This window comes from Glossina fuscipes, unplaced genomic scaffold (genome assembly GCF_014805625.2).
Source record: "Glossina fuscipes isolate IAEA_lab_2018 unplaced genomic scaffold, Yale_Gfus_2 0, whole genome shotgun sequence".
Lineage (NCBI taxonomy): Eukaryota > Metazoa > Arthropoda > Insecta > Diptera > Glossinidae > Glossina > Glossina fuscipes.
Genome location: NW_023998414.1, coordinates 25,520,728 through 25,630,962, shown reverse-complemented (window position 1 = coordinate 25,630,962; position 110,235 = coordinate 25,520,728). Strand labels below are relative to the sequence as shown.

Here is a 110,235-nt window from a genome sequence, read left to right as displayed (position 1 = left end):
ATCTCTCTCATCTATAGGATATAAATTTCCGAAGATTGTTCTACAAAAGTAGTGTAACGATGATGAGTGGAAAAAAATTCGGTCACAACCGAATATAATTTTTTTTTTTATTTTTTTTTTTTTTTTTTTTTTTTCGTCTTCGTTGCTGTTTCTTCTGCTATATATTTTATATTAGTTTTATCGATTTGATTTAAAGCGTACGGGTCAAAATAAAATCTTTAGATAAAAAAAAGGTGTGAAAATTACCACCGCTTGCCGATTGGCTAAAAACTTTCAAATTACAATAAATTATTAAGTGTTTTTTTTTTTTTTGATTATATACACGTACATACCTGTATGTCATCGCTAGGCTGTTGTATACGTCGTTTCGATCTCTCCTCATAAAACCATATACGAGAACTGTTCGCCTCTGAAAGTGTGCACCTAATGGTTGCATTTTCTCCAGTCAATAACGACAGTGATTTAGGGTCCATTTCTGAAAGATAAAAAAAAGAAAAAGCAAAAAAGTGAATAAATACGAAAATAAGGTTATAAAGAAAGTAAGAAATGAATTGTATTTGGTTTATATCGAATCTTTTGTTACCCATCACTAGCTTCGGAGACTCCACAAAGTATATATATTCTTGGTCAGCATCAAATTGTGAATCGAATTAAGCATGTCCGTCTGTCCGTCTGTCCGTCTGTCTGTCTGTATAATGTCTGTTGTAATCATAAAAAATGAGGCTATCAACTTCAAATTTAGCAGAAACTTTGAAAGTTCTTGCATGCAGGTCGGTGTTGAAAATAGGGCGAAACAGTCGAAAGACACGCCTATAGTACCATATAAGCTGAGAACACCTCTGTCTTTCAAAATAGGATAAAAAATTGATTTCTTATATATATTATATATAAATATATATGCAAACCTCTAAAAAAATGGAAAAATCGGCCATGCCTATTCAGTTTTATGCAGTGTCATAATTTCATTTATTTTTTTTTTCAAAATCTTTCTTACACACAGAAGCAAATGTCAAAACCCTCACAAATTCTTGACCAGTTTCAAATTTCGAATGCACCTAAGCATGTCCGTCGGTCCATCTGTCATTCTGCACAACTGCCTTTCGCAAAAGTGAAGATATCGCCTAAAAGTTTTGAAAGTGAGCTAATCTTTTCAAAAGACACGCCCACAACGCCCAGACGTATATGTAACGACAATTTTTATTTTGAAAATAAAAAAAAAATCAGTCTTTCTTACTCCATACTGTAGAGCATGAATGTATTGTTACTCTACGTTTTTTGTCTTTTTGGCGATGGATATAAAAGAACCGCGTTACTACAGAATATAATTTTCTTACTTGTTGTAAATGGGAATTTCTCTGAAATAATTGTATAAACAAAAGTCCTTATGCGTTACAGTTCGTCTTTTTTAGGCAACCTTTCAGTTCATTATTAAAATGTCTGATGACGTTTTTTTTGCCCTAAAGAAAGCTTTTAGGTCTCCACACGTTCCTTTTAACGACGAAAAAATTGACTGACTTTACTAAATCAATTCCAATACTGATATATACGTACCCTATGATACCTTTTATTCGTATTAATATAATTTAACAAATTTTGACAAATCTAATAAACCCTCAGTAGTAGCTTATCCATATTTGATTAAACGATAGAGCAATGGTTCATTGGCTCGATATTTTCAATCATATCGCATATCTTAAATATGCAGCTTATATGATTCTTGTATAATTTTCCAATACTTCATTAGTAATTTCATCAGTTCCTTACCCCTTGCTCTTGGTCTTAATGGACTACCGTTTCCTATCGATTGTAGAGCAACGCATGAAAAGGTTAACTTGGCTTGCAATCTTAATTGAACTGGAGAAATAAGACGTATTTTTAGACAAAGTGTTTTCTCGTATGCCACATTTTAAGGTAGATGAATAGACGCTTCTAATGCTCAAGCTTAAGCTGAAGTTTTTTAAATTATATACACTATCCAGCTGTAGCGCGTATAAAAATGAAAATAAAATGAAAACAATTGAAGTCTTAATAATTTAATAATGATTTATTATTTTTTGCTTCAAGCATCAGTTATGCTCCACGTAATAAAACAGTTTTATTCACTTGAAATTTCCCGCAAAAAGTACAAATGTACAACAAGTTTAATTTGGTACCGCTTTGCGCAGCACTTATGTGCATAATGGAATCGACAATAAGCTCTCAGTTTCAGTTAAAATTTCCCTCAATTGTTGCTATACTTGGTTGGAATTAAATGTTAAAAAAATCCATGCACTTGCCCGGACAACAATGCAAATGGTTGAAAAGCGGTGGTCCTAAAAAGTATTCGACGGCGGAAACTGAGTAACTAAGAAAAACATATACGTTGTAGAATGAATTTCACATAAATGCGGTTCAAGAGAGTTGTTAAAAAAGATGTTAAGGTCACATGTGTTAACGAAATAATATTCATTTTGAATTTTTCGGAAATTTTTCTTTTTTTTTTGAAACTAACTAAGTACTTATGTAATTTGCAATCAATAACTAAAAATATCTGTTAATTTTATAAAAAACAAAAAAAAAATAAAAGAAATTCTTTATTAATCTTATATACAAACTGAATGAATTTTCTAGAATATGTGAAAAAAATTAATTACCTAAATGTGCCAAAAGTGTGAAATGAATTATTATATATAAGACGCATCAATCCTGCGTCTTAGCTTACCTTGATTTTATTGAACACTTTGAAAAGCAGTAAGCATTTCTGCCAACAACAAACGAAAAGTTTAATTATTTAAAACTCGATTAAATAATTTTGAACTTTCTTCCTGTTCGTTCACCCTAGCATAAAATCTTCAACGTCACGCAATAGGCAAATATATTTGTATATGGGAGGGCAGTTTCATTTTATGATCCTTTGGTAGCACCATAGTTCCTATTCTCATTTTCATTCTTTTCGTTTGAAATTTTAACAATGATTGACTTTTCTTTTGGTTCAAATAACAACTTTATCCCTACGTCGGATTTCCGATATTGAAACTTAAACTAATTACATTGCGTGCCGCAGAGTCCTTCAAATGAAACCTGCCTGCAGATAATGATTTTCGCATTGGGCCTTTTTTTTCATTATTTTTAAAATTTAATTTTTTTATAATTTTCGCGAATTATTCTATTATTCTATTAGATTTTCTCTCATTCCAAAAATGTTATCAGAGAAATTTCTCTTTTAGGCGATTACGAAGTGTTTCGCCATGTTAAGAGCTTAATACGACTTTGTATAGAGAACTTGTAAGAAACGAGTGAGAGCGCTATAGTCGGGCAAGGTATGCCATTAAATACCCTACGTCACATTGTCTAACGCATTTGTTATCTTTATTTTAGAACACAACAATTATTTCTCAAATACGCATTTATGGGGAAGTGTGCCCAAAACGCGACCTAATGTAGTACATGTTAAAACCTTACATAAGGCATGACCCTAAAATAGACGTAGATGGTCCAAATTTTAATGAGTGGGTGAATTTTCATCACCACATTATAAAAAACTTTGACTTTTCTGCTCTACAAAGGGTCAATTTCCGTTAAAATCCTTATTAGGGTTGAATCCAAAAAATAGACCGAGAAGGTCCAAATTTGGTACATTCCATTTTCTTATGTTGATTTAATATTAAAATAAAAATTATACCTTTTTGTCGTATGAACTTTAGTTTCTATTATATGAGAGGGGGTTCAATAATTGCCCTAGCCGGTCTAGAGTTTTCATACCAATTTTAGAATACCGAAATACTACGACTTGCCTACTTTTGCCGACAAGTTTTGAAAATACCAATTTTTTTTCATGTATACGACCTTTCAAAATACGACGTTAGCGGTCGAAAAAGGTGAACCGATCCGAACCATTTGCAATAGCGTTTGTGCTTTGGCCAAAAGACTTCATTATACCAAATTTCATAGAAGAAAAATTGTGACCTATAGGTTGAACACAAATTTAGATGGATAGGTATTAGACGGACATACGGATAGAAAGGCTTAGACCAATTCAGGAATAGATCGGTATAATTAGCCCTCTTACGTGTTACGTACGGCCGAACTGAATTAATATAGCATGTAGCACCAATTGTGTAGGGTGTAAAAATAAAGCGGATAAACTAGAGAAATATGTAAACATTTTTTAGTAAACAGTAACAGTTTTTCTAAGAAGTGATAACGGATTCGGCCCATTTTCAAACTTAATCTGCATATAACAACCGTACGCACGAATACACCTGAAAATATTTTCAACATTTAAGATACACTTCACTTAGTTGCAATCTAAATAAACATTAAAAAATTTACCCCTCACACCTATGAGCGATAAGTTATGTGTTTCTTGCAAAAATGAAGACATGTCAGTGCGGTCGCCATTGACATTAAATACGAGAATCGGTCAGACTAAAACATTAAAGAGAAAAAAAAAAATTTACTTATTCTAAATAATGCAAACACATATAAACACATATGCGCAGATATATGTACTTTTGGTTAATTTATGGACATGAAATACATGAAGCCGTAGACGTTTAAAACACGAGTTATAAAATATTATTACAAGGAATTTGAGAAGGTTGGTTGTTCTTGGGAAATTTGAAATTGTACTCATGAGTTTATAGTAAGAGCGACAGTCACACAAAACATATTTTATTTAATTTGGTTCTATATAACTCGTTGCAGATATTCTCTATGTATGGTGCAGATTATTGTTTCTTATATATACATATATATATATATATGATATTATAATTAATAAATCTGTCATTCATTCCGCAACAAAAACAACAATTTTTTTATTTAATTCACTTTATAGATTTGGATGCTCAACATCGAATACCGGGAAAAGAAAACGAAATAGAAGAAATTTGTTCACGTGTTTCAAACAGTTAGTTACATTGACAATGTTGAGAGTACAATGGGGATGGGGGCGGAGGAAACTGGCAGCTTTATGTTAGTAGTAAGCGGATCTGCGAAACAAATTTTGCCAAATTTCAAACGCGATTCATTTAAATTTTTTCAACTTTTTTCCGTTTTATATTTTGTTTATACTGCAATGTTAACCATTTTTCGTGATTTTACCTTTTTATTTAACCTCTTGTTGAGATGAAATTCGTACCATTGAATTGTGATTTTTAATTTAACGTAGCTTCTATTTACAATTCTTCGAAGATCTATTTACATATTATTTACTAGAACTTACTTTTACAAGACATTAATTTTCTTTTCCAGTCTGGTCTGTTTGTTCGAAAATTGCAATTCAACTCTGTTGACTCGATTCTTACTTGTTCTCTGCAAAACGGCCGCTTATATACCCCTTTTACAAGCAAGTTACCATTGCCTACCCTTACCTAATCTCTTTTTTCGCTAAATTTCTGTTAATTGTTGTTAATCTTTTCGCGTATCGGCCGCTGCCTAAAGCAGGTGAAGCGTGTACGATTGTGTCTTTGATTTTTGCTGATTGTGCGATTTCGAACTTGCAACAATATATTGATTTTCTTTTGTGTTTGGTTAGAGGAGCAATGAAGAAAAGAATAGCATTTGTGGATACGTTTAGAACGATGGCAAAGGCCGTTGCAGGTGTGTTGGCTCTATCCTATGCAGCTTGGGAAAAAAACTAGCCGCGTTAGTGTATTATGTGTCACGCAAGCAAGTCCCGGATAAATGTTTGAGTATGGTTGAGCGAGGATCATTGATAGACAAATCCTAAAGCTTATCTTTTTAGAACACCGACCGTGGCATTGGTATTAGCAATACAGCGCACTTTACGCTGATGCTTAATGTTACGGAGACGTTCATCACTCATGAACATGTCAGCGTTTCCAAGATCTGGCAACTCCCGATAATAAATACGATTTGCACTTTAAGTTTGATCGGAGGTAACTGATGCTATCGAATTTTTGTATTCATGTTTCGTCCAATGGCCTTGGGTTTGTATTCAAGACTGACCGATTCTTCTACGTTGAAACTACCGAAGAAGAACGGTTGTTCATTATTTCTCCCGTGCGTTTTATATCCTAAAACTCGACCGATCCGAACCATTTGCAATGGAGTTCGTTCTTGTCTTGGGTCAAAACGTCTCACTGCATCAAATTTCGTCAAAATATATTTAAAAAATTGCGATCTGTAGCTTGAACACAAATTTACATTGACAGAGATGAGAGGGACAGACAGGCTTACATCGAATCAGAAAATGATTCTGAATATGATTCTTATCTTTCGGAAAATGATTTTGAATCGATCGGTATAATGAGGCGTGGGCCTATTTTAAGTTCTTCTGGGTCTTACAAACATCTTCACAAGCTTAATATAGCCTGTACTACAAGTAATGTATGGTATAAAAGGCAATATAATAAAGACTTGGTAAGATTGAAATTATTTATGAAATAAGTTTTAAAAAAGTTTCATAAAGAAAATAAAGAAAAGAGCAAAATTATTTAATATTAAGGGAACTTATGAAAATTTTAAACGAATTTAGAAAGTCATATAAGCAAAGTCTCTGTTGAAAATTCTTAAAAGCAAAGGATTAATTAACACAAGGAATGAATACTGTAATGGGCTGCGAAGCACCAGTAAATACCCACAAAACACCCTGCAGATATACTTATATAACTTTTCAAAACAAGGCATTAGGTTTCAAGGCATAGGGTTTCAATAGCGTTTATCTTAAAAAGACAAGAAACATCATTAGGCGGACGAAGGGATGGACATATTTCATCATTACCCGAATCGATCGGTACAAGAGAAGTTGCGCCTATTTTGAGCCCTTCGTAGGTGTTACATAGGTTCGCACAAACTTAACACACCCTCTATCAGATAGTAGTGTAGTGTAGTGTAGTGCACACATCAAAGTCTACAACTAAAAACTTAAAACGTTAAGAGAAAACTCAAAATTGAAAAGTTTTCGGAAATAATAAAGCAAACGCAGTCTGCTTTGATTGTCCCGTATATATATATTTACTTATATATATATATATATATATGTATATTAACAATTGAAAACTTCGAAATTTTCATAAAAGAACAAATAAACTCTCTATTAATGGTTATTTTAAAATTTAGAAAATAAATTAAAAATTGAAAAAGCACACATTGTGTAACAATAATGTAATCAGGATGGAAAACTTCATAAGTCAAAAACATAAAGCGAGAAATTACGAAGAAGAGGCTTCCGAAAATAAATTGGTGAAACGCAAGCACAAACTGAAGAACTTTTTGAAAATGCTAATAGCAATGACATTTCATCCATTCCAAAAGAAGACTTTGCATCGATATCAACCTTCTCCAGTGATGCGAAAAAGGGAGAGGTCAAAATCAATATGATTACAAAAAAACAGAAAAAAAAAAAAATCAAAAATTAATATATATATATACGAACGAATACTTTCACGAGGAAACAATTCCAATATTTCGAAAATAATTCTTCAAAATTTGAAATTCTTATAAAAAGTTCAGATCAATTATACGAAAAGCAAAAACAATTAAAAATCGAAAAAGAATTAAATTCAAACACTCCGTCCCTGAGAGACTCTTTAAATATTGTGAATTAAAGGAAGCAGGAAAACGCGGCAATCGCATATAGCATCATTTTTAACTTTTCTATCTGGCGATACGGTCCAATTGAAACGTCTTAATGCGTTGCGTTTAAAAGACTTTTTTTTTAAAGAGTTATTTTCCAGAATTTAAAAACATCAATCTCGGCGATTATTCACTTTCCGATGCTTTCCGATAAACATGAAAACACAATTTAAATTTCATGTCTACTAATGTGGCGTTTTCACGTTTGGCCGAATGATAAATCATCGCGAATCCTTGGCATCAATCACGACAACATTAGCAATAGCAAGCATACGCATGTTGTTGTTATGATGATGAGCCAAGAAGTAAACGGTAAACATAATACATTGTTGAAAGATTGCATTATGCGGACTCGAAACACTACGAATACTTGTATAACAATCGCAATAGCTATCCGCAATTGACTTGCGAAACTCAACATTTCCAAGGATAATAATAATAATAATAATAATAACAATAATTGTGAGCGATGACGTTAGACTAACGATAGTATTCTGGCTGGTTCTTGCAAATCATGCTGTGGATGTCTGTCAAAAATTCGTTTGCAATTTTAGTCACACTATATATGTTTGCCCTTTTTTTTTTATTTTTATTTTTATTTTTTTTTTTTTTTTGCTTATAATAAATAAAAACTCTTTTCATAATTTAAGTTAATTAATATATAAATGTTTTTTAAAAGCATTAAACTTATCTGATCTGTTTGTGCAGCGGAATTTGTTTGATGAATAAATAAATAAACAAATGAGAGATTGTTAGGGAAAAGATTTTAAATACATTAAAGCAGATGAGAATTTCATCATGACAAGCGACCGCAAACCATCAAAACAGTGCAAAAATCATGCAAACAATTGAATCCAACTATGAATAAGTATCAAGTTATGTTTGGATGTGGACGAACCGTCCATATATCCTCAACGCAGTGTATCTTCAAAGGAACAAATACGAAAAAGTGAAATTTTGATGATCTATGAGATTGCGCGGATTTGATACGCTCTTACACAGATACCGTATATGGTATGGTATTATTTAGCGAGTTAGTTGTGGTTGTAATGACTGAAAAACCTAATTATTTGGTTTTTTTGCCCGGTTATGTTATGTCTGAAAAGCGGGCTTTTTCATCGATTTAACAAATGTTCAGTACCAAGCTGCGCACAACAACTTCCGATGCTTTTGTCAAATTTTTGGAGACGATTTTTGTGCTCAGGACCTGATTTGGCACAGATATTACACATGTGGACAGATGGAAATACTTAGACAGACATGTAGCTTGCGTTTGGTTGGATCTTCTTCTTTAGCGTTATATCTCGTACGATATAAGAGGGACTAATTGCAAAGTATAGGATGAAGAAAGTTCAGTGGGCGAAGTGCACTGAAAACATTGCATTCGATATGAGTTCCAGGAGAGCAGCAATGCGTTAGTTGTTTGTAAAAATTTATGTGATACGTTGCAAGTGTTCGCACTGCCAAAAATGGTTTGTCAACTTGCGTTCCGAAGATTTCTCTCTCCAAACGATAATGGCATTTTGCAGTCCATGTTGGAGAGTAATTGACATTCAATCACCTTGCAATTGCGAATAAACACGTCATCTGCCATTAGATTACTGAGTAACGCCTAAAGACTCTTATGGGTTCTTTAAAGTCTTTTTCGGAGCATTGCAAATTTTTTTACAAAATCCATACATACACCCATCCATTGTTAGTGGGCATAAAAATGCTAAAGTGGCCTTGTCCATCTCACCTGAGGAGAAGTCTGTCCAGCAGTCTTCTCAGCATACCCTCATTTGATGGAACATGGTTTTTTGCCTAAACGTTTTCGTTTAAAATACAATAACTTACATCTTATTCGTTGTATTTGGGCTTACATACATTATTATTTTAGCACTCGTTCATTATGTACGTCATATCGCACGTAAACATTACTTTATTGTTGTATTAAGTTTATCATTTTGATTGGTAGTTAATTAGAATTTTACTAAATCAATTAAAACAACAGCTGCAACGATTTGTTGCTGAAGTTTAAAAACATTTTATTTTACAATTTTCTTAACAGCATTATCGTCGAGAAATCTCTATCCTTCAATACTCTACACAACAACGTCTTATATTATTCTTCAAAAAATCCGAAAAATTATGCAATGTCTCCGAATCATGCTTTAAATTCGAGCTTTTAAATCGGTTCAGGTCCAAAAAATGGATCCATATAGTCTAATATTGTGACGATTAACTTGTATCCCACATTATTAATATAGATCCGCTTTTATGATAAGATATAAGAACTTTGTGCCATGTAATGGCTTACTTAGTGCGTTACAGCCCCCATATATGGTGAATGGTGCAAAAAATAGATCTACAAAGTGCAAATTTAGTGCATTTAAGTTTTATATCAAATTACTACTGTGGACAAATTTTCCACATAAAATATCCAAAATTGCATCTTTTTAGCGTATAAAGGCTTACCTACCAAAAAAAAAAAGTTTGTATGGGCGGGGAATAAAAAAAAAAAAGTTGGTCTAGTCGATTCAAATTTTTCACTACCTAAGGCATTTGATCCAGAAATTTTCAATCGCATAAATTATCTTTCGTATAACGGCACCTACATAATATACACAATATATGCGATGTGATCGTAAAAATATTTTCCGATTCTAATTTCCATTCTTAATATTGTTTTTGTTTGGATTACAACAACATCTCATCGCTCAAGAATTGTCATCTATACGGACAGAGGGACAGACAAGTTTAAATCAATTCAGAAATTCAGATCAGAAAAAACTTCCATATCAACTTCTTCAGGGTGTCACATAAATCCGTACAAGCTTAACATACTTTGTACCATAAGTTGTTTTAGGTATAAGCAACAAAACGAAAAAGTAAATAAATAAAGTATATACTGAACTAATTGTCTTAATACATCTGCTGGACATGCATATACCTATATGCTTATATATATATGTAGGCTTTCAAATAGAGTAAACATTTGTAAGCTTTTATATATGTGTATGTTAGGTGAGCACAAACAATCAGCCAAATAGCGAAATAGGTGTAAAAAATAGAAGAAGAGCAAAACAATAAGCGCTCTTCTAAGTCAAGTGATATACAATTTAAGTATAAGATATGCATGCACATATAACTATACAATTTAACATCCACCTACTACACTACTATGGTTATGTGAACAATCGATCCAATCACGTAGGAATAAATGTTTATAATATGCGATGCGCACATATAACATGTATTATTATTATTATTATTATAATTATTACTATTATTATTATTATTATTATTATTATTACTATTGCCGTCATTTAAGCACTATTTTAAGTTGGTTGTCTAATATATCTGCATATTTTCTAGGTAGATATTTTTATAATATAATTATGAACAATACACACAAATAAGCATTGTCCTTACAATGTATAATCTATGCATGGTTTACGTAACACGATTCGATGATATATTAATTTTAGGCAGACACTTGTAATCATTTAAGAAAATCGTAATTAATTCCTCATAATACAAGCCTGATAGTGATCGTAATAGATTAGTGAAAGTAAGGCATAGGCGCTCGAACTCCAAATAGCCGGCTATCCCTCTTTCTATTAACGTTTGCAAAATCCTCAAAGTCATAGTACGCATAAGATGATTCGCTTAAGAATTCTCTCTCTCTCTCTAAATATCTAAAGCAATATAGTAAATCAAAAAAAAAAAAAAAAATTAAAATGAAAATATTTTGATCGTAATATAAAACTAACTGAAAGAAATTCTTAATATTTCTTATTCTAATTTCTTTAAGAATTGAATATTTACATTAAAAGACTTTGATCCCCTACATACATTAGAATGCAATAGATCCGTTAAAATGTCAAGTCAACTAAATGCAAGCGGCTTTGGACGCTTTGCATGTTGGGCAATCAAGATTCGTTGTTTCTACTATTTTATAAGCTTTCCAGATTTCACGTGTGTTTGGCCATTTGTTTAAGGAATAATTTTGATTTACATGCAGTGCTGTCGTCTTTGGTGATCTTGGTGTATATTTCTTTTACAACTATTGCTATTAAATACTTACCGCCAGGAGATTTTATTGACGCCGTTGCTGTCACTAATGTATAGCCGCCGCCGCCACCACTGGTACGTGTTGTTGTCCACTGCAATAGCGCAATTATAAATGCAACTGCGCGTAATCGCCAACTGAAACTGAAATTATAATCGAAACAGAAGAAAAAAAAAAAGAGATGTAATTATTAATTATATATTTTTTGTTTTCTTTTTTTATTTATTTATTTATTTTTTTTTTTGCTTTTTTCCTCTATACTTATAGCTATTGTTTACATTTGATTACAATTTTAATGAAGACAACAATATTATTATTATTAAGTACATATGTAAACACATAGGGGAAACTATCATATATCACGTATCTACACACATTCGAATTTCTCGTCAGTCATAAAGTTAGACCAAACGTTAAGTTAGCCTTAACGCGAATCACGGATACTCCGACACTAATATTCGGAATATTTATTAATAAAATAAATATATTAGGGAACAAAAAATTAAAACGTTCTACTCGAGTTACATCGACTATTAAATCATCTATGTCATTTTGTCTAATACTCTTTGTCTAAAAATTACACTTTCCTGCCGTATAAAGTCTTATTTTCCGTGATAACTCTCGTATGAGATGGGATCGAAAAAATTGGATGAATTTTCTTAATAAAATTAAACAAATTAACATATGCGATCAGAAAAAGGCTTAATTTAGTGCGATTGGATGTAACACGCAGAAGGGCTTAAGATGGACCCAACAAAATCATAATCTCAATTGATCTAAGCCTCTCTGTCTGTCCGTCTGATTTCTCCCCACATACATTTTTGTACAGATCGCCATTCTTAAAATATTTCGATGAATATTTTTGAGATCCTGCCATAGGACAGTATTAAGATTGTACTACACTAGATTGCGTTTCGGGCCCGCTTCCCCATAAATACGCACTTGAAAAATATGCCTTTGTATAGGAACATATAATGGATATAAATTTGATGTTCTATAATAGAATTAAGAATTATGTTAGACAATGTGATTTAGGGTATTTAGAGGCCGGCCGTACTTGATCGTTTTTTTATAACAAACTTTTGATGGGAGATGAAACATGAGAGAGAAAACAAATATGTCACATTCATTTAATATATGTCTACATATTACTCTTAAGCGATTTTTATTGCGACACTTTTTCAATGAAACATTGCATGTTCCAATTTTATCGAAATATCGCCACAATCACGTACTGCGAGTTGAACACAGTACATATGAACATGTAGAAAAAACGATTTAAATGGATTCCGAAACGAATATGTAAATCGATCGGTCTAATATAAAATGCAAAATCTGCCTCATGTGCTTGCACGTGTTGCATACAATCGCCTAAATTTAATATACCCTTACCACACGTAATGTCCGATGTAAAAATCTTTCAGTTGAATGAACTAAATAGTGTTTTAAGTTAATTGAATTAATTAAAACATTTAAATATTTAATCAGTTAAAATCTGAATTTTAATAAAACAAAAAAAAATATAAAACATTATATTTGTTGATTTAATTATTAATGCATGAGAAGAAGAAATGATACCAGAAATTTATATTTTTCCCTTTTCAATATTTGCTATTTAAAATAAATAAATGAAACTAGCTTCTCGTTTTTCATTAGTATAATCGTAAATTGATCGCATTCATACTATATATTTATACGCTACATCCTTTCATGCACGAGGATATATTAAACTTGAGCGGCCGGTTGTAACATCCGAAAGGATTTCTGAGATAATAGACTCATCTTTTTTTATGCCGAATTTTCTGAATTGATATTGTCGCTCTGCCTTCGTTCGTACAGACATGTCCGATGTCGGCCCATGTATACTTATGTTCAACCTATTGGTTGCAATTTTCGGCATATATTTTGATGAAATTTGCCACACTGTTGTGTTTTGGATTGGATCACTTTTTTGGGCAATCCCCTTATGAAGTCTTCTTTTAAATAAATAAATCGTTATAAGAAAAAATATTGCAAATTTTTCGAATTTCTAAACTGGTGTGACAATTTTCGATTGGACGAAGCAATTGTTTGAAAACTTGTCATACAATGTTTTCGGCGAACACTTAATCTTTATACGTTACAAAGGATTAATTTTCAATAATTCTTCATGAAAATTCGTTTCTAATAATAGTTCCACATAAAAATGAACTTTACAGAATTTGGACTAGATAGGCCTGTGTTTTGAATTCCAATCCATATAAGGGTTGAAAGGGGAAATATAAGACTTTATGTGCCAGAAAGGTCTAATATTTATTATTATATTAGGTTGAAAATTTATCCTCAATAAATCAACCATGGCGAATTTTGATCATATAGATCTATTGTTTATACCGCATCGTATATAGGAGCTTTCATGAAAGCAAACACTTCCATGGCGAGAAAGCCTAATTTGTGGTTTGCTACGATGGAAGAGCTCCCGGAAAATTAAAAATCTCTGACAAGCAAATTTGGTTTGCTAAAATTCGATCAACATAAAGGCGTTCATGAAAACTATCCACTTCCATCAAAATAATTTGGTGTACAATTAATATTAAGCAAAGTCGTGTAGGTTATCTAAGGGTCGGCCTTGCCCGACTACTTTGTTTTACTTGACTTTATATATCTATATAATAAAAATTCTTACTATTTGCAGCAGACGGATTAGGAGTGTATATATTTAACATATGTTACGATTGGAATGAAAAATTATTTCGCTATTTTTCATTATCGAATTTGTAAAAATCTATGCAAAGATTATGGGGAATTTTTTTATTCACGTTACATTCATTGATTACATGATTGACGCATTGCTCAATCTGGTTAATCCATACTATAGCTGAAATTTTTGTTTTCGATCATTGGGCAGAAATACAAGAAAGGCTTCTCTGAGCAGATGAAAAGTTTCAATGCACGAAAAGTTTTTAATAAACTTGGCACAACGTTCTTTATTGGTTTTTCGCTTCTTTTCTTTTCTTCTCCTTTCTTTTTTTCCTTTTCTTTTCTTTTCTTTTCTTTTCTTTTCTTCTCCGTTCTTTTTTTCCTTTTCTTTTCTTTTCTGTTCTTCTCCTCTTTTCTTTCCTTTTCTTTTCTATTCTCTTCTGTTCTATTATTTTTTGCCTCCTATCTGCTCTTCTTTTCTCCTGTATCCTGTTTCTTTCTTTTCTTTTCTCTTCTTTTGTTTTCTTTTCTCTTCTTTTTTCTTCTTTTATGTTCTATTCTTTTTTTTTTTCCTCCTATCTGCTTTTCTTTTCTTTTATATCCCGTTTCTTTCGTTTCTTTTCTTCTTTTCTACACATTCTTTCTGGTCCCATTCCCTTACTTTTCTCGTTTCTTGGCACCAAATTCTTCGCTGTTCTTTCTCATCTTTTCTTCCCTTTTTTTTTTTGCCTTTCTTATCTTTTATTGCCTTCTCTCGTCTTTTGGCACGCTTTCTTATATTCCGTTTCTTGTTTTCGTTTCTTTTTTTTTTTTCATCTTTCTTCTGTATTGATCTGCTCTCTCTCATTCTCTCCGTCTGCTCCGTTTTAGTCTCTTATCTTTCTTTTCTACACATTCCTTCTCGTCTTAATCCCCTACTTCTTATTTTTTTTCTCATCTTTATATATCTTCCTTTCCAATTTTAGCTGTTTTCCTTTACTTTGTTTGCTTGTCTTTACTTACATATAAAGTATATAAGAGATTAATTAATTAATCTGAATAGCTCATGCAATAAATAAGCTATAAACTTAACTTAACTATGTATCATTAACAGTTGTGAATACGAAAAAATTCCTTTATAATTTTAAATGGAATATTAGAATTTCCAAAAAATCCGGTTGTGGTTTTCATATTTCACATCAGACATTTGTAACTATCAATAATAGTTGTAACACAAGTCCGGTCTCTCTCTGATTGATTTCCCATTTTATATATAATTGCATTGCACTTTGTACATATTGAAAGCATATTTCAATGAAATTGAACGTTTAATAATCGTTCGTATCGAGAACCATTTCATTAGAAATTGAAGAAGACAAGATAGAAACATTTTTAGCAAAATTTTTACCAAATACCTAATAAATAATCTTTTTTTTGAATATTTTTTGTTTTTTTTTTTTCTTAACAATAAAGTTTATTAAAATATATATAAAAAAAAAAAAAAAAAAACAAAAAAAATTCATTACAAATAATGTGAGGTACTCGTACAGTCGGGCAGTATCCATCCATTCTTTACTTGAGTAATAATTGTTTTCATTTCCACAGCGATAAATAATATTAATCGCAATTGCGTAAAGAAATCAGTTTTAATAAAATTTTATATATAAATGCATTTTCAATACGGCAGCACGGAACGGTCAAACGAAAACCACAAGATATTATTTTTGAAATTATTGAATAATCGAAAAAAAATTACAACTCTTTTCTTTTATTCGATAGATGGATGGATTTTGTTCAATGTTTTGTGTCCGGTCTCTTCTACATTCTATTCATTATTATCAATCACATATATTAGCATGCATATTAGCTAAGGGATCGATAATAATTTGGAGATTTTTTGCGACAACAAATTTTCAAAGAAATTCAGATAATTATCTATATTGAGTGTGTCTTCTGCCCGTCGTATCGACTGTCTTTTCTCTGTGCACTTTTGTTCTATGCGTATATGTATGTATGTTTGCGGTTGCTTTCAATGATAAATAATAAACACTGCGCACTTATATACTGGGAAATCAAAAACGAATTCTTTCTTCATATTAAAAAATATAAGGAAAAATTATTTTTTTATTAAAAAAAAAAAACAAAAACACAAACCAAGAAAATTATACTCAGTCGTGACAGAATCTTTTAAATACTCATCATTGTTATCTTAAAAAAAGACAAAGAAAAGCGGTAAACGAACTAAATTTTCATGCTCGACAATATGAAGTGGGTGCGGTTGTTGTATTTTTTTTTTTTTTTTTACTCTCAAAATAGAATTTTTACCATAGATACCAAACAGTTGCGCAGACGGACACATGGACCGATGAACCTTGAAACCGGCCAAGAATTTAGATAGTTTATGAGGTTTTTGAATCCTTCTATGACGCGTTATAAAAGTTTTGAAAAAAGAAATGAAACTATGATATTCTACAAAATGAAGTAGGCGTGATCGATTTTTTCCACATTTGTAGATGTACTACAGCATCGTCCATAGAATTATTGTTCAAATATTTGTTGATTTATCCCGTTGTAGTTTATGAGTAATGAGCAAAAAAACAATTTTTTTATTTTTTTAAAAAACAGAGTTTTTTCTCAGTTTACTTGGTGCTGGTGTGGGCGTGTCCATTTTCAATCCCAACCTACGTGCAATGCCTTACAATGTTTCTACCCAATTTGAAGACAATAGCAGAATTTACATCGACGGAAAGAGGGTCGGATCGTTTCAAAAGTCGATGCTGATTAACGAGGTCTCTGGGCGCTTTCGCCTGGGCGTTGCACAAATGTTTTGACAAAACGGATATACCGTATAATGAATCGTTCTAAAAATAATTTCACTGAAAGCTTATATAATACCTCTTTTGTCTATAATTGGGGGGGAAAAAAACAAAAAAACAGAAATGAAATGAAAAACAATAGAAAATGTCGAACATTAAAAATAAAATACTTTTTTTTTTTTGCAAAATTTCGAAAGTGTTGTAATGAAATTCTCAATCTCGTAAAAGCAAAATACAAAACTTTAAAAGCCAAGATATAGACTTTAAGGGAGGGATGTGAAGGCAGTTTCATTACATGACGTCTTTCACGCAAACATCTACATCTATGCAAAGTAGATTTATTCGGCTCATAATAGACTGATAATATCTCTCGTTCAAGAATATGTTCAGGATAATTTTTCAAATTAAAATAATTTGACATAAATGACATAAGTGAAATATCTATCGTTTGAAAGATAGGATTTACGAAGACTCAAGAGATTTGAGATCTCGAATTTCATCATTTTTGAGAAAAGAATAAAGTAGTGTGATTCATAGACCTAATATGCTTTGGATCCACCTTCACCAAATTCATGTGTGTCGTCTTAATGCTTTAAAAATTCTCCGAATCGTCGAATCTGATATAAATATACGCATAAGACATGGGCATCTTGCCATAAATCTACTAAAAATAGTGACAAATTGAAAAAAATACTAAATATCTCAATACATTTCTCCCAGTCAGTCCCAAACAATTGCATCGATTGGATACTAATACGAAATTTAGTACAAGCATTTAATCCAAATCAATAATCTTAGACGCGCAACTTTAATGATCCTACCAAGTCGAGCAAGGAAGAAGAAACAAATTTCAGATGAGGTTTGTTCTTTCTCTCGGCATATATGAGAATAACAGGGGAAAACTTAAACTGAAGTATAGGCGAAGAGATATAGTCAAGTTGTTTATTCTATTATATCTTCGATGCATATTTGTATGGCATAGAGACATTTGTGCAATTGAACCTTTTCAAGCTGTTGATCGCTTATGGGGACGTTTACGTTTTTTTTTTTTCTTTTATAATTATAATTACTGTCTAAATTTGACATTAGCTTATTCACTAAAAAATCCCTGAATACGAAAAATAAATTTTTTATCGTTTGACTGCAATTAAGCCGGTATTTCCATTGTTTAATTCGGCAAACAAACAGACAAATCGAGTGAAGTAGATTCTTGGAAGTGCAGTATTTTTGAATTATTTCATCAAAGCGATGATATTTGATGAAAATAAGAAGAAATATCCTAAATACATGTAATTGTAATAAATTCCTAGAAATTTTGAAGGAAAAATTTGTAGTTATTTTTCATTTTGTAAGGAATTCACAAATGTATACCTACGCGTACGCATAGCTATCATTCATGATTGTGCTTTAACTTAAATATAGTCATAAGTAAAATTTAATGTTTCGTGTAAGCGCAGTGAAGAAGCGAAGTCAAGGTAGTATATATAAGTGGATCGATAGCTGATGCAACGCCATACTTATATTTCGTACAAATATTTACAAGAAACTATTCAATACGGCATTTACTGCGAAAAGAACTTCACTATGCAATATAAAAATGTCCGAGATGAAAGAACAATACAACAATAAATTACTCAATGATTGTGAAAATATTTTTATACAATAGTACTTCCACTATTGGATATGTTATTGGAATATTTCCCAAATACCTTGAAAATCATAAACTTTTCCTACCACAATATCGTTAAGAAGTCATTTAAAGGCAAAGAGGTAGTATAGGTACATAGGTACTATAAGAAAAACTAGAGTATCGGCGAGTTCTAGCAAACTCTTGGCAGAGAACGATTTACAAAAGGTGTGCGAGCGAGAATCGATTTCCGTTGCCGCGTACACTTCCAAGTTGCCATGAAAATAATAAAGTTTTCCGGTGTGGAACCAAAGGACATTGTACAAAAGGAAAAATTTTATACCAATGGCATGGATATAATAAAGTTATGCGTAGATATGTTTGATCGTATGACAGTACACTATTCCGCATTCTGCAAAAAGTCGAAAATTTCACCATAGAATTGCATATCAATTTTTAAATATAATCAATTAAAAAAAATCATTAAAATGTCTCGTCGGGAGTTTAAAGCAGCAATAGCTAAAAGAGCTAAAAGACAAGGCAGAACTGCATCTGTATGCATCCCGAAGCTAAACTAAAGTTAATTTTGAAATCAAACTGAACGGCATAGGACATTATCCTAAATCTCGTCTCAGATGCCATGATAGATATTGTGTAAGACGAATCGATTTGCCTGGAATCGATGAAAGCATTTCATTCATAAATTACCAAAAATTACTCAGTGGCCACAAATGTGAACTTAATTTTTTATTTGTTTTTTTTGTGAATTTTTATTGTTTTCCCCCTTTGTTTTATGCTTTTTACATTCCTTTCAATATAAAGTTTTTTCTTACCTTCAAAAAAAAATCATTCCTGCAGACGTTAAGTTAATATCCTCCCCTTAATGAAAATCTATACGATTTGTACGTCACAAAGTACGATATATATTAAATGAGTAAACCTTTGTTCGTATCGTGGGAAGCTAAATAGTACATGATGTATATTTAGGTGAGTAGATTTTGATCTTGCAGTCAAATTTCGTAAGTAAAGTCTTGCTTTAACTTTTTACCCCCCGCTCAGGTTATTATGTACGACATAAAATTGACATCGACGATAAACGATTAAGAATCGAGAATACATATAGCAATAAAGAGTAGCAGTATTAATGCCGATATGTTTTTTGTGTAAATATGTTTATCGCAAGAGTGAAAATTTTCGCGGTATAAAACACACATTAACGGTTGCGTATAGAATGAAATGTCAAATCGCATTTAAAAATATGGTTAAATTAAAACTGCGAGCCATTGGGTGAACGGAAAACTTTCCTATAAAAATTCTAGGAAAATATATTTACGCGTATATAACATATTTATAGATAGGTAGGCACATAACTTAAATATTGTCTATATATAAAAGTGTATGTTTGACTTTGGTCATTTGTAATCACATCGTAAACGATGCGGAATTCTACAATTTCGAATTTTGTCGATATCAATTTTCAATTCAATAGAAGCGAAAACTAAATATATATTATTTTATGTATGTATTTATTTAGGTTGAAAACCCCAAATGGATTTGATGAAAAATATTTCCTTTTAAACCTATTAATATAATTTTATTGTTAATTTAATATTTAAGCGGTAGCGAAAGGTTCATTTCACACCCGATTAGATAATATTTTGTACATTTTCCTATATATTGACATAAATGTTAAATGGGAAAAAGTCGCGTTTTATATGCTAAAATAACTCGGAAATGATATATGAATTCTTTTTTGTTTGTTTTTTTTTTTTTTTGATTTTTGATTTTTGATTTTTACCACTTTTTTACCACCTTTGTTATATATGGACAACAAACAAACAAAGTTCATCGAATAAAAAGTGACAATGCATGCTTTTAACTTTTCATTTGAAATTTATTCTATTTTTATCGAATATTATAAATTTAAATATTTCCCAGGAATATTATTAAGGGCTGTTTCGAAAACAATGAACACCTTTTGCAATAAGAAGAAAAAATAAAAAAAAAATAAATAAAAAAAAAAATATTATAATCAGATGGAAAGAAAAAAGAATTCTTAATAATAAAAACTCCCCAAAGAAGGAAATCATCATCATTGCTATCATCTGCATTTCTTATGTCCAAGTGTTGGTAAAATTAAATGTATATATGTGTCGAAGTATATACATATATATATATATACATATATATTTATAAATATGAATGTTTGTATGTATATGTATTTATACATATGCGTGCATATATTGAAAAGACAAAAACAGTAACAATTCTCAGATATCTTAATTTTTCCCAGTAATCTGACTCTTGAACTCTTAAAGAGGCCACCATCACCATCAGCAACTATGAAAAACAAAAGATGAGTGAATACCTCTAACTTAGCCACAGACTTATATGTAAGTATGAATATATGTACTTTTATATAGAAATGTATACAAAAGTCAGAGGTAGATGACCAAGAGTTGGGAGTCTAAGCAACAAGTTAACAATGATGCTTAGCACACAAATAACAAGAGAAACAACAAAAGCTTTTTTGTTTTGTTTTGTTTGTTTTGTTTTTTTTTTTTTTCGTTTTTGAGAAGAAATAAATAAAAAGACAACCATGTTAATGATGAACTGAATGAAGTAGCGCACAAATCAGATAACAGCCAGCAACCAAACAAGCAGTCGATCATGAGTTTGTTATATTGTGGCGCGATATATCGTCTCCGTACCGTTTTCTATAGGCTATTTGGTTAAAGTGGGTTTATTTATGTGTGCACCCTGGTTTGCGCTCTCAGTCAGTCAGTTTTGACTTGTTCCTGCTAAGTACACTAAACGTATATATATTTATTTGTGGTGGCATTGGTGGTTTGGTGATGATGGTCGGATGATAGTTATTGTTAAAAATGTAAAATTATGATTTCTCAGAAGTAGCTGAAATACTGCAAAAAATATAAAACGAACAAAAACAAAAAAAAAAGCATAAGTAATAAAACAACACGCAAAACTACTTGCGAATGCCATGACATAAGGAGAAGATATATTTGTAGCCGCTGCCAACGAATGAATATAAAAGGACATATGTATGTGAGGAAACGCACACACACACACACACATATATATATATATTTTTTTTTTTATTTTATTTTTCTCTTTTATTATCAATTGGTTGATACACTCTGCATATATATATATACATGTGTAGACGTCTCTATATGTGTGTAAACATCTTCGTAACGTGAACCTAAAATGCCTGGCGAACGTAAAATGTTGCTTTGCACGTTTTATAAACGTTTCAAACTGATACCTAAAGCACATCACCATTATAATTATCATTTTAATCGTCGTCTCCATCATCGTTATTATTTGTTTTGCTTTCAAAACATACCAATGCCTGCGTGAAAAAGTCGAGCAAATGAAAACCGCATAAAACGCAACTGTCAGAACAGCAATTGTAACAAATGTTACCTGAACACGATTAAACAGCAGTGCAAAACTACTGTACCGTGTCCACATTAAAACAATTTTAACCGTTTCATATGTTTCTTTGCACTTCATTTTATTTTCGCAAATGAAAAAAAAAAAAAAAAAAAAAAAAAAAAAATGAAAAACGAAAAACGAAAAAGGAAAGAGGAACAAAAGTAGAGAAATTCTTTTTTTAAAATTTTGAACCTCTCCGGAGACTATTTTACCATAACTCGTAACTGTCCAAAGCCAATAGGGGCACGGGGGAGCATTGAAGAGAAGGCCTTCAAACTTATTGCATTTATTATAAACAATTTTGGTCGCAAAATTCCGTTCGTCGATGTCGTTCGCAGCGTGAGTGGCCAACTGTGCCGAGATTTTGAGAGCGCATTCATTAAGATCTCTAAGTTAAACGAGATTTTCCTAAATTTGCAAATAGAAGGGAATATTATGCATCGTGAAGACGTTTAGCAAAAATGCACAACAATTTTCTTTGCCCACTGCAGCGTTTAATCTCCGGAATGCTCTTCCCGCTTGTCGCTCGATCAACACAACGCATTAGTAGGTCATTTGATCTGGAGATCAATAATAAAACTTTAAGGATGTATTTGTGATCGGTATCGAATTCTGTTTCATTCAAATGAAACTTTCTCAACAAAGTTTCTTTCGTTTTCAAAATAATATCTAACCATGTATGAGATATGAATGTATCGTTATAATCGGGGACTCGTACAACACAACAACGCAGAATGGAGTGTCAGTGTTCGCTTGGCTTTAAAAACAACTAACAACAGAATGAAAGCAAGTTATGGCAATCATTTTTCCTAATTGATTACCGTAGCAATGAAATCAATAACACACTGCCAAAAGAGTGTTTCCAAACTTGACTTGACTCAATTAAAAACACCACCAGTTCGATAGAAAAACCTAATTTTAACAAAGCAAAAAGTTTACTTCTCCTAAAGACATGAACACATTGGCATAAAATGTCAACTTTCAATAGCCCAATTGAAGAAATTTTGTTATTCTCGGAAAAATCACTTTAGAGATACGGTAAGTGAAAGGAAAGTGATGTAGTATAGGTAGTAAGTAGCGGAGAATATATTAAAGGATATTCATGCCGCGGGTTTTCGAGTTGTTTCCTTGTTAGCTTGCAAAAATGTATTAGCGTTTAATGAGCCTTATAATCTCTCTGTTCTGTTTATGTCGATTTTGTATGTATACGCGAATGTGGATATTATACTGACATTATCGAAATTGACAGAATAAGCCAAAGTCCGATGGCAGAGAATTGATTTGATAATGAAGATGCGGAAAAATATTTTTCAAATTTTTAATAAATGATAAGTAAAAACGCTACAATGGGTCACGGCCCACTATTAAATACATCAAACCATCGTACAGTTATTTAAGGCATTCTATGAGAAATGCTCGAATAATTGGATTGATTCAAACTTATCTGTCCGTCTCTCTGTCTCACGTTTTCGGGATTACTATTCATGAAAAGGATAATTAGAATACGCCTGTTCACTGGTCTACAGTTTACGAAGCAGACTTCCCAATATATTCCTCAAGCGAATGCTACGTGGGAACAGTCTTTTTCCCCGTTAAAATATAACGTTTAGTCAACACATGTTATTCGGATTTTTCTATTCTTTTGAAGATGTCACTAAAACCATATGAATTCGACAATTGAAATACTATGGAATTTTGATGGGCATCCATTGAGGGTAGGAGCTTTTCAAAAATGATAAAGAAAGTTGTCATTAATCCCGGGACTTATTGATCGATATATTTTCTTCACTAGAGTACGGATCACACCTTAAATGTTTAAATGTTCAATCAAAATCAATGACGCAGTCGATTCTTAAACTTAACATCTCCATTCTATTAAAGATAAACCAGAATATGTATATATGTATGTATAATATATTTTATAGGATACCCATTGTATATATTTCCGCACGCTGTAAACATTCATTAAAGTTAATATGCCCCCTGTGGATGGTGTATATAATCAGTAATTATAAACATATTGTACGTCTTTTCGCACAAAGCGATTAAACCTAATGATTGAACATAAATAAACACGCCTTTTGTGATTGTTTTAATACAAATATAAATTACTTACTTACAAAAGAGAATTGCATTGAAACGATCAAATTTCGTTTACAAATTCAAAACAAATTCGAAGCAATAAACAAATACATATTCGATAAAGATAGAAAAATAAAAATATTAGTAAGCAATAGACAAGTGAATCGATCAGACAAGAAACTTTTTGGGGCGTTTTCAACTGACTTCACTGTAACTCTCATAATCCATCAATTGAATCAAATTTAATCTCGAGTTTTATTACAATTTTAAACTCATTCGCAAAAATGTTTTGTGATACGTCTTTTTTTTTTTTTTTTGCCAAAGATATTTTAGTCTCTCCCAAGTGTATGCGTACATATCATTTTGTAGATACACATGTATATATATATATATATATGGATATATATATGAAAAGGTCTTATTTATCAATGAAATTTACGTAAATAAATTTCGAATACATTCATTGATCAACAATACCCCTTATGTTATTTATACTTACAGACCGTATTCAAGCAGTTTACTTTCTATTTTATTCCTTTTGTTATTTTTCTAGGTGAAGCAAAGACTATCGGTCGACTATTACAGTACGCAAGGGAAACAATCTGTCTATTATTGTGTAAAGAGGGCTTTTTCAATTTATTTTAAATCTCATCCACATCTGCATATTAGAGGAAGGAAGGATACGTATTGTAAAATTCTCAAAAAAAAAAAAAAAAATAATAATAATAATAATAATGATAATTTTTATATCCCTTAAGAGATTTCTTAAATGGTGCAAGAACGTTTTTATTGCCAAACATAATTGTATAGCAAAGTGCGGGAAACGTGAGATGCGTTTTTACGAAAAATGAGTTCACGCAGCATAACTCTCAACGAATTACATGCCTTCACTCATCCATTAGAAAAGCGTGCGAGAGAGATTTGCGATAAGTTAATTTCATTAGTAAAAGTTTGGCAAATATTCGCCAAAATGTGTTAAAAAAATTAAAATTTTTAAAAACCTCTTCATACTGCTCGAACTATAGCGATGTAAATTAAATGAGATTTGTTTCTTTTTTTTTTTTTACAAATCCCAATAGGACGCTTCAGAGAACCCACAAAGCGCATATATTCTTAATGAGCAGCAAATTCTGAATCGATTTAAGCATGTCCGTCTATCCGGTTGTCCGTCGAAGTAATATCTGAAATGTTGCAAGTTGTTGAGCCAAAGTGCTCATTACTCGATATAAGGATTCAAATTTTCACGTCCATGACTTCTATATCATCCATAGGAGGCAAAAAAAAAACAAAATCCTATATAATTGTAAATCAGCTTATAAGACCAAGAAATCAAGGCGACCAAAGGACACGCGGACATGCTTAAATCGATTAAGAATTTTGTGCTGATTAAGAGTGCATATGCTCCGGAAGCGTTTTTGAGGCTTCTTTCTGGCCTTTGCAAACGTTTCGAAAAAATGGATATAATTCTCATCCTTCGGTGATGCGTATAGAAGCAGGAAAATAGCAATTGCAAATCTGACAAGATTATTGCCAATGTATAAGTATTATCTTCTTCTTTTTTTTTTTTTAATACACTTTAAAATTGATATCTTAGTATTTATTTAAAGCAATAAAGGCGATGGAGCGGAAAAATGTGCCAAAAAGTTTGGAAATTATTGCAGTAAACTTAAACTGTACGCGATTGTAATGGACTTGAACTTTATAAATGTCCCGTATCGAGAGATTTGTGGATGGAAACGTCTTTCTATCGCCCGCTAACTCATCCATGTGCGCAGCTTTATATCTTTAAGTTAAACTTAAGTTAGCGCCCGAAAATAAAATTGTTTAATAAATCTTCAAATGTAATATAAGCAAGAAGTAAACACTTACCCAATTTTCCAGGTTCTGTTCAATTTGAAGTTCATGCACAGCATTTTTGTAAAGTATTTTCTCTTACTTCTTTGTGTTATCGTTGTTATTTTTGTTGTTGTTTTTTTTTTTTTTAATTTTTATTTATTTATTTATTTTTTTTATTATTTTTTTTTTAATATGACACCTTGTTTAATTTTTTCTTATAACTTTTCTTTAATTTATACATACATATACATACATTTATTGATGTATATATATATATATATATATATATATATATATTCAAGTATTCAAGTAATTATTTATGAATGTGCGTATGATACAATTACTACAACTAGCTTGTTTATTTATTACTGTGAAGAAGGCACAAAATATTTAACTTATAACATTCCACGCATAAGTATGTATGTATTTACAGAAAAATTTCTAACTTATACACGTTCAGCACTCATTCAATGAAGTCGTGGTTATATCAGGCGTAAATCTAAAGGTGTTGAAAATTAATGTCTAAATACAATTAAATTTTACTCAAGCAGCTGACATTAAGCACATAGCACGACGTGAGAAACGCAACGAATTAACTCCATGTGAAAATGTGCACAAACGAGCGAGCGCATTTAATAACTCGTCATTGTAAGCGTACAACCGTTACAATATGCGGAATTGTTGTTGGCAAAAGTCAGTCAGATTAGTGCAGCTCTAATGAATTCCACTCGTATGAATGGAGAGTAGGTCAGTCGCTTCATTCACAAATCAAAGTCAAAGTCAGTACTCAACGCAGTGTTAATGGTAAAAAAAAACATAAAATAAAAAATAAAAATAAATAAAAACAATAAATGAAGAAAAATAAATAAATAAAGCGAACGGATTATTTCTTTAAAAAAAATTTCACTATTATCATCGGCATCTACAACAGATACCACCTAATGTGTAAGTCATTATTATCATCACTTGACTTCGGCACAACCCCATTAGAAAATTATGAATTATTGAAGCATTTTACTTGCTCACAATTGCGTCTGCGACCGATTAAGGTATTGTTGTATACTTAAATGATTTAAATGAATTTATAAATCGATGTTTGCCATAAATATATTCAATCCTATCGAAGAAAAGAAATTGAAAATGATACCTTCACTTTTAATTATTGAACTGCAATAAGTGTACTCGAGTGTACTTATTTTTCAATTCGATCCGAGATATATGATTTAAGAATAAAATCTGCCGTATTTCAATTCAATTTTATGTCAATTTTTTTGTAGGCTTGAAAATTTTAAAAATCAAGCGCATCCATCCATAGATTCTAAATTCGGATTCAGATGTTTAACCTATGCGCAAGTAAATTCGACTGAGAATTTCATTTGACCATAAGTGAAGGTATAATTTTATATCAGTTCCGTTATCTTTATCTCATGCAATACCCGTCTTGATATTTATTATCTTACTTACTGCGAATTACTAACTAATTAGAAAAACGAGTTTCTGACGCATCATAGTTGATAACACGTGATTTATCAAAATATATTCGACGTCACGACATGCATCTCTTTGTAGAAATCTTATCCGTCTTTCCGCTTTGGAATATAGAACAAGAAAAACATTATATTCGGTCAGGGATCCTGAGTTGTGCACGAAGTTTCATTTGCAATATAGGATTAAACTTCAAGTTTTGCAACGATTCAATGATTGAAATTTATGAAAATAACAACAGTTAACCGTTTTTGATAATTATGTACGAGTTTATGAACAGATTTTATAAGCTTTTGAATTTAAAAATGATAAGGAAAAATTTCAGCTCAAGTTGGTTTCTCTCGACCACATTTTTTTTCAATTTATTTCATTGAATATCGTAGTGAGGTATAAAGACAGAACTAATCAAAAATACAATTTTATGCATGCTCATCAACTATGGATGAGAGAGACATATTCTCACCCAGAACGAAGCGTCAGAAACCCTATAAAGTATTTATGTTCTTGTGTAAGCATAAAATTTTGAATCGATTTAAGAGTGCCCATCTGTGTGTGTGTCTGTCCGTGTAAAACTAAACGTTTTCAGCAATTCCGGCACTCTGATTGGTATTGATCGAGTGCGATACCTATAGGTTCGCTTAAACTAAGAATATCTCTGTTCTCTGGATTATTTGTACATTGCTTCCAAATTATTGTAATAGGAAGGCGATAAAAATTTCCATATGTGTTCCTACGGGAATTGATACAATTAGCTACACCCACCCTGTACTGAAAAGTACGAAAGTTTTGTTTTTTCACTTTTTTCTTTTCTTTTCATCATTCTCTGTTAGAAGAAAGATGGCATATACGCGCACACACACACACACATATATATATATATATATATATATATATATATACACACACGCACACATTGTTTATTAGAACGTTAGTACGAAATGTACGATACATTTCAAATTTGCCCCGGAGGCGAGCAGAGATATCTTTTGGATAATTAAGCACGATGATTATGCAAGACTATATATAACTAATATGAAAAGATCTTGTACATAAAATCTACTATTAGCTAAACAAGCGATATAATAACAAATTCGATGAATTTTTTACATATAATCTAAATGTTATGGGTACCAAGTCACATCGGTTTGAAATCGAGAAATGAGCAGGCTGATCGAGCGGCAAAATATGCTGCTTCTGCTCCTCTAATTATGGATGATGTCATGGAAAAGTTGGATCTTCAAAGATACATTGGAAGAAAAGTTAAAGAGAAAATTGCAGAAGGAAATTTACAATACCATCATCAACACTACTCTTGCATTAACCCTCAATTAACTCCACCTCTATATGCAACACATGTTGAGAAAACCAAAGATCCAAACATTCTTGAGAATTCGCCTTTGTCATACAATTGCAACTCACCAATGGATCCTGAAGAAGTCTTCTTCCCCAATCTGCTGTTGTGGACAAACTCTTACGCTTAAAGCACATTCTCTGCGACTGCCTCAACTTTTCCTTGGCTAGAAGTATTGCATTTGGAACGATTAACCCTTTGAACATTCTACAATCAGCTTCAGAACAGAATATCAATTCTATATATTACTTTATTAGTACTACTAAGCTCATTATCTAATGTACATTTTATTATTATTTTTTTTTTTTTAATTAGAGCCGATAGCCTGTGTTGCTAATGCTCAGTACCTTTTTTTAGTCTAAGAATTCATTTCATTAGTCTAAAATTAAAATAATAATAATAATAATAAACTAAATGTTACAAAAGCGTTAGGTAATTGCACCAATTTTCTGCCATTTAGATATCGACAAATGCGTGAAAATTTATTGATAAGTCTGCTTACCAAGAATTTTTGGTGTATATAGTATATGGCACAATAGATACGGAAAATTAATTTAAAAATATTCTTTTGTAACTTTAAACTTTCCATAGCCAATGCAATAGCAGTAAGCACACACACAGCTTGAAACACATATGTACATGTTAGTTCGTGCAGCATTTAATAGCATATGTGTGATTTAAACGATTGTTTTTTTTGCTCTTAATTGCAGGTTACCATTAAGCCATTTTAAAATGTTAAAAATGGTAATAAATACCAATCAAATGACAATGTCGGGTGCGTATGAAGGTGTCAGTAACGGTTTAATTTTAAAAAATTAATAAAAGCCTCACTTGATTGAAATCACAATGATCAACTATTGCTTCAGCATATCCAGATGCACGGCCTCATCTTGATTCCAGAAGACGTTGGTAGTGATTTTTTTCAATTTGATCTTAATAAGCTTGACAATCAGCGGCGGCTGATCAAAAACCCACCATTCGGAAGTTTCGTTGTTAACTCAACGTTCGCCTTCTTAGGATCGGCATATTGCTTCTCAGTTTGGGGTAGTTTGGTTCATTTCGCCGTAAAAGCTAAAAACTACCCAATGAGAACTTTGCTCTCTAGTTGATATTTTTTCCTATTAGCCGCCGCGCATGCATTTGTCATTCTATTTACAGTAAATTTGAAAACTTTTTTCGAAAGAAAATTTCAGTTTTCTAAATATTTTGAGACGATCATACATACATATATATGTGTGTTCATATATATCGTGCATGGAATTCAATTTTTGCACGTTTCATTGTAATACAAGCAACCATCCAAACGGATATCGGTTTAGGATATAACACTAGCTTAAGACTAACGTAAAGTCTTCATAACTCTAACTGTAAAGGATATTCTTTAAAAGAGAAGAGAGTGACGAAATAAGCGCAAGTCCATCATATGATTACATTTAGTATGCACATTTCGAATTAAGTTCCTTCAACAAAGCTTCAAAAAATTTTGCTTATGTAATTTTCACCACCAAGCCTCACGAATTGTACAGACTTTAGAGCGGCATTTGCTTCTGAAGCTACGATAAGTTCACCGAAAATTAAACAAATAAAAAATGTTTTGTACACCTTAGATCAAATCTTATCCTCTAATTTAAGTCAATGAATATAAAACAAGAAAATCTGAATCTGACTTTTTTAAACTTTTTTCTCTTCTTCATAAGAAATAGTATCGAGTTCATTGGAAAACAAATTGTACTTACATTTATAGAATATATATAGTAATTGCAAGATGAAGGTTATATTCATCTTTTACGGATGCATGCAACATCCGGATGGCCTTCTTGAGAAAGACCCATTTATTACAGCCTCGCCTATAAAATATACGTCCAAATTTTTGTAGTCTATGACAAATGAGCGCAAAAAAAAATCCAACATTATGAGGAATAAAAATTTCGTTTTTTTCCTAACAGTGATGAGCATAAAAAATTCGATCAGTAATATAATTTCCTTATGTGTTTAATATCGCGACTTTGGTCAAAATAAGACCTTTATAACGGCAATTGTTGCAAAAATGGTGCGATCATATCCATTATCAATAGAGTTTGTCGTTTGATGAAAAGCACCCGTTAATATCCAAAATTTCATCAAAAAAAAATATATCAAAAATTTGCAACCTCTCAGTTGAATATGAATGTACGCGGGCAGAAACTACGAAAATAGCTATAATAAAAAGAGGGTGTACCTCGAGAGTCTGTCTTGGCGTCAATTGCAATCGAACAAACTTAATATATCATCCATCATAAACGATGTAGTGATATAATTTGTGTCGCATATGGAACACAATTTGTAGAAAAAAATTGCTAAGAAAAATTCTAAGAATTATTGATATCATGAGTATAAAGTCTATCGTTCTTTTCCCAACGTTATTCTAAAAACAGACTTTTTTTTTTTCTTTACATCTCTCTATCTGACTGCAAGTGTTAAAGTTTGCGTAAAGACCAGATTTTATAAAGAATGTCGTAATATTCTTTAATTCTTAATCATAGATTGTGTTGTCCCAAAATGGCTACTGGCTTTACTAGGAATATATGCAATGAATATAAATGAATTAATTTTCTTAAAAATATCGTTTCCGAGATTTATAAAAGTTTATAAATTAAAACCATTAATGCATTACTTCCAAGATGTGTTACCTATTTACGTTGATATAAAGCAATCCGCTACTACTACTTCGAATATATGCCGCACGTATGCACTGCCGAGCTAATAAATAAAAGCACAAATTCTTGCTGAAATTTCGAGGAAATTTTTCGCGATTTTCCATATTTAGCAAGAGAAGAACGAATTAATTCATAAAATTGTCGGCGGCGTGCGCATGAATAAGTTGCCAAGAGAATATTGCCTAACGAAAGCTATGGTTTTTTTGAACCATTAAATAGATGGTCGCTATACGTGCATTAGGCCGATGAAAACAGAAAAAAAAAAAAAAAAAACGATTGTAGGGAGGAGGGAGAGATGAGAGAATGACCGTAACTTGTTCTGCGTGCCACCAGTAAGTGTTATACGTTTACTGACTGAGCACGCAGCACCTAAGTATCTTCTACCGCACTACGAATTGAACCCGGATATGTGGACACAGCAGTCGCGCTTTTTAACTACTTGGCTATGTGCTAGCTAACGGCTAGAGAGGTCAAAGTGCGTAAAGCGCACTCCCACTGGGTTAATGTAAAGTATAAGACTTAAAGGCCTCAAAATCTCCGAGAAAGTCGAACCAGTTTGATGACAATCCGTTGCAAGAAATATAAAATGAAGATCATGTGAAATTCTTTGAGAAATTAATGTTATTTGCACTATAAAGTTATGTGTAGCTGAAAATGGGGGCGTTATCCAATTGTTGTAAGTTAAACGATATAATAACAATATGAATGTCGAAAGCAACAACAATATGCGATATTTAAAGTGATCACATTAGCATGTATGCAGTAAGGTGCAAATCTCTGAAATTTATGAAAATAATCAATGTCAAGCGGTTTCAGCGAAAACGCCCGTGACGTGCAAAAGGACAAGATAAAGTGATTTCCCAGGATGAGGAAGATGACAATTGCAATTAGACGAAAAATTCCAGTATATTCGCTACACTCAGTAGACATGATATCTTTTAATTTTTTTTTTTTTTTTTTTTTTTTTATATATAGAATAACCTAGCTTTCAATAAATGTCTAGATTCCTGGCTTGCTCTAAAGAACAAGACATGCAGTGGCTTGAAAATTGTTTACATTCGTATTACTATAGACGGGATACATTTAATAAGAAAAAACAATGGAAATAAATTCAATTATCCTATTAAAAAAGCATTTTCTTATTTGCATAATTCCACCAAAAACGAAAAAACAAACGAGATTTCAAGAAAACCTTTTCATACCAATTTGTTTACAAAACAGAAAAAAAAAAAAAAAACAGGAACGATTACAATTTTATTAGCGATAAGCACTAATGACCGCTAATCTTTACTTTTCTTTCTTCTTCTTTCTTATTGTTGTTATTGTTGTTATTTATATTATTTATTAATGCACGTCACAAAGAATGTCGTATCAAGTGTGATAAAGAAGAGAAACAACAAAACGTACAAGATTTCCTTTTCTTCCTATTGTATAATAAAATTATCTCTGCAAGTTTTTCTCGTAAGATGTTTAGTATTTAGCTCTTAACAACAAAGTGAAAAAAACCAGTTTTTTTTCTCGTTTCCTTCTCTTAATAATACACAAATATTGACTCTTGATAAACAGAAAGAAAAAAAAATAAATAAAAAATTCACTCACTCAAACTGATACATGTACGTAATTTATTTGCAAATTTATTTAAAAGACACAATAAGCTAAAGATGGCAACAGCAGCTCTGAGACAACAATAACAATAACAGCAATAATAATATATGAAAATTCCAAGAATATTTGCCAATCGTGAAATTCTCTTTAAAAACAGAAGAAAAAGCACATAAAAACCACGCTGTTTGCGATGAATTTATTTGTTTGACTATGGTTGGCTGCTCATTGCAAGTGTCCATATAAGTAGGATACAACTTTTTCTGTGCACTTTAGGTCTGCTGCTTGGTTACTTCTTTAACCATCTGTCTGTTTTCTTGGTTTGCTTATTCAACCGTACTAAAGTCAATCGTACTCGTAAAAATCATGCCCACCGTTGAGCGGCTATAACGAGAAGGCCGTCTGCTTTGAGTTATGATTTTGTTTTTATTGTTATTTTCTTTTTAATTAATTTTCTATTATTTTCTATGCGTGTGTGTGTGTGTGTGTGTGTGTGTGTGTGTGTGTATGTATGTATGTATGTATGTATGTATGCGTATGTAAGTGTAATTTCGCTTAAACTAACCAAACGAGCGAAACTCTCGTCATTGATCAGCTCCCCCATACATTAACATTTCTGTATAACTAATAATAACATTTGCGTTAGAAATTCATAGAAGCCCGCTCCGCAACATTATTTACACTTTTCATTAGCTCGAGGCAAAATCAACTTGTTGTTAGCCTTTTTAAGGATGTCGGGCTGATTCCATTACTATTTCCGTCTGTTATCATAAGCTCTAAGTTATACATACCATTAAACAACATAAACATTAACATAGTTTACTCTTACAATACAGCTACTGCTACTGCTACAGCTGCTTTTGTTATTTCAATAAACAAACCATCAGCAACCATTTACAGTAACAACAATTTTTCTTGCAATTTCACGTCATTATTAAGATTTTATTGTTGTTGTTTACCTATACGTACATACAATATGTGCTCTATTATAAATCTTCTATTTTATAAATGCTGGTCTTTTGCTGCATTTCTCATTTTCTCCAATTTAACTAACTATGTTTCTTTCACTCTCGATTCTCTCTTAAATACTTTACATAAAATTCCTCTCCAATCAGTTTTAAGCAAAAAACAAAAAAAAATTCACAAAAAAAAAAATCTTGTTGGAAAAAGAAACTTGTTCGTACATGCATGCATGTATACATAGATGTACATATTTCTTATACACTTTTTTCACCTCATAGAGAAAAATAATTTTCGTTTTTCTTTCTTATTTTTATTATTTTTTTTTTTCTTGTTTCGTTACTCTTGAATTTTTTTAATATTTTTCTTATTTTCACATATATTCAATTTTTTTTCGAAATTTTATGTTAATAAGTTTGATCATATTTTTAGTTAAATACAATATTCAATTATATTTTGTTTTTTTTTTTTTTTTTCTTTTGGTTTAACGGTAAAACAAAAACATTCATTTTATTCTAAACATAAACTCGTAACTGCACATCCGACTTTTTATTTTTAAACGCAAGACTAGTACTCGACTTCTCGAGAGCTAAATACGGTCTGACTGATTTTTGAGGTGCGCATTTGTATTTAATACTTCCAAGCGTTGAGTTACACATTCAAACAACACATTAGGGGGCGATTGATTAGTGCGCTCGAACTGTACGTTTTTTTTAACGAAAGTACCATAATTCCCATGCAGAGGATTACATTTTTGATAAATATTTTTATACCTATTAGTAATAAGGGAACGATATACATACATCAGATTTCCTCTACGTACAGTAGCCAAAATTATGCTTTAAAGAATCCATAAATTATATAAATTTTTTTTTATCGATCGAATATTCATAAATATTGAGATAACAAATTGAAACTCAACAGAAACATTCTTAGTTGATGGACAAAAAGCAGATGTCAGATGTTATCAACAAATGTTCGGAGATCTGCTCTGTTGCAGTCAGAAACACGCATTACATGCTCCATGTTGTCACGATCGTGATTCGATTTCAACCAATCTATTTGTTGTTGCAATGGTTACAATTGCAACGATTGAGTTAAAATGTTAAAACTCCTAGTTAATTGACAGACACCGCATTTGAGAAGGGAAGTGATCTGCCTGCAAGAAATTGGAGGTTAGATCTAGTGCAGGAAATTGCCACTCCCACATCTTTGGAAATATTTAAGATCTTGGAAATCAAAGTTTAATTATTTCTGAAATGCATTATTAAGTTAATCACTGTTATTGTTATATATAAAGGAATGGAATTTAGATAAATGAATTTATCTATTAATAAATGAATTTATCTGTTAATAAATGAGTACGTCAACGACGAAATGGACCAAAAATAGAAGCATAGATAACAAATAATAGTTTGAATATTGTTCAGTGTTGTTGAAAATTGCAAATTTAAGTTCGCTGACCCTCGCAAACCTCCCCGCCTAGTTCCAATATTTACGGTATTTTCTAAAATAATATCGGCTTAGTATCCTTTTTCAAGGTGTTGCAATAAAAATTGAGAAAAATTAGCACCCCACTGATATGCTCGAAGATAGCGGAAGGAACTAAATGAATGTGAAACTGTCCCCTTTAAAAAAGAAATGTATGAATATATATTCAGACTGGTTTCTTAGAACCATTGGCGGTTTGTCTAGTTCAACTAAGGACCTAAGGAGAAAGACAATCTTTATTGAAGGGGGCCTTACTACACTAAGGCACTGAAATAGAAAATGGATTTGGGACCTTTTCTCGTTTACTGGTTTGCATCGAGGCCTATCTAAATACCTCTTAGATAGTTCCTTACGAAACTGCGGAGTAACCACAGTTACCACGGACGTAAGAAGGCGTTCTTTCGACAGTCAGAAGGAAAGTGCATCTTCTTGCCAGGAGCAATCCTACTTTTGGGCAACCTGATCCCTGCATGACTTATCGCTTGTACAGAACTTACACTATGCTATGCAGCTTTGAGTGATCTCTTCCTGTACGCAAACGCACATGTCCCGGTAGGGGGCTTCCAAGATTTTCAACACATAGTACACATCCTACTGTGCCCCAGCCCCTCATTCGGATTGGGGACCTCCATAAAAGAGAACGAAAAGGGAGAAGAAAAATGCTTTCTTTTCTAATGAAAAGAGTGCCCTCTCCCGATACACGTCTTAGGCTTCGAAGAGAAAAACTCATCGCCAGAGTATAGATAGCAAACCTTAAACCCTTCTTTGCCACTGACTGTGTGACTCTCGAAATTGAGGGCCATGAAAGCAACAGTCAACGTGTATAGGGAGTACCGCGAAAGGGAGTGAGGGTTTCGGTATATCTATACTCACTCTTTCAGGGATCTCATAATTCCGCTACCCAATTAATAGGTAGACTATTGAGTTTACGGGTAAGTCAGGTAAATTTCAATACCGTTCTATGCTTTGAAACACTCGCCAAATGTTGGCCGATATAAAGCAACAATTTGTTTAATATGGGCAGTCTTTAGCCAATTGAAAGCGAGAAGTATGTTGAGAAACAAAAACTCGCGTCAACAACACGACAGCATATTCTTTCGCTTATGATGTTATCTTTATACGGGAGGATACATTTGTTGGTGAATTTGCGACGGTTTTTTTTTCTCTGGACGTAATCCGTAGAAAAAGTTTTTACATTCTATGGTATGATAGCCATTCCGAAAACCCATCCGCGAGAAATGTTAGTCGGAGATGCGTGATAACGAAGTTCAACACATTAGGTTTCACATTTTTTTTTCTTTTACACGACAATTGAAAACATTAAATGAATACTGGATTGCAAGGAGGCATATTTTTTTATTTATCTGCTTTAACACTGGCAACTTGTCGAAATCTATTATTCTGTACAACGTGCACTAATGCTACAAGAACTCCTGCATATTCTCCAAATTATTTATCGAAACTCAGGTCTCAATTCCATTAAAACTAACAACAATTGCCACAAGCCTCCCGGATAATCATCCACTAAATGCTTTGTTAAAAAGAAACAAAAAAAATCTAATAGACTTCCTAAGCCAATAAGAAATGAAAGAAAATGGACGAAGTAAAGATGTTATTGCAGCTATATTCGAGAGTATTTGAAGACTTTGATTCGTTGATTATGTGTCGTCTTCACGAAATAAATGGTTCTACGGACAAACACTTACAAATATATAAGATTCCGTTGAGTTTCGAAATGAAACCGCATCATATTCACTTGCAAAACGTGACATGTATGTTAGAACAGCTTTCTTGACTGGTTTTTCAATGCATTGGTAAAATTTCTTTTTCTCCCTCAAACAGCGTGTTTTAGTATATAATAGCGAAATATTGAAATCTTAAAAAAAAACTATATATATTATATGTACTTTAGCGAAATAGCTGTGGCGTGAAAACGTGAAAGTAGTAGTATTGCATTTGAAAATTGACAACATTTTCTTTCTCTTCTTCTTCTCATTCTACTTAGCAAATCAACAACCGAAAATTCGGTGAGATGTCTACAAAAGGCCATACAACATTTTCCAATACGATATATATGTAATACTACTCTTATGTGCAATCTTAAAAATAATCGTTAAAATACATACATGCACACTCCTGTTCACGTAGAAATACATTAAAGAAATTTTGCTAAAAATCAATTTATTTTAAAACTTTATTTGTTTTTGTTTTCATTTAATCAGATCATTTGATACGGATGAAATTTAAACAAACATTTATCGTTAAACGCTGCATGTCGTCTGCTATACATCACTGCAATGTTATTATTTCGTTCTGTTATTGTTTATGGATTTTTATGTTAAATTTATGTAAAACGGTGTCGTTGCTTGACAATAAATAAGTTTACAGTGTTGTCATATATTTTAAATGAAAAATCGTTAAAAAGAGCATAATTCAGATAACAATTTCTGAAATTTCTTCGAAAAAAAAGGGTAACAAGGAATTGATAAATATTAAACAAGAAGACTTAAGCCGAACATAACATCATCCTCTCTCTTAAGAGTATTTATATAGAGATTTGTGCTACTTCAACCAGAGAGTAGATATGTAAAATATTCCGATAGTAAATTTTAATGCAGATATATGCAAAGAAAAACATATAAGAAAATTAAATTCGGTCGGGACCGAAGCTTTTATACTTATCACCGTTACTCTAAAAGAGCCGTAAGAAGTAAAAGAAGAAGATTTTCATGCTCTATAGTAAGGCGTGGGCGCCGTTGATTTCGTCTATTTTCAAAATTAAAGTTCTTGTCATAAAGGGATGTGGACGTTGCAGGAGTGACCTTTAAAAAATCTAGGTCAACTCCAAATTCTTTTACAAATTTGTAGGCGGTATCTTCATTTCCACTAATAGGAGAATGTTTACCACAAACAGTGTAAAGTTGCGCCAACAGACAGATGGACGGACGAATAGCCAAGAATTTATATATAATTAATTTGGGGTTTGAAGTTTGTTTCTGCGCGTTATAAAGGTATTAAAATAATATTTAAATTTTAATACCCTATAATATTGAGTAGGCGTGATCAATTTTTTCCATTTTCGTACACAAATGCTAGAGCACCATCCATAAAATATACATTCAAATTTTTGGGCATTTATTTGCTATAGTTTATGAGTAATGAGCAAAAAATAACAATTTTTCATTCGCTTTGAAAAACAGAGGTTTTCTCAGTTTACGTGATGGTGTGGTGATTGTCCTTCGAACGATTTGGCTCATTTTCAGTACCAACTTCCATGCAAGAGCTTCCACTAATTCTACCGCATTTGAAATCGATAGCTTAATTTTTGGAACCCGAAGAATGTTTACAACCGACGTTTCTCATGCGTACAAACGGATATATTTAAATCGATTTAGAATTTGATGCAGATCAAGAAAATAAATACTTTGTGGGGTCTGTGAAGCTTACTTCTGGGCGTTGCAAACCTTTTTAACAAAATGCATATACGCCTATCCTCCGGTGACGGTCATCCGTTATTCAAGAGCAACGCAAAGCGTGGCATTTTTTATTCTATTTCTATTACTATCCGCTATTTTCAAACATATTGCGCTGGCATTACAAATTTATAATAATAATGATAAAATGTCGCTCACATAATTCCTCTTAGTTGCAATTCGTTGCAAAGTAATTTAGGATGTATACGGCAATCAGCTTTCTAAGATTTAGTTAGCAATTTACGCGAAAATCAAAATCACATTTATTTCCAATTAAATATTTTTATTAAGCGATAATGAGAAGCCCGTATATACACATATTAAATTATCATCATTAATTCAAATGAATTTTACCAGCCTACCAAAATATGAACTCTTACATATTTCTACTCACCCATCCGAAACGAAAATATATTCATTTTATTATTCTATTTGAAACCTTTAATAAGCTAGAGCTCATCTATTCGCCTTTGGCCACAATTTGTTAATATCCATCGCTATCTTAAATACGATAAGACAAACTAAAATCTGTACACTCGATATATCGTTTCATTGGTATTACACACAATAAACATATGTAAAATAATATTATTTATGATATTGTTACATAGATTGAAAGATAAGCCAACCAATTATCGTAAATGCAATATTTAGATGTTGACAGTGAATTACCCGATTCAAATTATCTGACTTCTTTATTACTCACTTAAGATGGAGACATAAGTTAAGACTTAAGAATCGAAGAGAGAGTCAATGTAAATCGCTTTCTCCGCTTACCGCCGCACATTGATCAAATCAACTATACTTTCTTCTGGTGGCATAGAAATCATCAAAAATGAATCCTTTTTTTTCCTTCGAAACTCGAGTTCCGTTAATATCGTCGCATAGTATATTCTTAATCAGCATCAGAATATCATGTTGGTTTAGTCGCGTATTTATTGAAATTCTTCAAATCCCCAAGAATTTTATATATGCAATGAAGAATTTTCTTAAATATAAACAGAATATTCAATCAATAAATTGCATTGAATTGATACAGAAACCCACATTCGATATTCATGAAGCAAGTCAAAACGAATATACTTTTATTTTACTTGTTGTCTGTGCAGTCATTCATAATACTCCTTCCGCGAAATTTGATTCCGGATACATATATACATATATATATATATATATATATATATAAATATATAAATAAATTTTCCACTTTCCTATAATATGCGATTTGAATTAGAAACAAAAAAAAAAGAAAAAAAAAAAAATGCATCCGTTTTTTCTATCCGTAACTAGATTCTTGGTAAAATGAATAATACAAAACAAATTTTTGTGATAACAAATCATCAATAATCATTTCTTAAAAGTTGCTAATATTATTATTGTTATTGTTATTGTAAATTATAAATGTTAAACTAATTTTGTTAAATCATTTGTACGAACAAATTGAATATGATTGTTTGACTTAATTAACTCTGATTGCGATTTAAATTATGTCTATTCGTTCATCGGCTCCCGGAACTGTCATCAAATGCAAGATTTCAAAGAGAAGAAGAAGAAATGAAAGCTTTAGATATTCTTTGCTTAGGCAGTAGTTTTATCACAAGTAATAATACTTTCTTCTTCCCGCTGATCCGGCCTACGAACACGATAGCAATTGCTAAGAATAATTTTAAAAATGAAAACTTCACAATGCTTTTCATGCCTATAAAGAACCTGGAAAATATTTATCGGAAAAATTCATCATTTTTCGGACTATAAGACGCACTTCAAATATATTTCATCGTTACTTTCAGATCAATATTTTTACTTATTTATTGTTAAAATAACTCGTACCAGCAATATTCAGTTCATCCTCAGTCTCGGTACTATCATTAATGACACCGCTTTCGCATTCCTTTCATCTGAACTATTGTTCAGATCACTCCTTTCGAAAAATGCGTCATCTTCAGTACCATCTATAGCATTATTTACTTATTCCAGATTTTTTTTAAATTTCACACATTAATCGCTGAAGGCTTTATGCATCCACTTACCCGACGCATCGGAAAATACGATCGCCCGACAAGCACGCCCAAGGTACAATTTGATACCCACTATATACGTATTGGTTTAAGAATTGATCTAAATATTTTCAAGACTAGAAGCTAGAGCGAGGCCCACAGGCTTTCTAAAATTTTTTAGTGAAAACACACATTAAGATTAATTAAAATAAATCAAGTAATTAAATATTATCGGATAATTTTAATGCAATTTTAAAATAGAAACAACGTTTAACAACATTATGATCATGCACCACTTATTGTTAAATACCCTACACGATCGCGATCGATGCAAATCTTTATCTATATACAAATTAGAATATTTTAAGCTATATCTTGTTTCCATGTTAAGATCTATTTTTCATAAAAATTCTTCTATGGATCTGTGCAGGGCAAACTAATCTGAATTTATTAATACGTCAAACAATTATTTTGCATCAATTTTAAACATTAAACACTGAGAATTAGTACTTATTACTTGTAATTTATTTTTTGCAAAAACGTCAAATGTGTGTTCAAATAATTGCTCGACTACGTTCAGCCTTTTCATATTAATATTTTAGATGAATATACTATTTTTCATACATTTCTACCAAGAATTATTAAAAAAAGAAATTGTTTCCATATAACGATTCCTCCAGAATAAGTCACTACATGCGCGAATCAGTCGTAAGAATAATTCCGTTTCCTTCATTTTCAGCATGAAACCAAACGTCAAAATATCTCGAAAGTTAGGACGCGTAAAAAGATGGACAGCCGCGATTAAATCAACGATCAAACGATTCTGAATAAAAGATGAATGGTCTACGTAAAATTCTTTTGAACATTTCATGCATCCACAAAAACTTAATATACCACAACTTAGAGAGAATATAGAATGTAGAATGTGTATAAAAGCAAGCGGAAATAATTTTATTAAGTTAAATAATATTTATTTCGAATATTTCTAGTTAGCTTTGTATAATTTTTGCATTGTAATTAGAAGGACATACTTTCATATATTTTTTATATAAATAGGTATAAAAGTCTGATAAGAACATTTTTATTAATTTCAATTTTCAAAATAGCTGTTGCTGCTGGTTGTCTATCTCCTCTGTGTGTTTCTTTCTCTCATTAAACATTTATTATTTTTGTCGCAAGCTATACTTTTGCGGTTGCAAGCTATATTTTTTTGTTATAAGCTATACAAAGTAGCAGAGAAGTAGCAACGTTACGTTAGCCATTTCACTGTTTGCTCTTTCATTCTCATTATTTGTAAGGGAAAATATTTTGCTAAAGATTTCTTGATATGACGTCACATAATTTCAAATATTTATGAAAGCATTTTATATTAAATGTTTTTATTAAAATGTTTTATATTAAATGTGTGTGTGTGTGTGTGTGTGTGTGTGTGTGTGTGTGCTTCAACAAACTTTAATAGAAATTTGTAAAAAAATGAATGTTTCATTTAAAAAAAAAAGTTCTATAGAGAATAAAAAGTTCTAGTAAGAATAATAACTAACTAGCCAACTAATTCGTGTCTTTATTAAATGAAATATATTGGCACACACATACACTTTAATATATTGTATGCAATCTTTAACGGCTCCCATGGGATAATGCACAAGCATGACTGCTTCCCCAGATAATATGTATAAATAAATGAATAAATGCACTCGTCCCTGTTTAATATGATTTATTCGTACTGCGCTCTATCGGAATTATACTTTGCAAGTGCAGTTTTAAGGGAAAGACGTCTGTGTATACATGAAGACATTAAAGACTGATCCTTACTTCTAACTTATGTTAGTTGAGTTTTTGATTATTTTTCCGATTAAAGTGATCTAAATTGGCATCCGGGTGTAGTGGTAGAATCTTGCGCTAAACAAAAAGTCTACATCGAGACTCACTGCGCTCATTGCTTGTGATACACTAATCGTCCGTTACCTCTATCATTTTCTCAATAATCAGTTTCCTAACATTAGCTTATATTTTTTTATTCATTTGGTCAAAACGTCAGAAGGAAGCTTCAGAGTCAATATCAAATCCCAAAATGATATAAGCACATACGTCCGTCCGTGTGTCCGTCTATGTGTAGTTTATTGTAAACATTCTCCTCGCCGCTAAAAGGAAGTTACTTTAAATTTAGCAGAAGCATTCTTAGTTCTTACACGCAGGTTAGAGTGGAAAATAGGTCTAATCGTTCAGAAGACACGCCCATACCACCACGCAAACTGAGAATAACTTTCTTTCTGAAAGGAAATTACAAAATGGTTCTTTATTCATCACTCATACTCTATAGCAGATAAATGCAGAAAAATTTGAACGCTTATTCTATGGGTGATGCTGTAACATTTTTGTATAAAAATGCAAAAAAAATTGATCACGCCTACCCAATATTATAGTGTATCAAAATTTAATTATTTTTTCAATACCTTTATAACGCGTAGAAACAAACAGGCTTCAAAAGCCCCATAATGAATACAAATTCTTGCCCAACTTCAAATCTGGAATGCACTTAAACATGTCTGTTTGTTCGTCTGTCCATCGATATGTTTGCGCAACTTTGACGCATTTGTGGCAAACATTCTCGCATTAGCGAAAATGAAAGTGTCGCGTACAAATTTTCAAAAGAATTTTAAGAATTTTAAGGACACACCTACGCGACAAAATCTTATTTTGAAACTGGAAAAAACCAGCCACGCCCTCTCGATATTATAGAGCATGAAAATTTAGTCCTCTTGTTTTTCTTTTTGCCCTTTTTAGGATAACGGTGACGATTATAATAAATGATTCGGTACGATTGGATATAATTTTCTTACGTCTTACAGTTCGTACTGGTGCCAGTATATTTTAAAAAGTTCGCCCTTGACTTTCGTAAATATAGCGCTTATACGCTGTAATTCTTATATTGTAGGGAAATTTCAGACAGATCGTCTAAAGTTAAATCTGCTTTAGTCATAAATGCTAAATGCAAAGTTCGCAAGTTTCCGAAAAAATTTCTAGAATATTTTGATTTAATTTTCCGTCAAAAGTAAAACTTACCTCTCCAATACTCCAACAACAAGGATGGACCAGATGATGTTTTAACGCCTACTAGATCTGCTAAATTGAAATCGCGCTTAAGGGAATCGCAGGGTGAGTGAAACTTAATAATCTTAAATAGATAAATGAGAAATCTACACTTAAGTTCCTCTCCCAAAGAGTATCCTTATAAAATTGGAACATAAAAGGACATATGACCCCTAAGCCGGTCATTACACGTAAAAGCGTACGATCTTATGGATAGCTGATTCTAGTTTAGCAAGACGTCTGACAACCACTTTACAATGCAGTAGTAGTAGTAATAGTATATCACACTAAGAGAGCTTAAGTTTAAGTTTAATGTTGATTGCTAGGTAAACACATTTTGATTGTGGAATTTTCACAAAGCTGAACAAACTTTGGTATTATTATGGCGGCTGAGGTTAATTTGTTATCTAATACCAGTTCTAAGACATCGCATAGGCTCCACAAATTCAATATATGTATCACGTAACATTAATTAAAGCTAACGTCATTATACCTTGGGTTGTTGAAAAGAATAGCTTTTGATTTAACCCCCGTTTACAGAGATAAATCATTGTATGAATAATTATAGGATAGTGGAGGGCATTTAATGGTAAGCCGTGACTTACTATAGTGCTTTTACTTGTTTAATTGTGAAAACTTTATCCATCTTCCTATAGAAAATTTTCAATGAAATTTATTGCAGCATCTGACGAACGTAATACTTGAAATTCTTCAAAATGAAATAAACGATAACATGAAAACAAATTATATTTCCCACCCGCTGTTTGATTTTTTGTTGGTGTTATACACACGATAGCACGTGCGCACCTGAAAATACAAAATTGTACATGACATTACGTAAAGAAACGTTGAAGGAATTCCTGCCAATACAAAAAATGAAAGTGAATGAAAATGCAATCAAAGGGCTGTTAATTCACAGCGCTACTACTATTGTTCGTAATACCAAGCGTCCTTGAGATATGTACCGCCTTTTATTATAAAAAATTTTTTATGCGCTCTTATATCTGATGCTATCTTCTTTTTAAAACATTTTTTTGAGAAAATTTTTTCTTGTCTTCTCTTGTTGTTTACTTCTCTCTCTCTAGTTATATCCAATACAGGGGTGTATTAGATTGTCAAGATTTGCCATAGCAAATAAGGAAGAAAATTATATTCGCCTGTAACTGTTACCTTAAAAGTGTTATCAAAACATCGAAAAAACTAACTACTCTTACTTTATAATATCGTGTGGGCGTGGCCGATTTTTTCCATTTTTGTATTAAAAAAGAAAGGAACATTTTTATCGTGTATATATTGAATTACGTGAGTAGAGAGCAAAAAACACAACCAGCAAAGGTGCTTTCGGTTTATGTCGCATTGTAGGTGTGGCGTTTGACGAATTTTGCATCGTTTTAAGTGACCACAGATACTCTACAGTTGGGCAGATGGACAAATGGGTACACGAACAGGAGGACATAGGGGCCCTCTTCCCATACTTAGTTTCCATAAAAATCCAAATTTGATGCAGTAGATTTACATGTCTAACCAAAATTCTGAACCAATTTTCATGGTAAGAAACATCGTTTTCATATAAAGAATTAGTTTTTGCAACTATATGAAAAGAGAGTTCAAAAAATATCTCGATCCAGATTGGACACAAAAATACCCCAAAATGAGCCCATTAACATAGTAAGAAACGATTCAATTTCAAGCCCTACCTTATGTTGCATAGAAACGCATAAACTTAATATATCCTTGCCACATGTGATGTAACAATATTACCTGAGTATAAGTGCTTGTGGATATTAATATTGGATCCATCAACCGACAAAATACTGAAAGTGCTCTTAAAAAATCGAACTTTTAATGTTCCATTCCTTATTAAAAACAATTTATCGACAATCTCCTTTTAGAATAAGCATATTCTCAATAAACTGTCCCTCGATTTGGGGAAATCTGATATTCCCCAGCAGCCATGGACATCATTGCAGGATTAAGAGTATAAAGGTTTTTTTTTTTTTGAATTTACTTCATTTTCAAAGGACTTACTGTCTTACACTCACTTAAGTTCGTTTTGAAAGGAATGGACCAAGCCACACTTATTTCGTCTCTTATCACAGTAGGCCAGAAATAGGAATTAAACGCTCGATCAATCGAGTCGATCTGGTCCTGTTCGTTTGTTAATTTGTCTGCCAGCCATTGTTGCAATGCGATCAAAATATATGCAATCAGTATTCTGGACTTGTCCTTAGTTAAAAAAGGAGATGCCGATCCGCCCATGTGACACGTGTCCGTTCATCAAAATATCTTACATATTTTAATGTATTAGTTTAAGGTAGTTGATATTAATCTAGCACACGTTATATTTGCCTGACCTTCTAACATACATAGCCCATATAAGCGGATATTTTGAGGTTAATTGAGCTTAATGTTTTTAAGGTCGTCCTATTTTTTTCTTTCTTTTTTTTTGATTTCGAAAAGTATTTAACAAAAGTTATGAGTAAGAAATAGAGTGTCAGAAAATTCGATAATAACTGCATACATTTCTCTCGCCTCTGGTTTATGTTCGCTTATGGCAAATTCGTTGCTATGGCTACGATTATTTATTATTATTTAAACTTGCAATACGTAAAATAGCACCGGTAGAAGAATATGAAATCATCATCGGGTACTGCAGCAGCCAGTTTTTTCAATTTGTATGTAACCGGTCAAATTGAATCAGCAACCTTTCCTTTGGGTCCTGAAACGTCTGAAATATTTTGCCGTTACGAAGCGATAGCTGGTAAGGACTGGGAATTGATGAGTGGTATTAGAAATGGTATAACACAATCGGCTTCCAATCGGAAAAGTAGTTTCAATGAACCAATAGCAATTAATATGCCTATAGAGTTAACCTATCAAAGTACAAATCCCTTTGGTTGTAAGTAAGAAATTTAAAAATTAAATCGCACAGTGACTCATTCATTAATCATTCAGGGCCACAAATTTTAATATCCATTTATGGTACAACATTTTGGGGCATTGATGTATCTTTGGGCTATTCTCGCGTCCATGTGCCCGTTTTTGGTAATGGTAATTGTAAGAGTATCAGTCAAATGTTAAAAGCTCCAATTCTAAGGCCCCGTTGCACTAACATGATGTCGGATTTTATCAGATGGCTAACAGGGCGAAATCCTGAATTAAAAGATCCTAAAATTCTATTGGACAACATGAAAACAAGAGGTAATTCATTACGAACCTTACAAAACTCTATCCGGCATAAGATTTTAAGTCAAAGCCAATGGTTATTATATATATATATATATATATATCTTGCAAAAATAAAGGAAAAAGACCGCGACAGGATATTTAGATATTAAAATATGTATCGAATTAATTTTAGTCATAAATCTATCATAACCGTTCGATTACATAAGCTCAAGATACTCTTTCGGCGACTGTTAAATATACTGATTATGAAGAATTTTATGCATCCACAAGATAAAACAGCTCCCCGAGAACTTACTAAAGAAGTGAAAGTTAACATTTGGATTCAGGCAATCAAGTGGCAAATCTTCTGCTTACCTAATGATGCATGCGTACACGCAGCAAGAGCTCTTGCTTGATACTTATACACAGACGGTACCACATCACAGCATGGCAACCGTCATATTTAACTTTGAATTAACATACATAGTTTAGTCTAGTAGTCTTCTACTCTTCAAACGCTGTTATTGAACATCCATAGCAGCTTTTTTTCAAAAATTGACAACAATGGATACCAGATACGTACTTTTTTGCAAAATAATTTTAAAAGCAGCGCTAAACCAACTGCATGTCAAATTCAAAAATGTCTAAATGGTGCACGTGGTACAAAATACCCTACAATAGAAAAGTATAATCCATTGCAGCGAATCACCCAAAATTTTTCGCATTGAAATTTAAGAACATTACTATATCTATATATATATATCTTTTGCGATCTTAGGCGTCAGGGACCCGGGAAGAAACGAGTATGAGTTGACCTTTTATTAGTGATATTGTTATTCGGTTGCCATTGGTTGAAGCAGTAAGCCATTAAAAAAAAAAAAAAAAAAAAAAGACTATCCCTTAACTGCGATCAAATGCTTAATGACACATTGACACATTGTAAAATTCACACTATTTTGGCTTGCTTGCTATTTGTGAAATCTGGATATCTATAAAGACTTGGAAATTCGAATTAAGCAAAAATCCCCCATTTATCTTGGAAATGTATTAGATATCGGTTTAAAAATTTGCAAACATACACTTGTTGAAATTTAAAATCTAAAAACTAAGCAGGTAAACCACTGCAACAGCCTAAAAGACGAAAAATAAATGGTTTGCTGGCAATTTTTTTCGGATATAAGGACAGGTAATAGAATAGGTTACTCTAAGCATTACTACCTTGAAGTAATAGTAGTAAAAAAAAAAAAAAAATCAATTATTTTGGGAAAATTTCATAAAAACCTTTTTCTGTTTGTTCTATAGGTTTATCAACGGAATCGTATGGCGAAGTGCAATTACAATTGAATGTCATGTCAAGAGGCATTGCGCGTTTGGGTTTAGAATTTTAAACCTTAGATGGATTTAGATTTAGATTTAAATGAAAGCATAAATAAAAAAACATTGTTTTGAATGCTAAATTATTTTTATATTTTATTAAATTTCCTTTTTAATCAAAACAAGAAGATATGTGTTTAATAAAAATTGATTTGCTACGGCATGTAGCATGTCTTCTCAAGTTCAGCTTCTTTACATACCTAAAAACGAAGAGAAATGCGAGAAGAGAAAAAACACACACAAGTTATAAGTATAAAAAGTAAAAACAATAAATCATATTTATATATAATTCTTAAATAAATAATCAGTTAGCTTAAGATGGTCATCAATAAGTAATAGTTGGAACGACTTATGTCGGGAAAAGAAGACTTAAAGAATAAAATATATCATCATATAATTCTATAATTAGTATATAATTATAATTAAAGAAATTTTTTTTCGGCTCACCTGAAGTTTTTTTCTTTGTTTTTTTATTTTTTTGGTTTTTTGGTCAAAAGTCGAAAAATCGATTCGAGAATTTTTGGAAGAGTTTACGCAAATTTACAAAACAAATTCATTATTGAATGAAAAACAAAGCATCAGCCAAGAGAGTTTGTTTAATTTAATAGCTCTCATTAAATATTTATATTTGACTTTATCACTTAATTATTGTATAAATTTTTCAATTAATCAATCGAAATAATTTTTCAATTAATGTCTTATCTTCAAAGAACGATAAGAACAATTTTATTTGCTTTCTTCAAATTTTCATTTTATTTATTATTATTATCATTATTATTAAGTCTTTATTTTTCATTCATTTCTTTTTTGTTTTTTTTTTTTTTCTTTTTCAAAATTTTCGCAAAACTTTAACTACAAAGTAATAAAGAAAATGAATAAGAGTTTCTTAATGCCAATTAAGATTAAGAAATCAATTAATTAATTTATGCAGTTTGAGTAAACTCTTTTCAAAATCCAATAGCGTTTTAAAAACGCTTAATACGCTCGTGTCATTTTGCCCAACTCCTCCCTGAAACAATAAAAGAGAGAAAGAAAATTTATTTTTTTAGTTCTTATTATTAAATAATCTTTACATATATACTTTAATTAAATATCAGTAAATTGAAAGCGATAATTATAAAATCAAATAAAATCATAAACACGGACCAAAATAATTTCATCATATGAGAGAGAGAGTTAAGAAGAAGACTCTTTCATGATATCCATCTCGCACGCGTGAACACCAATGCCTTAAACTTTGCAAAATGTCTTACTTAAAGGCGTAAGGAGGGAAGGAGTTGGTTGTTGCCAGTTCGTTTTCTAATCATTATCGATGGACCCTCCGCCTTGACAATCAAATCACTAGGCACCATATTTGAGATCAAAATTTCACTCAGAACGCAAGAGTTATTTATTATCAAAGAACAAGAGCTAAAAAAACAACTATGCCCGTCAAGCTTTCTTCCATAAAAAAAAATAAACCATAATATCGTAGCGCCCACAATTCAAAATGCTATTCTGCTCGCAGAGGTACCAGACTAAGCCGCCGGCTTACGACTACATCTTACCTATGAGGAATTATTTTCTCTGTCTGTTTTAAAGAGCTATTAAACTCAAACTCAGCTTTCCCTCCCCCCCTTCCCCGCCTGGTGGTGCACGTTCGCAGATGGATATAAGAACTGAAATAATAAGTTGAAATTAAATTCTATCTCACCTTTCCTCCCTCATCGAATTCAGCTTGTTTTTAATTCAGAATAATTGCAAGTCGACCTGGAAAAGTAGAATTGTAATACACGTATTAAAAGCGGTTGGGGGAAAAATTTAGATACTTGTATTAATTATATATTCACATTCAAAGAACATTATCAGTATTTGGAAGAATTAAAATCATATAAAGTCATAAACACGGACCAAAATTAAATGTCATCATGAAACCAAAAAAAAAAATTTTCTTTTTTTTTTAATGTTTAAAAAAGTATGGAAAAAAAAGCAAATTAATTATACCTGATTGATTGAGTCCCATCAAAAAGGAAGTATTGAAAAGAGAATGGAACTGAAATGTAAAGGGAAAGAAAATAGAAATAATTAATAAAATATTTATTGAGCTATACACAGAATTTTCGACAAGAAAGATTATATAACAAGTTACCTCCATATTCCCAAATGAATGACATTTGCATAGAGTGTCCTACCTTAAACAAAAACATTACTCCTCCGCCGCCTCTTTCGCTTTTTTTATGATTTTCTAATTCTTCTAATAACAAAAGTGTAAAAACTCACGATTAATTGCCCTATAACAACGCCAGTTCACTGGTAAAAAGAGTTATTTGTACAACGACTTGGAGAAAGTGTTCAAATCCGATTTATTCTCAACAAATATTAGACCCAAAACATGAGAGTGTACCAAGTCAAATCAAAATATTTTAAAAGTTGCGGCGTATAAGTTGAACAAAAGAAAGCAAGACGTACGGACAGAGAGACAGACAAGTTTAGATCGACTCGCAATATGCTTCTGAATTGATCCGCCTAAGAAAAGATGCGTCTACGTCCAGTCCTACTGGGTGTTGTAGGCATCCGCGCAAACTTAACATGTCCTGTACCACCAACTGCGCTATAGGGTATAGTAAAATAAGACAAATCAATTTACTCAATTAATAAACGTATTGAAAATCACTGTTGCAGTAGCACGGTAGGTAGTAATACGTTTCGTTAACCCTTGAGAATTTTTGTGCACTGGTTTATTAAATCATCGCCGTAATAAATCAGCTGAAGGATGAATCGATCAATTTATCGGATCATTCCCCATTAGGTCAATGTACGTTCTCCTACATATCTCTAAGCTGAAAAAAATGGAACTACTAATGTGGCACTTGAACGATTTCTTTTGCGAACGTTTACTGTTGCTTTTCTAGCCCTCACTTGCGAGAGTCGCACACTCAACGTCAAAGGAGGGTTTAAGGTTTGCTTTTTATAACCTGGCGGCGAGTTTTTTTTTTGGAAGCCGAAGAGATGCATCGCAAGAAGGCACTCTTTTCATTAGAAAAAGACAGTATTTTTCTTCTGCCTTTTGTTTCTCTTTTGTGGAGGTCATCAAACCGCATGAGAGCCAGCGATATTTAAACGAGCTGGGGTATAGTTGGTGGTGTGCTGTGTGACGACAACCTTGGAGGCATTGTTTCCTCGAGAAAGAATAGTGCTTGGTTTGCCAACCGAGACATGTGGGGGATTTGAAGGCAAGAGGGTCTGCGACTGCGTACGGGGTAAGAGGTCAACCAAAGCTGTATACTACGGTGTAAGTTATGTACGAGTGATAAGCTATGAAATTTAGTGGGCTCAGGTTGCCCAAAAGTAGGATTGCTCCTGGCAGGAAAATGCACTACCTATCTGACTGCTGGGAGAATGCCTTCTTACCTGGCTGCTTGGATACGGCCCTTCGGGGACTATCGTGGTGGATGTGCTTACTCCGAAATTTCGCGGCGAACTAACTAGGAGGTGTTTGGATAGGCCTCGACGGAAACCAGTGAGCGAGCCCACGTCAATTTTCTAATTCGGTACCTCTGGGTAGTAAGGCCCCCTTCAATGGGGATTGTCTTACTCCCTTAGGGGTCCCCAATTGAAATATGCTAATTGTCAATACGTGCAGGCAACCCCTCTGACTTAGGTTTCAAGCTAGGTCCGGACATTAAACCCCGATAAGGAATCTATTACTGCAGTTCTCTACCGACCTACATCAATTGAACAAACTGAACGATGTATTGTTGCAAAAAAGATCAACAATAGCGGCAAACAGAGACAAAGTTATGCTTGACCATAGTTTTTAAATTTTAACTTTTACGCTTTGAAAGAAAAAAAAAGAAAGAAAGAAAGAGAAAAAAACTAACATTGTCTGCTTAACAATTTTAATAGTTTTTCGTTTAGATTTCGATTACGTGAAGAGATCGTAATAGCAATCACTAAATATAGATGAGGATAGCCTTTCTCACATAAAACGTAGGAGTTTATGAACATTTACTAACCTTTCAACGGAAATTATTTAGCCATAAAAGGGAAAACCTGAAATTTAATAAATAAAAAAAAAAGAAGAAGAAGAAGAGTAATATTGCATTAATTTCATATAAGTTTTGAGGTTATAGCACACATGAGAGTAAGAGAAAAGAAAAAAAATCAGAATTTAAGTACAGCCTAAAGTCTATAGTCATGATCGTTTACTCATTCGGTAACATTTTCTCATCATTTGGAAAGTGGAAATGGAACTATGCTAATTTTGTCATTCATTGCATTTCGAAAACCCTGAAAAATGGGATAAAAAAAAGCTTTATAATGATGAAGCATAGACAGACTCTCTTTTTACGAACATAATATTTGGAATTTACTTATTCTTCTCAGTTTTATTCATCAAAAAAATCTTCAAATTCCGACAATTTGTGATATAATAACTAACGATCCGATCCGATCCTCTAGACCAACAATTTAGAGATAATCGTTAATAAAAAACAAATCGAGTTTCTCTATAAATGAAAATTTCGGCTCTTTTAGACAGTGAAAAATTGGAAATTTGAAGATAAATACATGAAATTGTTCGTTCATTGAAAAAAAAAAGTCGAAAAAAATTACAACAATAATCCGTAAAACCTCTAACGAGCATATAATATCTACGGAGCTTATTGCGTACAGATGAAGAAATTCGCTGCTTGAGTGTGACTTATGAAAAGCAATCATGAAACTTGTAAAGGAAATACAATTCTGGAACCTAACAGTGACTGTGAGCCTTATACCTATTGCTAGCTAACGCTAAGAGAGTAGACACAAACTTCACATAAATAAGGTTTTTACACCCTACACGTCGTACAGTGTTTTTATCAAGTTACTGCGGACGTATGTAACACGCAGAAGGGCTTAAAATAGATTCACCTTTTAATATACTGATCGGTTCAGAATCATAATCTGAATTAATCTAATCCTGTCTGTCTGTCTGTCTGATTTACATGTAAATTTTTGTTCAAGCTACAGCTCGTAGTTTTTGAAAAATTTAGTACAGTGACGTGGTTTGAGACCCAAGGCCGAACACTATTGAAAATGGTTCGGGTCGATCCGCCTTTTTCGTCCACTAGTGCCCTATTCTGAAAAGTCATTATATGGAAAAAAATTGCAATTTTCAACGTTTCTCGTCATTCTAAATTGGTATGAAAAGTTTAAATCGGCTGGGACAATTATTGAACCCCCTTTCATAGAACGAAAACTGAAGTCCGTAGGAAAGAAAGTTATAATTTTCAATGCTACCTGATGAAAATCAAATCATAATTGCAATTTAACATAAAAAAATTAACTGTACCCAATTTGGACCATCTCGTCTTTTTTGTTGGATACTACCTTAACAAGGATTTTCACGAAAATTGATCCTTTGTAGAGCAGAAAGATTTATGTTTTAATATGTGGTGATGAAAACTGACCCATATTTAGTCGAAAATTCTACAAAATTTGGACCATCTTCGCCTATTTTTGGCTCCTAGCCTTTGTAACGATTAAACTTGTACTACATTAGCTTGCGTTTTGGACCTGCCTCCCCATAAATACGCATTTGAAATATATGTCTCTATATAGAAACAAATAATAAAAATAAGAACTTTGTTAGAGAATGTGATGTATAATGTTTGATGGCCAGTGTTGCCCGACTATAATGTTCTTATTTATTTCAATTAACTAATTTAAACTTTTTAATAATGTTGTCGGAGAGTGCATGCATGCATCATCTATAGTTTTTCTCTCAAATACAAACTTTAAAGAATGACAAGATTAGCATATAGCGACGGTGCATATATATATATATATATAAGAAGTAATTTATTCAGCAATTAATTAAGATAAATATTGAAGAAACAATTACTTACCTAAATGAGATGAGCAAAAAGTAATGCCTGCATGTAAAGACGGCAGCATTCGAAGTATTTTTATAAAATCTACAAAGAAAAACAATAAGAAGTCAACCATTTACTAACTAATGAGTTTTATTCAGTATGTAAAAGCAAATCGAGAAATAATTCTTGAAATATTGAAAAAAAAAAAATAATAATAATAATAATAAGTTCAGTTTATTGAAATAACAGCCGATGTACATTTAATCATTACATTATCGTACGGTAACTATTGTCATCACATTGAAAAGAAAACGTTTAAAACCTATAATTTGGCTAAGATATGAAGAGAATTCATTTGCACTTACTTTTTTCTCTTTTTTTTTTTGGTTTTTTTTTTTAATACATATCACAGTCCACAGCCTTGCATAGTTTAAATCCCTGTAAAGACGGCATAAAATAATAATAATAAAATAGAAAATTTGAAGAAGTATATTTTTATAAATTGAGTATATGTATATGAATCCTCATTCCATTTACACATTTCAACATAAACACAAAATATGTAGGTAAGGTATTGCATTCAGAAATTAGATCCGTTTGCTTATAATCATTGGAAATGAAAAAAAAAAAAAAAATAAGAAGAAGAAGAAGAAAGCAAAACTCATGTATAAAATTGAAATTTAACTTGCCTTATATCTTTATGCGGCATTGAAGAATTGCGCTCACGATTTGTATTTTAGACAGCTCAGATTAGATATAATGTCAACTAGGTGCACTCTAAAAATTCCAGTATACGTTTCTCCAATGAAATGAACTGAAAATATTTTTAATAAAAACAAAACATACTTTTATTAAATGTACAAAGAGTATATATAATAATATATTAAATGAAACGAAAAAAATAAATAAAATTGAATAGTTTTTCAACCAAAACATGATACTAGAAGGCAGTAGATTGTAATCGTCGTGGTGTCAAGAGTCTCGCCGTTAGTCTTTTTGTCACTTTTGGCAGCATATTATTTATAAACTTTTTCGATTTAAATTTCAATTTTTTTTTTTTTTTTTTTGCAAATCGATCCACTTCTCTCCCACTTGATATGACTATCCTAGTTCTCATGTTCATTAAACCAATCATAAATGATATCATCTTTGAAATCTGACAAAGAGAAATCATAAAAACTATTTTTGTGGCATACGATTTCGTTTTAGCGAATGTAGTCGCGATCGATCATATTTCCACTGCTGCTTAGGCAATTAATTGTAATTGTCAAGAAGTTTGCCAATATCTGGATGAAATTTTTTTCAATAAAACCGACGCTGGATGTCTGATTAAATTTAAAAAAAAAAAAAAAAAAAAAAAAAAAAAGCCGCAAAGACGGTCCTACGATTTTTATAACGACATGATAAATTATAACATTAACATTTCGAATACGTCGACAACATTCGAAATCTTCTGTGGTGGCCTTATCATGCGCTTAGTAAGAAGGTCGACATTGATTGAATTGATAACTAATAGTAATAAGATTCAAGGACCAGTTCATTCTTGTTCACAAACTTAGTTACATATATTAAATATATCGCTAGCGAACGAACGTGTGTAAGACTAAGTAATCCTGGCTGGAAGAGAGTTGATGGCAATAGCTTATATCTTGCATTAATAATATCATTTTTCAATTGAAATTCATTTTTATCTTTTTTTCTCTCTCTTTTATTAATGTTCTCTTAATAAATTTCATTATTTAAGAGTAGTAGCATGAAAGAGCAAGACACTGCACTGCACTGCAGAAATGAGTTTTACATGTATTTAGAAGAGTGAAAAAAAAAAAAAAATTAAAACTTAGTTATATTCGATTAGATCAGAATAAAAAGTGATAGCTAAAAGAATATGATAATAATAATGGAGAACTTTGAAATCATGACATGAAAAAAAACCAAGGAATGACAAAATTATTGAAATTTTGATAATATATTTCAAATCTTATACTATCGAAACATATATACAAAAAAAAAAAAAAGCAAAACTGAGAACCAATCGAAAAAGGAAAAAAAAAAAGAAACAGACAGATTAATGCTTTCCAAGGAAAGGATTAAAAAAAATTGTCTTTATTAATCATTATTGGATCTGAAAAATTTCGCAGCAGAAGGTAGGAAGAAGGACTACCACTACCTCCCGCATGTACTATCTCAAATTCAAGCATTTAATAGATTCAGCAAATTCTGCATATATTTGATAGTATAAGCGTATACTGGCTAATATCATAAATGGTTTGCGAACTTAAATATTAGGTATCGTATCCTTTCGTAACCGTGTTAATGATGGACGCGCATACCGAAGATTCGCCCCAAAGCGAATATACTAAACTATTAATTATTTATTATTGAGATTTGCAGTTTTTGATTTTTCTTGCTTTCAGATATAAAAAGTCTTTCCCCCCCCCTCCCCCTCCCCCTATCACGGCATTTTAATGAACCTCGCAAGAAGGTTATTATAATTCGTAGTGTTCATGATTTTCTTATGTCTTTTTCTTTTGGTTAAAAAACTTTTCATCAAAAGAGAAAAATATTGGTTAGTATCCAACGTATGTTCTATTTTTATTCTTTTCTTTGTTTTTTTGTTTTTATTATTGTTTTTTTTAATCAATTTGATCTCATAAAAGCATTATTTTCAATATTAATAAAATTGGATTGGGAAGGAGTTTTTCTTTTCGAATGAAGAAGTATAATAAGCTATAATTCTCAGATATGCCATTTAATAATAATTCAATCAGGAAGTAAGAGAAAACTGATTTATCAGATTCCGTTTTTTCTTTTTTCGCATTAGAAACAACATTAGCTTTATGGAATCAGATTTAAAGAAAACACCACCAGCGCAAAAACAAATTTTCATGAATCATAGATAAAAATAATTATCATATATAATATCATAAGCTTGTATTGTATACATATATATCAGAGAGATCTTTCATCATATAATTAATACCCAATCGCCAACACAATATAGAACCACCTCTTCTTATATAAACAACAACAATAACTTTTTTCTTTTCTTTTCTTTTTTTATCGCATTCATGTGTAATGTAATTTTGTATCAATTATTTTCAACCAAATAATTATTATTCACCATAAGTATTAAAGCTGAGTATGCTTTTAGAATAGAGAGCAATAAGAATAGAATGATAAGATAATATTCGTTTCGAGAATAAAAAAGAAATATATTTCATCATAGCAATTCAATAGCAAACAGTTGGCATATCTGAGGACATACATCAAAAGTATATATATAAATATATATATATATATATATATAATACTTTAAATATATATATATATATATATATATATATATATGTATATATATGATAGAAGATATAACGTGAAGAGCCAAAGTCTTCAAAAATCATTTTATTTATTTATTAATTTTTTTTATCTATATATCCAATAATAAACCTAAATACATCTCTTTTTTTTTTTTTATCAACACATTACATCAAATTTTTGATAGCATAAAAAAATTTCTGGGTGCTTACCTCACTTGTGTGTAAAACTTATTAGAATTTTTCAATAAAGTTCTCTGTGTTGTAATAAAAGCAGAATCGATTGTTTTCTCTTTGCAGTTCATTCATATGCAACACACAGTCAGTGTTTCTTTTAGTTTTACTTATATATACATATGGGTGTATATATGCAAAATGAGTGGTAGTAGGTAGTAGTAGTAGTAGTAGTACTAGTAGTAGTAGTGGTAGTTGAGAGATTCCATAATTATATCCATTTAGATAAGTATCAGTGTTACTTGCCCGACTGCAGCGGAATATCCATTGATTACAGTGTTGATTAATAAGATTATTATTTCTTTATTTTTTTTTTTTTCTCTTATAATATTAGACCCAAAAATCAGATGTTATTAGCATCGATATTCATTTTTTTTTTCAAAGGTCCCACGTTTAGAATTGAAATTTACAAATGCATACATTTTCAATATATATTTAAACAATTAAACCAAGCCGACTGTTGTGAATGTCGTACCCCCATCACAAGTGATCTAAAATCCTAATGTTATAATCAATAACTGCACACGGCAGATTTCCCCAACGGTGTTTTCTAATAGGTTATTGTTGACTTTAATAATGGGTTCAAAAAGATTGTATAACTTGTACTGGGGGAGATCGATCAGCCATTAAGAGGAAGAACACCACTGCAAAATTGATTCATCTTCTTTCTTTAGCTTAAAGGAAGAATGAGTGATATAGAAAAAATATGATTGTGGGCGTGGGAAAGTCATAGCTTTGTATAGCAACCGAAACGGTTACCTGAAATTTGAAAGGCATCTCATGCGATATAATTGCTGCTAACTGGCTACCTAAGATTGTTCCAACAATTTTCATTTGAATATATATAATTATATTATATATATATATAAGTGATAATTATCTGTTGCATTTTTCTCATTCAAATACTCGCCGCTATTCGCCCAAAAATCATGCAATTCCCTAATAATAAGGGACATGTACAGATCACATGAAAGATATTTTTTCATATCTCATATTCATATTGGGACTAGGTAAGCCTCAAATGGGTCGCCGTTGTTATGAATTTGAATATTTTTCAAAAACTATTTCCTTTTATCCCCAACACCACTTGTGGTTAAGCTTGCAACATACACAGAAGGACTTGGGGATGGGACCCGCCTTTTATTGTACCAAGCAATTCACAATTATTTTCTGAATTAATTTAAATTTGTCTCCACAGTCTTGCTTTCTTGTGTTCAACCTACAAGGCGTAACGTTTTTCAGTCCATGGGCGTACCGGACCACGATTTTGATCACTTTTCGCATAATAATTGTAGGCTGATGTAAGGTAATTAAAGGCACGCCGTAGCGTACTATGCTCTTTGCACTTGCTTTTATACTTAAAGATACGATTAGTAAGTTCATCAAAAAGTGTTATTACTCTATTATTACCTTTCATGCCTTGATTCCAAAAGGATGCTTTTGATCAGTTAATTTAGGCGATTGTAGTGGCGTTCCCCCTTAAATAAAATCGACAATATTAAGGCGATAGACCATATCGGTTAACAAATGTGTAAATATTATCCGTACCGTCAAAATCGTTAGAATATAAGACGAGAGAGAAAAGCGGACAGGACAAGAGAACAGTTTTCCTATTAAAATTTTCATTAAATTAGGTTTGCTAAGTTTTGGTTCCGCTCTTTAAGAATCGGTCCTTACGACTACCAGATTAACAGACGTCAGCTATGGTCGGTCTCTGTTGAAGCCCGTTAAGTTATAATAATGAAGACAAGATAAGGGAAAAATTTGCACGTAAACCTCTAGATGATCTAGGATAGGATATTCGCCCACCAGTACGTCTATATACATAGTAGATAAAAAGGCTGAAACAATTTAAAAAAATTTCAAAAATATTTTCGTCAATAACTTACATAACATAGAAGATATCGGTTTAAAATTCGAAGCAGGACAGGCGACCGCAGCCCGTAAGTAAATATGGATCACGCCATCGGCATCGCCATGTGTTGGTTTTATTATAAGATTCGTCCCAAGACGAATAGAGTTCGCTTTTTTACTTGATACATTACATTAATTTCAGTCATTGAACAGGAGAGGGGGGAGCGGTTGGGTGGGTGGGAGAGGTAATAGATATCGCCCTTTAGAACTTATTTTTATACATAACAGATATCTATAATATATATATATAGCACGTGTAAATCCCCGTCTCCAGTTAAGAGTTGACCTAAGCTGACCTAAGAAATTTTCCCTTTTCTTCATCGATCGATTTTTTCCTGCGATCGACCGTAATGTATCTTCAAAACTAGTGAAGACACAATAGTACGGTAAGATAAGAAGAAGAAAATTCCGAAGTGAAATTTTTTCATCATTTAAGAATTCTTCATAATAATATTATTGTTAATAATAGATTTTAAAAATTATTCAAGTCACCAAACGTTAGATTGCTTTTCTTAATTCGTAAAGCACACATATATCGATATGCATGAGCATATATAACTTAGTTAATTTAACAACAAATAAAAGATGTAACCGTGAAGTCAGTCGCGAACACGATCTGTCCTTCCTTCGTAAATCTTCAATTATTTTCTTCTTAAATTACGGAAAAGATTGTACCTTGTTTCTATGACGGCGGCGGCAGACTTCTTTGAGTTAACCCTTTCATGGGTTAGATTCCAGAAAGCGTTAAATGATGTGGTCTAAAAATTTTCTTGCCCAAAACCTTATTATTCTTTGTCTACTGAAACTTAAGACTATTGTCATACGGAAAGTGTAAATTTCACATTTGAATTCTCACGTGAGTGGGGGGTTCGGTCCAAAAGTGAGACTTACATGGGCTCAAATTTAGTAAATTTTTTTATTATCATATCAAATTACTGTTACGGCCGGAGGAAATGCATCGTAAATTATTGACAATCTGACCTTTTCGCAATATGAAAGCTTAGTTTGCTTAGAATCAACCCAATCCAAATTTTTCACGACAATTTAGAATATATCGATCGACGTAGTATGACTTAGTGACTTTTCTAAGAAAATTTTGAAAAAATAAAAGTATTTTCTATATATAATGACTTTTCAAAACAAATAAAAACATAGTCGAACAAGACCGACTATTGAATACCCCGCACCACTTCGACTAATACAATTCCTCATTTATTTCCGTGATGAAACATCAAATTATACCTTGACTCGAAGTAAAGATATTTCTTTAACATGGTACCCCACATAGATATGACCGCTCAAAAAGTGAACTGTCGTGGTTCAAATTCAGCAAAGTTAATCATCTTGTCAAACACTTTTGTATTCATTATAATCCTTGTGTTGGGTAGAGGGGGGCTCGAAAGATAGGCTTATCTGCCCCAAACTTGATATGGCTAATTTCTATGTCAAATCAATACCACGGATGAATTTTCACTGTAAGATACTAAAGTTGTAACTTTATCTCGCGTAAAAACATTTTTATAGGAGAGGATTCGTAATAACGGACCATCCAAACAATATTTCTTGCATCTATTAGTTAGTTAGCCGGCTTACTCAGTGATCTTTGTCAAAAAATTCTTCAAATTGCGAACTTTTTTTTCATGATTCCTAGTACTGGTACAAGTGGGTCTAATCAATACGTTTCCAACATGGTTCGCTTCCCAGAGCAAAACGCAACCCTATACCAAGTTCCATCAAAACATTTCCAGAATTGCGACTTGTAGGAGCGAAGAAAAAATGACATGGACCGATATCAGGGAGGACAGATCTGCTTAAATTAATAATCAGAAAATAATTCTGAATCGATCAGTATTAAAATATGAACCTATCTTCAGCCCTTCTGAACGTTATCTACATTAGGAGATACACATGCAAACCTAAAATTGTGTCTTTCTTCTTTCGGGTGCTAGGGGGCATCAAGTTTCGTTTTACGGCAACGAACTTTATAAAAATATTTTTTTAAATCCTGAATTTTTTTGGTTAATGATTTATTCATATTACAACAATATTCTGGAGAAATATTCCTAATATGGTGCGTTATAGCTTTTTATCTCATTGCCATATTTCCAACATATCATAATCCATCTTAGACATTTTTCCAGACCTTAAAAAACGTATTATGTTAAGAAAAAAAAAAAAAACAATTATTATTAGTTGCAAGTAATTAGTAGTATTTGAAAACAACAATTATCGCTCTGAAGCGATTTTTTAGTACTCCAAATATCTAAAATCAGAACACACCACCATCAAAAAATTATATATATATGTAAAAATTACGTTTTTGAATTTCTGATGTCCAGATATAAGACCACACATTACGTTTTTCTGCAAGTTGTTTACATATTATTCGTTTACCAAACGATAGATAGCATCTTCCCGGTCAACTCATTTGCGAGTGTTGCATTGAAGTAGGCCTTCACATCGGCCCATTACTAAGAAGATACCTCTTCTCTTATCCAGCTGAAAATAAAGCTATACATCTCCAAATATCTCTCTTCATGCACACGCACAAACGGCGATAGTTAAGAATATTCGCTAGCAATGACAATTTTCATTCGAACGAGTGAACTGGGAATTATTCTAATTTAACTGACTACGCAGTTCCATATTCAACAAATTTCCTCGCTACTTATTAATTAAAGTCAATTCAATTCAATTTCAAATTCGTTAAAAATTTTCTTATCACAGTCCGCCTATCTATTTGCAAGTAGATCCTAGGACATGCTTATATATATATATACATATCTGCATACATATATACATGCATACACGCATACATGCATACATACTCGCATAAATAGATACATACAGGCATACATATGTACATACATGCATATATATGTATATATACATATCAGTGTTAAGTTCAAAGTCGATGCTTATCGGCCCGTCTACGTTTGTTGAACATACCTTCGGATAACAAAAATTGAAGTATACTTTTCAAATAGGGTAAGGGCAATTAAAGTTCCTGCGCGCTTACACTATTATTGAAAAGAGGGCACATCGGGCAAAGAACCCGCACATAGCGTAACATAAACTGAAAACAATTTGTTTTCAAAACTTGAAAAAATTTGACTTTTACCCATTGTTTACACATACCCCCCAAGATATAATAATAACAATTTCCACATATATTCTATGGGTAGTAATCGCCAAAAGGTACGAAAGTGGAAAACTCGCCCACGTTTACCCAACGTTGCAGAGCATATAGGCAATGATGAAGGTGGGTGGTGGGTATATAAGATTCGTCGACAATTGAATATAATTTTCAACACGACTTAAAAAAATTTCCCTAAATTATCCAAAGGGACGATAAGATGATTATGAGGACGAAAAATGATCCACAAAAGTAAGGCAAAGCTGGTACACTGAAAGGTGCTTTGAATGAGTTGAATGTGAAAAAATTACAATTTTTCAAAATTCTAGCCTTCAAGCCAAATGATTTGATGCGGACATCGCAGATAAGAGATAAAACAAAAATTTTTTTCAAAAGTCAAATTTTGAATGCGTCTGATTTGAAGCCATAGTTCTGCTCCTTCAATTCTTCAAACAAAAAAAAAAAAAAAAAAAAAAACGCAAAGATATTCACTAGAATATATAGGATATTTGCGGTTTCGTTTATCTAGGAGGTGCAAAATGGTGACTTGCAAAGAAAAGAAAACTCGCTAGAGTTACCAAGCGCGTTCATTTTATTTTTGAAAAAAGTTGCTACGTATTTTAAGATTTACTTAATATTAATAGATTTTTTGCATTTCTTTTCCTTTTTAATAAAATCAAAAAAAAAAAATCACCCCAGCCTCTAGCTGAACATAAGATGGGATGGTATCACCACCATCACCTCAAAACATTTTGTAGCAAGCACACAACAACATATACCTTTTCTCTTTTTCGATATCGGAAAGGATGCATACAGGTAGGTAGGGTATGTATTTCCATTCTTGGCTCTTAATGGCAGGTAAATAAAGAATTCCACAAGAATATTGCTAAGCATTTAACCCATTCACTACCAACGATCACATATATATATGGCGCAGTGGTTCCTTGCAACAGCCCGACATCCCATATATGTTAAACGTACTCTATTTCTGTGTATTGGCACAAGCAAGCGTTATGCCTATGGCGGCAGCAGTCTTACAAAATTTTTCATATTGAAAAAGTATTGTATTATATATGTTAAAAAAAAAAATTTCGGATTGTCGTGGACGTTTTAATCAGCAGACATTGGTAGCGACGTAACGGAGTAAAGCGTGCCCGTTCGAGCCCGTTATATGGTATTCTACATAAAACCACTAAATCCTGCTATTTTCTTAATTAAGTATTTGCGATTAACCCGAGAAGTCGATTACGTGTACTTGCGTAGGTGCACACACCATCCTAGATTCTTTGGCATTGAAAGCAGTGCGTTTTTCAAAATCGCTCATTGATTTTACAATGAGCTAAGATTGTGTCAAGATTGATTAATTCCACAAAAATATTCAGACCGATATTCTTTCCGGCTTTTTGCCCTACTACAGAGAAAATAACAAAAATTACAAATAAAAATTATTTTTTTTTTTACTTTTTACCCAATATTTCAGAGTAAAATTTTCTTCATCGTTTAATATCTAGTGTAACTCCAAATATGAATGCTATATATATATATATTATATATAGTGAAAAATATTTATATGTCTTTTATGTAAAATTTTTACATCGAGGCATGTATATATTTTTAAATATGACAATTATTCTTAAAATATTAAAGAAAAAAGTTAAGAAATTTTCTTCATTGCTAGTAGTTAAGAGAAATCTTAAAATACATCTAAAAAAACAAAAAAAAAAAAAAAAATAATGATAGATGCAGTTTCGTCAACTCAAACACATATGTATCTAAGATCACAAAACTATATAAAAAAAAGCTCGCTTCAAAGGAAGCCTATGCGAATACTTTAATTGAATGAATATATATATATATATAATATTAAAATTAATTCGAAAGTTCTTCTCATCAGTACCCAAAAAAGAGACAAGCAGAGAGAGTGAGAGTAAGAGAGTAAGCGTGTGAGAAAGGGGGATGATAGAGAGATAGGGAGAGAGAAAAAGAGAGATAGATGGAGAGATAGGGAGAGAGAGAAAGAGAGATAGGGAGAGAGAGAAAGAGAGTTAGGGAGAGAAAGAGAGTTAGGGAGAGAAAGAAAGAGAGTTAGGGAGAGAGATAGAAAAAAAAAAAAAAAAGACAGAGAAATAGTGATAGTCAAGACGACGAGAAAAAGGATTCTTCGGACTTTTTCTCAAAATAAGAAATCAATGCTCCTGCCGTTGAAGGAATTATATACCATTCATATTATTTATGGTAAAAGTTTCGATAATATTTAATAAAAACCCAAAATTAATTATTAGTTATAAATTAATAATATAATTATTAATTATATGGTATGTATAGTGCTTTTCATTTTTTGTTTTGTTTTTTTGTTTTATGCTTTTCTTTTTTGTTTATTTTCTGTTGCTTTCAGCGTGCATACTGCTGCGCCCGCATATGCTCTTTTTGTGACAAATATATTAATTGATTGCCAATATTTTATTCGGTAGTCAAATTTCTCATCTAAAATCTCTAAGTGTAATATATCTTTTTTTTTAAGAGGGAGTTATGATTAAAATCAAGTTGTTTTTTAAAAATTGCATGTTTATGTTATATGCGGAAATAATATTTCACATATTTAAAGTCACACGCATGGTGGCGCGTATTGGAAACTTTTCCCAATAATACATCACCACAGGATTCGTTATATGTATTTTTCTTCTCATTCGTATTATTTCTGCTTTTTTCTTCTACTTTTTTTTTGCTATTTTTTCTTTTTTTTTGTTTTTTTTTTGTTTTTTTTTTTTTTTTTGTATTTTGTTCGTCTTCAAATTTTTAAAGGTCTGGTGCAACCGAGTAGTCACACATATTCATTTCATCTCAGAAACGTCTGCGGCGTTCCCATGGATTGTTGTTACCAGCATTATTATTGTTGTTATTGTTGCCACCACCGCCAACACCACCACCACCACCGCCACGTTGATTATTGCTGCCACCACCGCCGCCACCTTGATTTTGATTACCACCGAAATCAAATCCGAAATCCTAGACATGAGGGGAGGCAAATTGTTGGTAGATAATAGTCAAGTTTTTATAAAAAAAAAAAAAAATGTAAGCAAAAAAAAAAATTCACAATCTTTCAAAAATCAACAACAACAACGATGCAAACACAATCTGAATAGAAGCTTAAAGAAAAGCTTACTATCTTTATATAAAAACTTTTCTCCAAATCCTCTTAATTCCCTGTTCACACTGTTGAATTATTGAATTTTAGTATTTTTCTTCTTCTTTTTCTTCTCTTTCTTACAAGTCATTCTTTCTTTCTTCTTGTTTTTTTTTTTTTTTTATGTTACTTTTAAACTCTTACAACAATTGATTATGTTGTTGTTGCTTAGTTTTTTAAGTAGCGCAATAAATAAATATTATGAAAGAAAAAAAAAAAAAAAAAAAGAAAAAAAAAACTAAAAAACATGTTTCCTTTCCTTTTTTTCCACCTTAATTAAGAGACGAAAGATTTTATATAACTTAAGAATTCATATATAATATTAATAACAAAACACTTGTGCAATATGATAAATTGCAAGGAAATGCATTAATACTATACAAATTCTTGAAGAAATTTAACCCAATTTCAAAATGTAAATTTCAATAACAACAATACACACACACAACATATGCTTTTTTTTCGAAATTTTCGTCAAATAATAAATATTCAGGTAAAATTCATCATGATGAAAAAACTAACAAGAACAATTAGCACAAACAATAGAGTATTGTTTGTTTGTATTTTTAGCCTTAATATTTCCTCGTTTCCCCGTATAATAATTCAAGAAAATTTTTCCCATAATTCGACAAAAAGTATATTCTCGTTAACACCTACATATATTTCGATTGCATCTTAATATAATATTATCTCTTCTTTTTACTACTATTGTATCATGTATTTATTGCATACATGCATAGTAATTATTGTTCAACCAGAAATGATGGATTTTCGTTTAAAACCAAATATTTATGTTCTGTTCATTTAAAATAAATCAATTAACGTAAACAACTAACTAGAGTTTTATTTATATTATGTTACTTTAGGGTTAATCCAATTTTTACCATACAAAGCAATAACAATGAATAGCAAAAAACAAGTCGCGAGAAACCATTACGAAAAAAATGTTTCGAAAAATAGATATCGAAATAGCAATGTTGTTTTTATCAAGAGTAGCACTTAATTCCATACATACGTATAATGAGAGAATTAATTGACTTGGCAACAGATTAATTTACCAATTTTTAAAATGTAAGCAATAGCGGTACCCAAGAATGGAAGTATGAAGATAAGTGAAGATAAAATCTATTTACCAGCCCTATGTATTGGTCCGTTAAGAAAAATAACACGTGTACCCATTTAAGTACACATTCGCATTAGTCTATTATGAAAAATAAGGCGTGTACGCTTTTCATTACACGCTCGCGTTGGTCTGCTAAGAAAAACGATGCGTGCACCCTTTTCAGTACACGCTCATGTTGTCAGTATCGTTATTTTAAACTATATATTTATAATTGTAATGATATATAATATATGAGAGCACTGTTCAAGACGCGTCTTGGCAATTAACTCTCAGTGCATTTTTCAGTCGATTAGCAGTTCTTTCATTCGTAGTTCTAATTTAATAAGTTCTAGTTGTTCTTTACATTAATCATAACCATAAATAATCAATTATTTGTAAAAAATTAGTTTTGTACTTAGTTGTGCACCGATCATACACACCACCTTCTTCCATACTTTTCGTAAAAGCAGCCTGTGTTCAAAATATTTCAAAAATCACAAACTTTCTTTTACAATTGTATAATAAAATGGCGGCGTCCGTACCTTCGGAGCATGATATTCATCGTTGCATACTTTTGCATTTCGATGCGAGATTTAATGCAACTGTGAGAAGAACGAAAATTTGCGAGATTTATAAGAAATGTCAACAACAAGTGTCCACAACGTTGGTTCAGAAAGCTTTGCTGCTGCTGTTTTTGGCGATTATAACCTCTTTGATAGATCATGAAGTGGACGACCCATTGAATTTGATAATTGACAAGAATTATCGAGAAACCTTGCATCCAGATGGTCAACTATGCTATAACGACACCTACACGAAATTAGGAAAGCAAATTGGGCAATAAATATGTTTACTGCAACCATTAGGAGATTAGTGAATCCATTTTATTGAGATCTTTGATATCCAGACTTCGTAGAAATCCATCATCATTATCGGAGGCGAAAAATGGCCCAGCCCTAGCTTATCACTTGAAAAGCGTGTTATTGTGCATTTTAATGGGATAATTCACTTTTAGAGGAACATTTTTATTCCTAAGTTGCATTGTCAACGACCACAACGATTACAATAACAGCTATCGGAGGAAGTTCACTGAAAAGGTTTAATACTGCAAATTTTTGTAGTACATACTTCGTGCCATACAGCGAAGCTCACTCATGTAATAATCAAAGAATTGCATTGCGAAGTTTTGCCGCATGGCCCACACATATCGGATATCACTTCCTCTGACATGATTTTTCCAAATCGCTAAAAGCACTATTCTCAGAACTAAAGCATTAATTTTCGTAGAAGATGTGAGAAGACGATAAACCTTGTGTCGTATTTCAAGACACAAGGCTTGAATATTTCCGGGAAAGATGACAATTTATGGAATAAAAGTTTATTTCACATTTCAAAATAATTGATTACTTATGGCACGCAACACCCCATTCCAACCGCTAATATATATTTGAATTATTAATGCGAAAAATTGGGAAAGTTAAATCGTGCGAGGAAGGGAGACCTATGAATCGTATTTTTTGTTTTAATAAAATTTTCGTCTTTACATGAAAGTATAATTAAATTATAACATTTAGTTTCTTCAAATTAATTACGCAAATTATTAAAATTCTTGCTTGAATATTTATAATTAATTCTCTCTTAAACGCAAAAAAAAGTGTACCGAAAACAGCACACGTGGCCATTGAAAAATGGCATGTATTTGCAGTAAGCAGTAGGCAACATATTTCCGCAAACGTTCCATACGAGTTAATTAGTTAATGTTGGCGTTATCTTCGATCTCTGCAGTTATCAAATATTGGTGCGCCTTGTAATGGCTGACCGCAATGGAATGAGAAGGATGAGAAGGTTGATAGGAATAGGACCTTCCATAAATCACTTCTCAAACATCTTCTTTACGATTATGACACTCAACCTGTTTACGGAGCAGCATGCGTTCCTTTGCAAATTATTTTTGCTTTTTTTCCTATTAAAATATTATATAATCGAACTTTACAAATATTGCAATTTTCTTAAAACACCAGCGCGCAAATGTAAATTCTCACTTAAGAGACGCAAATGAAGACTGAGAACAATCTACGGTTGGTCTTACAACAAATGGATGAATGTCAAATATCCATAGTTATATATATAAAAAAAAGCGCTTTAAAAATTTCGATTTTATGCACGTAACAATTATGTCGCCAAAACTGTAAGCAATATTCTTGAGAGGAACCCTTTTAGAACCACCGACTTTTATTAAAAAAAAAAAAAAAAATTTTACTTATACATATATATATATATTTATATTCAAAACTTTGAAATACTCGATTATTGAATAGAAGCGAAATACTTGAATTTATTATCCCAAATGCGCGACTCTGTTAGTAAGCGCAACTCTTTATGTATGTTATTTTACGTAATTACATTAAAAATTACAATATTTAGTTATGTTGTGCTTCTGCGTGCATATTAAAGATGATGCAATAATGATAATTAAATAACTTTTCCACACTATTTTCAGTTCATTATCGCAACAAATATAGAGTGAATAATAAAAACAAGCGCGCGTATGCGGCACGTGCAGCGGGAAAAACCTAAATTACGCAACATTTAAAAACAGAACAGTTAAGCTGAGCTGAGCTGTGCTGTGCTATGCTATGCTATGCTATGCTGTGCCTTACCGCATTTGCACTTTTGTGCAGGAGCTTGCAGCAATAAAAGTAAACGTTTCATTCAACTGATAAATTTATGAAAGAATTCGTGTTAATATCCGGCTAATGCCGAATGAAAATTATTGAACAATCTGTTAACTTGGATCGACGAGACTACTAACCACCCAAAATTCATTGTCAAATGGCGACGACTTCCTAATCGGAATGCAGAAAATGTTGAAACATATTCGCTTCGATACGCAACTAATCACGAAAGTAATTTTTAAGCAAGGGTAGCGCGCTCTATAGCTAGTAACTACAGAGATTGTTGTTTGTTTGCTTTAAATTTTTGTCACAATGTGAAAAATGTTTGGAATCGTTTAGTCCTTGCACTACACACACAGACGGCATTTATACCCCCTCCTTCTCCTATCCTATCCCGTGTCATTGATATGCTTTTCTCGGTATTCCAACTAGACAAAAATATATCCATTGACATTCACCGGCAATGAATATATGAAAGTAAAGGAATCGTGTATGCGATGAAAATCGTTGTCATTTCATATTTAAAGGATTCGTTTGTTTTGCGAACGATAGGAAATTACAAAGAAATGGTGTGAACGAGAATACAACAAAACACAATGTTCTTAGAAATAATGACCGCTGAACTAATTGTTTCACACTTCCTTTACTATATACTTGTCGTGGTATTAAAAGCGCTGAGAACTTTTTCTTAAAACCATTTTAAAATTCATTCTAATCCAATTTAAAAATCCGAATGATAACACAACGGATCAACCTAATGGATTAATTAGGCAATTAAAAGTACGATTCAAACGTTTTCATAGTTTTTCATAGTAGAAGTAGTTATTATTATATACAATTAGCGGAATGGGAATAGTGACTTAACCTCATTAAGTGTGAGGAGATTACTTAAGAAACTGCAGTAAACCTGAATCAATTAATAATCTTCTACAGTCCGTCGTCCAGACGTCCGTCTAGGCAAACGTGAATGATGCTGAGAGTTCACGAATCGTACACTATTGGACATTTCGACGTCTGTATAGCGTATTCTCACAAAAGATTTGCACCTCTTTAAATATATATATATATATATATGTATATACATAATATATGTATATACATAATATAATATATGTATATACATAATATAATATAATATACATAATATACATAATATAATATACATAATATAATATACATAATATATATATATATATATATGTCTATCAATTTATATACCAATAAGACAAGTAATAAGTAGTCATGAGAGCGCTAGCCTCGTTTCTGTAGTCCAAGCGCACTTAGAAGTGTGGATTGTGTGTTCGATAAGAAAACAAGAGGTGCGTGTAGTTATTGAGCACCGCCCTTTGGTAAGAAGAATAGAATTCTATACCTATACATACACTATACTATATATATATATATACATACACTATACTATATATATATATATAGTATACACTATACTATATATATATATTTCGAATCGAAAGTAGACCTTTGGGCAACCCTTAAATTGTTAGATCCTTTATAAAACCTAAACGCCCGAATAATGACAAAAAACACATACTTGAAAGTTCTAAATTTATATCGTTAAAAATATAAATCGATCAATTGCTCTTCATCTTTATTGTTGTGTTTGCGAAAAAATGCAAACAATAAATTTCCTATATTTTTTGTTATCTCAATAATGTATATTATTTTTGTAAATAAGATAAATTTGTAAACATTAAAATATCCTAATATCGGCTACAATTTTATTCGATTTTAATGTTTCCCGTAACGATTATGTTGTTTTATGTCTCAGATGAAACCATGCCCCCATTAATTGTTGAATTATAAAGCGAACCCACCAATTCTTTAAAAGCGTAGATTTTCTATGATCACTTTTTTAATTGAAGTGAAAACCATGTTTGATAAAATATTAAAATTTTTACAATTTTTACTCAAAAAAATTCCTAATTAAAATAATGGTTACTGTTATTCAAAATTTCTTTTTAAAGAGAACTCTTATCATATAATAAGAATTATCGGTCAAACATCTCTTACTTCAACAGTAAAGATTAAAAAACTTGAAATTTCTCTCTTATATCTCAAGGAGAGACCCAAGAGTATAAGAAAATTTCATTCAAAAACGTTGCCTAAATTAGTTAGAAACAAAAAAAAAAAAAAAAGTATTGAGAAGTTAGCTGGATATTCTCAAATGCAGTTAGTCGAACATACGAGATATGTAAATTTCTTTTTCTTTATTTTGTAGAAGAAACCTAAAGGACGCACGATGGATGATATAAGTAAGAAAAGAAAAGAATTCCGCATTTATTTAATTAAAGTACATTATGGTGTGAATGACAAAACAGACCAAAAGTAAAGAGACGCGTGTTCGAATATGTGAAATGAGAGATAAAGAGTACTCTTCATAGTTAGTACATCAAAATATTATAAGAGAGGAGGAGGAGTTGATATAAGAAATGCGACATGAGAGTGGGAAGATTTGAATCTGAAACGAAGACACAGAGCATAAGTGGAACATTTTATGAAATCTTTAAAACAAATATCTATCTATCTATCTATCTATCTATCTGACTCATATTCTTTTTATTTCACATTAAATTTCATCGCATTGTTGTTTCGTACACCAATTGCAGAGTACAGAGGATATTTAAAATCCACAAGTAATTATTAAGAAGGACGCATCGATTCGGAATCATTTTCCGAATCGACTTAAAAGTATCTCGCGATACTTTCGACGAAAATTAAATCCCATTGAAAATAGATTGAATCGGACCATTTCTCTTCCCATCATCATCATCTTGACATGGAAAAATTTTTGAAAATTTTCACGCAAACATCTATACAACATTTAACATATGTAATTGTTCCTACAGAAGATGAGCCTTTCCACACAAGATAAGCCCTTTCGGCAACACAATCCAATTTATATTACAATTTAATTTTTAATGCTATACAGTAAGAGAATTACTCCATAAGAACGTATAAAACACATTTCAAATTTACTACGGATCGGATCAAACAAGCAATATTCAGTTCGTCTTCACTCTCGGTACAATCACTCATCTCGTAGTCACCCCGTTCGCAATATTTTCATCTGAATTACTGTTATCGTAACGTGATGTACTTGAAATTTAGAGACGTTTTATGGAAAAAATATTTTAATGTCACCTTCGAACCATAAGACAGACCAGACCCAACCCAACCCAAAATTTGAGCCCATATTTCCATGTAAAAAGGTACGTCCGTCCTGCAGTCCGATATAAAAATCAATCGTACCATATTTAAAGAACATATGTCATTTTTCGGAGCTTATCACAAGTAAATCTTTGTTTTTTGTATGGCAACATATTTCCAAAAATAATAATGGAGATATTTGGTAAAAAAAAAAAAAAGAGTAATTTTGCTAAATTTAGACCACCACATCAGCTTACGCTTCGGACTCGGTCTGTTTATGTAAAGGTTACTGTAAACAGTAGGTGTCGAGAGAAAGTATCGACGACATATAATTTCTGACGTTTTAACGCGAAAACAAATGAAGAATTATACGAATCGATATAGGGTGTATAAAGAAGTCGGCATTGCCCGACCATAGTATTCTTACTTGCTTTTGATTTCAAAAATCTGTACATTTAAGAATTAGAATTAGACAGCACGTAAAAACCGATTAGATTATCGAATTGCGAATAAACAATCTTTATAACGACGAATTATTATTTATAACATAAACGCCGCTTAAAAGCATACAAGTACTCAAAAAGCCCATTCCAAAAGCACTTTGGCAGGGAAAGGGCAGCAATAGTTTATCAAATCAAAAACGCCCAAATCGCCCTATGTTGAATGATGATATATATGTAAAACATGTAAAAATTATACAGAGGGAAATTTTAAGTAATCGCATCAGAGAATTGGATTGTATGAAATCTAAGCTTTGATCGATATGATTAAAACGCGATTTTAAGACGAATCGCTGCTCTCTAATATGTATTTCTGTGCACGAGAGAATCCATAGATACTGTGTAAAATAATTCCCCCCAACGTGTTCGATGGGTACGGTACGTGTAAATAAAATTCTACATTTTTAAAAAATCGAAAAAGAGTATTACAAATGGAAACTTTAGGCTTTACGAAGCATAGTGTAATTATCTTAGCTTAAATTAACAAAAATTAAATCACAGAATTTTTATATAAAATGTGGCATTTTTTTCATATAATGCTTATATAAGAGCTATATACTATTTTCACGAATTCAATTGCAAAGACAAAAGAGTATTAACTCCCTTCACGGTTCACTTTCATTACATAATATGTTAGAAAAAAAAAATTTTAATACTTTAGATATTACTCTATAGATAGCTGCATGACTTCGTTTATTCACATAGATAAATAGTAATTAGTAATCGGCAAATCTTATTACATGTATATATATATATATATACATATATTATTAAAAATTGCTTACATATCGCTTAATAAACAGAACAAAATATTAAGGTTTTAAACGAATATTTCAGCGTAATTGAAAAAATTATTTTGCCACCCACCAAAAAAAAAAAAAAAAAAGTCACATAAAAACTTCGTAGAATACATTATTATTTCAATGTAATCGGGAATAAAAAATAAATAAAAGAATGAAAAAAAAAGCAAATGCAACATTTGCATATTTTTATTATCTTTAGTTAAAATCCGAGAGGAGAAAATTTAACATTTTGATGAGTCAAATGTTTTTCAAGATACGCTCATCGACAATCACAATGAGCATTACATTGCAAGTATAATACATTTCCATAAAGGAAACACTTCAGTCTTAACTTAAGATATATAGAGAAACTCTCTTCTCCCTAAACGATGTCGTACAATAAACGAGCATATTGGAATAAATTTCTAGATAAAAATCTTTGGATAGTAAGGTAGGTAAAGCAAGCAAGCATCATGGTATGATAAAAATATATCATTAAATTTTAATCAATATTTTTTATCGTTTAATCAGTTTATCTGATTAACATTCGGTCAGAATGTTAATTGAGAAAGGAATAAAGAGAGCAAGTTGCTGTACGTCCCTAGGGAAAACGTTTAATATTTATATATCGCAATTGCTTTCAATTTCGAGAATTTTCCTCATATTTTCTTATTATTTTTAACCTTATTTCGATTCATATTTAAAGAGTTTAAGAATTAATTTGGTTTTAGTCTTTATACAAATTAAACAAATGTTTATTATATACAGAGACAGATTTAGAGCAATAATAATAATTATATAGAAAACGGAATTATTTATGCCTTTTGTTCACAACAATAATAATAATCAAAATTAATTGAATATATAACACAAATAATGCAAAAAATAAAAAATTTTATATATCTCGAAAGGTAATGAAAATAAATGTAAAATAGTATAATGAAATAAAAAATAATTAAATCAAACAACATAATCTACGTAGAAATTAAACTTATTTTTCCGTTGATTTGCGTAATTTTTTATAAATGAAAAAAAGAGAAACATCATCTACACCCTGACATATACCGATAATTTGCTGCTATAATTCTGTCGTAAATTAAATAAACTGTTTTTTTTTTTTTCTTTTTTTCTTTTTTTTTTTTTGAATGATAAATTGCTAAAAAGATTAGAACTAAATTAACGATTACTAAACTTAGTAAAAGAACAATGCTTGTCAGTGCTATTAAATAGTTTTTTAAGAAAGTGAAACTGTTCTTTTTTAATTTTTTACAGATTTTCCTTCCTTTTTTTTTTTTCTTTTTCTTTTTTGTTGTATAGAATAATAAATAAAATCAACTAATTTCTACGTCCTTTAAACATATTGAAAAATGAACGTACCTGCTGATTACTAGGGCCATTCGGGCCATTTGGGCCATTGCCACCACCACCGCTATTATTATTGCCTGTGGAAAACAATGAAAGAAAAAAATAAATAAATAAAAATTAATTAATACCTATAAAACCGAAAAGAAACAAATATAAAATTTTGCTTAATTTTTGTACAAAACATGTTTACATATTTAAGAAAAGTTTTTGTTCTTGAACACCAATGAAGAAAAAAAATCGCCACTGAATGTTCTTGGTGTAGTAAATGTAACATACTCTGAAAGCATAAGTATGATAGTTTATAAAATCTCTAAATATATACACATATAAAGCTTTATTTCCAACGGCAGAAGCAATCGGAGTAACGATAACGTTAACGATAGTAATACTAACAGAAGGCATTGACAATGGTGCTAATACCAACATGGACAGTCGTAATTAATCATAGTAGCAATAATCGGTTGTGATAACAACAGTGTTAGCCATAGTAACAATATTAGCAGCTTGTTATAAGACTTCTAGTTAGGGCCTGACTTCTTATTAAAAAAATCGAAACATCTATGTAAAAATAAGGTAGATCCATGTCTCGTCTCTTTGGGGGGAAGCGGCTAGAAAAACGAATTATATACGCTCACTTACAGACAATAATTCAGAGGTGGTGTATATGTATATATATATATATATATTTATATAGAAATACGATAGTTTCGGGCAAGAAAAACGGGGAAAATTTATTCGCTCTTATTTTATTAACCAATATGATCGACTTGTTTAGTCTGTAATTAGAAATGTTATTCGGTGGTAAGCTGCAGAATCTTTTAACATCATTCGTCAGCTCGTTACACAATAGAAGAGGAGAGACAAAAAGATCTGTCAAGAATCAATCCCATACCTACAAGACATTGTTTAAAAACAAGAAAAATACAACGCAAATTGAGATGGTTATGTTCATAGGTGCAAAATTCAAATAATCGAACAATTAAATGCCACAGACCGGCTATAAACTCCTCTATAGAATGCACAAAAATTCTGACATATATCGCCGACAATTATGTTTAAGAAAGGTGTGTTTTTTGTCTTTTATCAAGTTATTTCTCAATATTAATAATTATAGATCGAAAAATTTTCCAGTCGTCTATAAATAACATTTAGAAAAAAGAAATGGTTTAATATGGTTTGCGGGCGTTAGATGTCATTAGAACTCTTCCGACACTGAGATATTATTGGCCATTGACCGGTAAGCGACCTGTCAAAATATCTGAGTATATCCTCGAAAACACACAATCGCAATGAGCGCAAATTCAAGTAATATGTTCAGTAGCCGAAGTCTCGAAGATAGGGTTTACCAGTTCAAATCAAATCTTGGTTACTGCATCACGTTTGGTAATTTTTCGAAACGTTTGTATCGATATCAAGTTTCAATTAATTACGTGTTAATTTTTCTTATTTAATCCACAAAGAATTACTTTTCGGAACAAATGGAAAGGTTTTGAAAAAATTTTATGATCGTCAAGTTCGTCAAATATAAGTGTACAACATAGTGTACACTGCATGAAAACAGTGAATCTAATAGTGCAGTTTTACTGCCAAGTTTGACTATGGTAGAAGCAAAAATATCGAAATCGCAAGATAAAAGAGATAAGGGATGACGTTTGGTAAAACAAGCGAAGAAAGCAAAATTTATTATAAAAACGCAGTCAGGTGAAGCTGTTAATATTAATCGCTAACCGTAACTAATATTCAATTAAAAAACCACATTTTAATCTATAACTAAACGGCGAACACAGTCAATTTTATTTATAGGTGGGATGAAGGCAACACAAGTTATGTTAATAACGTCTGCGTGATAAGAAGTAATGACAAAACCATTCAACGGCATTATTGTAGAAACCTGAGATTAACAGTTTTCATTATCTATAAGATATTATGTTCGATATATAATTATGAAATACGTCGCTCATCGCCATATTCGAATAAAACGATACGAAATCCTGGCAAAATTTCATAAATAATAGAACTTCATCACTTTACGAAGAAAGTTCTCCTTACTTTAAACGTTCTCTATAGATTGTAATTATCAAAAATTATCCTTTAGTCTAAAGGAATTTTAAAAGGGAGAAATTGAAAGAACGAGTGTAAAAGTAATTAAAATATGACGAGTTTTTCCGTTTTCTGAATTCTGCGCAGAACCAACTCATTGAGTCGGATTGAACAGATTTTTAATCAAATTTGTTTTCATCGAAGAAACTAGTTTCCAACTTTCAACTGAAACTTCTACATGCCTGAGACGATGCAATTATGTTTGTGAATGCATGTACATAGCGTGCGATTTTTCATTTTCCTTTATAATACAGATCTACAACAAAATCTTATGCAGTCACTATTATAGAGATATTAAGTAAGAAAGTGAACCAACATGTTCGCATATCGTTATATTAGTTGTTACTGCCCGCATAATATCAATTTTGTACACCAAACGCAGAGTAACGAACGAGTGTAACACATATCATATTTTATTTATGCGATCAGAATGTGCATGCACAAGAGATTTTTTATAGGAGGCTTTCGTTCGATCATCATTTCCATAACCTTTGTATTAGATATTTTTCTAAAAAATATACATAATCGATGTGATAGTCCTGCAATATAGTAAAAATTACCTAAAAGAACATTTATCCATACCATATATGTATGGAAATATACATTCGATTTACAACTTTAACGATTGTTATGAGCCACTAAGTGCAGGTGCTTAATAAAGTGTGATATTTTCTTTAAGACTAACTCCTTTTTTGAAGCACAACGAAGTCTCAAATACTGCACAAAATGTTTCTTTTTATATTCATGCACTAAACTAATTAATATTCGTTTTCAATATTAAACAAACGAACCGATACCGCAAAATCAATTATGGCTTTTGCACAACGAATTAGTATTTAAATGTTTCGGGTAATGATACAGTACACAACAAGCTTACTAATTTTAGCATTTGGCTGCCATTTGCGCATGTGACAAAATTATTTTGGGCTAATTTTCAATTTTATGTGAAAATGCAGAATCAAAATTACATATATTAACGTGATAAATACCTCTGAAATCGAAGGGCGATGAATTATTGTTACCACCTGCCCCAGCTCCACCGAAATTGTCGAAGTTACTACAATTGCCACTGAAACCACCTTCCTGCTGATCTAATATAGAATTCAGTTGTTGGGCTTGCATAAACAGCGTGTTTTCCTGCTGACGTCGTCGCATTTCCTCCTCTTGTCGCATCATACGCGATTGCATTTCATTTTGGGTACGACGCATTTGTTCTTCCTCTCGCTTACGCATTTCCTCAGCTTGTTTTTCACGCATTTCCCATTCCATTTTCTTGCGCTCATTATCTGATTCTCGTTTACGCAATTCTATAATATATTAATTCATAAGTGTGATATAGTTTCTAAGAAAAGAGATTTACTTATTTACCTTGTCTCAACAACTCTGTTTCATGTTCATAACGTGCATACTCCATTTGTGCCTCAAGTTTTTCTTCTTCCATCTTAAGTTCACGTTTCAATGCCTCTTGTTTTGATTTAAACAACTCATGCAGCTGTTTCCATCGCGTGCCATATTCATGCTCAAAACTACCCAAATCGGCGAAACGTGGTCCAACACTGCGTTCTTGATTGAATTCTGGTGCTTTTTTATTTAACGATTTTTCAGGCAGGCCATCTGTATCATCATTCGCCTCGAACGGCTCCACAACACATGGCCGTAAAGATGCCGTTAAGAAGTAGCATTTCTCGTTGCAAAAACGCAAGCACATGTTAGCTGAAGATTTCTTTGCAAACTCAACTATACCTTCACCAGTGGTTTTTCCGCGATCATCAACATTAACATTTGCCTTTTCTACTGGACCAAACACTTCAAACGACTTATAAAGTAGTTCATTAGATACGAAAGGCGTAAGATTTGAAACTCGAACTATGGTTGCATTGGGAGCGTAGCGCACACGTAACATGCGACCTTTGCGCATAGTACCATCCAGTTCACGCTTAGCTCGCTCAGCATTTGCATGGTAATCCAATTTAAGAAAAGCGAAGTTCTTATCTGGATTACTAAAAACTTCACCAATTTCACCAAATGGCTTGAAAATCTCACGTAACTCTTCTTCCGTTACATCATTTGTAAGATTGCCTACATAAAGGCGGTTACGTCCCGAAAATTTCGTTTCCTCTGTATTCTCAATGGCTGGCAATTCGTGTGTCGGACCGCTGATAGCCCTCAAACGTTGACCAATAAAAAAGTCGTCATTACGTCCAGGGCCGCCAGGACCACCTGGTCCTCCCATGCTAGCACGATTGCCCCCGCCGCTACTACGACTGCGATCGCGTCTTTGATTACCACCGCCGGGACCACGGTTACCACCACCGCCACCCCCACCTTGATTTTGTCTGCTCTGATTTAAATTTTGCATTTGCGGCGGTGGCATCATAACAACATCGTCATTGCCGCAATCTGCATTCGACGGAGGCTGATGCGATTGGTCTTGCATAGAGTCATCTTGCTCTTGCTGCCAATGAGAAGAAAAACTAATTATATTTGCTGATAGGCAACATGCGGAAATCGTTATATATACTTCTCTAGAAAATCTAAACGCACACACCTACATATCAATTAATAGATATCAATATATGTCAATCTAATTTATACTTTTATTCTTTGCAACATTTACAAGGAAATTGCTAAGTCTTCATTAACGCATACATACAAAAGCACTCATTTAAGGCAGAAATAGCGGGAAAGAAGCTTTATGTGTTTAAAACGCAACTCTGCGAAGTGGTAAATTGCCAGAAGATGGAGAATGGCAACTCTCAATCAATATGGCCGACACAATTTATAGATGACGGCCATTTTGTAGTATACATAAAAAAAATTTTTCTCACGTTTTTTGAAACTACTCAAAACAAAATCTTGCTGCTACAATAATTTAAATTATTCAATTCAAGGCTTACTTGATTTTGAAAATTTCCTCCTCTATTCTGGTTATTACCACCGCTACCGCGATTACGATTGCGATTACCAAAGCCTTTATTACCACCAAATCCTTTATTCTGGTTACCACCTCCGCTTTGATTGTTGGGACCAACACCTGGCATGAAACGTGGCTTTTTCTCCATAGGGGAGTCAGTAGACTGTGATGGATTTTTGTTGAAATTTTTATTTCCTTGAACATTTTTAGGTGGCCTTTGAGGCAAAGGTGCACCGCCATTAACATCATTCTTAGCACCACCTTCCATGTTTCGTCTAAGAATTTCTTTATTTTGTCACACTCACAAGTTCACAAAAGATCTTTTTCTTTAGTCAGATCTCCTTCTCTATCAATATTAAGACACGACTCACCTCGTTGACGACCGGAAAGTAAATGAGTCTTCTTGTACGAAATATTATAATCTATACATACAGAATTGTATTTAATTAACGAATCAAGTTGGCAACGCGATGTACATTTAATCAAACTACTCTGTGTCTGTGTTTGTTATATGATGTTTCCTACTACGTAGTGTAAGTTTGTAGGCTGCACTTTTAGAAGGATGAAAAACTAAATTTAATGTTTAAGTTTTAGACGTCTTATATTTATATATATTCATTTCACATAAATCCCGAACAATATAATTAGGAAGTTGAAGAATAAAAACGCCTGTATGAGTTTATATACCAGCATATACATATTGGTTATTTAAGTGTCAGATATCAATATTTAAACGATACGTAACGATACGTCTGCAATTGATTAACATTATCTGACACAATAGAAATTTATGTATATTAAAAAATTTCGCGTGTATAATTATGATCAAAAATAATAAAAATAGTAGTAACTCAGACTTTTAATGTTTAATATGAAAAATAAGAAGCTTGTCCTTATCAAGCTTTGAAATTTAAGTTGATCACATTGAAAGCTCTCAATATCACGCATGAAAAGTTGTTCAATTTCTATTAGCTTTCGCCAAGATAGATACCTTAAATAACTTTTTATGGAAAAATGCAAATAAAAGTATTCATATCAAAAATTATGTAAACAAATAAAGGAGGAAAAAAGAAATAAACGCAATATATTTTAATTTAAAAATATAATTTTTTTAAATATAATTTTTTTAAATTTTATTTTTTTAAATATAATTTTTTTAAATTTTATTTTTGCAAGCAAATTTTATTTTGATTGCAAATTCGCAAATGCTCCATTTACATGGTATACTTTTAATTTTGTTAAATGTTAGGCGTGTTTTCTTCACACTCTACACAGAATACGGACCAAGAATTTGTCAAAAACGATGTGGAATTAACATTTCTAATTTGGCTTACTTTTACTAATCAGATTGAAAAAAAACCGATTTTCTTAGTAATAAACATTCTAAAGCAATAAATAAATTTCTAATATAAATGTTTGACGTTTTTTTTTCATCTAAGTATTCGTTTGGAGTGAATAGTTTTTTGTGCTTTGTTTCTAGCTTTCTTCTCATAAGTTTTTTGTTTGCATTTTTAATAAAATTTTTTTTTTCCTTGGCTCTTTTATATTTATGATTATTTATACAACTGTTTATAACTGTTCGTACTGCGAATTCAGTGCGACAAAAACATTATCATTATAAAATTTGAAATTTGCTTTCACACAGTATATTACTTTATTTGTTTTGTGTTAATTTTTTAAAGCCTAAGTTGTTTTCTTATATTTATGTTGGCTTCTTTATTTTTATTTCTTAAAGCACGTGGTATGTCAGATGAAAGAGATTATTTATGTTGCCGCAAAGCTTTTATGTGGAAGGAGCTTAAATGCCTTAACCGTAGGTGCGCCCACGTTTAAAAACACATGCACATACATTCACAAGTAACATTAACAAAAAAGAACAAGTAATAAAATTGAATTCTGTTGTGGACGAATCTTTTATCTCTTGTTACCATCAAATAGGCAAAAAAATTTCAATACTCTATAATATTAGGTAGGGATGGCTGCTTTTTGCATTTTTATACATATATTATAAGATCATCCATAGAATACACGCAGAAATTTTCACGTCTATAAGTGACATATGTAGTTATAAGTAGTAAGGCACAAGTGTTTTTAATTTACATTGTATAGCTTTATTGGCTGATCTCCGATATCAAACTGAACATTTTTGAGAAAATTGAAGGCAATATTGGAATATTTGCCACCGGCCGCGTGGTTGGAACCGACATTACGCATACTTTATCTTCGGAAAGTCTAATTCCGGTTTTGTTCACTTAGAAAATTTTGCTTGTCATGTTCCATATATACTCCAAAAACATATTGCGATATGGTGCCTCTATCAACTATATATTATGTTTTATTTGTTAGGCTCAATAAAAATACAGTATCTTCAGATTACCTTTGAATTTCGGTATGATATAATCTCTTTTCAATTATGCGATTAAGCGCATTTTCTTAACTTCATTTCCAAATTTTTCATATTCAGTACATTCTAAAAGGAAAAAAATAATAACGCCTATGAGAAAAATCTTCGTTTGACCTTATATGTTTTTGCGTAATGCTGTTAACGATATTATATGTACGGCCCAAATTGAAACTAGAACAGGGCTAACATTCCATTACAGTATTCGAAAGAGGAGCAATGTTAAAGCCTTTTTTTATTTCATATAAACTTTTAACTTGTTTTAATTTTCCGATTTATTCGTACGACATTCGTTTTTTCAAGAACTTTCTTGTTTATCTATTGTTTTCATTGATTTGACGATTTTCGTGACAATCTTTTATGTTAACGGACATTATTTTGATTTTCCTGCGACCAAGTTACAAACAAAAATTTGACAGACCGCAACATTTTGAAGCCATGGATTATCCGACCATTAACGTACTAAAACAAAAGGAAAAATGTATAATTAACTCCACACCAATATTCAACAACCTTAATCTTAAGTGGCAAGAGTGCTTCCTGTCCGGACAAATACTTTTCGCATCCTCATACGAGACTTATTATATAATACCCTCCTGCTTTAATGATGACGAGCATGTAAGTAGCAAGTAATAGCACTTATATACATCGAATGTTATTTGTTTATGGTTTAAGAATATTTGTTCCATGTAAGGCTCCATGCAGGTTTTCTCCCGGTCTTTTTAGACAGTTCTTTTTTCGATATCCAATAGGCTTTTCAGAACAGAAAACTCGACATTGGTTCCAGCGATAAAATATTTTAATTTTGCGGATTCTATGCCCACTAAAGCTTCGCTAAGATTGTTATGACTGCACCAAATATGAGTACTACGTATTGAATAGACCTATGTGAGAGTGCATTCGCGCTATTGTAGAAATGCTTATGTCGGAGTGTGCGTGCCTTTGCATAAGCAATAGAATCTTCGATCTTTTCTTTTTCGGTGGTTGACGGTTTTTGATGTGAAAATTTTTGAAATGAATGCAGATTAGCTCTCTCGTGCATTGTCTTTTTAAACATTTTGATGCACATGAAGAGATTGCATAAGCTTTTTTTCGAAATATCAAACGAGTATATGTTTCATATGAGGACTTCTAGTTAGGATTTTGTTAAATATGACGCTTAAATGCTTTACACCATCTTTGCAAGTGAGCTCAAGAAAGAGTACATCCTAGTGAGTGGTGGCCTAAATAGTCAATGACATTCCTGATATCTTAGTCGTAATGCATCTTAAATTCAACATGATGGTTATTCAATTAGTAATCATTCTCTATAGCTTTCTTAATAACATTGTATGACGTGTTCTAAAAAGTTCTGCATGTCGATGGAGTCAACTAAAGCCACTTATTTCGCCTCCATTGATCCCTCTATGAATTGACGCCGTAGTGCATTTGCCACTTTGATAGGAAAAGTAATATTTATGTAGTGCCTTACTTCGAATTAAACTTCTGTAATAAACTTCTGTAATATTTTCTCCATACAAAACTAAGGCTCTTGGGTATGAATGATTTCGGCAGGTGCTCATATTGTCCCTCTGCTTTTGGTATAAAGACTACTTTAACCCTGTTCCAGCCACGGGGTTGAAGACGCCGATTTGATTTTTTTTTGAGTTCCTCTGATGCCTGTCCCGGGCTCATAAGCAACAAGGGAAGTAAGTTTCCAGCAGGAGACAACCGGGTTCTTCCGAAGTAGCCATGTAGTCACCATTTTACTTCTTTGGAGTGCATACTTCTTTGCTGTGGTCTTTGGCGAGGGCTTTTTGAACGCGCGTAAAATTTGGAAGAAGATTTGGAGGGGTCTTCTTCGTAAAAAGCCCAATCACCGTATTTCTTGTCCCTGTTGAAGAATTTCCTAGCCTGGGATCTGAGATTTTGAAGTCTCTAAATCAACCAAGGCACGATAATTTTGGATTACTTTGTCATTAAAAGACAGTTTTTTTGATGGGCTTTTTGCATGGATGAGCGCTTACGCTTCAAGTTCAGTTTCTTCCAGAGTATGAGAAAGTTACGAAGACCTGATCGCATTTCCATCGATAAGAAACCGGAGCAATTTCAAATTTATATTCTCTTTGCCTCTGTAGATTTGACGGAACTCTATGATTGCTTACATACGTGCTCATGGTCCGACAACAGCACAGGAACCACCCCGATATATGACAACCAAGGTTGGTATTAGTTAGGGTCAAATCTAGCACTACCTCTCTGACAATATTTCTAAAAGTAAGCTCTCTACTTCTATTTAAAATGGCAATATTATTTTTTAGGAATTATTCTAGAAGGTACTCGTCCCTTGAATTATCGTTGGAGCTGGCAGTACTGGACAACGCTGCTCCTCGGTTGTGGATATTTCCGCCATGCAATGACATATTAGCCAAAACCACCACCAAGTCCACCGATATAAAGTATGAAAGTGGGAAGAGGGTTATGCTGTTGGTGATAAGCAAGGCAACCCTTGGCAGCTCATATTGGGCTTTATTAACCAACCTTCCACTTTTCCTAAGCCTACCTAGAATGGTACCCGCAATTATCCAAGGCTATTGGGTGAAGGTTACGTACAGATCCTCGTTTGTAAATCTCCTGCTGGGAACCGATGAAGTAGCTTTATCGTGATGGCAGTTCACCTGGATGTAACTAAAATGCTTGTTATTGTTTCTTCGGGGAGTGCTCAAGGGAGGCTTTCGATGCGCGCTCTTTAAATTTCCAGCACGTCTGTTTACTGCGGCTTGCAGCGTGCTGCACAAACAATTAACTTTTGTTGGCTTGCCCATAGGCGCTCCACGGGGCTTATTTGCTCTCGAGGACCTAGGCATTCCTTAAGGGTTCGTCCCACCTTCAGCAGGCTTGCTATGCCGCCGACTGTTACTCGAGCACTTATAAAATAGGGCGGCTTTATAGGCTTTTGCAAAGCCTTTGGCATCCTTGGCCCGTTCGGCTCTGCATAGGCTCAATCGGGAAAGCATCCGAGGAATACATGCAAGCGAGAGATTTCATTCCCAGAAACGCCTTTTAGCGCAGTCCCCTCCCAAAGTTTTAACAAATGCATCATCAGCCGCAGGAGCGAAAGGTGTAGCCAGCAAATTGCGGGTTAATATCTGGCACCTGGCATTTCTTTATAAATAGGAGTAGTAGTGACAGACGCCTAAGCCGGACAAGGGAAAATATTTCAACAAGACAGGCCCCTTATATCTCGAAGGAGCTGATTGCTTCCCTAAAGGTCGCTAGGTATTTGGGGTATACCGTTCAAAGACAAACTCACGTAGTGCCATTTGTCCCCAAGCTCTCATACGACGCTCGAGATTACGGGTTTTATCAAGTTTTCCTCTCTAGATTCGTCAAGTTTTATTAAGATATGTATATAATAAAAATATAATATGAATACAGAATAACTCAGGTGTTATATGGAAAATTGGATAAAATATGTCAAATATGTACATGTAAACAAAAAAAATAAGTAAACACACAAATAAGAATTAAATGAAATAAAGATAAGTTATCCCGACAACAATTTTTTTTAATCATAACAAATTTCTTCATATTTCTGGATATGAAAATTTTCGTTGAAATTTGTTGAAGCATTTAGCGAATATAAAATTCTTCAATGTGAAATAAACGATGAGAAGAAATTATATTTGCTACATACATATCTACTAGGTGGTTTTCTTCGTACAAAGTCATAGCGTACATTCACTTAAAAATACAATTGTATATGCTTCTGCTTTACAAACCTTTGAGGGAGTATGAAGTCACGTTAAGAAACTATTCGCAGAACCTTTGGCCATACAAGCAACGAGAATAAAAGTACAAGGGGTAAAAGCTGTAATAACAGCGTTACTACTTCTTCGACAACAAACAAAAACTGTCCGTAGTAATCTCTTTTGAACAAAATGTTGGGCTCAGTTTATTATTTCGTTGTATTTGATACATAAGTTTGTCGGGCGAATGTTTCTAGCATCCTATATACATGTTTTTAACGTAAACAAATGAAAACGCTAAAGTTGGCCGAAGTTCGCCATTACTACGCCAAATACTCAACCCTACCTTACATTTTTTCATATCATGGTTTTCGAAAATAAAGCTTTACATGGGATATGGTCTGCACCATTTTCAGCGTCGTTTCTGCTTGGATTGGAAAACGTTATCAAATTTGATCGAAATATCTCAACTATTACGGCCTACAAGTTGAACATAGAGGCACATCACGGACAGACCGAAGTCGAACCAATTCATAAAATGACCAGTATAAGAAAAGTTCAATCTCATGTCCTTCTACTGTATGTTGCAACTTTCTTTAAGTTCAAAAAAAAGTTTCCTTGAAAATATGATAAAATGAATGAAAATGGAATGGAACAAGAAGGAATCGATCGATTAGAAATCGAATAATCTTCAGGATTTTCAACAAATGTTTTTTTTCTTTTGTGTATTTAATATATTTGTCATAATAGCAACTTAACGAATCTAGACAAGTTAAAAAAAAAGAAGCAGCAAAACTTATTTGAAAATTTAATAAATCTCGTTACGTTTTCGAATTCATTTTTTTCGATGTTTAGCGCGACGATCGTTCATCTCGACCTTATCTTGTTGTTTTTCGTCAACTGTCGTTAGTAAATTTCAGTTTATCGTTTTTTAAATTTAAAATTTTTCACTTTTAATTCGGTTTTTCTCACATTTTTCTTATTTCTTTGTATATAATTTTTCGATAATTCTAATATAATATACAAATTCTAAGTATAATATACAAAGAAATTGTAATTATAATTGGTAAATTGGTTTGTTTACAAGTCCTCATCATCGTCGGGCAAGGCAGTTTCCTGGGCCTCTTGCAAATCTCTTTCAATTTGCAACTGCCAATCCTTGTCCATTTTGACTTCAGGCGGCAATAACGCTGGCATAGCAACAAACTCCAAATTCGGATCACCCACCAATTTTCGCGCTAACCATAGGAAGGGCTTCTCAAAATTGTAATTCGACTTAGCAGAGATGTCATAGTACTGTAAGTGTGCATAAAAAAACACGTTATAAAGAAAATTTATTCCGCTTTGCTTTTCATTTTTATACTAATCACCTGTAAATTCTTTTTTCTATGGAATACAATACTCTTAGCTTTAACTTTGCGGTCTTTTATGTCCACCTTGTTGCCACACAACACTATTGGAATATTTTCGCAAACGCGAACCAAGTCTCTATGCCAATTGGGTACATTCTTATATGTTACGCGTGAGGTTACGTCAAACATAATGATGGCGCATTGTCCCTGAATATAATAACCATCACGTAAACCGCCGAACTTCTCCTGGCCAGCTGTGTCCCAAACATTAAAGCGAATAGCTCCGCGATTAGTATGAAAAATGAGCGGATGCACTTCCACCCCAAGTGTAGCCACATACTTTTTCTCAAATTCACCCGTCATGTGGCGTTTTACAAACGTAGTTTTACCGGTACCACCATCGCCAACTAAAACACATTTAAAGGTTGGTATATCAGCTTCTTGAGACATTTTCCTTTACAACACGTAACACGTTAAAGGATCAAGTTAGATAACAAAGTTTATCGGCTGCCGAACTGCAATAGAAAGGAGAAATGAAAACGAAACATGAATAACTTTTCATAGTAAAGACAAATAGAATACCTTTCTTAAGCAATTACAAATTCAAATGATTTACAATGTTTGCGAATCCATCAGAAAAAGTATTAAAAAAGAGAAAACAAAAACAATCTTTATAGAAATCTCCTATCCACCGAACATTCCGGGAAGCGATTAAATTTTAAGTTAAACCGTTTGCACATTAAAAGAGTAATTATTTTAAATGTGTGCGTTACCAATGTGTGTTCTCCAATTCTGACTATTATCCAAGATTTCCAACAAGAAAATCATCAAAGCTATTAGTTATTCATTGCAATTTTCGCACCGAAGTCTCTGAAAATCTTAGAGAAGGATCGCCGTGCGAATGGTGAGATTTCTTTTCGGTCTTTAAAATGAGGTTGCTTTGTAGAAAAATAGTAATTTAACGTAAAGTTTATACAATCTTACAACGCTTTAGCTTACTTTTCAATAAGCGATCAGATGATGATGCACAACCCACATCCTAGAATAATTTTCTTGTTCTAAAAGGAATTTAATTTTTCCGACTTTTGTTCAGAAGCCTTTATTAAACTGAAACGTTCGCTATGCTAGAATATGGGGACGAGCACGGGCGAATTTCTGCTTTGCTTAAAATTGTAATTACAATTTCGTCAAAAGCAATTCCATTTTGATGCAACGAAGGAAAAAAAGGATCTCTTTCAAGGTTCAATTACAACTAAAAACGAAGAAGTTTTGGGTACGGATCGGCGCACACCTGAATAACACACTAAATTAATGACAGTCCATGGAAAATAAATTTTAAAGAAAATTACTTTGAATGGTGAGGCAGACTAACATGCATCTGGATAAGAATATAAATAAGCGAAACTATTACGTGGAAGTAGTGTAACGAGCTTCGCGACTACATGTGGCTTGTTGTGTTTTATTGATTAGCAATATAATATAACTGGGTTTAACATGCTACCGGCTTGACCGATTTCTTGCATTTAAAATTGATGGTCTAACGTTTATTTTCGGCAATATTTCCGAATAAATAATGAAATTAAATGAGTCTGTTGCGTAAAACGGGCTATTTAAGAGCTATTTTCAAGATTTGCATAAGCATAGTTTTTAAAAGGAATCAAGCTAAAGTTTAAGTGGAAAGTATCTTTTCTGTGAAAATTACTCCCCTATGCTTTAATAAAATTTATATAAAATCTTATTATTTTTTACATTTAAAAATATATACACCACGGCCGCTTTAGTATCTAAACATATTCTTGAGAGTATCTTGATCTCCAAAAAGTCCTCTGAATTTTGCATGTAATAAATCTCATTGATGAAATTGAAAAATCGCATCACCGGTTGAATTTCACAATTAAATCTGAAATTTCATCGCAATCCTCCCTTCTCAGAAATATTCATAAATCAATCGGAAAGCCGAAACCAGAAATTATATTTTGTTCAATGGCTTGCATCTTCTATCAGAACGGAATATGAATTTTGATGCCATCATTACTATATGGATCATGTGAATACACATTCCAGATTAAAAATGATGCTTGGTCGTGGATCAATGACCCGACTGAAATTTAAAAATATATATTCGCATTATCATATATTTATATTCGGCGTGTATCCAAAAGGCTAATCTTATAATAAATAGTTTTCTTACTTCTTTTACTTCCTTTTCTAAAAAAATATTTTCTTTGTTCTTTTATGTTAGTTATCACACTTTATTTTTTTTTTATAATTTATGTAATGTTTGTTCTTTTATGTTTTTATTTTTAATTGTTTTGTTTCCTTCTTCCTTTTTATTGCCACACAAAATTGTTATTTGATTTATAAAAAAACGTTCTTCTCCTTAACGAGGAGTAAGTCAAACTGATACTTTGCAATGAAATTCGTAGCTTGAGTTACTAAACCAAACTCGAAACATTGCATAAAGAGAAGAAAGCAATAAGGATAAAAAAGTTATGATTGTTTTAGTTGATCGAAAAAGCGGGAATGTCGAAGCAAATAGCAGGAAACAATGAAAAGGACCGAGAGAGCAAAAAACTGTGTACTGTCTTAAGCATTGTCCCTCACAGCTGTTTCACGATAATAGCTGCCCTCCATTCTTTACTTATCAGGGTTGTTTGGGTATATAAGGCGTTTAGACATTTAGTTTTTGTTGCTTTTCGTAAAAACTAAGAAATGTGTAAAGAACGAGACTATTAAAATTGAAAAAATCCTCTAAGCAGATGTTTACCAAAGGTAAGAGACGAATGTTTAGATAAAAGAAAACATTGAATATTAAGAATAAAATTGGAATAAACAACTCTCAGCGTCGTCCGTAGACTAAGGTAATTTACACCGATAACACTTTCTTTCTATATATTGTAGTAAAAAAAATATATATATATGGGCAGGGAATTATAAATTGGATTTGATGCTATTTCCGTTCCACTTACTGGAATGAAAGGCTTAAATATGATATAAAAAAAGCCGACAGATTTTGTTCAATTTTATGATGATTTTATCATAGATTACAGTTTGAAAAGTGTAGACAAAAATATTACCATTTGCTAATATGTAATTTGTAACAATTCTTTGTATCTTTCAGCTTATCCAACTTATATTACGCACGCGGATTGTGCGTTATTCTCAAAATTCGGCGCTTTTCTAACTTAACTGAGCAGAGAGACGGCCTGTTTCTTTTCTAAAACCATTAGCATATATCCTCAGCTTTGTGGGCACTAGTCAAGCCGATTAAGGCATTACTTAAATTTCACTGGTATTTAATAAAGATCAGGCATAACAGCAAAACTGAAAAAGTCATTCCAATTAGTTTAAATTTGTATATTGTAGCAAATTTCTGCTACAGGCGCAATGTACTTGAAAGCCTGACTCGGTTAACATCTTATGTGTTTTTCTGTATTTCCTGAAGAATTAAAAACAAAAAATTTTCATCGAATATTTTAGAAGATGATGTGATTTCGTTTTCTTCCAAAAAGGGGGCAATTGGAAATTGGAAACTTGTAGATACTGACTGCTGGGCTCTTCTTCCTCCATAGGAAAAATCATAAATAAAAAAAACCTATTTTGTATAAAGCACTCACTTCACCCACTTTACTAAAAATGCAATCTAGGGTTGCACTCATAAATTGTCAAATAATCCGAACATTTCAAATTCAATGCCAGTAGATTTATCACAACAAAATATTGGTTTTTCTTCAGTGAAGATGTCAATCGACCATTTGCGAGTTTGCCTGAAAGAACATATTGTTAAGTTGTATATATGTTTTACACAACAAACAAAACAAAATTAAATACTTAAATTGCTTTAATATACGAGTCCAAAACTTTAACCATTAATCTAATGATTGCATCTAAATACAATAATACACAACACAAAGCAAAAACTTAAAATCATTTGCTATTTTAAACGACTCGTAATTTCGAGTATGAATCATCATTACATTCCAACAAGCGTTAAAATAATTTTGATGTTATAAGAACTCCCAAGCATGTGTTTAATGAATTCAGAGTACATTTTCGAAGATTGCAGGAAGCTCCAATAAATAAAAATTGGCGCGAAATTTCTGCTCTGATGTTTGGGTAAACATATAAAAAGAAAAAAAAAACGGAGTTTCTCGGAGATTTTCTATATGACTTATTTATTCCTTTTTTTTTTAATAACAAAAAAAGACTAAAGATATACCGATTACTATTAACAGAGCTGGTCTGGTACTATAACATTGAACTGTTAAAATTTGACAAAGTAAAAACAAGTTAAGCTAAAAGAGCGCAGCAGCCTTAACCTCACATTACTTGTAAGAAACATAAAAAATCACAGTTATTTCTTTCATCAATGGTCCCTAGAGTAAACCTTACGTATATAAATATTATAAACATTTAGGAAATTCTTCTATAACTGTAATAAAAAATATTTGATTTAAATACATCGAAATCTGGTGAAAAAAAACTCACTTAAAAACACATGCTTTTCTTTGAGACAGGCGACGCCAACTTTAATTGCCGCAATACGAAAAAAAAGAAAAGAATGAGCCAAAGAAACAGACAGACAATATGTACAAACGAAAAAAAAAAAAAAACGATCCCGCCAATGCGGGCTTGATGTCTCATGTCTATACAAAGCATATACACACACATAGACAGCACAACACACCCGTACGACTTTTTCTTCCTTTTAATCTGATTTCGGAAAATGTAATGCTTTTTATCAAAGATTTCCGAATTTGCTAAAGTAATGAAGAGTTTTCTTCTCATCTTTTAGAATTTTCTACAAGTTTGCGCATTTAACACACTCACAAGGCCCCTTCGTTCAATTAATTCGCAAATTTTCTTACCATTAAAACAAAGAAAATAAGGTTATTTTCTTTCAATTACCTTAAATTTTGTTTTGCGTATTTTTTCTGCTCTTGTTAATTAATGACAAGAATTTCTTTAACTCGCGTGATTTTAATTTTCAATTTTTTTCTAGTCTTCTTATGCGATTAGATGAAGAAAGCAAAAAAAATGCCGCTGCCGAACTGATGTAAAATTGTGAAATGTGCAATAATTTTGTCGTTGCTATTCAAGCTTGCAATGAGAAGTGCTGATGCAGAGTTGCATTTAGGCAAAATTCGGCAAACGGTGTGTTTGTTGAGGTAATATGCGCTACCGCTAAAAGGAAAAAGGACAAACTTGCAAATTACGAGGAAAATATTTAAAAAGTCAACAATTTCGAGAGTTGAGCTGCAATAAGAAGTTGTTGTTATATGCGTTTTTTTATGGTTTAGATGGTTTATATGTACGCATTCTTTACCATTCAATTATAAAATAACAAATCTCTTTTTTATCAACTATTTTACATTTTGTTTTGTACATTTTTGTATCATTCCTAATTAACTATAAAAATCGATTTGGGGAACCTATTGATTTCAAATTTCAATCCCTTTTTTAATTTTTATTTTCATATACAATGCAATGAACGAAGGCAAAAATGTTAACTACAATTGTGAAATGTACAATAATTTTGCCGTTGAGCTTCAAATTCGTGGCGACAGATGCCAAAGTAGAGTTGTAATCAAAGATAATTCGTCGAACGACATCATTTGACTAAGGGTTAAAACACAACGAAGTTTCAATTTTTGAACGTTTTGCAAGGCTTTCTAATAATCGGCAAATCACATTGCTTTTCTATATGTGTATTTTAAATTTGAAGTTATTTTACTAATTCATGCTTACTTTGCGTCAATTTAAATTTTTATATTCTATGATTCCGAATTTTGGCTTACGCTCTATATTCTTTTATAAGAAGTGATAAGCAATATCTCCTCATGTTTCTCAAATTTTTTTAATCGTAATCAATTAAAAGACCTATTTGCTTTCACATTCTTTTTCTCGTTGTCGTGCTTCACATATTGGTTTTTTTAAATTATTTTGTTTGGTTTGCAAGGCTGACAAAATGATACGCTATCCCTATCTTTAGGGGGGTAATAATGTAAGCGCGCTATCGTCGCCGTGGTTATCGCAAGGCTTTTTTTCGGAGACAATTGATTATCGCCAAGAGGGTAAATAGGTATCATCATCGCCAGTCTTCCAATATTTCCCCTCAAATTTTGCAATAGAATGCATTAATAACAGAGAGAAATGTAAAAAAATGAGAGCCAAATTGACGTGTATTTATTCTGTATAAACAAACTACATATGGTAAACAATACAAGTCTGCAAAATGAAATGAATAGAAAATTATATAAAATTGTGTGAAGTGATCATAATCGATTTACAAGAAATTTCTTTTTTCATTTTCCTCTTTTCTACTTTATTTAAAAAAACTTTTTTTTAAGTTTAAACGCAAGATTTATGGAAACTTTACTCAATACTGCTCAATACTAATGCAAATTTGTTCTCAGCAATAGCGATTATATTGTCGTCAGTTTTGACGTAACTGAGAGAACACATTTAGCGAAAATCTCCAGCAAATTTGCCAACACGATTAGATTCTCTTAGCGATGGTAATTAATCATTTAATTTGCTTTTACACTAACTTTTTCATCACTGTTGTTTGTTCATTGTTTACATGTATGCTCATTTCCTTATTTATGTTTCTCAACTTTTTTAACCATTTAGAAAGTTTTGTAGGAATTTGGCAAAAATTATATGGTTTTGCATTCCACGTCAACGTAAGTAAAAATAGTTTCGCGATTTAAATGCCTTCATATGTGTACACATTTTTTAAAAATAAGCAAAAACACTAAAAAAGGGCTTTTTTCTCACATTAAAACATTTACTTCCCGCCAGGAATAATTATCGGTTTTTTATTTGAATTATGCAAACGTTCGTAGCACGTTTGTCTTCTTACCATAGTTTTGATTTAGGTTGGGTTAGTGATAAGTAGCCTCTTTCTTGCTCGTACGCATGCATATGCATACTGTAGTTTAATATTCATGCACATGTATTTCACAATTCAGTATTCATTCTTCCTCCTCTAAACATTTACCTATTATATTATTGTTTCGTTTGGTTTTCAGATTGAAATAAAACTTAATATGCAGTCTTGAAATTCGGTCGTTTCTTTTTTGCTTCGGTTTTTCGAATTTGCAAGTCATAATTTTAATATTGTTTTAATTGCGAAAATAATTGATGCAAAAATTGCGTCTTATAAAATCAATGGAAACAAAGCATGGAAAATCCCGGCAGCCCAAAACGATAGGATTGTTACGCCTGAGCACAGTTTTTTTGCAATCCTGAAAGCGTATTCCATCCCTAATTATTGCTTTAGGGAACAACTTGTATCATAAGAAAAAATTATGCAAATCACAGTAGATACAAAAGGTTTTTTCCAGCCAAAATAGGAAGTCATACTTTCAATATTTATTTAATTTTTATGTAAATTTTTGTGTGTGTTGTAAAGAATCTTAAAAATCATTTATATTTTCCCACCCACCACTGAAAGATGGAAGGTATGTATACTCCTTTTGTGATAATGTTTGCAATATACAAAAGCAAGCCTCAGAGACCCTATATATTCTTCGTCAGTATGAAATTCTATAATGATTAAGCCATGTCTCTCCGTCTGTGAAGTATGTGTTTTTGACACTCACCTGATCGCAAAAATGAAGATTGCATTCCATTTGATCAGCACAGCGTTTTGTTTCCAAATTTTACAACAATAATTTTAACAATAGTTGTTAACATGTGCAATACTTACGGTAGGGACGCTATAGGCCAGCCAATGGTAAGCGCATGGAGGCAATAACTCTAAAGTTATGGCTACGTGCAACACCGACATTATATACGTACTCCTCACACCGTTAGTCATTCTACTTTTTCCCGAAATTTAAAGAGAAGGCACTTTCATTATTAAAAATAAATTAAAAATAAATAAAATTCTATATACTTTGGCTTTATGAACATATGTTGCTGTGTGACGTCATATCAAGATACCATTAACAGAATGTTTTCTCTGTAAACGAATGCTAATTAACAGCCCCGCTGCCTTTATTTGTAACAGAAATACCAAAATTCCTTGAGATTTTATTAGCTTGAATTTTACATAACACATCTTGCTTCCTCTTGTTTTACGCAGTATACTAGTACAGTAGTATTAACACAATAACATAACACACATGCATACATTTACGGGGAAATATGTTGTGTGAATTGTAAAAATGTAATGAAAAGATTGAGAGTGAGAATGAAGGAAAATGAATGAGGAAAAGCAGAGTAAAAAAAAGAAAGATCTTATTTAATGTTATAAACATTATTATGAGATGTGAATAAATCGATTTCACACTTTATTTGAAAAATCAAGATATCATAAATCATTTACAAAATCTTTTTATCCGATGTAAACATACGATAAATATGAAAAAATGTAACAAACGCACACGCCTAACTCATTTACCGTTGACACGACGTTGCCATAGCCGGTCCAAAGTTTTCATACCGATTTAGAATGTCAGAAATGCTACTACTTTTGCTTAGAAATTTTGAAATTTTTTTTCCATATAACGACATTTCAAAATAGGGCGTTGTATGGGGATTGGTCAAAAAAATGGAGCGATTCGAACCAATTTCCACAGCATACTTCCTAGGTCAAAACTAGTCACTGTACCAAATTTCATCGAAATACCTCAAAAATTTGCGATATATAACTTGAACATAAATTTACACTAACAGACATCAGGCGGACGCAGAGACTTAGATCAATTCAGATTATGATTCTGAATCGATCGGTATATTAAAAAGTGGATCCCTTCCATTTGTTACAAACGGCCGCACGAACTTAATATACCGTATGCCTCAAATGGTGTAGGATATAATAATAATAATGATAATAATAGTATTAACGGTTGTTATATATATAAACACACAGAAAATTAAGAGACAAAAAATGCTGAGAATATTAAATCAATTTTTGCGTGTAAAATTTACTTTGCTGTAAATAAGATCACGTGCAGGACAAATGTAAACAAAAATTGTAATTTGTAACAACAAGCACACATTCTACTAGCTTTACAATAGCAAACACACAAAATCCTTTAAAAAAATAGTTGTTCTTTTAACAGGGTTGTTATTCACAAAACAGGAAATATTTTTATTTTTATCGGTTTGCGTTTACTTCTTCTTTCCGCAATTTTTAATGTAATATCCCAAATTTCTCAGAGAGCAAAATCGTTTGCACGTCTTTCTCTCCCAATAACTCTTAAAAATATTGTTATTATTAATTTCGCCAGAGAAATAAATTCTAAGACTAAACTCTTAAAAGCACTAGCATATAAGGCTATCGGCTTTTATTAAAAACTTTACCGCACTTGAGATTCGAACCCACGACCATTGACTTGCTAGTCGAGATTCCTCGCCTTCGGCTACTCAGGCGGATGCTCTTAAAAATAAAATACAATCAGTTGTCTTATTGCGAATTAAATAAAGATATTCTTCAATCTTCTCACATTCAATTCAACTTTTGTTTGATCTTTTCAACCAATAATTTTTAACGACAGTGGCCCTAAAAACAAAGGCAAATAAAATCCGAATTATTAAAAAAAATATAAATTTTGTGCTAAAAGAAATTGTCGACATCCGCTCAGTAATATACTTTATGGACTATGCTTAGTATAAGTATTGTAGGAAATCAGGTCCAGGTTTTTAAGTTTTACAATTCAAAAAGTTACACGTGACATTGTAGATGCTATAAAACTGCAGAATTGTCATCTGGCGGTACGGGAAGGGGGGCCAAGCAGAATAAGTTCTTAATATGTCTACGATGTATATTTGGTGACATTTGGTGAAGGAGAAGAAATGGAGAAGCTCGCTTTAGTTGATAAATTGTTATTTAAATCTATACCGTTAAATAGAGATGCTCTTCTTCGAACCTTCTACTGATGCTGTATGTAGACTTTTTTGTCGTTTTTATGAGATGAAAGTATATTTTTTGCTTATAACTTAACCTTAAGTCAAAGAAAAAAAATTTGAAGTGTTACTTAACATAAGTTTTTGTATCTTAAGAAATATATTTTTTGATCCGCAATCCTTAAATGCAAAATTCGGTACTGTATGTAGATTTTATCGTCTTACTGCGCAATGTTTTCCTCTTCTTCTTCTTATTCTGGAATTCAGCAAATCAACAACAGAGGATATATTGTGCTGAGCAAAAAAGGTCCCACATGAATATTGAACACGGAAGCTCTTTGCCTAAATCGTAATAAAGATGGCGGCTAGCTTGATTGTAGATGTTTTCACATCCGAAATATTGAATACTTGCTTTGGTGTTCAGCTGAATGTGAAAATTAAAGCTAACTCACGTGATTACCTCCCAGGTACATACATGTTTTTTCGTATGTTTTCACGTCCTGCACCGCTAGCTATGATTGTTTTGCGAAAACTATTATTTTTTTATTCCATTTACTTACTGTTTTATTTATACAACGTGTTGATAATAATATATCTAAGAATTTTGTTTCACTTATATTACTATTATTTTCTCTTTTAGTTCGTTCCAACTTTTATAGCTTATATATGTATGTAGACACATATCGATTCCTTTATTTTTACTTATGAAACAATATGGTAATGCTGGTGTCGCGGTTGGCTTGAAAAAGCAATCAAGCTTAATAGGCTTTAATATCTTAATACGATATAGTCGCTATAGTGTGGAGATAGGAAAAAAGTTAGTTAAGAAGTGACATGCTTCGAGAACACGAAACAATATTTAAAATGAATTGTTTACAAGATATGAATAACATTCATTTTTTTTTTTCTAAAAAAATTTTTTTTTAATAATAATTAAATGAATCAATTATCCGGTGTATGGCTCTTGTCGCATATAAATATCTATTTAAAAAGAATTAGTTTCGTTTTATAATCGAGTGTAATCGTTAATATTGAAAAATGTAGTTTTTACTATTGTCTTCAGCTGTTTGACGAAATATTGTTGGCGGCTTTTTCGCTCTCAGCTATGGATATCAAGGGGTTTCAAGAATTTAACATTCAAAATCATGATAGTAATTACGAATGGCGAAAGCCAAGTTACATTTTCGAAATTCAAGCTTTTTATTTTTCATATGGCTAACAGCTGTGAAATACATTCTGTTACATAGCTCTCGTTTTTAGTTAGTATTGTTCGTACAGAGTTGCACTCATAAGAGAAAAAAGTTGAACGAATGACAACAAAAAGCTGAAGTAAAATAAAGAATCTTAAATTAAATTTAAAATTTATTCGAAAATATAAGCGTTTCTGTGTAGACTCGTTTACAATGAAGCGTCTTTTGAAAAATGTATTATAAAATTAAGTTTTAATTTGCAATTAACATTAGGAGATTTATTTTTAAAATAAAAAGATGCAAATATCCCTTACTTGAGAAAGAATAATTACTTATATGGATCAAAGACCTATAAGTACTACCGAGGATTACTGAAATGAATTTATGCAAATGAGCAAAAAAATATTTAAATATTGCTCTTTTGTTGTAATTTTGCTTAACAGCGGGCGCACTTTATACATTGACTACTCTTCTTCAAGCTTCAACTCGTTACTACAGTTCTCTTTTTTATTAAAAATGCTTATTAATTCGCTTTATTTAATTTCATCAAAAATTTGATATACTTTTGTTGATAGTTGTAAGAAATGAACGTCAAGTTTGGCATTTTTGCCTAGATAAAATTATCTAGATTTTTTGCGAAAGCGAAAGTGGTATATAATGCAGTATTAAATGGTTTTCAAGTTACGTCTTCGAAATGAAAGTTCGTTAGCCAAAAGGCATGGTTGCATTGTTATAATAAGGGACCGTATAGTATAATCTGATTAATATTTTTCTATTTTTTTTACGCGACACCAAACGACATTGACGAACATAAGCTGCTGCGTTTCCAAATATATATGAAAATTATAAATTGATTTCGTTTAGGTTATGCGATGATCGAAAACTCATTTAGTGAACGCATGGTACGCTGATTTGGTTCAAATAAATCAAAATACTTTGATGGTTATCGCTTTTTAATGCGATATGTTATGCAATTGAAATATGTACCCACAGTTAAGAAATTATGTAATATTCTCTGAGATCCCACGCCTTCCAGTCAAAACTGAGAAGTACATTTTTTTTTGCAAATTATGCCATACCGGTTAGATTTAAGGAAATGAAGAAAACAAGAAAACACATTTACTTGAGTAATTATCATTGAAAGTATTGAAAAATTATACGATATTTCTGATTTAATTATCTGATTCGACATAGACTTTTTGATAAATTACGTGTAATAATGATTCGCGTAATAAATTGCCCGTGTGATCGTAAATTTGACGAGTTTCTGTTTCACCATTCGGATTGGTCGTATACGAATGGCATTCGTATGTTGGACAACAACGAGGATAATCCAGAAATTCATTTGCTACCGGTAAAGAGTTGCAATTATCGGGTAATTTAGGAATTTGACAACTAACAAATAAATGAAATAATATTAACAAAGAAGACAATAATTCATTTAATTAATGAATTGCAAGTTTTATACCGATCTTCCCAAATTTCCAAAGTACCCAAGCACTGTATACGTATGCATTGGCCGGAACGTGTAAAAAAATCGCCCACATATAATTCACGACCCGTTAGCAAATCTTTGCATTTAGCCGAGGTGAAATAATGACCTAAAACGAAATTAAAATATATTTATATATATGTGTATATAATATAATCGAGAACAGAAAATATTTTTAAAAAAGTGCAGTTTACGATAAGGATTCACAGTTGCAAATTTGTGCTGTTGTGGTTGTTTCTCTTGTTGCGGTCGCGCTAATGTCACTTGTATTGTTAATGAAAGTAATAATATTAGCTTCAAATTATTTGATACAAAATTTTCAAATTTAACTTTCATATAAATCAACATTTTCACAAAATATTTTTTGTTTTTCCTTTATTCGCTTCGGTTATGAAAACAAAATTCTATTGCGTTAAGCGTTTTATTATTAACTAATTGTTTTTATTAATAAAAAACGCAAAAAAAAAGGCAAAAAGAAAAAAAAACATAAAAAAAGACAGAGATTTATAAACTTTTCTTCTGATTCTTTAACGCATACAACAACAACAACAATAAGATGACACGGACGACATTGATTTGATATTTTTAATCTTTGTAAAGAGCGAGCGAACTCACAGCAGAGAGTAAATTTTTGCCCCTTCAGTTCTTATTGTTGTTATAATTCTTATCAGAATTAACTGGAAAATAGAGAATGAGATACATTGCCCATTTTACTTATCACTTCTATCTCATCTATTACGTTGCTCTTATACCCACTACTTGTTGTAATTTGGCTACGCATTCAAATGTCTATCAAAAGGCCTACTATAAAGTATATTTAGTCTTGATATTCCCAATGCTTGTGAACGTCTGTCTGACACTATCTTCGATAGCTATGCTTAGTTTTAATTTAAAGAAGCCAATTTATTGTCTAAGGATTTTAATTATTAATAATAATAATAATAATAATAATAATAATATTATAGTTACAGTTATATACACTTATAAATATAAAAATTATGATAAATAAATAAAGAAACATTTTTAAAAAATGCAACAACAAAATATACACGGCACCACTTTTCTTTACTTTCGATACGTAAACAATAGCACGTGCAGAGTAAATGTAAACAAAATTTACAATTTGCAACAACAAACACTCACGGTATGAATTTTATAACAATAATCACACATGATACTAGCTTTACACGATAACCACACATGCTATATAAAAGCTAAGAGTTGTTAAATAATGCAATGAAATGCTGGCGTTGCTTATTGTTGAGAAAACGCCAATTTGAAAACAGTGAGAAACGACAATCGCTCTGGAATTGCAACAGATGTCGCTTGCAGTAGCTTTTCTAAGATAAAAAGGATTCATTTGTTTGGCATCACAATAATTCAGCATAATTCAGCATCTAGCAACAAAATAAACAAAACTCTCTCCTATTATTTTTTATTCATATATCATAAAAACGCAAGAAAACAACTTTTAAAAGCAAAATCAGAAAAATATTTTTAAAAACTAAAATTTAATTAGCTCGTCCAACTTTTCAAGAATGAAAATTGTGCGTCGGCATATTCAACATACGGCGCTTAGATTTATGTGCGTAAGTGCGACAATGTAAGTGGAGGATTTTTACCAAGAGAAAGTAGAAATTTTTATAATTATTTTAAAATAACGTATATGAAGTTTAAATATCTTTTGTGAACATGCAATAAATGTATATTCGATGCGTTTTGTTTCAGTCATTTGCCAAGAAAAGGAAGCGCTCGTAAATCATCGGAAGGAATTCGGTAATAATAAAGGTGCGGCAACAAGTGTTCGGACAATGCTTTGGCTGGATTTTCATCTTGTTAAGATGCTGTCGATATGGTCATCTAATTACTAAAAAGTTCAATTGAGTGCAAAGTCAACGTTCAACGAAGACTGCCCGTTTTCAATGAATCATACTTAACGATGATATACGATCGGAGATTAAAGCGGTTACACAGATGAAATATTTAATCGTCGGTCATGGTCTCCGCCTGGTTATGGTTGCAAGGGATGCTTGCTAAGTGACTAATCAGGAGCAGTCTCATTTCGTCAACAAATGGCCATTGCTTACTCCGATTTAAAAATGTTTTTTTTCATAATTTTTCAAAATTTATTTCCATGTTGGGATTCAGTTGTCTTTGAATCTGTCACCTATAGATTATTAATTCATTTGAGTCTCCACACCAGTTTCATTTCAAATCCTAACACTATTTACCTCTTGTCAAGAAATGCCCAAGTGCTCATGCGAAAGGTGCAATGAAGATCGTCGAGTGATGCCAAAAGGTCTTTAAACACAATGAGATATAATGTTTGTGTGTGTGTGTGACAGTTTCAATAATTTTATGGGCATATAACACTTTCCATATCGATGTTTCTGAGTATAGAGGACTATTTGATATAGTTGAGTACCGAAAATTCGTTAATACGCCGAATATAGGATATTTATACAAACCGTAGCTTAGGCAAGTTTTAAAAATAAAAATAAATCTTTTTGCAATTATTTTAAAACTATTTAAAAACTTTCTTAAAGAAAGTTTTTCACTTTTTATTTATTCATTTATTTCATACACATTGATTTTGCAATGATTTTAAAAACGAAATGACGTAATGATTGCTGCATGTAGGTTCATAAGGAAAGGTGATCGTCAACTTAATTATTAATATTTCGCTTTTTCTGTTTTTTTTTTTTTTTTCTTATTTGTTTACCTACTACATACATAATAAGGTATTTCCTTTTAATTTTTAAGTTTATCTCTTTCCAATGTTTGGAGATGAAAAGAAGTTCTTATTGTAAGATATGGTGAAAGAAAAAAAAATAAAAATTTTTCATTTATATATAAATCATCGAAAAGCATACAAGTGTTATGTTTACATTATGTCAATTAAACATAAATGAATTGCGCATGTGTACATTTTTTAGGTGTTCTCAGAGTAAGCCTTAACCATTTACCGCGGCAAGATGGCGCAGCTAAAGCACTCCATCGCGTAGTTCGTCCTGGCAGGCCTTCGCCGCGACAATGATAGTTCGGTGGAGTGTTTAGTAACGCAGGTGCAATTGTGGTCGTAGTCGTTGTTGTTGTGCTGGTAGTAGTCCGGATTTTCCTTTTCAATGTTAAACTATCATAATCATCCTGCTGCTGCTCTTGATCACTACTGCTTCCGTCTATCATATTTTCATCATCCTCCTCTTCGTCGTTCTCCTCTAGACTGTCATTATCATCATCAAGATTTTGTTGCTGAGAATTCTGCATGAATTCCAAATTTGTTCCTAAATGAGTCTGGGACTTATGTGTGTCGTTTTTAACAGAATTTGATCTGGAATTATCGTAGACAAAAGCTTCTAGATCGCAGCGCACAGTAATACGATCACCTGGTGAAAGAAAGGAAATGAATGAAAATTGAAGATTGCCAAAAAAAAAACAAAAAAAAAAAATCAGTAAATAAATCATCAAAACCTTCTATCATTAAGTTGTACGGTGGCAATTTATGGCAGGTCTTGGAAGACTTTAGGACTTCAAACTCTACACAGTATCTGAAAAAAAATTTAAAACATTAATGATTTTACTATCAAATTGTTATACTATGACGAAGAAGAAACGCTTACTGAACGCATGCAAAAAGTCCTAAGCATAATTCACAAATGGTGCCAAGATAAAGGATTACAGATTAATCTATAAAAGAACGATTCTGGTGCCTATCTCGTGAAAGAAGAAATTAATATAGGACAACGTCCACCTACGAGATGTTTTCCTTGACTATAGAAATGAGGTGAAATGTCTGGGTGTCTATTTCGACAACGGCTTCACGTGGAAGCATCATTTAAGATGATTAACGGAAAAGGCGACCACAATACTCTTTCCCTGTCAGCGCCTAATATGATGAAATATGGGATATAAGCCCAAAAGTGATCTACTGAATTTTACACTACCGTAATCAACTTTCTATGCTAACCTATCCAGCTTTGGCCTGGTGGCCTAAGGTAAAGCAAAAACAGCGATGACGACATTAAACAAAACTCTACGTCTCGCGTGCATTGGTATGACTGAAGCGATGAAATCGTGCCTCATAAATGCCTTAGAAGCGCTGCTGGGCATTACTCCTCTATCTATTGCTATAGAAAAAGATCATGAGCGCACTGCCATTGTGGAATATGGACAAATTGAAATCTGAGTGGCTGTCTAGAGGTATTAAAAAATTTCAGGGACGAACCTTTTATCAAGATACCGAACCATTTTCCTGGAAAGCTAGTACTGTCCCACCGGTTCAGAGTGACCACAGACGGTCAGATCGGGGACGGGCAAGTTTTTGAATCTGTCGTGAAATCAAGGAATTGGTACACCGACGATTTAAAATTAGAAAATGGCAAAACTGGAGCTGGGGTTTGTGGCCCGTGTTTTCAGAAGATCATGTACATCCATGTTTCATGCGAAAGTTTACGCAACCTTTGCATGTGCCTTCGATTGCTTGCGAAGGCAGTGCGACAGAGAGCGGATCTGCTTTGACAGTCAAGGCGCCTTAAAGTCTGAAGGGGCAAATGGGCTTGTATTGGACTACTTTGAAATACTAGATGAGCTAGGCAGGCGCAGTTATGTGCACCTAACATGGGTGCTTGGCCATTCAGGTGTTGAGTGCAGCGAAAAGGCTGACTGTCTAGACAACCGGGGAGCCTGAGGAAACATGCACCTTTCTGTGGCGTACCAAGAAGACACATCAACAAGCCGGTATCGCAATGGGCAGAGAAGAAATCGGATTGCCGCTAGAAGCTACGTGTAAGACAACAGCGGAACTAAAAAGATGCGATCTATGTTTGGTCACGGCTATCTACTCGGATCATAATTCCCTCAGGTACCATGTGAAAAACATGGCTATGTCCGATACAGATTCATGCAGATTCTGTCAAACGTTGAGGGAGACGTCTCTTCTATGTGAATGTGTGGCCTTATGCAGAATCAGACACCATTCCTAAAACTGGAATGGAGGCCTAGGGGCATGGACGAGTATAATAGATTTCCTAGGTCGCGGTACGGTTTGCCAACGCAATTAATAATAATAATACTATGACGTAACCTGAGAATATGCCAAATGTGTTGTTCAATTCAAAATGGTCAGAAATAGGGATCCAGGATCCCATAAGTTATATGCATTCCTAATCAGCGTAAATTTTAACTGCGTTTAACTGCGCAGATAATGAGATTTAAATTGAAGACTTAGCATATAAACGTAATTTGGGTAAAAATTTACTTTACAGCTTATAAAAAATATTGAACTAATATTATCAATAAATGCCTTGTAGAGTTAGGAACGGTCAGTGCAGGCGTTTCGCTTTTGTAACGATACTTGTAAGGCTCTGTTTTGGCGCAGCATAGTACGATTATGATATAATGCGTCTTCAGAAAATCGAAAATGTATTCTGCACGATTTTTATACCCTATACCAGTTGTGGCATATGTTTGTACGGATATATGTAACATCCAAAAGAGCTTAAGATAGATGCAACTTTTATTATACCGATAGATACAGAAAATGATGTAAGCTTGTCTGTACGTCTGTTGGTCTCTCCCCAAGAAGTCTGTCCATGTGTTTTTGTGTTAAATCTATAGGCTGCAATTATTCAGATATTTTAATGTTTTGGCCCAAGGACGAAGCCTTTAGAAAAAGTTTCGGATTGCACAAGTTCCCACATAATGGCTTATTTTGAAAAATCGTTATATGAATAAACATAGACTGCAGTAAGGCATTTCAAAATTAAGTTAACAGTTATCTCACTGTTATCAACTTATGCAGTCGTTTTTTCATTTAATATCTCTGTAAATTATCTGAATAATTATCTTCTTAAATTTATTGGCAAAAATGTCTTCAATTATTAACATTAGCGAAAATTTAATTGGATTTTAGAAAAGTAATTTCCGTTATAATTGGCAGGTAATCCTTATGAAATCTTTCTATTTGACTACAATCATTATATACATAAATAGAAATGCGTTTTTACATGTATATACATATAACATAGTTAGAATACAACAGTGGGAAAATATTAGATTCAACTTAGGTTGAATTTTTTATTTATAATGCTACATGAAATTATTTTTGTTTGCGTGTTATCCGTAATCAGATCAGATCACAGGATTGTGCCTAACATATATAACATATTTTTAATATAAAATCAGATTTCTTTACAGAGCATTGTTTACAAAGCTAACGAAAGTAATTAACAGAAATTTGAAACTTTTTATTTCGTATGACTTGGCTCCACTAGGCGTACTATCCTATCCGATCGACCTTGTTTCTTAAAGATCACAAATTGCTAAGAGACTTTCACTTGACTTGACTTGAAATAGAAAGAGTATGGGCGTGAATGAATTTTATCATTCCTGATATAATCTGACGGCTCATTGCCTTGTGGGCTTCGTTTACTTACCATTCTTAAAATAAATCTAATGGAATTCTCAAAATTAAAAAAATATTTTCCATACTTATTTGTCCACTCTTGGCAGAACTTGAAAGGAAAGCAAGAACTACTCGATGTTGTCATGGGGTTATCTGCTAGGGTGAACAAGCAAGTAGTAGTTACCTTGAACAAATGATAATAATAAGTAACGTTATGAAAAGAAGTGGGCCATGGCTCGCTATTAAATACTCTCCCTCGCCCTCCAACAGTTATTCACATAATGACTTTTGAAAATATGGTGTTATACGACGACTGGTCGGAATAGTCGTCCAAACCAAATCATTGTCAATTTGTCATTCGTCCTTGGGACAAAACACGTTAACCTAACAAATTTCATCAAAATATCTCAAAAATTACGGCTTGTAATTTAAAGATAAACAAACAAGATGGGCAGACGGACAAACGGACATACACGCTTAGATCGATTCGGAAAACGATTCTGAATCGAGTTTAACTTAGCAAAATGGGCCAATAATCAGCTTTTATTAAATGTCTCACTATAAAATTCAATAGACATGCCCGATTCTCCCGTTTTTGTAGAGGTTCCACACCATCCCCTATAGAATATACGCTCAAACTTTTATAGATTTACCTGCTGTAGTGTATGAGTAATGCGCAGGAGACAAATTTTTTATTCTCATTGGAAAACAGTGTTCACACTTCACGTTGTACTGTGGGCGTGACCTTCGACTGGATTGGTTCACTTTTAATACCAATTTGCATGCAAGAACTTCCAATGTTTCACAAACTTTACACAGACGGAAAGACGGGCAGATGGATAAGCAGCGAGACGAACAAATGAACAGTCAGACATGCTTAGACCAATTCGGGATTTGATGCTGATTAAGAATCTATATACTTTGTGTGGGCTCTGACGCTTCCATTTATATTGTCCGCTGACGTCCTTTGAGTCAAGAACGAACACCAGTGAAAATGGATGCAATCGGTCAACTTTTTTAACCACTCCCTATGTAATGCTTTATTTTTTGAAAGGTTGTGGCAAGAAAAATCAATGTAATTTTTAAAATTCCTCCACGAAATTCACTAAGTAGCAGTAAATTTGTGAGTACATTTTTTGAATCCGTTCCATATAGCGGTCCCTACGAACACTGAATCTTTATGTAGTAAAAAAAACTATTCACTAATATTCATTATTTCATGGTAAAAATGGAATGATGGATCGATTTAGCACAAAAATGAATCTTAGGGAATTTGTATTTGTAGATTAGTTAATTTTTTGGACTCAACGATATATAGGGGTTATCGTGAAAAGGAAGTTCACATATGAAGAGAAAGTCGTTTTTATGATGGAAACTGAAAAATTATAAAATTTTTAGAATTTCAAGCCTGGATCGCGTCATATGATCTTTCGAGCATCTTCCATTATGCGAGCTTTCACGAAAAGTATGCTCCTTGCATGAAAAAAATGTGTAATTTTTGTTGTCTTATGAGCGACTGTACTGGGCGAAGTGGTATAGTGTAATGGTAATGGTCAGCTTTGCCCGACTCTATTGCCCAAGTATCGAATGAGTAATTGGTATACGTTCTAAGAAAGAGTTTTTAATAGATTGTGCGGGTGTGTGACATCCATTTTCAAACTTTAAGATCTACAGCTTCTATTATATGCGCATAGACAAACAGAAAGACGGAAAGGCTGATACGATTGAACCGTCACAACATCTTATGCTTCTATTATATTCATTTCATCAAGTCTCTCTTGGGTATTTCTTCAAACTGTAGAGGACATGCACCGATCGATTGTACGCTGTACATCGTTCATAAGTGAATAACAAAATGGTCTCTATTTACTGCTTAAGCAACGAACAAAATATTAAGTAAAATAAACAAACGTAAACTTCTCAGAAAGTTTATAAAAAATTCTTCATAAAGTAAATTGCCTGACGTGTGGGTAATCGTGATCTCATATAAACGTACACGTGAAAGCTCACGAACAGCATACTTTAACATTTGTCTTTAGTTAGTGCAAGTTAAGAGTAAGAAAAGAGGTAAAGCATATTACAGAAGGATGAGTCATAATAACGGGATAATAAAATTTTGTACTTTTGCGCAGGTATCACGTTTCATTTACCAGAAATTTGTATGTGATTTGCCTTTGGTAAAAATGAATGTGAGTTAAGGATATATATATGAACAGGGAAAGTAAATATTAGATAATAAATAAACTTTTTAGCTTTTCTTACCAAAATTGAAACATACTGCTCTTACATGCTATATGAAGTTCGAAGTTCGCTAAACTATTATGCATAAATATATTCAACTTTGATTGATAGGTTTTTTCCGTTTTTCTAGCAAACATTTTACACGATTATTATAAGACTTTTAAGATTTCTGGGCGAAAAGCTGAACAAAGTGATTTTTATAAGTTTTCTTTGAAGTCAATTTCACAAGGTTCGAAGGTTCGACGGAAAGCGAAGTAAATGCGGGCTATGCCAAGCCAAGCTTTTTTAATTTTTTTCGAATCATTAAAAATATGCCTGATCTGACATTGTCGCGATGGAAGCAGATGCTTATCGCAATTGAACTAATTTGGATGCTTTATTTAATTATTCATTTATTGGGCTTTGGCAGTGGAGGGTCGAATTTTGGGTAAGCTTTCTTTTTAGCAATCAGTCTGGGGAGTAAGGAAAGGGAATGAGATAGGGAGTGGGTACTGCCTAGTTACTTAGCCGCCTAGTTGGCTTGTTGTCTAGTTGCCTAGTTATCTAGTTGC

The 110,235-nt window shown here is 32.2% G+C and overlaps 6 protein-coding genes, 2 long non-coding RNA genes and 2 other non-coding genes across 12 annotated transcripts in view; 2 read left to right on the top strand and 8 right to left on the bottom strand.

Moving 5' to 3' along the window:
* The window catches only part of LOC119639102 (cytokine receptor-like), a 48,422-nt gene extending 22,154 nt beyond the window's left edge, over window positions 1-26,268 (bottom strand). Inside the window, exons 1-3 of the mRNA XM_038036340.1 lie at window positions 26,147-26,268; window positions 11,651-11,778; window positions 333-475 (exon numbers count right to left, since the gene is read on the bottom strand). Of these exons, the coding sequence (XP_037892268.1) occupies window positions 333-475; window positions 11,651-11,778; window positions 26,147-26,190 (315 nt within the window). The 5' untranslated portion in view covers window positions 26,191-26,268. The remainder of the gene's footprint in view (window positions 1-332; window positions 476-11,650; window positions 11,779-26,146) is intronic.
* On the top strand, window positions 22,328-26,098 carry LOC119639169. The gene is made up of 2 exons (XR_005247540.1): window positions 22,328-24,966; window positions 25,036-26,098. It is a non-coding gene; the product is annotated as an uncharacterized LOC119639169 (long non-coding RNA).
* A 19,264-nt stretch (window positions 26,269-45,532) lies between the features above and the next one.
* Window positions 45,533-48,833, top strand: LOC119644600 (B9 domain-containing protein 1). Its single transcript, XM_038044206.1, has 4 exons — window positions 45,533-45,560; window positions 46,875-47,157; window positions 47,214-47,459; window positions 48,729-48,833. The coding sequence occupies exons 2-4, from the start codon at window positions 46,890-46,892 to the stop codon at window positions 48,812-48,814; spliced, it is 600 nt and encodes a 199-aa protein (XP_037900134.1). The 5' UTR covers window positions 45,533-45,560; window positions 46,875-46,889; the 3' UTR covers window positions 48,815-48,833.
* Window positions 48,834-49,605: 772 nt separating this feature from the next.
* On the bottom strand, window positions 49,606-55,074 carry LOC119644639. The gene is made up of 5 exons (XR_005248548.1): window positions 55,000-55,074; window positions 54,668-54,736; window positions 50,784-52,832; window positions 50,494-50,549; window positions 49,606-49,809 (listed from the first exon to the last, which is right to left on the bottom strand). It is a non-coding gene; the product is annotated as an uncharacterized LOC119644639 (long non-coding RNA).
* Window positions 49,889-49,966, bottom strand: LOC119644856. Its single transcript, XR_005248582.1, has one exon. It is a non-coding gene; the product is annotated as a small nucleolar RNA U18 (small nucleolar RNA).
* LOC119644855 lies at window positions 50,640-50,712 on the bottom strand. The gene has a single exon (XR_005248581.1). It is a non-coding gene; the product is annotated as a small nucleolar RNA U18 (small nucleolar RNA).
* A 250-nt stretch (window positions 55,075-55,324) lies between the features above and the next one.
* Window positions 55,325-81,431, bottom strand: LOC119644638 (protein no-on-transient A-like). Of its 2 annotated transcripts, none has more exons than XM_038044272.1 (5): window positions 81,003-81,431; window positions 79,474-80,560; window positions 79,095-79,412; window positions 76,018-76,082; window positions 55,325-55,448 (listed from the first exon to the last, which is right to left on the bottom strand). In XM_038044272.1, exons 1-5 carry the CDS (start codon window positions 81,285-81,287, stop codon window positions 55,401-55,403), a joined length of 1,803 nt encoding a protein of 600 aa, XP_037900200.1. In that variant the 5' UTR covers window positions 81,288-81,431; the 3' UTR covers window positions 55,325-55,400. The 2 variants fall into 2 exon arrangements, with proteins under 2 accessions (XP_037900200.1, XP_037900199.1); XM_038044271.1 differs by lacking the exon at window positions 55,325-55,448 and adding an exon at window positions 65,582-66,238.
* A 6,705-nt stretch (window positions 81,432-88,136) lies between these two features.
* LOC119643741 (GTP-binding nuclear protein Ran) lies at window positions 88,137-93,593 on the bottom strand. Of its 2 annotated transcripts, none has more exons than XM_038043202.1 (3): window positions 93,409-93,593; window positions 88,519-89,015; window positions 88,137-88,444 (listed from the first exon to the last, which is right to left on the bottom strand). In XM_038043202.1, exons 2-3 carry the CDS (start codon window positions 88,948-88,950, stop codon window positions 88,229-88,231), a joined length of 648 nt encoding a protein of 215 aa, XP_037899130.1. In that variant the 5' UTR covers window positions 88,951-89,015; window positions 93,409-93,593; the 3' UTR covers window positions 88,137-88,228. The 2 variants fall into 2 exon arrangements, with proteins under 2 accessions (XP_037899130.1, XP_037899134.1); XM_038043206.1 differs by lacking the exon at window positions 93,409-93,593 and adding an exon at window positions 92,989-93,050.
* A 5,678-nt stretch (window positions 93,594-99,271) lies between these two features.
* Window positions 99,272-101,410, bottom strand: LOC119644169. Its single transcript, XM_038043696.1, has 3 exons — window positions 101,235-101,410; window positions 101,017-101,149; window positions 99,272-100,943 (listed from the first exon to the last, which is right to left on the bottom strand). The coding sequence occupies exons 1-3, from the start codon at window positions 101,386-101,388 to the stop codon at window positions 100,721-100,723; spliced, it is 510 nt and encodes a 169-aa protein (XP_037899624.1). The 5' UTR covers window positions 101,389-101,410; the 3' UTR covers window positions 99,272-100,720.
* Window positions 101,411-103,604: 2,194 nt separating this feature from the next.
* The window catches only part of LOC119644157, a 210,520-nt gene continuing 203,889 nt past the window's right edge, over window positions 103,605-110,235 (bottom strand). The window contains exons 4-5 of the mRNA XM_038043687.1: window positions 104,512-104,588; window positions 103,605-104,426 (exon numbers count right to left, since the gene is read on the bottom strand). Of these exons, the coding sequence (XP_037899615.1) occupies window positions 103,939-104,426; window positions 104,512-104,588 (565 nt within the window). The 3' untranslated portion in view covers window positions 103,605-103,938. The remainder of the gene's footprint in view (window positions 104,427-104,511; window positions 104,589-110,235) is intronic.

Coding starts and splice junctions, on each gene's coding strand:
- LOC119644600 (XM_038044206.1), top strand. CDS start 46,890: ATGAAATCATCATCGGGTACTGCAGCAGCCAGTTTTTTCAATTTGTAT. Junction 47,158..47,213: donor AAGTACAAATCCCTTTGGTT/GTAAGTAAGAAA, acceptor TTAATCATTCAG/GGCCACAAATTTTAATATCC. Junction 47,460..48,728: donor GGACAACATGAAAACAAGAG/GTAATTCATTAC, acceptor TTTGTTCTATAG/GTTTATCAACGGAATCGTAT.
- LOC119643741 (XM_038043202.1), bottom strand. CDS start 88,950: ATGTCTCAAGAAGCTGATATACCAACCTTTAAATGTGTTTTAGTTGGC. Junction 88,445..88,518: donor ATAGAAAAAAGAATTTACAG/GTGATTAGTATA, acceptor GCACACTTACAG/TACTATGACATCTCTGCTAA.
- LOC119644169 (XM_038043696.1), bottom strand. CDS start 101,388: ATGTTGATTTATATGAAAGTTAAATTTGAAAATTTTGTATCAAATAAT. Junction 101,150..101,234: donor TGCAACTGTGAATCCTTATC/GTAAACTGCACT, acceptor ATTTCGTTTTAG/GTCATTATTTCACCTCGGCT. Junction 100,944..101,016: donor TTGGAAATTTGGGAAGATCG/GTATAAAACTTG, acceptor TTTATTTGTTAG/TTGTCAAATTCCTAAATTAC.
- LOC119644638 (XM_038044271.1), bottom strand. CDS start 81,287: ATGGAAGGTGGTGCTAAGAATGATGTTAATGGCGGTGCACCTTTGCCT. Junction 80,561..81,002: donor GAGGAAATTTTCAAAATCAA/GTAAGCCTTGAA, acceptor TCTCATTGGCAG/CAAGAGCAAGATGACTCTAT. Junction 76,083..79,094: donor ATCGCCCTTCGATTTCAGAG/GTATTTATCACG, acceptor TGTTTTCCACAG/GCAATAATAATAGCGGTGGT.